Source organism: Rhizophagus irregularis, chromosome 16 (assembly GCF_026210795.1).
Source record: "Rhizophagus irregularis chromosome 16, complete sequence".
Taxonomy (NCBI): domain Eukaryota; kingdom Fungi; phylum Glomeromycota; class Glomeromycetes; order Glomerales; family Glomeraceae; genus Rhizophagus; species Rhizophagus irregularis.
This window is the reverse complement of record NC_089444.1, coordinates 1322259-1449221: the sequence shown is the minus strand read 5'-3', so window position 1 is coordinate 1449221 and position 126963 is coordinate 1322259. Positions and strand designations below refer to the sequence as shown.

The 126963-nt window shown below is 25.8% G+C and overlaps 21 protein-coding genes across 21 annotated transcripts in view; 13 read left to right on the top strand and 8 right to left on the bottom strand.

The window, feature by feature from the left end:
- Positions 1–10198: 10198 nt before the first annotated feature.
- OCT59_008074 (uncharacterized protein) lies at positions 10199–10635 on the bottom strand (the record flags this gene model as incomplete). Its single annotated transcript, XM_025322690.2, has 2 exons — positions 10199–10479; positions 10566–10635. The coding sequence occupies 2 exons, from the start codon at positions 10633–10635 to the stop codon at positions 10199–10201; spliced, it is 351 nt and encodes a 116-aa protein (XP_025165706.1).
- A 6538-nt stretch (positions 10636–17173) lies between these two features.
- OCT59_008073 (uncharacterized protein) lies at positions 17174–17951 on the bottom strand (the record flags this gene model as incomplete). The annotated part of the gene is made up of 2 exons (XM_025329630.2): positions 17174–17578; positions 17916–17951. 2 exons carry the CDS (start codon positions 17949–17951, stop codon positions 17174–17176), a joined length of 441 nt encoding a protein of 146 aa, XP_025165707.2.
- Positions 17952–18283: 332 nt separating this feature from the next.
- Positions 18284–18759, bottom strand: OCT59_008072 (uncharacterized protein; the record flags this gene model as incomplete). Its single annotated transcript, XM_066142219.1, has 3 exons — positions 18284–18287; positions 18354–18434; positions 18509–18759. The coding sequence occupies 3 exons, from the start codon at positions 18757–18759 to the stop codon at positions 18284–18286; spliced, it is 336 nt and encodes a 111-aa protein (XP_065999122.1).
- A 5572-nt stretch (positions 18760–24331) lies between these two features.
- On the top strand, positions 24332–28080 carry OCT59_008071 (uncharacterized protein; the record flags this gene model as incomplete). The annotated part of the gene is made up of 10 exons (XM_066142218.1): positions 24332–24457; positions 24550–24936; positions 25009–25485; positions 25560–26057; positions 26124–26283; positions 26464–26597; positions 26667–26856; positions 26968–27167; positions 27241–27471; positions 27814–28080. 10 exons carry the CDS (start codon positions 24332–24334, stop codon positions 28078–28080), a joined length of 2670 nt encoding a protein of 889 aa, XP_065999121.1.
- Positions 28081–33664: 5584 nt separating this feature from the next.
- On the bottom strand, positions 33665–35599 carry OCT59_008070 (uncharacterized protein). The gene is made up of 4 exons (XM_066142217.1): positions 34995–35599; positions 34015–34900; positions 33891–33929; positions 33665–33814 (listed from the first exon to the last, which is right to left on the bottom strand). The coding sequence occupies exons 1-4, from the start codon at positions 35538–35540 to the stop codon at positions 33801–33803; spliced, it is 1485 nt and encodes a 494-aa protein (XP_065999120.1). The 5' UTR covers positions 35541–35599; the 3' UTR covers positions 33665–33800.
- A 4316-nt stretch (positions 35600–39915) lies between these two features.
- OCT59_008069 (uncharacterized protein) lies at positions 39916–42361 on the top strand (the record flags this gene model as incomplete). The annotated part of the gene is made up of 8 exons (XM_066142216.1): positions 39916–40024; positions 40148–40941; positions 41033–41241; positions 41311–41393; positions 41658–41960; positions 42033–42087; positions 42155–42255; positions 42336–42361. The coding sequence occupies 8 exons, from the start codon at positions 39916–39918 to the stop codon at positions 42359–42361; spliced, it is 1680 nt and encodes a 559-aa protein (XP_065999119.1).
- Positions 42362–45965: 3604 nt separating this feature from the next.
- Positions 45966–46265, top strand: OCT59_008068 (uncharacterized protein; the record flags this gene model as incomplete). Its single annotated transcript, XM_025328634.2, has 2 exons — positions 45966–46056; positions 46126–46265. The coding sequence occupies 2 exons, from the start codon at positions 45966–45968 to the stop codon at positions 46263–46265; spliced, it is 231 nt and encodes a 76-aa protein (XP_025165711.2).
- A 202-nt stretch (positions 46266–46467) lies between these two features.
- On the top strand, positions 46468–46764 carry OCT59_008067 (uncharacterized protein; the record flags this gene model as incomplete). The annotated part of the gene is made up of 2 exons (XM_066142215.1): positions 46468–46473; positions 46552–46764. The coding sequence occupies 2 exons, from the start codon at positions 46468–46470 to the stop codon at positions 46762–46764; spliced, it is 219 nt and encodes a 72-aa protein (XP_065999118.1).
- A 6285-nt stretch (positions 46765–53049) lies between these two features.
- OCT59_008066 (uncharacterized protein) lies at positions 53050–56441 on the top strand (the record flags this gene model as incomplete). Its single annotated transcript, XM_025322691.2, has 7 exons — positions 53050–53255; positions 53336–53578; positions 53664–54246; positions 54324–54450; positions 54536–55701; positions 55774–55942; positions 56032–56441. The coding sequence occupies 7 exons, from the start codon at positions 53050–53052 to the stop codon at positions 56322–56324; spliced, it is 2787 nt and encodes a 928-aa protein (XP_025165712.1). The 3' UTR covers positions 56325–56441.
- Positions 56442–65234: 8793 nt separating this feature from the next.
- On the bottom strand, positions 65235–66779 carry OCT59_008065 (uncharacterized protein; the record flags this gene model as incomplete). The annotated part of the gene is made up of 1 exon (XM_025332891.2): positions 65235–66779. One exon carries the CDS (start codon positions 66777–66779, stop codon positions 65235–65237), a length of 1545 nt encoding a protein of 514 aa, XP_025165715.1.
- A 5712-nt stretch (positions 66780–72491) lies between these two features.
- OCT59_008064 (uncharacterized protein) lies at positions 72492–76039 on the top strand (the record flags this gene model as incomplete). The annotated part of the gene is made up of 5 exons (XM_066142214.1): positions 72492–73766; positions 73831–74250; positions 74327–75524; positions 75586–75652; positions 75721–76039. The coding sequence occupies 5 exons, from the start codon at positions 72492–72494 to the stop codon at positions 76037–76039; spliced, it is 3279 nt and encodes a 1092-aa protein (XP_065999117.1).
- Positions 76040–78382: 2343 nt separating this feature from the next.
- Positions 78383–79018, top strand: OCT59_008063 (uncharacterized protein; the record flags this gene model as incomplete). The annotated part of the gene is made up of 2 exons (XM_025324954.1): positions 78383–78521; positions 78699–79018. 2 exons carry the CDS (start codon positions 78383–78385, stop codon positions 79016–79018), a joined length of 459 nt encoding a protein of 152 aa, XP_025183644.1.
- Positions 79019–81725: 2707 nt separating this feature from the next.
- Positions 81726–82895, top strand: OCT59_008062 (uncharacterized protein; the record flags this gene model as incomplete). The annotated part of the gene is made up of 1 exon (XM_066142213.1): positions 81726–82895. The coding sequence occupies one exon, from the start codon at positions 81726–81728 to the stop codon at positions 82893–82895; it is 1170 nt and encodes a 389-aa protein (XP_065999116.1).
- Positions 82896–85463: 2568 nt separating this feature from the next.
- OCT59_008061 (uncharacterized protein) lies at positions 85464–85863 on the top strand (the record flags this gene model as incomplete). The annotated part of the gene is made up of 2 exons (XM_066142212.1): positions 85464–85586; positions 85666–85863. 2 exons carry the CDS (start codon positions 85464–85466, stop codon positions 85861–85863), a joined length of 321 nt encoding a protein of 106 aa, XP_065999115.1.
- A 1139-nt stretch (positions 85864–87002) lies between these two features.
- OCT59_008060 (uncharacterized protein) lies at positions 87003–88673 on the bottom strand (the record flags this gene model as incomplete). Its single annotated transcript, XM_066142211.1, has 6 exons — positions 87003–87333; positions 87416–87541; positions 87617–87913; positions 88358–88469; positions 88540–88575; positions 88644–88673. The coding sequence occupies 6 exons, from the start codon at positions 88671–88673 to the stop codon at positions 87311–87313; spliced, it is 624 nt and encodes a 207-aa protein (XP_065999114.1). The 3' UTR covers positions 87003–87310.
- Positions 88674–95696: 7023 nt separating this feature from the next.
- Positions 95697–96155, top strand: OCT59_008059 (uncharacterized protein; the record flags this gene model as incomplete). The annotated part of the gene is made up of 1 exon (XM_025315119.2): positions 95697–96155. One exon carries the CDS (start codon positions 95697–95699, stop codon positions 96153–96155), a length of 459 nt encoding a protein of 152 aa, XP_025183641.2.
- A 1880-nt stretch (positions 96156–98035) lies between these two features.
- On the top strand, positions 98036–99558 carry OCT59_008058 (uncharacterized protein; the record flags this gene model as incomplete). The annotated part of the gene is made up of 4 exons (XM_066142210.1): positions 98036–98470; positions 98565–98724; positions 98821–99390; positions 99455–99558. 4 exons carry the CDS (start codon positions 98036–98038, stop codon positions 99556–99558), a joined length of 1269 nt encoding a protein of 422 aa, XP_065999113.1.
- Positions 99559–101973: 2415 nt separating this feature from the next.
- OCT59_008057 (uncharacterized protein) lies at positions 101974–102267 on the top strand (the record flags this gene model as incomplete). The annotated part of the gene is made up of 1 exon (XM_025324952.2): positions 101974–102267. One exon carries the CDS (start codon positions 101974–101976, stop codon positions 102265–102267), a length of 294 nt encoding a protein of 97 aa, XP_025183639.2.
- Positions 102268–106209: 3942 nt separating this feature from the next.
- Positions 106210–106761, top strand: OCT59_008056 (uncharacterized protein; the record flags this gene model as incomplete). The annotated part of the gene is made up of 1 exon (XM_025330166.2): positions 106210–106761. The coding sequence occupies one exon, from the start codon at positions 106210–106212 to the stop codon at positions 106759–106761; it is 552 nt and encodes a 183-aa protein (XP_025183638.1).
- Positions 106762–118003: 11242 nt separating this feature from the next.
- On the bottom strand, positions 118004–121963 carry OCT59_008055 (uncharacterized protein; the record flags this gene model as incomplete). The annotated part of the gene is made up of 10 exons (XM_066142209.1): positions 118004–118170; positions 118411–118668; positions 118741–118855; positions 118946–119431; positions 119518–119678; positions 119817–120006; positions 120098–120574; positions 120652–121113; positions 121196–121681; positions 121772–121963. The coding sequence occupies 10 exons, from the start codon at positions 121961–121963 to the stop codon at positions 118004–118006; spliced, it is 2994 nt and encodes a 997-aa protein (XP_065999112.1).
- Positions 121964–125387: 3424 nt separating this feature from the next.
- Positions 125388–126963, bottom strand: part of OCT59_008054 (uncharacterized protein) — a gene marked incomplete at both ends in the record, with an annotated part of 2670 nt that continues 1094 nt past the window's right edge. The window contains 3 exons of the mRNA XM_025331727.2: positions 125388–126245; positions 126326–126407; positions 126880–126963. The exon at positions 126880–126963 is cut by the window's right edge and continues 2 nt beyond it. Of these exons, the coding sequence (XP_025183634.2) occupies positions 125388–126245; positions 126326–126407; positions 126880–126963 (1024 nt within the window). The remainder of the gene's footprint in view (positions 126246–126325; positions 126408–126879) is intronic.

The window sequence follows — 126963 nt, the reverse complement described above, 5'->3', positions numbered from 1 at the left end:
CTATTAATATTATTTAAAAAGCATTATAAAATACTACCAAAAAAATCACCACTGATAGCAAAGTATTATAACAATAAGTTATAATAGAATTAAATAAATAACTTACGAACTATATTATTTAATAATTTTTTAAATAAAGAAATTAGTAATATTATAACAATAAGTAATAATAGAATTAAATAAATAACTTACGCTCTATATTATTTAATAATTTTTTAAATAAAGAAATTAGTTAGTTTAAATTTTATGTAAATATTATAACAATAAGTAATAATAGAATTAAATAAATAACTTACTCTCTATATTATTTAATAATTTTTTAAATAAAAAAATTAGTTAGTTCAAATTATATGTAAATATTATAGCAATAAGTAATAATAGAATTAAATAAATAACTTACTCTCTATATTATTTAATAATTTTTTAAATAAAGAAATTAGTTAGTTTAAATTATATGTAAATATTATAACAATAAATGATAAGACTTACCCCCTATATTATTTAATAATTTTTTAAATAAATAAATTAGTTAGTTTAAATTATATGTAAATATTATAACAATAAGTAATAATAGATAACTTACAATCTATATTATTTAATAATTTTTTAAATAAGGAAATATGTAAATATTATAATAATGAGTAATAATAGAATTAAATAAATAACTTACGCTCTATATTATTTAATAAGTTTTTAAATAAAGAAATTAGTTAGTTTAAATTATATGTAAATGCTATAACAATAAGTAATAATAGAATTAAATAAATAAATTATGACTTACCAACTAAATAAATTACAAAATAATTTTTTAAATAAAGAAATTAGTTAGTTTAAATTATATGTAAATACTTAGCTATCAGTGCCTATTTTTTTGATTACCATATAATAATCCTATAATGTATATTTTGTAATAATTGACAATATAATTGCTATTATAATTTAATATATATTAAAATATCATATTACAATGAAATGTAAAAAAATAATAATTTTGTAATATATGACAATTATCCTTTTATATTAGTTACAATATTAATATTAAATATTATACTTGTTAATAGACTTATTAATATATATGTTATTAAATATGATATTTACATGACATGTCAAAAATTCCTATTAATATTATTTAAAAAGCATTATAAAATACTACCAAAAAAATCACCACTGATAGCAAAGTATTATAACAATAAGTTATAATAGAATTAAATAAATAACTTACTCTCTATATTATTTAATAATTTTTTAAATAAAGAAATTAGTTAGTTCAAATTATATATAAATATTATAACAATAAGTAATAATAGAATTAAATAAATAACCTACGCTCTATATTATTTAATAATTTTTTAAATAAAGAAATTAGTTAGTTTAAATTATATGTAAATACTATAACAATAAGTAATAAGACTTACCCCCTATATTATTTAATAATTTTTTAAATAAAAAAATATGTTAGTTTAAATTATATGTAAATATTATAACAATAAGTAATAATAGATAACTTACACTCTATATTATTTAATAATTTTTTAAATAAGGAAATATGTAAATATTATAACAATAAGTAATAATAGAATTAAATAAATAACTTACGCTCTATATTATTTAATAATTTTTTAAATAAAGAAATTAGTTAGTTTAAATTATATGTAAATACTATAACAATAAGTAATAATAGAATTAAATAAATAAACTATGACTTACTAACTAAATAAATTACAATAAAAAATTAGTTAGTTTAAATTATATAAAATATTATAACAATAAGTAATAATAGAATTAAATAAATAACTTACTCTCTATATTATTCAATAATTTTTTAAATAAAGAAATTAGTTAGTTTAAATTATATGTAAATATTATAATAATAGGTAATAATAGAATTAAATAAATAAACTATGACTTACCAACTAAATAAATTACAAAATAATTTTTTATATAAAGAAATTAGTTAGTTTAAATTATATGTAAATATTATAACAATAAGTAATGATAGAATTAAATAAATAACTTACACTCTATAATATTTAATAATTTTTTAAATAAGGAAATTAGTTTAAATTATATGTAAATATTATAACAATAAGTAATAATAGAATTAAATAAATAACTTACGCTCTATATTATTCAATAATTTTTTAAATAAAGAAATTAGTTAGTTTAAATTATATGTAAATATTATAACAATGAGTAATAATAGAATTAAATAAATAAACTATGACTTACTAACTAAATAAATTACAAAATAATTTTTTAAATAAAGAAATTAGTTAGTTTAAATAATATATAAATATTATAACAATAAGTAATAATAGAATTAAATAAATAACTTACGCCCTATATTAATTAATAATTTTTTAAATAAAGAAATTAGTTAGTTTAAATTATATGTAAATATTATAACAATAAGTAATAATAGAATTAAATAAATAAACTATGACTTACCAACTAAATAAATTACAAAATAATTTTTTAATAAAGAAATTAGTTAGTTCAAATTATATGTAAATATTATAACAATAAGTAATAATAGAATTAAATAAATAACTTACGCTCTATATTATTTAATAATTTTTTAAATAAAGAAATTAGTTAGTTTAAATTATATGTAAATATTATAACAATAAGTAATAAGACTTACCCCCTATAATATTTAATAATTTTTTAGGGGTCAGGTGATGAAAAAATTTTTTATGAAAATAAAGAAATTAGTTAGTTTAAATTATATGTAAATATTATAACAATAAGTAATAATAGAATTAAATAAATAACTTACTCTCTATATTATTTAGTAATTTTTTAAATAAAGAAATTAGTTAGTTTAAATTATATGTAAATATTATAATAATAGGTAATAATAGAATTAAATAAATAAACTATGACTTACCAACTAAATAAATTACAAAATAATTTTTTATATAAAGAAATTAGTTAGTTTAAATTATATGTAAATATTATAACAATAAGTAATGATAGAATTAAATAAATAACTTACACTCTATAATATTTAATAATTTTTTAAATAAGGAAATTAGTTTAAATTATATGTAAATATTATAACAATAAGTAATAATAAAATTAAATAAATAACTTACGCTCTATATTATTTAATAATTTTTTAAATAAAGAAATTAGTTAGTTTAAATTATATGTAAATACTATAACAATGAGTAATAATAGAATTAAATAAATAAACTATGACTTACTAACTAAATAAATTACAAAATAATTTTTTAAATAAAGAAATTAGTTAGTTTAAATTATATATAAATATTATAACAATAAGTAATAATAGAATTAAATAAATAACTTACGCTCTATATTATTTAATAATTTTTTAAATAAAGAAATTAGTTAGTTTAAATTATATGTAAATATTATAACAATAAGTAATAATAGAATTAAATAAATAAACTATGACTTACTAACTAAATAAATTACAAAATAATTTTTTAAATAAAGAAATTAGTTAGTTTAAATTATATGTAAATACTATAACAATAAGTAATAAGACTTACTCCCTATATTATTTAATAATTTTTTAGGGGTCAGGTGATGAAAAAATTTTTTACGAAAATAAAGAAATTAGTTAGTTTAAATTATATGTAAATATTATAACAATAAGTAATAATAGAATTAAATAAATAACTTACTCTCTATATTATTTAATAATTTTTTAAATAAGAAAATTAGTAATACTATAACAATAAGTAATAATAGAATTAAATAAATAAACTATGATTTACCAACTAAATAAATTACAAAATAATTTTTTAAATAAAGAAATTAGTTAGTTTAAATTATATGTAAATATTATAACAATAAGTAATAATAGAATTAAATAAATAACTTACGCTCTATATTATTTAATATTTTTTAAATAAAGAAATTAGTAATATTATAACAATAAGTAATAATAGAATTAAATAAATAACTTACTTTCTATATTATTTAATATTTTTTAAATAAAGAAATTAGTTAGTTTAAATTATATGTAAATATTATAACAATAAGTAATAATAGAATTAAATAAATAAACTATGACTTACCAACTAAATAAATTACAAAATAATTTTTTAATAAAGAAATTAGATAGTTTAAATTATATGTAAATATTATAACAATAAGTAATAATAGAATTAAATAAATAACTTACTCTCTATATTATTTAATAATTTTTTAAATAAAGAAATTAGTTAGTTTAAATTATATGTAAATATTATAACAATAAGTATTAAATAAACTATGACTTACCAACTAAATAAATTACAAAATAATTTTTTATATAAAGAAATTAGTTAGTTTAAATTATATGTAAATATTATAACAATAAGTAATGATAGAATTAAATAAATAACTTACACTCTATAATATTTAATAATTTTTTAAATAAGGAAATTAGTTTAAATTATATGTAAACATTATAACAATAAGTAATAATAGAATCAAATAAATAAACTATGACTTACCAACTAAATAAATTACAAAATAATTTTTTAATAAAGAAATTAGATAGTTTAAATTATATGTAAATATTGTAGCAATAAGTAATAATAAAATTAAATAAATAACTTACCCGCTATATTATTTAATAATTTTTTAAATAAAGAAATATGTAAATATTATAACAATAAGTAATAATAGAATTAAATAAATAACTTACGCTCTATATTATTTAATAATTTTTTAAATAAAGAAATTAGTTAGTTTAAATTATATGTAAATATTATAACAATAAGTAATAATAGAATTAAATAAATAACTTACTCTCTATATTTTTTAATAATTTTTTAAATAAAGAAATTAGTTAGTTTAAATTATATGTAAATACTATAGCAATAAGTAATAAGACTTACCCCCTATATTATTTAATAATTTTTTAAATAAAGAAATTAGTTAGTTTAAATTATATGTAAATATTATAACAATAAGTAATAATAGATAACTTACGCTCTATATAATTTAATAATTTTTTAAATAAGGAAATATGTAAATATTATAATAATAAGTAATAATAGAATTAAATAAATAACTTACTCTCTATATTGTTTAATAATTTTTTAATAAAGAAATTAGTTAGTTTAAATTATATGTAAATATTATAATAATAGGTAATAATAGAATTAAATAAATAACTTACTCTCTATATTTTTTAATAATTTTTTAAATAAAGAAATTAGTTAGTTTAAATTATATGAATTATATGTAAATATTATAACAATAAGTAATAAGACATACCCCCTATATTATTTAATAATTTTTTTAAATAAATAAATTAGTTAGCTTAAATTATATAAATAATTTAATACAGACATCATATAACTTACACCCTGAATTATTATTAATTATTAATTAGTTAGATATAAAGATAATATAAAAGTATTTACTGTAAAACTATATATATTACTTACAATCTAGTTATTTAAATTAAAAATATAATTAGTTGAATTATATAAATTATTAAACAAATAAATATAATATATATATTGTAACTTACCATCTGTAATATAATTAATCATTAAATAGTTATTTAAACAGAGAATTTAGTTATTTGAATGTTATGTAGAGTAAATAAAGTAAAGGACTAAAGATTTAAATAACTGATAACTTACCAACTACATTATTATTAATCATTAAATAAATTATTTAGTTATATAGAATACATTAAAAATAATGAGTAATTTATTATATTAACTTACAAGCTAAATATTTAATATAATTTTATATAATATAGTTAGTCTAAATTATATTTGTAGTATTTGAATTGCTTATAAATAAAAACATAATCCTTCATCTTGTTTGATGTACCTTTAGATTCCTTGATATCACATTCTTCAAATTTGGTTTAATTATATTTGATTATTTACAATTAAGTTTTTTTAATAAATAAAAATCTTAATATTTCAACTTTGTTTTGTATATTATATTTACCTTCAGGTTCTTTGGTATCACACAAAACTATTTTTATTATGTTGCAAGTTTGTTTAAAAATTTTGAATAATTCTAATTTTAAATATATTATTATTCATGTTATATGCTTTACCTTTACTGTCCATTGCTATATCAAATTCTCCCTAATTGGAAAAGATAAAGTATTACTTTTTTTCTTTTTTTTTTATTATTAAACACCTTTATTCGTATAAATAAATACGGTAACAATATTTATGCAAAATGCATTATGTGCAAAAGCGTTGATCACAAGTACAAACATTGCATCATTGCATATCAGATATATGATAAACAAATTTTGCACAACTGGAATGTATATCAATTATTCCAAAATCGCAGTAACTGGTTAATCATTTCGTCTTAGGTAATTATTAAGCACTAATGAAATGATTATCATTCATTTTTATATAAAACTAGGATTCACCTGTTAACTAAGTTAACAGTTAGTGTTTAAAATATATTGTTAAATTAACGAAAGAAATGGCCGATGAGGGAAAAAAATATAAGGTAAAAAATTTTTTAAATAATGGAGGATTAAAATGAAAAAATTTTTTTATTTTTTTTTAAATAAAAGGAATTTTTCGTTTTTTAATTTCATTCTAATTTCGTTTCATCTTAGGTCTCAGCTCTTTGGCAACTTCGGCGCTTTGGAATTTCAGATGGGTTCTTGTTTTTCGTTCTCTTTTTTCGTCTTCACTTTGTTCTAATTTCGTTTAAGTAAATTACAATGATCAAGAAGAAGGATGCTAATAAAAAAATGAAATAACAATGGAATAATGAAAAGTAATAGAAGATGAAAGAGAGTAAAAAAGAGTAATGAGGAGAAATGAGGACGAAAAGAAGTGATGAGAAGATGAAGAGGAGTGATAGGGGATGAAGAGGAGTGATGAGAGATGAAGAGGGGTGATGGGAGACGAAAAGGAGCGATGGGAAGATAAAGAGGAGTGATGGGAAACGAAAAGGAATGATGAGAGACAAAAAGAAATGATAGGAAGTAAACAGGAGAGAAAAAGAAGTTAATGGAAAATGAAAAGATGTAATAGAAAAAATAATGGGAGACGAAAAGGATGGAATAATGAGAAGTAATAGGAGGTGAAAATGATGAGACAATAAATAAAAAAATGATCATGATAGGAGGTTGGATAGCAAAAGATAATGATAGGAAACCAAGTAAAAAATAAAACCATAAAGTAAAAAAATAAAGTTAGAAGAAACGAAATATAAAATAGAAACAAAATAAAAAAAAATAAATAAAAAATAAAAAACATACCTTTATTAATTGTAGAACCGAAAGAACTAAAAGATCTAAAAAAAAATGAAATAAAATTAGTGAAAACCGAAATATGAAACAGAAACAAAATAAAAAAATAAAAAAAATGAGTAAAAAACGAAACGTAAAGTGGAAAACAACTGAACCTTAATTGAAGAACCGAAAGGACTAAAGGACCTAAAAATAATGAAATAGAGTTAGTAAGAAGCAAAGTGTAAGAATGTAAGTTAGAAATAAAAATAAAAGAATAAAAATAAAAATATCTTGAGACCAAAAGAACCAAGGAAACGAACCTGTACTGAAAACTAAAAAAATAAACATGACGCGTCATGTGGCCAATCTGGCCAATCAAAAATATTAAATCTGCCACGTGATCAAAGGCCCAGGCAATTCCCAAAAATTATATTAATTTTAAAACAAGAGTTCATGATTAAAGGGGAGTTAGGACTATAAAATGTAAAATACGTGAAATGTGATTTATTTTGAACTTGTTCATTTCTAATAAATTATGACATTTGAATTTATAATAATATTTTTCAACCATAATTGAGTTAAATTTACATACAATATTTTATATAATTTTAAGAACCCAACATGGATTTTATGTAAATGTGTAAAATATGTCTATGTAGATTTTCTATTTAAAATTTAAAACATATTTCATATAGTTTTAAATAAGTATTATTTAATATTATAAGTTGTAAATTCAGTTTTAATACTTTAGAAAATTATTTATACAATATTTTATAGTTAAACCGTTTTAACGAAATACAAATCACATTGGTAATCACATGAAATTATCCATTTTGATGTAAAACTATTTTTTTTTGGATTATTATCATTTTGTTGATTTTTTGTTTTTCATTCTTGCATCTTATCTTTAGACTCAATTTTTCAATTGATGCCGACGAGTAATTTTACATGTCAGTAAAATGGCATTTCGGTGAAATAGAGTAGGTAAATTTTCATGTCGGTAAAATGGAAGTCAGCAAAATGGCGTCGGTTAATTTCATCATGTCGGTAAAATGGCTGACTGTAAATTGTACTGGAACCAGGATTAAGTGCTGTATCATTAAAAAATGTAATTGCATAAAAATCCTGTTAATCATAAATGTGGTTAAGATATTAGTGTATTCGAAAAGATTGGTTAGAACTCATCTGCTTTAATATTTTAATCAGGTATAAGAAAATGATCGTCATAAAGGGACAATCAAATTAAAAATTATTTAGTAGTGTTACCAACAATGGATTTGTTAAATAAACGTAATCCGAATTTATAAAAGAAGCAGATGCGTTAGATGTAATTGAGCTATAGAAAATTGGACGCATATTTGGATATGTAAGGAGAACGATTTAAGGATAAATTATTTAAAGAAGGTATTAAGGAATTTATTAAAAATATTAAAGAATTCGTATATAAATTTATATGGGTACTAAAGTAATTAAATGGGAAATTAGTCAAGGTATTACTAAACAATGAAACGTATGGATAAAAGTAATAGTTCTATAATTCCACATTATGGGTTGAGTAAATTGTTAAAGATAGGTTTAGTAAAGATGTTTGTGATTATTTGGAAGTTAGGGGAAATTTGTATGATATATATGGTTTTCTTTAGATATTTCGGATTTATGGACATATCATAGATTTACAACGTTTAGGAGTTCTTCAATATGTAGCAAATTATTCAATATTAGATTAGATTTAATTGATAGATAGATACTTTATTGATATGATGTGTACAGTACATTAGTTCAAATGGGAATCGGCAATTGAAAAAAATCAAAATTTCAAAATTTCTAAATTTAATCTCTATTTTAGAATGAGGTCATCGCTAGCTATGAATGACAAATAATTTGTTATGTCTTACGAACGAACATAGATTTTTTGATTATTATTGGTTAATCAAATATCCAACTAAATTTTTACACATTATAAAATTAATGTTTCTTAATAAAATTTATTAATTACAAATAAAAATTACAATTTTTTTTATATTATCAATAACATTATTTTTTTTCATTGACTAGTGATTAAAATTGCATCAAATGATTTGACTATATTATGAGGAAACATTTACTAAAAGGTTTTTAAAATCGATTTTCATACTATTATCAGAATTTTCGTTCTTTGAATTTTTATTTATTTTTTTTTTGTAAGGGATTATTTAACATATTATTATGGAATATTTACGATAAATCTATTATTTATTTTAATAAATTTACCATTAAGAACGCCTAATGACGATGGTCCTTGATATGATAGACCTTCATTTATATGATTAATGTTTGAAAGAAACGTAATCTTTGGATATCAGTCCACGCAAATAATAAGGTACCAGAGTCAGTAACAGAAAGAAGAATTCTTTCGCCGCAAAGAAGTATATGTTTATAAAAAATTAGGCAAAAGTTTATGATTTCCATAACATTAAAAGAAATTGATTTCATGACAATATCGTTTAAATAATATTCTAAAGAATATTTAGAAATAAACATTTTGATGGCTAAAAAAAAATATGGTGAAAATTTAGTATAATACTTTTACGATTATTTAGCTAACAAATAATATAATTAGAGATAGGTTTCACTATATTTAATTTGAATACTATTCAAATAAAATATACGTGTATGAGCCAACGTATGGTGTTTGACCATTGACTCAACCGGTTTAATATCTTATATTATTCATAGGGTAATTCGGGAAAAAGCTCTATTATAAGGAATCTTGTTTTTTAATTAAAAAAATGACAATTGAGTACATAGAAAGTGAGTAACGTAGATTGACTAAGTGTAGTTTACAATTAAAAATAAACTTGTGATACTATAATTACTATACTTCTGTATACTATTAATTATTGATTAAAATTTCATTAAATAATAATTTAAAAAAAAAAGTACATATAATGTAAATGAATAGCTATATAAATCCTATTGAAAAAATATGATAACTGAGAAATGATCGTTATGTTTGTAGCAATTTTAACATAGTTCCGAGGGATTCAAACTGAAACTAAAGTTAGTACCTTCAATGATAAAGCAGGTATCACCCTCAAATGGCCCACGACGCGCTGTTTCTAATTCACCAACTGTAGTTGCCAAAAGAAAGTATGCATCATTTGATTTTGTATCAATATCTAACGTTGTTCTGTCGTCGCATGAATGGAATTTTTTATCGCCAGCTACATATTTACCATTAACATCAGTAACCCAAATCATACATTCTCCGCCAGACATATATTCTTTAACTTTAGCATGAGTTCCTAGCAATCAATTAAGTTTTTAATATAAAATTATATAATATTTTGCTTAAAGTTATGCGAACATGTTCAAGATTTCGAGATTTTACCTTCAGTGGCTGGTACAAGAGTCGTAGCAAAAAAAATGATAGCGAGCGTTAAAAAGATATGAAATTTCATTATGCGTCAAATATTTTGATTAAGGGATCGGAGTGATTTCTACAAATTTGTAATTTAATATTAGTTATCAGAAACAATAATAATTAAATATATAAATTTTAAATTAAAATGTCATGATTTAGATACCTGTATGTTTATAATTTCTAACAAGTTTTTAAGAAAGTTTAAAAATTGTAGTTTTTTTTTAATCTTCTAAATTGACGAGAATTCGGGATATATTTATACATATTTTTTTATATGTGATATCTGATATATATTATTGTGATGATTACCAATTTAACTGACAGGTATGGGTTATGATAATTAGAAAATGATCGTCATAAAGGGGACAATCAAAATATATAATTTTTTTTTTTTCCATGATGGAAAATCTAAAGCATATGACAAATTGCCAAGAAAATTCAACCCAATTCAATAAATTTTGATAATCAGATGTACATATAATCAATTAATCTCCTAAATATTAAATAATAGTTATTGGAAAATATCATCGAACGTTCGGATGATATTTTAACTACCATACACAATAACTGTATTATTTGTGTTATTTTTCAGACGTTCAAGATCATGTTCTATATAAAAAGCATAGTAAAATGAGTAAACAATATATATAAATTTTTTCACCCCCACGTGACTTGGGTGGCGCGGTGGCACAATCAGTTTATATTTGTTTATTGTTTATTCGTTACAACAAAACTATTTCTCTCTCCCTTTTTTCTTTTTTTTCTCCCCACTTTTTTCACGTTAAAATATTCTTTAAAAAATCTATTAAACAATAAAAAATTTAAATATTTTTGAAAAGCTAGAGTGTAGAATATTGTTATAAAGCTATAGTTAATTTTTATTTACAATAGACGCGTTTTTTTGTAGATTTTGTGAATATTTTAGCTAAATAAAACAAGGTTTTAGCGCTTGAAGAAAGTTATTTAACAAGTATGTATATTATTTTTGTGAAAATATTGGTGTTTTTTAAAAGAAATTACTGAGTTGTATTTGTTTTTTATTTTGTAGTGTAATTTCAGGACTTTAGTTAAATGTTATAGGTTTAGGTAGCTTAGACTAAGTTGTTTAGCAGGTATGGAACCACTCAAATATAATATTTGCAACAATACGAATATTTTTTGTATGGAAACTACTGTGCCGCACGCGGTTGATTTTTTTCACTTTACAGCGTAATTTTGGTACTTCTGTTATATGAAACAAGCCTTTAGAGATTAAGTAAAGTATTAGCAGGTGTAGGATTACTTAAATATTGATTTTTATTAAATTAGCTTTAATATTTATGGAATAATGTACTTGACTCTAAATACCAATAAATATTTATTTGTTTATTAAAATTAAATTTAATAAAGTGAGAAGAATTATTTTCAAATGTATTCATTGTAAAAGTAATAAAATGATTAATACGTTAAAGGGAAAATATCAGTTTTTCTTTTTTTTGAATTTTTCAACTTTTTTTTTCGATTTTTTTTTCCTATGATAAAACGCACATCTGAAATGTGTGTCAGGTTGACGGCGCAGTGTGGCGCAGCGATTTTTCCAAAAAAAATTAAATTGCAATTTTTTTTATTTAAAATAAAACCTTTAAATTACTGCACTAGATGTATTTTCGTCCGCTCTGCAAATTTACTTAGAGTATATACGGGCGGTTTAGAAGGCCATTTTCGAGTTATTTAACAAAAACCGTTTTTTTGACAAATCCAATTTTGGAAATGATCGGCAAAGACGATAAAATCAGTTGTTATATACTAAAGTCAAAATCTACGTCCAAAACCTCCTTCCGTTTATAAGTGAATTTTGTAAAACAGATGAAAATACATCTAATGTGTAAATTTGAAAGCATTACATTAAAAAGAAAATCTTCAACTTAGATTTTTTTGAATTATTGCGCCACACTGCGCCGTCAACCTGACACACATTTCAGACGTGCATGATAAACGTAATAATACATGCGAAATAAACATTGCGCCAATTAAAATTCAGACGCCACAAAATCACGTGGGGGTGGAAAAATTTTATGGCGATACTAGGACCCCGGATAATTATAGTTGAGGTCACATCCGACTATGTTTTAAACTTTATACATTATTTATCTTATAATTTTATTAAGTTAATATTATAAGATAATATAGAAAAAAATGGTTCTTTTAAAGAAAAGAATCTTTTGATACCAAAATTATGCAAATTTACTGATTAAAATTAGAGATAAAGTTGTGTAACAAAGCAAAATTTGGCAAAAAAATATACACTTTTTCACAATCGGTATACATAGAAATATTCAAAAAAATAAAAAACTACATTATTAAATATTACTTTTAAAATTACAAAGTTATAAATAGTAGGAAGGCAACTATTTTATTAAAAATTTACATTTATATCTTTTAAAATAAATTCAAAATGGCAATAATAAATTTTTAAAAATTCTTAACATAGGGGATATGACCTTGATTATAATTGTCCGGGGTCCTGCGATACTGGGGTAGTTCATCACATATACGATTGTCACGTGTTATATATCTTTTCTAATAACCCGACTAGCCGAGTAACCCGAGTACCCGACAATCCCGACAATTAAAATTTTCAAGTGCCCACTATATTTCGAATTTTGCTGTATATCGAACCCGTACTGAATCAACAATCGTTAATAAATCTTACATAGTAAAATGACAAACTTTATATTTCAACATGTATGGTTAGTGAGATCGGTGTTTTTACTTATATGAATTCATTTTATATATGAGATCACTCGTTGATTAATTTCATACAATAAATTGATTATAAATTATCTTCTTTTTTGTTTTATTTATTCACATGCAATTATAATAAAGTGGAGTAAAAAGAAAATAAAAATGAATGAAAGTTAAATATAAAACTTATTTATGGTCCTTTTCATTGATTTGGTGAAAACGGCCACTAGTCAGTTGAAATGCGAACTTCCTTTATGACGATCATTTTCTAATACTTATTAATTATTAAATATTAAAGCAGAACCAATCTTTTCGAATACATTAATCATTTATGATTTCCAGAATTCTTATCCGATCACAAGATTTTTTTAATGTTACAGATAGCCATTTTACCGACATGAAATTAACCGACGTCATTTTGCTGACTTTCATTTTACTGACATGAAAATTTACCTACTCCATTTCACCGAAATGCCATTTTACTGACATGTAAAATTACCCGACTTGCCATTTCACCGAAAAAATTATTAGCTGCGCCTCACTCCTTAATTCAATTGCCCAAATGCAAAAGAAGTTCAACGAACTGATTACAAATTAATTATATATCACCAATCAATTTTAAGGGCTGTAAAATATTTTTTTTTGTTTTTTTATTGATTGATGATTTAAAAAGTGATAAATACAAATATAAATATGTATTTTTTTTTAATTAACTTGTAAAAAAAATAAAATATTTTCACATCGTCAATACTATGTCGATCATGTTGGCAAAATTGCTTTGTCGGTAAGAAGAAAAAATGTGATGTCATGCGGCAAAATGACGTTGGTAAATTTTATGTCGGCGAAATAGGCGTCAGTAAAATGGGTGAATACGGTTAGTGAAATAGACTCTTAATTCATTACTTATAATAATAAAGATAGAAGTGTGCCACCTAATTAATGAAACAAAATGATTATATAAGATAGTTAATATTCAAATCATATTTTGAATTGAAATTATCTTTGTTATCACGTATAATAATTTCTTTATCAGATAAATAAGTTTAAATTTATTAAGTAAAAAATTTAATTAAAAAAAAAAAAATTTTAATATAAAATTCTACTTTGTTTTTATGAATCACAAAAATCTTATTTATAATTCAATCACTGGTATGAGAATACAAATATAGTTTAATTAATCTAACATTATATATACTACTGCCAACCATTAAACTAACTACAACTTTTTTGTATATTGTAATTTTTGGCCTTTAAACAAATCCTTTAATGTAAGAATAAGTAAATTTACTAGTATAAAAATAAATTCACCATCTTAATGAAAGTAATACATTCTGATTGTGAAAAAGACTATATAAAAACTTCACGAGTCAGAATATATTTTAGAATAATCTGGTACTACTCTTCCACTCCTAGTACAATGTTTGCCAAATCCTAAAGAAATACATTTTACTGTAATATTACAATGATGTTGATTTATAACACAAACTCCCAACGGAATTGTATAACTTTTAATAAAATTATATTATCAAAAAGTTGAATATTTGATTGCCTGCATTACAGTATTAATAGAAATAATTTATCAATAAATAATTCTACATTTTTATATATTAAGTATCTTATAAATTATTTATTTTAATATAATTTTACTTTTATTAGTTATTCTTATCTATATAAATAATTTAAGCTATAAAACAATTAAAACAATATTATTCGTTCTCTTTAGCACTTTCTGTTTAGACGCACGGTTAAATTTCCCATTTCCATGCGCACTAGGAATAAGTATAAAGAATTTTGTCTTTCGCAGATAAAGACTTTTAACTGCTAAATTGTTATTAACCCACAAGCAATATGTTACGGATGAGATATTTTTTTGATCATTTCCGTCGTTGCATTCCGTGAGAATGTGAGATGCTATTCTGAGACGTTCCTAACAATGGACATGATCCAGAATGTTTTTCAGGAAACGTAATTACATATGCAGTTCTAGCAGGAGCATTATCATTTTTTCGTAAATATCAGCCTGGGTCAAATAATAAACTTGAAAGAACGATCCTGGCGCTAAATAATGAACTTCAAAAAATGCGTACTGAAAATGAAATGGAGGAACTAATGACGAAGGTGAATCTAACTCACATGATTTATAGCACGTGATAGACAGGTGATTTTTGGCGAACATCGATGAAATTTCTTGGCAAATTTATAGGCCGGATCAAACCAGTGTTGGCCAGTGACCCAAATGACCTCAAATGACTCAAATGACTGGTCACGTGTCATTTGGGTCATTTCAACATTAAATGACAAATGACTTAGTCATTTAAAAATTACATCATAATTCTGGCCAGAACTATTCATACAATTTCACTATTTCATGGATAAAATTTTCACATGATATTAGAAGTTCATAATTCTGGCCGGCATCATTAACTTGGCCTGAATTATAAAGCATTAATTTTAAATGACTCAAATGACAAATGACCTAAATGACTAGGTCATTCGAAGGTCATTCGGGGGTCATCTCAAAATGGGCAAATGACCTAGTCATTTGCCATCACTGGATCAAACCGATTGTTGTGTAACCATAGGTCAATATTCCGAGTACAGTAAATAGACTGAAATGTATTGGGTCGAATTCACTGCTATTTTCGACCAGAGAAGAAAAAAAGAGAAGCGTCAATGTACAACATATTGTCTGCGGAAATCGGACTTAGTACTAGCACATTAGCCAGTTTCTTTCGTCATCAAAGGACTCCAAGGACGATTTCAATGGATAAAATAATATCACGGATTGAGAAAGAGGGGAAGAGGTAGATAGTTACGCGAATAATAGCAGTAGTATTATCAATGATGAAGTTAGCAATGGTTAGTATAGGATAGCGGGAAGGAACTGCCATTATTGCATTGCAAACGTCTAGGGGTGGGCAGGCATATTTATACTTTATTCCTCCCTTGAAGCACCTGTTATTTGTTTTATATTTTCGCTTTGCATAGCAACTGGTTCCTTTCCTATATATTACTTTATGAAAAATAAAAAAAGCTTTACTTTGAAAGTGTGCGTGTTATGGGATCACAAATAATTATAAGTTGTATCATAAACTCATGCAAAACCCTCGATATTGCATATAGCAAGGGAAAAATCAAAAAATACTACTATGTTATAACAGAGACAATCAATTAATTCGTTACAATCGGTTGTGTCTCTTTTTTAGGTTATTGTCATCGTGCAGTAAGAATCAACACATTAACAAAAATATTGAAGAATCATATATGTTTTCTAAGATTATTTTCTGAATATTATTTTTATTGCAAGTTTCAATCATCAAGTACAATATGAACTTAATAACAACTATGATAATAGAAATACATCTCGAAGAAATACCAGGCATCTAAGTCTGGCATCTACATATTTTCGTATATCAAGAAATATACTTTATATAAGATATTCTATCAGTAGTAAGTGTTTTCAGTAGCTTGTGTAATTCTACGCAATCTTTCACTTTCATGGATGGCATGATAAAAATATTCATCATTTTTATCCTTTTTTTTGTTCCATATTGTGAACAATAACTTTATCAAGGTGGAGATGGAAATGAGCGTGGTATTCCAATGCGTTCTTGTCCTTTTCCCAAGCACCAATGTTAATAGCATAATATTCTACTGGATAGATCTGTTCTCTGAACTTCCATAAGAATTTTTTTACTACATCTTCAAGGATCATCCTTCAAAAAACACTGTTTACGACTACTATTTTTCTCTCGTTTATATTGAATTAATTGAATTTTTCTTGACATGAGTAAAACTTAAAATTTAATGATCACATTGCTTTTTTTCTTAACAGCGGCGTTAGCGAGATTTTAATCACATGATCCTGCAATAAGGTTACCCGGAAAAGGGGGGATACTTAAGAAATGAGAATAAAAGCACGCTCCAAATTTGACAGCTTCCTCCAGCTGTAAATCTTCTTTCTTAAATTTTTCTCGACATTGACGGAATAGTTCATTCATACGGTCTTCTATCAAATATGGTGACATATAAACAAAGTTTTCTTGTGCTGGCATAACGTATTTTATTCTATACTGGCCTGCATCATCGATCAATACATTGCATATATGTTGATTTAACTGTTTTGCAAGCAAGGGTGTAAAATTATCAATTGAAAGTTTGGGAAAGAACTTGGATGGGAAAATACTAGTAATAGCATCATTAAGATTTTGGACTTTTTTAACCAAACGTAAAGATCTATCAGGTTTCTTTAACTGCTGTTGTACAAATTCAATTGTAAGATCAACGTCACATTCAGAAGAAATACATTCTATAAGATAACGTTCATGATTAAGATCGACCAAAAGAATTCATTATTTTCATGATCAGAAAGTGATAATAATATGACGTGTTGTAAATGTTTGATCGAGGAGATAAAATATTCAACATTTCGTTCATCATAGGAACTCTTCCACCAAGGTTTGTTTAAAATTTCGAAGTTAGAATGTATCATCTAGTATGAAATTATGGTTTTTTTATTTTCTGATTAAATGATTATTGCGGTTATTGAAACTCATTAAGGACTTAAAAATCAACAAAGTATTATAAATATACCTTAAATTTACGACGGGTGACTTCCTTTTCGTTCATATCTTTATTACCTTCTCTTATTTGTTTTGATCTGATCTCTAGTTTTATGTTCCAGAGGAGTCACGAGTATTTCTCTGACATGATCTTGTCTCGATAGTACAACGTATGTTAGTGTTGGTCTCCGTAAATAGCTGTAAGTCCAAAAGCCATGTAAATATAATGTTTGTAACCCAGAATTACCATCTTTTAGCTAACCACTATGTTCTTTCTTGAATCACAACTCTTTCGTCTTCTGCATACCAGTTACACGCAGTTGGTTTTTTAGACTGCTGAGGCACATTGTTTTTCTACAGAGAACCAGCATAACGAGGTCATGTTTATCGCCAGTTCTTTTAGCTAAACATGTTAAAATATTAGTGATTTTGCCTAATAAATAACGTAGAGAGCTACGTGGATACTTACTTGAAATGCAATTTGTATGTGTCGCTAATTTCTTGAGTCAATGATATTCCAGGAGGTGATGGTCTGTATGAACTTCTCATGCTATTAACATATTCCCTAGCTGTAGCTAACACCATATTTTTCTCTTCAACGTTTTTAACTTTAACGTAACAAACCAGTTCTCCGCTGAAATGTGTAGTTGAAATTCCCATTGAGGATGATTCACAGGAACTATTTCTATTCTATACGATTTCTTAAACGCTGCATGCTCTCTGTCATCAATGAAATCTAAACATTTCCTGCCTAGAAACGCTAACGCCTTAGATACACTATCAGGAGTGCCTTCTATATTCTCGATAGTACCAATTTTGACTATTGGTTTATTGTCCCAAGACAACACGTTTTCGATAATATAATTTATTGTCATTTTCTACAGACAAAAAATAAGAAATTTGAGGGTATATATATACGACTCTTGATAGACTCTTGCATAAACTTGTTGTGACGTAATACAGCAAATCATAGTAAAAAAAGTAATTTATATGAAAAAATTGATTAATACGGTTTATCATTACTTATTAGATTTTGATTTTCCGACGAATTCTCGGGGTATTTATTAAAAAAGGTGAATTGATATTAAGGTCGTACGAATGGTCGTCAAAACGTAGAGTGTTGGGATTGGCTTAATATAACGTAATCACGTGCACTATACATTACGTATTTACGTATATACTAGTTGTACTACGTACTGTACGTTTATCAATATCAGATTACGAAATCATAGAAAGTCAACTCTCTCTCCAAATATATAGCTTAGGATCATGATTCCCCAGTACACCATTAATACATATTGTATCGGATCAAACAGATACAGATCAACAATGATGAGATGGAGTCACTGTCCAAAGAAGAAAAAAGAAAAGCGTTCTCTTCACGATTGTATAATATATTATCTGATGAAATCGGACTCAGTCCTAGCACATTGGCCAGCTTTTATCGTCATCAAAGGACTCCGAGAAAAACTTCGATAGACAAAATCAAAATAGGAAAGTTAGTTTGCGAGTAGTAGCAGTAGTATTAGTCATTGACAATGACAAAAACTTAGATAGTAATGCGGAGTAGTGGGAAGGAACTCTCATCATATGGGTTAAGGCTCGAGATGCTTCCTCCCTTGAAACAACCATTGCTATTATTTTTAAAAGCGTACATGTGTTATTTATTAGGCGATGCCTACGAAATACGAAATAAAATACATTGATATAAAAATAAATATAAAATCGGGACGTAAATCACGTAACACAGATGAGTGAAACCACCCGTAGGGTGCATCTATGCTAATATAAATAATAACGCTTCTATACTGCAGAAACTGCGGAAATAAATCATTATTATCCTGGACACGCTGTTTCTTTTTTGGAGGGGGACTTCTTGACGTCAACCCTATCTTTCAATAAATCAACGACAACATCCAAAACTTGTTTCACATATTTTTGTAAGTCCAATTCCTCCTCAAATCCTTCGTTAAAGCGGTCTCGTGATATATAACGGATTTTTATTCGTACACGAGATCCCGTCCAAGCTTTACAACAAAAAATAACACTCATTCGCTGTGGTGACAATTCCGTATAGATAATCGAAATCCTCCCAAACGCCTCATCCGCAGTACGTTTTCCCGGAAAGCACTTTCACATTGGCACCACATTTTGAACGAAACTTATATTGATCACATACTGCTTACTTTCAGTAATACAAACTAACTCTTCGAGAGCCTTGATTACGTAATCGACACGTCCAGTATTCTCTTCGCTAATGACTTCAAATGAAAAATAAAAAAGTTTTACTTTGAATTTTGAACGTGTGCGTGTTTTCTTGTATATGATTTCATAAAATTAACTGTCTTTATTGCACGTGATGAATTTCAGCCGGGGGCCTCGGCCAAAATATTACCAAGAAAAATTTTATTAATACAGATAAAAAATAAATACAAAGACTTGAGTCAACGCTCGTACATGCGGATCAACGTCCGTGATACCAACGACCTTACACATTTTATTTAGTTATATTCTAAAATTATTATCTATTATATTAAAATTTTAGAATAAAATGTATATTTTTTAAAATTCAAAATAGGTAAAATAAATTACTTTTAAAAATATCTGTAAAATTTATTTTATAAAATTGCTATGAATCGAGGCGATTTCGCCGGGTCACGTGAATTTTTAATAATATATAATTCAGTATGAGAAATCCTATTTGTCACCCTTATTCCCCCTATTTTTACTTTAGCTTCTAATTCCTTTGTTCGTTCACTGCTATAGCAACTATGTCTCCATTAGTCAGTTCGTTCTAACGAAGGGTGAGTCCGCCTGTTGGATTTTGTACGTCTAGTTTAGCTGTGTACTTCTATTGTATCTTATAGTCATATTAAACGAGTCTGTAACTAAACGATGTATTCACCTCTTCTAAGTAAAATAAAATAAAATATTGTCACCCTTATTCGTCACATAATATCTTCATAAAAAGAAAAAAACCCCATATTAATCGAAACGATTTTGTGACATTGTAAGAATTAGACTTATTCCTATAAAGCTTGTATTGTAGATAACATCTAATACTTATAATTTGATATTTGATAAAAAATTATTATTAATTCGTAAATGTTTATATTCTAGATTTTTGTGCGCTGCAGTATAGAATAAATTATGTAAGACCGTATCTAACTAGCGTTATTAAGTCAAGTGCTTGTACATCGTCGCGTGCTCGAACGGATATATTTTGTACATATGAATGATCGTGGTTTGGTAAAAATTTTTCTTTCGTTTTTTTTTTATTTTGAAATTTCGTAAAACAATAAATAATTTTTCATTCAATGAATGAAAAATTTATTATAAGAACAAATATAAAATATTTCTAAATCCGATGAAAATTTCTAAAAGAGTTTTAAGAGATTTTTTATCATTTTAAATGATACTTTAAATAAATTAATAAAAAATAATGATAAGAATATTGAATTTATTTGAGAATTTAATAATAAAAAATCATAAAGAAAGTAAAATTTGGTTTTTCTAGTATAATTGGATATATATTTTTATCAGCAAAAGATAAATCAATTGAAATTATATTTATAATGAAAATATTTTAAACCGAAAATTTATAAATTTAAATTTATTGAAAAAAATGTTAATGAATTTGACATATTACAAAAATATTAATATTATTATTGGAAAATATTTATTATCATTTTGTTTTTCATTATAAAGTTATTATTTTAGATATGAGAAACTTTTAATTAGTACGAGCGAATCTATGATTGAATATTTAAAATCTGCAAGTAGAGGTGATCCAATCGCTCAATATATAGTAAATTAGGATATTGTTATTAAAAAGATTATGGTATAAGAACTAAAATAAATATTGAAAATTGGTATAAGCAAGCTTCAAATGATGGATTAGAACTTGCAAATATTGAATTTTTAAAAAAAAAATTGCACCTAAATTTTTGTTTGATAAAAAATGGATTATAGTTTATTATTAAGATTTAATTATTGTAAAATATTGGCGAAATTTAGAAAAATTTCTGATACATATTTATAACGATAATATTCTATTATGAATTTGTTACTATATCTTAATCCAATGTTTGGCGAGATAATTTCTGCGCTTCGAATAGTATATTTACAAAATCATATAATATATAAAATTACAAAATATTTTCACGAAAATTATACTGTAGTTAATCGAGGATATAGTATAGCTTTAGGATAGAAATAGAATAGTATTAGTATTAACTTTGTTAATACATCCATAATTGATATGGAGTTAGTAGATAGTATTTTATACTATGTATTTTTTTTATATATATTATAAATTGTATAATTGAAATAATATAAATAAAAAATGCGCGTTACTAAAAAAAAAATAATAATTTCTGCGCTTCGCCATATTTGTTTTCGTAACTTTTGTAAATTTCTTAAGAAAGTGCTTGGTCATTTTGAAAAGGTTGCAATTTGAAAATTGTGTTGAAACTATAAATTGTTTATAATCCGTCCAAAATCCCGAAACTCAAAATCCCGCTTTGATATTGCACCCTTTGCCCCTTGCAGCGTTGCAGGGTGCCGTCCAAAATCCGAAACTCAAAATCCCGACAGTCAAAAACTATCTTTTGTTTGTATCTCGGAGTGCTTATTTTAGAAAAAAAACAAAAAAAAAACAAAAAACTTGCATGTTGCTGATCCGGTAATGCCGGTTTATTAAACACGACATCTAACCCATTTGACTTCCTTTGTGGGAAGTTCAGTGACTAGGGAACCTAATGTATAAGATACGACCGAGATTAATCAAAATAATTTTATATTATCATTCAGATGGATTTCACGAGTATTATACAGCGTTAAAGGCTTAACATTAATTTAACTTCAAGCTTAATTTTTTATAATGAGTCTATTAAATGTCAAAATCATTATACACTATATATTTTCTATATAACTTTGGTTACTTATAACGGAATTATTAAAAGTCAATAATAAAATGCAAAAATTTAATGTCTTAACTCTTAATTCAAAAAATTACTAATAATCTATTATTGTGTTTTTTATACAGTATATTTTTACGTTGAAAATCACTTCAAAATTATCAACTATTTATTATTTTAAATAATAAAAACAATACGGTACATAATTAAATAAAAAAAAAAATCGATTCATTTAATATTTAATATTTCAATTTTTTTTTTATTGAATTAAAAGAAACTAATTATACTCGGCAAGCCGATTGGTTCTAGGATTTTCAAATACAATATTTGTGGACCCAAAATCAATGTTTCATATACATAAAATATTTTTTTCTAAAATAATATTTATGCAGTAATTATTATTTTGTCCTGTCGTATCACCTATTAACATGATGATAATTTGTGTAGAAAATTCACCAGTGAAACGTAACATCAGTACATGATTTGTTCGATTAATTAAAACTAACAATGACAATTGGTAAATTCAGTTTGAGAAACAATATTTATTGGTATCTAGTTTCAAGCAAAAATTTATTACCTTTTTGCAAACAATGACTTCATTCAAGAAAATATTTCGAAAAATTATAACGCCATCTCAACACAACACATTAAACACTGGGCGGGAATGTGGAGATTTTTATCCCTTTGTTTGTCGATCATGTACAGTAAATTATTTGAAAAAAAAATTTACAAACTGGACCAGTGGAAATGAAATCATTGATAATTTCATTCAAAAAATCCAGATAGATTATCATTTTACATTGGATTTTAGAGTATTTGAGTGGATACCGTACGATCAGTTTAATGACATTAAAATAACAAAAAACCAGGATTCATATTTCGCATCATGGAAGGACGGTCCATTATATAGTGAAATTGTTAGGTAGGTACAAAATTACAACATCATTTTTCAAACTCATTAATGGAAACTCTTGTATAGGGCTAATTACAAGGTTTTTTTATTTTTTCGAATTGTCGCGTTTTTAGTACTGAGTTTATTTTTAAGAGGTATCCAACCAAGAAAGTTATTTTAAGATGTTTAGATAGATCACAAAATATCACCAGTGAATTTCTAAGCAATGAGGTATAATTACTTATGAATTTAATTTTTTTTTAAATATTTTTAATACAATGAATTTTTTTATATTCCAAATAGATTATAGAAAATAATATTAAATCGGTATATGGTATATCTCAACATCCAGATACAAAAGATTATATTTTAGTTTATAATCAATATAATAATTGTGCAGCATGTTTTAAAGTATATATTGATGCTTATTATAATTGGTGTAAATCATGTCAAATAGATTATTTAAAACAAAATTTTATAAACTGGACCAGCGGAAATAAAGATATTGATAATTTCATTCAAGAAATGCAATTAAAAATTAATGAACCAGATGACTTAATAGTTGAATGGATACCATACAGTCAGTTTGATGAAATTAATGTAATTAAGGAAATAGGTAAACAAAACCTTACTACAATGTATTCAGCAATATGGAAGGATGGTCCATTTTATTGGAACGAAGCTGATATGAAATATAAGAGAGGATCAAGTGTGATAGTTGTTTTAAGATGTTTTCATGATTCTAAAGAATTTCTAAATGAGGTATGAGATTATATGATTTAAATACTTACTTTTAACTAATATAAAATATAACAATTATTCATATTCTTTATTCTTCATATTATATATAACAGGCTAAATGTAATGAAATTCATATGTATGGAATGTCTTACAATCTAGATACAAAGGATTATATTTTGGTTTTTAATGACAATTGTTTTGAATTAAAAGGATATTCTATATTTAGTGGAAATGAAAAAATTGATAATTTCATTCAAGAAATGCAATTAAAAATTAATGGACCAAGTGATTTAATGTTTGAGTGGATACCATACAGCCAGTTTGACGGAGTTAAAAAAATAAGTCAACATGGTTTTTTTACAATATATTCAGCAAAATGGAAGGATGGCCCATTAAATTATAATGATGAAGAAAGGAAATATACAAGAGAGCCAGATAAAAATGTTACTTTAAAATACCTACATAACTCACAAAATATTACTAATGAATTTCTAAACGAGGTATAATATTTTCTTTAAATGATTTTATTTTATTTTTTTTTAATTATAATAATTAATTTAACATTTTAATAGGTTAAAAAATATTCAATAAATAGACCTAGTGACATACTTAATATATATGGAATATCTCAAAATTCAGATACCAAAAATTTTATTCTTGTTCTTCAGTTTGAATATGTTGGAGGATATTGTGTAAAATGCGATAAAAATTATTCAGATACAAGATTTAGTTGGTGTAGACCATGTCAAATAAATAATTTAAGAATAAACTACACCAGTGGAAATGAAAAAATTGATAATTTCATTCAAGAAATGCGGTTGAAAATTAATGAATATAATGATACAATATTTGAATGGATACCATACAATCAGTTTAATGAAATTAAAGAAATGAATAATGATAGTTTTTTTACTATATATTCAGCGAAATGGAAAAATGGTCAACTATTTTATAGTTTTAGTAAAGTGGAATATATAAGACATACGAATAAATTTGTTACTTTGAAACGTTTGTATAATTCACAAAATATTAATGATTTTTTTAATGAGGTACTGTGTAATTTTTCTATGAATTCGGTTAAGACAATTCTTTAATATTAATAATTTTTGTTAAATTTTAATAGGTTAAAAAATATTCAATAGATGGGTCCAGCAATAATATACTCAAGATATATGGAATAACTCAAAATTCAGATACGAAAGATTATATTTTAGTTCTTAATTTTGAAGATTTTGAGAAATATTGTGCAAAATGTAATAAATTATATACAGATACGAGGTTTAATTGGTGTAAGCCATGTCAAATAGAATATTTAGAACAAAATTTTATAAACTGGACTAGTGGAAATAAAGAGATTGATAATTTCATTCAAGGAATGCAACTAAAAGTTAATGGTTACAGCAGTGATACAATATTTGAATGGATATCATACAACCAATTTGACAACATTAAAGGAATGGACAAAAATGATCTTAACATAACAAATTTAGCAATATGGAAGGATGGTTCATTATGTTTCGATTATCAGAATAAAAAATGGTCTAGAGTAATGGGAAAAGAAGTTGCATTGAAATATTTTTATAATAATTCACAAAATATTATTGATGAATTATTAAATGAGGTATGAAATTATTCTCTTGGTTTAATATTTTTTTTTATATAATAATCAACTTTAATTTTTATATAGGTCAAAAAATATTCAATAAAGAATTCTAGAGATACTATTAGCATACATGGTATATCTCAAAATACAGATACCAAAGATTATATTTTAGTTTTACAAAATGGATACTGTACAGGATGTGGTGAAAAATATTCTGATGTAACAAATAATTGGTGCAAGCCATGTCAATTAAACAATTTATTCACAAATTGGACTAGTGGAAATGAAAAAATTGATGAATTCATCCAAAAAATGCAATTAAAAATTGATAAACCAAGCGATATAATATTTGAATGGATACCATACAATAAGTTTAATGATATTAAAGAAATAAGCAAAGATGGTTTTACTACGGAGTATTTAGCAATATGGGAGGATGGTCCACTATATTATGATTGCAATAGAAAGGAGTATGCAAGGGATTTAACAACAGATAAAAAAGTTGCTTTAAAATGTTTAGATATCTCACAAAATATAACTGATAAAATTTTAAATAAGGTATTATTTCTAATTTAAATTAATCTTTTTTTTTTTAATATTATAATAATTTTATTTTTCATTTAATAGGCTATAAAAGAATATTCAATTAGAGATGATGATGATACTCTTATAATGTATGGAATATCTCAAAATCTAAGTACAAATAATTACATTATAGTTCTTCATGATAGATATTTTGAAAAGAACTTTGAAGGATATTATTGCATAAGATGTGCAAATATATATACAGATGCACAATATAAATGGTGTTTGCCATGTAAGATAGATTATTTAAAACAAAATTTTACAAATTGGACTAGTAAAAATGTAAGAATTGATAACTTTATTCAAGGAATGCAATTAAAAATTAGTAAATCAAATGATATAGTATTCGAATGGATACCATACAATCAGTTTGAAGAAATTAAAGAAATAGGTAAAGGTGGTTTTGCTATAGTATATTCAGCAATATGGAAGGATGGACCATTACATTATAATTGGAACAAATATACGAGAGAACCAAATCAAAAGGTTGCTTTAAAATGTTTAAATAACTCACAAGATATATCTGATGAATTTCTAAATGAGGTAAATTTCTCTAATATATCTAATTTTTTTAAACATTTTCTCTATAATAATATTTTTTTTTTTACTTCAATAGGTTCAAAATTATTCAACAGAAAAGTATAGTAATAATATTCTTAAAATATATGGAATAACTCAAAATCCAGATACAAAAGATTATATTATGGTTCTTGAATATGCAGATGGAGGAAAATTTTATGATTATTGGATAGATAATGGAAAACATAAGAATTTTAATTGGCATAATAAAATACGAACATTAAATAATATTATTAAGGGACTTAAAGAAATACATCAAAAACAGATGGTTCATTGTGATTTCCATACAGGAAATATATTATTTACTGTATTGCGCAAAAAAACATATATTTCAGATATGGGATTGTGTAGAGAAGTTGGTAATATGAATAAAGCAAAAATTTATGGAGTTATGCCTTATGTAGCTCCTGAAGTATTAAGAGGAAACCCTTATACTCAAGCATCGGACATATATAGCTTTGGTATGATTATGTATATTACAGCAACTGGAAGACAACCTTTTGCTGATCAAGCACATGATAAGGTTTTAGCATTAAACATCTGTAATAAAGCTAGACCTAAAATACATGAGCCAGAAGCACCAAAATGTTATATTGACTTAATGAAAAAGTGTTGGGATTCAAATCCAGACGAAAGACCATGTGCAACTGAAATATATGATCAAATATCTTCTTGGAATCAATATATAAATAATGATTCATTTAAACAAGCAGAAGAATATCGAAAAGCAAATCTTCCTTTTTTTATAGTTGGCCAAGCAACTAATCATCCTCGGGCTATTTATACATCTCAAATACTCAATTCCTTTACGGATGACCTAAAATGTGATGATAGTAATGATAATATTAATAGCGAATGTTTAGACTGTGCAATATAAATAATTTAGAAGTTACTATATGATCATATTTGCAACTCGAATGAAATATTTTTTTTTTACAAGTTGCCTTAGTCCCTGACAGGGCATTCTAAACTGTTCAATGTGAGACAATAACTTAAAATTAGAAACAGGAGTTGTAACTTGTAACTGAATATTTATTGTTATGAATAATACTAATAAATAACTATACATTGTATTAAGAAATGTCAAATTTTGATTGATCATCTATATCTATATCTATATAATATAACACCTAGCCTATGGCGCGCCGATGTGGACAGATTGGTATTTTTTAATACCAACTCCCGCTATTTAAATAATATCAGCTCATGTATTTTAATATTACTGCAAATGGCAGATTTTTGTCTAAAATGGCAATTTCTTTTTGCATTATTAGACAGATTCATATTTATTTATTACGAACTTTCTCTAATTAAATATTACCAACTCTTGTAATTTTAAAATTGGCAGATCTTTTTTCTTCAATAGACAGATTTATATTTTTTATTATCCCCTTTTTTTATTAGCAGATCTTTTTCTTTACCGGACAGATTTATATTTTTTTATTATTAGCTCTGACGATCATTTATATTCATTAGCAGATCTGCTAAATCTCACCGCAGGTGATTTCACCGGTCAAATTATAATTCCAGCCAAATTCAATTGTGTAACCTAATAAAAAGTTTTTGATTTTTTTAGTTACAATAATGTGGTATAAATATTGCACTGATGGATCCGGAAGATACCCGTTTATAAGTAAATATGCAGTTAAATTTGTGTAGCATCACCGAATAAATCACTTTACTTAAGAAATCTATTTCGTAATGGTCAAAAGTGGTCTATTTGACCTTAAAAGTGGCAAAAGTGACCATCAGCTACCTTAATTGATGGTCAAAAGTGGTCTATTTGACCTTAAAAGTGGCAAAAGTGACCATCAGCTACCTTAATTGATGGTCAAAAGTGGTCTATTTGACCCCAGAAAGTGGTCATATAGCACATAGGAATTTTTCGAAAATTTTCTGTTTGGTTATACTAATAATTGGTAGTTAAAGGCGAGGGCATATTTGACCATCAATTAAGGCAGCTGATGGTCACGTTTGACCACTTTTAACCATCAATTAAAGTAGCTGATGGTTACATTTGACCTCTTTTAAGCCAAATAGACTACTTTTGACCACCAATTAAGGCAACTGATGGTCATTTGACTATCAATAAGGTCAAGTTTGACCACTTTTAAGGTCAAATAGACCACTTTTGACCATTACGAAATAGATTTCTTAAGTAAAGTGATTTATGCAGTGAGGCTACACAAAATTTAACTGCATATTTGATTATAAACGGGTATCTTCTGAACTCATTGGTTCAATTTTTATACCACATTGTTACTAAAAAAGTCAAAACTTTTTATTAGGTTGCACAATTAACTCCAGCTGGAATTATAATTTGGCCGGAATAAAATCACCTGCGGTAAGGATCACCTGCGGTGAGATTTAGCGAATAAAAATGATCATCAGAGCTAATAATAAAAAAATACAAATGTGTCTATTAAAGAAAAAAGATCTTCTAATGAAAAAAGGAGGCAATAAAAAAATATAAATCTGTCTATTGAAGAAAAAAGATCTGCCAATTTTAAAATTACAAGAGTTGGTAATATTTAATTAGAGAAATTTGGTATTAAATAAATACAAATCTGTCTAATAATATAAAAAGGAATTGCCATTTTAGGAAAAATCAGTAATTTTAAAATACAAGAGCTAGTATTATTTAAATAGCAGGAGTTGGTATTAATAAAATACCAATCTGTCCACATCGGCGCGCCATAGAATTTGGACAATTTGATCGGTCAACATGATCGGCACATTCCGGGCTGATTACTAATACTGTAATAAATACAAACACTTCGCTAATACTAATAAGTATAGTAGATAAATAAATGTCGATTTTTTTTAGTAATAATAAATAATTCAACTGGGAAAAAATTATTTTCGCCAACAATAGACTGGATTATAAGGTTTTTTTTTTGCTGACAATAGACTTTTTTTTTGCTGACATTTAGTTAATAAATTTTTTTAATAAAAATTTTTTTACAATTGATCGTATTTTGTGATAAAAAAAATTTTTTTTTTTTGTAATCTTAATAAAAAAATTCATTTAGAAGACCTACTTGATCGGTAAGTCATGTTGTACATCTAATCCAATTCCGGTTAATGAAATTTTAAATCAGAATTTTTTTTTCCTTTCGAACCCAATCTACAGTAAATTTTTTCGGTTCCCCTTTGTTTTTTTTCTTGAACTGATCTTTTACTTTCAGTTCTTTCTTTTTTTTTCAAATTTCCTCTTTTCTCTTTCGAAACACCTTTTTCATTTCTTTTTTCATTTCATTTCATTTCTTTTTCAGTTTTTTTTTCCCAAACTGAAAATTTTTTTTGGATTTTTTTTTTGGTCTTTTTGGACTGAATTATTATCCTTTTTTTTTCAGTACTTATTTTTTTCAAAAAATTCCCCTTTTAAACCGATTTCTTTCTTTATCCTTTTTCTTTTCCCAATTTTTTTTTCTTTTTTTTTCTTTTTCTTTCAAATTTTTTTGTTATTTTTTCTTTCTTTTTCCTTTTCGGTTCTTTTTCAATTTTTTTTTCGTTTTTTTCCAGTTCCAATCCGAATTTTTTTTCCCTTTTCCTTTTTCGGTTTGGCTTTTTTTTCCAAATTTTTTTTCCCAAATACATTCTTTCACCATTTAGGTTTGGGTCGATGCTGCGGCGCAACGGCGATTAATTTTAGTATTAGAAGAGTAACAAAACTTTTTTACAATTCCCGATTCTTATTAATATTTTTTAGGCTGTATCAAGTTCGATCGTTATAATTAATATTTCTGGGAATTTTTTTTTTTTCATGACAATAGAAGTTTTTCAGAATTTTTTTTCATATTTAATAATTAGTGAGATAATGTTTTTTCTATAACAATAGATTGCTATAATGAATTTCTTTGAGATATAATAACAAAATATATGTATTTTTTTCAGTAGCAGATGTAATTTTTTTTAATGCTACAATGAAAATTTTTTTAAGATAAAAAAAAGAGATTTTTTTGTAACAATGTAACAATAAACTACTTATACAAAATTATCTTTGTATTTCATACACTGTGCACACAATTCATTGTTATTTGTATAATCATATAAATTGTGTAATTTATTATATTTATTTCCTACTAATACCATCATAATAATAGTAAAAACTAGACCTATTCACACTGCATGGCAAATAAATATAAGTGTGTTCATTATTACTCTCATAGTCTCATCCCCAGCGCAGCGCGACGGTTACGCCTAGTTTTCTATAATATTAACTAGAGTCATACCCTAGGGCCGGCCAGTGACCGGCCTTTACTAAGAGTATGATATATACCATAAATTTTACCACTTATTTGCAGAAACAAAAGTATTGGTAATATAATATATAATTTAATTTTCAATCAATTCAATATCAATATCAATAATATAAAAAATGTACCCTATACTTAGCGCATGAGAGCTAACCAAATTAGTAAAATTTTCCTTCCTTTCCAGGATAGCACGATTAGCATAACAACCAATTACAAGAAATATCACTATTAAAATGAAGATCACCTGATATCATTAACTATATAGCGTGATCTGTATATGGTGTCAATAAGGGCCATCCTTAACCTGATCCACCGGTCCAGATGCTTATTCTGGACCAGTCAACTTTTGATTGGCTAATCAGCCCTTTTATTACATAACTCCGGCATAATTTATTTTATCTCTTACTCTTCCTATCTTTCACTCTTTCTCTATTCTTTTTTGTGGTATGTTGGTACTTAGTATTTCATATTTCATTTCAGTTTGTATATTTTAATTTTAATTGTATTTATTGTAGTTTTATGATAATACTAAATGTTTTTTATTTTCTTTTTGAAGAGTTTTATGATATATTGATATTATTCTGGAAATCAAGTGTTTTTTTTTTAAGTTTTGGGGTTAAGCAAAGTTGTTCAAAAAAGGTTGTAAATTACACATTTATAACAAAACTTTTAAAGCTAATATAATACTATTACTTTGTACTTTTGTTTTGATATTAACGTTAAAATAATTTTAATAATAAAATTACAGTAAAAAATAATGTAAAGACCTTTTTTATAAAGTTATATATGCAATTTTACTTATTTATTAATAAAGTTTAATAAAATGCATACCAAAATACAAATTTTAAATAACATATTACTTTAAAACGGTAGTATTAAATGCTTTAAAAAAAGGCATTTCGTAACTTTTTTTTTAAAAAAAACGCGAATTGTTTTTTTTTCCAAGACAAATGTTACACAAAACAATCTCATCCAATTAGATTTGCTGGTCCAGGATAAGCATCTGGACCGTGGCCCAGGATAAGGATGCTCGTCAATAAGCATCGGATTACAAATTTTTAAAAAGAGAACTCATACTATCTTTTTCTGGTTTAGTTAAATTGGAATTTTAATAATAAAATACTTTTATTTAATTACTTAATTTAGTTAATAAAGATTATGCAAAGTAATTGTGTATTGAAAAAAAATTCCATGATTATTTTTAGTATAATTGATAGTCATATTAACGTAATTTTATGATGAAAATGAAAAAAAAATTTTAGATAATTTTTTTTTTAAAAAAAAAATATACAATAATAATAAATTACAATTGTTTTTAGTTATTTCATTTAACTAACTTATTAAAGATAGTTTAAATTCACTATCTCACAATTTCACAAAAAAGAAAAATACTGATTTTCTTTTTCTATTGTCTTACATTCGGACTTTTCCTTTTTATATATAAATCGATCATATCATTATCAGTAACAATGTGCTATAATTAGAATCATGTTAAAATTGTTAGATTAAAAAATTTTATTATTATCCAATTAGTTTAGTTGCTTTAAATCTATCTATATAAAACTGAAAGAAATATTTCACCATTATTATATTAAGGAAATTCATATTAATGAATGAATTCAGTTGTAATATAATTAGTTGTAATATAATTCATCATTAAAATAGGTAATATTAATAAAAAGTTCAACCTGCTTGTAAATAAAAAAAATAATTATTATGATAAAACAATAGATTATTAAAATTTCCATCTATTTTAATATCATTTTTCCTAATAAAAAGAAATTTTATTATAAAACAAATTGTTATTAATGACATATTAAATATTTTCTTAAAAATTTAAGAATATAATAATTTAATAACGTCAAAAGTAGTTATGCTCAAAGATACTGTAATTATCTTATAATTACCACTGCTTCAATTGTTACAAGCTCCAGCTCAAACACGTTAAACGAATTTTCTATATTCACTTCAAATTTATTTATATTATTTTTCCCAATGATCGTTTACTTTTTCCTTACTAATGGGTCGCATTCATTTTACTGACAATTATTTCACTGACCCTATAATCATTTTTCTTAATAGGTTTTTGGCCTCCCTTTGAGTTTGATAACTTTATAATAAGATTAACATAAAATATAATGTAATTTTTTACTTTGTTAGAATTTTAAAACATCATACATGCAATTCATTATATTTATTTTTCATATAATTATAAATACTTTATTTAATCATAAAAAATATATTCCAATAAAATATCATACTGTAGTAATGTTAAAGAAAATAAATAGTAGTAAATAATAAAGAAATTTATACCCAAGATCCCTTTCCTTTCTTCAATTCAGTTACTTTTATCTATAAGTGAAAAATAAATTATTAAATAATATTATTAATAAAATAAATCATATAAAAGGTTACTGTATATAAGTACCTAGGTCTAGTTTGGTAAAATCTATTGCTTCTATTGATTCTATAATATATATAAAAATAAGTATATACATCAAATAAAATATTTAAAGAATGCTTTTGTAAAGTTAAATTTGGAAATTAATTACCTGAATATTCTCCAAATGAATTATCATCATCCTTGTTATCAATAGCATTTTTTGGTTTTGGAAGATTTTTAAAATCTAAAAGTCTACTCGTGTAAACTGCTTGAGGATTTGTAGTATATGAAAGAGTAGGTCCATTATATAATAATGAAGAAGAAGTTAACTTCTCATTAATTTTATCTACTTCTTCAATTTGCTTTTTGATTTCAGTTTCATCATCATAATATGATCCTTCCCATAAATTGTGTAATAAACTTGATAATTTTTTTGCTTTAGGTCGTTTTAAAGGATCAGCATCCCAACATTGTTTAATTATGTTTAGAATTAATTGAGGAATTTTATAATTTGATTTTGGCCTAAGTCCTTGACAAATGCTAATAGCTAAAAATTTATCATGAACAATATCATGGTAAGGAGGGAGCCCTGTACAAACTTCATACACAATAATTCCAAATCCATAAATATCGCTTTCTTGAGTATATTCTTTTCCTCTTAGAACTTCTGGTGCTACATAGGGTAATACTCCATATAATTCTTTACATTCATTTTGGGATGATTTTACATTCACTGGTCGAGATAATCCCAAATCAGTAATGAAAGTATAATCTTCATCTTTTAATATATTACCACAATGAAAATCACGATGAATTAACCCTTTTTGATGAATAACCTCAAGGCCTTTTGCAATTTTTTTTAAAATATCAAACTTTTCAAACCATTTTGTTGTTTTAAAACTATTATTTAAATGTTGTCTTAAACTACCATCTTTTGCATATCCCATTACCATCATAAAATTTTTAGATTCTGGATCTTTAGTAATGCCAAAACACCGTGATGTTAAACTAATTTTACCATAATCCTCTTTTGAAAAAAAAACATGTGTTCCAATCTAAAAAAGAATCCATAATAACAATAATTAATAGATAGTTTAACATTTATAATAGGACAATATCTTGAAATTATATACAAAATAAGTAACTTACTTCTCTTATAAAATCGGATGTAATATCTTGAGAATTATCTAAACATTTTAAAATAACTGGAAAATTCTCATATTGCCTACAATAATATTTAAATCTTATCCATTTATTATTTTCAAAATCCCAACTTTCTATAAATCCATCTTTCCAAATTGCTTTATAAATAGTTCCAAATCCTCCTTTTGTCAAGTATTCAACATTTTCAAATCTATCATATTCAATCCATTCTAAAACTCCCCTATCATTTTTAGCTATAAGTTGTACTTTTTGAATAAACTTATCAATTTTATGATTTCCACTAGTCCAATTTTTAAAATTTTGCTGAAAAGTCTTAGCATTACATGACATACACCAACTACTAAATTTACTCGTATAAGCAGTATTAGGCTGCTTACATCCTATGCATAAACCATTTTTTATATAACGTATTTTTAATTTTTTATTTAATATTAACTTATCAATTAACAAAATTTGTTTTTTAGTTAGGTTCTCATGATCAAAATCTTTTATTTGCTCAAATATATCATCAGTAAGTATAAATTCTTCCATATTGGATTAATAAATGTGACTTCAATTTTTACGTTTAGACAGAAAAAAAAGATTTTTTTTTTTTTAGAAAAAAAAAACGCCTTTTAAAACGTATTACAGTTACACAGCAGCGATTGACAAAATCATTTTTATTTAGGTCAAAACAATAAAATGTTCAATAAGTCAGCTGATGATCACAAAAATCACAGATTATTAAGAATTTCCTTTTTTATAAATCCCAAACAAAATACTTGTTTCACAAAAAAAAAAAGCTTTGTCGATCATCCAACACAAAAATATTATTTAGTACAATTATACTTATAATTAGAATCATGTTAAAATTTTAGGTTAAAAAATTTTAAAAAAATGTATTATAGTTGCATAAAACTAAAAGGAAATATTTTACCATTATTATATGAAGGAAATTCATATTAATGAATAAATTCAGTTATAATATAATTCGTCATTAAAGTAGGTAATGCTTATAAAAATTTCAATTGTTTTAATTTCAAAATAGTTATATAAAATTATTTTGATTCACATGTACAGTATCTCTTATATAGCTATTTTATATTAAAGATTTTAAAAGTATGTACTGTACCTTTTTCAAAAATAAAAAAAAAGAAATTTAAATCAATTGGTATAGGATAATTTAATGTGCTCAGTTTTATTTTTTTTTTATGGATGGCGAAAATTTTACGTTATCTCTCTCTATAAAAATTATTTGTATCATAATAAAAGTTTAAAAACTTAAAAAATTTTTTATATAATAATTATATTAAATCTTTCTATTGATTATTATTATAATAATATAGAATAAATAAATGTAAATTCTCATAAAAACTTGAAAATTTTTGAAAATTTTTTTTTCGTTTCCATTTATTTGATGATTTTTTTTTATAGCGATAGACGGTAGATCCAGCGTAAAGTTATAGAATTCGAAAATACATAAAACAATAATATTAAAAAAAAAATTCTTTTTTTTATAAACTAGATCTAAAAAAAAACATCATCTCTACTAGTCATTTCAAATAAAAATTATTAAAATAAATTATAAGAATTAAAAAAATGATTAAAAAATGATTGAAAGATGATTGATTAAAAAATATTTATGCAAACAATTAAATGATTAAAAATTTTTTTTATTTTTTTTAAGTTTAAAAAAATATATACAATTGATATTTATCTATTAATAACAAGAGGTCATTTTCATGGGGGAGTTTGACATACTTTTAAAAGATCTTTTAAGTGAAAGTTATTGTAAAAAAAAATGACTTCAATTTATAAATATACAAATTGTTGATCTCTCCTTTAACAAGAAGGAGAAATATGGCATGATGGTAGATGAAGAGGAGTGATGGGAGACGAAAAGGAGTGATGAGAAGATGAAGAGGGGTGATGGGAGACGAAAAGGAGTGATGAAAAGATGAAGAGGAGTGATGGGGACGAAAAAGAATGATGGGAGACGAAAAGAAGTGATGGGAGACGAAAAGGAGCGATAGGAGACAGATGGGAGACGAAGAGGAGTGATGGGATATGAAAAGGAGTGATGAGAAGATAAAGAGGTGTGATGGGAGATAAAGAGGCGTGATGGGAGATGAAAAGGAGTGATGAGAAGATGAAGAGGAGTATTGGGGATGAAAAGGAGTGATGGGGGATGAAAGGAATGATGGGAGACGAAAAGGAGTGATAGGAGACGAAAAGGAGTGATGGGAGACAAAAAAGAGTGATGAGAAGATAAAGAGGCATGATGGGAGACGAAAAGAAGTGATGGGAAGATGAAGAGGAGTGATGGGAGACGAAAAGGAGCGATGAGAGACAAAAAGAAATGATGGGAATTAAACAGGAGAGAAAGAGATAATGGAAAATGAAAAGATGTAATAGAAATTAATGGGAGATGAATAGTATAGAATAATGAAAAGTAATAGGAGGTGAAAAATGATGAGAGACAAAAAATAAAAAAATGATTATGATAGGAGGTTGGATAGTAATGATAGGAAACCAAGTAAAAATAAAACCATGAAGTAAAAAAAAAACAAAGTTAGTATATAAGATAGAAATGAAATAAAAAAAATAAATAAACAATAAAAAATATACCTTTATTAATTATAGAATCAAAAAAACTGAAAGATATAAAAAAAATAAAAAAATAAGTAAAAAACAAAACGTAAAGTGAAAACAACTGAACCGTAATTGCAGAACTTGAAGGACTAAAGGATCTAAAAAATAAAAAATAATGAAATAGTGATAGTAAGAAACAAAGTGCATGAAACCCATTTTTTTTATAAAATTATTTATTAGAATTATGAATTTTATGTCATGTATAATGGTCTTAATCATGGTGGGTATTATTTTTGAAAGTATTGTATGCAGTTGCAAATGGTATTTTTATTTAATGACAGTCTGACAAAATGAACATACATAATACATGCAGGTTTGTATTATTAGAAATTTTATATTTAGAAGCAAAAAACATAAATAAGTAGTACCTTTTAAATAAATTGAAATGAATTTAAAAACCTTTATAAAACAACTTTTTTGGTTAGAAATGTAATTCTTGAAATTTTCATAGCGGATTTTATACCAGTGACATAATCATTAATTACTTAGGATACAGAGATATTGCGCAAGTTTCCCATTTTCCTTCAGTGTGTTTTTTTGTAACTTTCTGTAATTCAAAAAATGTAGTGATTTCAACAGTTAAAAAGGAAATAATATTTTAAATTTATTTTCTTAAACTATATATTTTGTTAATCCATTGACAAATCCTTCAACTTACTCATTTGACTATATATGACACAACAAATGATATTGTAGAAGGTATTTTATTATTATCATTATTATTTATTATTTATTATTATGTGATTAATAATTATCTAAATCCATTTTTTATTATGATAATCATGATAAAAATATCAATATTTATTATGGCAATTAAATCATGATAAAACAATCAAATTTTTGTTCAATTTTTCTTTTATTACAATATAATAATTAAATATTTATCTAGATCTATTTTTATTGTGATAATTAAGAATCTTTTAATGATTTTAAACAATTAATTTTTTATTATGATCATTACGATAGAAACATAAATTTTCATTATGATAATCATGATAAAACAATTAAAATTTTTGTTCAATAATGTAAAAAAAAAATAATATTGTTAAATTAATAAATTATCAATAATTTTAAATTTAGTTAAATTATCTATCAATATTTAATATTTTATTTATATTATCTAGTTTTTATGATTTTCTTGTCATAAAAAAATGATACAATATAAATTTAACTTTATGATGGTTGGTGTAACGTGTACCAGCGAAACTATTGGTCCATTGATTGATCGGCTAATCACTTCTTAAGTAGACTAACGTTAAACAACAAACGTCGGGATTCCTTTTTTGGATGTTGATCATCATTTAGTCATGCTTACTTAATACATTTAAAAATTCAAACGGTTTCCCCCATAAAAACGAAATGTTTTATATTTGTGTTCGTGTGTAAGAAACGTCTAAAAAAGCACATTTATGTCTTATTATAAAAAAAACAAAATTAAGATTTTTTAGACATTTATTACATTTATTACACATGAGCATTACCGCTTGCCTTAATGGTAATTAACCAAATAAGGTATTATATATTATCTGATTAACAACTGGAAATTTAATTAATAAAATAATAAATATATTTAATAAAAATTGATAACCACAAAATAATGTACTTTGTTTTGCGATTATATAAGTATATTATTAATTATTAGTCAGAAGTTCCCGTTTTTTTAAATGTTTACTTGTTTATATTTAGACAGATTTTTTTTTCTTTATTCATTATTATTCAAAATCATCATTTTTCAAATATTAATTTTTTTCACTTTTTATTTGTTCCCTTTCTTAATTTGTGTTAATTTCGTTTCATCATTATCCTTTATGATGAAATGTTTAATAATTACTCCAATAATAAAAAAATATTTCTGCTAGTTTATCACATGCGTCTCAACTAAAATAATAAAGCCAATGCATCAATTACATTATTACATCTAAATTTAAAACGGACTTTCCATAATAATTCTAAAATCCCATGAGACGATCAAGGAATACTTCCGTATCACTAACAGAAGGTTGGTCGTACAAAATTATTTTTCGCCAATAATTAAAAGATAATTCTGCTAGTTGATCATATGCTTCTCAACTAATCAAGTAAAATAATAAAGCCGATACATCAATTACATATCATTATGCATATTTGCTCTTCGATAGAGTAGTACTTTTAAATTTAAAACGGGCTTTCTAAAATTCCAAATGGAAAGTTATTTAATAATGTATCATTCTGATATGTATATAAAAACTTCCAAATTCTTATCGTTATTGTTACATTTATTAATTAATATAACAAAATGGAGCCTGTAAATACAATCGACGAAAATTCTTTTGACCCAACACCAAGATTAAAATCTAGTCCTATACCGATTAAATTTATTTCTTTTAATGAGGGTGATGAAAATTGTATCTGTTGTGGAGAAAAATACATTCAACCACTTCTAAGTTATAACCAAAAATAATGTAAAAAATGTTTATCAAGTTATATTAACGATACAACTGATTATAATATGTATTTGGACGTATTAGTAGACTTAGAATGTAGTGATCATGAAATAAATAAGACAAAAGTACCACAAAGTATTCAAGAATGCTGTGGAGACTTGAAAATTTTATCATTTAAACAAATATTAGACGATCATTCAACTTTTGGCAGTAAATATGATAAAGTGTATAAAAGTGAAAAATATTGTAAATTATGTGGGAAATCATTATTACATCGAGAAACATATATTACAAAAGAATTAATATTTTGTTCAGATTGTTATTTAATTTTTACTGAACGTATAGAATCATCTTTGGTTAAAAAAGAAATTTCAATTTTTTACATACCACGGTGGCATACTGCTTATAAGTGTGATGCCTGTTATTCAACATTAATATTTACATCAGACTGTCAAAAGTATTGTTCAAATTGTTATATATTTTATGTTGGATGCAGATATTGTTTAACAACAAATATTATTTTTGGTCCTACAAGTCAAACTCAATGTAAAAAATGTAAAAGAATATCATTTATCAGTTGTCTAGATGATTCTCTTTTAAATAATATTATTTTATGTGATAACTTAGCTAAGTTTGAAAATATTGTAAATAAACTTGATAAATATTATATGCATGTGGACATATTAGATGCTTTGTTTGGAAAAAATATTATAATACCAATTAGGTGGATACCATATTCTCAATTTAAAGATGTAAAAGAAATGACAAAAGGAGGATATGGTATTATATATAAAGCAACTTGGTTAAGTAATAATGAAACAGTCATTTTAAAAAGATTTGAAAATTCTAAAAATAATAATAAATATTTCTTAAATGAGGTGAATTACTACTTTTACATATTTTCTTGAATAATTTTTATTAACTTAATTTAATATTTGATTTTTTAATTAAACTTTTTAAATTTAATAGTTAAAATCAAGTCAGCATTGTTATAGTAGAAATTTTCATAATCATATAATTAAAATTTATGGCTTTACAAAAGATCCTGAATTAGGGGATTATGTATTAGTTATGAAATATGCAACAGAAGGAGATTTACATAAATATTTACAAAAGGAATTTACAAATATTACATGGAATTATCAAAAACTACGTATATTGTGGCAAATTTCAGAGGGGTATGTATATTTTAAAATGTATTCATTATATTCTTAATTTAAGTTACTATATTAACTTTTTTTATATAGACTTGAACATATTCATAAAAATAAATTCATACATCGAGATTTTCATAGCGGAAATATGTTATTTGATTTAAATATCAGTGCAGGTAAAAATTATCAATGGAAAATTGGGGATCTAGGATTATCACAAGAAATAAATAATGAATCATCAAATAATGAGATATATGGAATTATACCTTATATTGCACCGGAAATATTTAAGGGGTCTTCATTTTCTAAAAAATCTGATATCTATAGTTTGGGTATGGTTATGTGGGAACTTACAACAGGTTGTAAACCTTTTGATAATGTTAAACATGATCATAATCTTATTTATAACATTCTTGATGGTGAACGACCCAAAATTACAGAAGATACACCAGAATGTTATGCTAATTTAATGAAAAGTTGTTGGAATCCTGATCCAACAAAAAGACCTTCTATAAAAGATATTCGTTTAACTTTTGGTAGATGGACTTTTAAAAGTAAAAATAAAGCAGAATTTATTCAAGCTGAAACAAAAAGAATGGAACTTATACAATCAAAGAAGCTTGGACCAGAATTTGCTGAAAAACGACATTCAGAAGCCATTTATATAAGTAGGCCACTAAGCGCTTTAATTTCTAAATGTTTATCCACAAATTCATCATCAATTTCAATTGGTAATAAAAAAGGTAAAAAAATATTTATTGTAAATAAAAATACTACTTAATCTTAAAAGTTAAAACACACGTTATCTTCTTTAGATTCTAATTATATTTATGTTTCGGAAGAACAAGAGCTTGATATAGACATTGAAAGGTATTTTCATTGTAAATGGTAGTACGATGTTTACTAATTAATTAATTGACACTAATTTATTATTTAGTTCATCATCACAAAATTTAAGTTTAAAAATTCAAAGTACTTCAAGCTCTTTTAAAAAGCGAAACATTGAAGAATTAAATCTTGAAACCGATGACAATAGTGGTAAATATCAATCTTTGTCGGTGTATATTTTGATTTTTTGTATGTATATTTTATTTTAACCAAATCTAAAATTTTTAAAGTAGGAAAACGTATTAAAACTAGTTAAATTAATTATTGAATTTCGGTTATTACCCCAGAAGCTGAATAATCGTCGTAGAAAACAATTGTTTGTATTTGTAAATGAGTATATCCTTACTCGCGGTACAGTCATGTGCATTTTACTGCGGAATCTGCGGATTTTGTAGATATCTCTCAGTCCGGCAAAATTGTAGATTAGATTTAATAACAGGTAATACAGGTCAAATATCAGACACGGTGTAACATTTTGTCAATCCATGCTTGATTTTTCACCCGCCCAATGCCTGATAGTTTAGTCCAACTCGGCTTGCCATAGTTTTTTCATTTAATTGTTAAACATTAGAATGTTGCCATGTTGTCAAAAAAAAATACTACAAAATATTTTTATTAATTAAATTATAAAATATTTTATAATTATTTCTTATTATTTTATATTACGTCAATCTTAAACTTATAACCAACTTGGGAAAAGTATTTGAACGATTAAATGTATTAGAATTTGTTCATTTCATTTATTATTATTCTTTTGATACTCATTTTACTTGAATAAATTATTAATTTAACTAAATCATTTGAATTAAAATCTTTATTCAAAAATCTGGTGATTATTTAGAGAATTCTGGATATGGATTCAGTTATAATAGTCTATTATTAAATCAACAATTTCTTTAATTAATTAATTATAAAATATTGTAAAAATATTAATTTTTTTTGATTTTTATGAATTTGAAAATCAAACTATTTATCCAGCGTTCAATTTAATTGAAAAAAAATCTTAATTATCTTATCAACTAGGGTAATTAAGTACAAGTTAGTGAGCTTTTAAACATTATAATTTATTTAACTATCCCTTAAATTGTAAGGGTTAAAATTAATTTTAATAATCTTTGAAGTTTTAAGAGTTCACATTATTACATTATTAAATTCATTGCAGAAACATCATATTTTTAAACAACGTTGTACTACGCCAAAATCACGTGTTAAGCCGTTGTTTTATTGAACGTCATACGACGCATTGTAAAAGTGAGAAAATGTATCGCCACTATGCTTTTTTAATTTACTGCAACAACGAATTCACTATACCCATTTCACTATTGCGAATATACAGTCAATATACAATTATTTATTTACAACGTTGTAAACATACTTTAATTATATATATTTAATAAAATAAATAATGCTATATTACATTGCAACACTAACTATACATTATTAAGTATTAATATAATTCTATTTATACATCAGAATGTAACATCTTACATACATTCCGTCCAAACTAGTCTGCATTCAAAGCCTAAATTTAACGTTAGCGAGTGAATTCTACAAAAATTAAAATAGTTAACATTTTTTTTAAAATAGATTTTGAAAATTTTTGAAAACTTAGCCGAATTTGGTGAAACTTTATTAATAATTTGCTAATCAGAGAAGCGGATCCTAGACCTTGCTCTCGCATTTTCTTTTAATATGAACGGCAGCCAACAAGCCTTTTAGTGTTTTAATCAAACAATTAGGACTCTATTAATAAGATTTCTGAACCGTTTTAGGTATAGTCGGAAGTAAACATTCAATTTGTTTAAAAAAGATTATTAAACCCCTTTTTTTCTAATATAATAAAAATTATTTTTAGATAGCTGTATTGTATAATTTAAATTATTAAAGTTTGTACAGGTTTTCTTTTTTGAAATTGTTTTTCTCAAGAAAATTTTTAATGTCGTAGTAATCTTAAAACGTCATTTAAATTAGAATATACGGTAAAAATGGACGATTTTGTGGTCATGTATTTATGATGTTTTGGTATTAACATACTGTATATCCCCTTAATCCTTAAAAATGTTTCGAATTAGATTTTTCTTTTTTTTTTTAATCCTGCGCAATGCGTAAAAATGATTTTTTTTGAACATATTTTAGTAAATTTTCTCACATAAATTACCATTTAAAAAATTTTCAGTAATAAATATTAAATATTTATAAGAATTTTTATTAAAACGCAATAACTTTATATTAGTTCTTATTAATCTTATCTGCAACCGGAACAATAAAAGGACACTTCAATAATAGAAGTTTTTTAATTGCTTCAAAAATAATAATAATGAAATTTCGTTATTTAATGTTAAAATTTGAAAAGTGAAATGGGAATCAACGAAAAATTTACTAATTCACATTATCAAAATGATTGACTTACGCAGTTTAGTCCCATCTAATTTCAAATTTATAAGACCAAATTTTATGATCAATGACTTGATGTATTTACGCCATTACGCCGATTTTTTTTTTTTAATTAATTTAAATTTGTATTGGTTTTCCTTTTTTTTTCAATAAAGGTATTTAAAAAAAAGCATCCTTTGATTTTGCCTCGTTACATTCCAGCATGATCCCCTATATCAAATAAAAATACTCATTATTGTGCTCAAAAGAAATTTTTAATGTGGTAAGATTTGATTACGAACAATCCGTGTTACGAGCAATCATGAAAGAATACGATTTACCGTGATGTATTCTAATAGCTTGTTTTACTTAAAAGGTAATACAGCTTTGTTCTGATCCGATTTTCACAATCAAATTAATGATAATAGGCGATCTATTAATAGTAAATGAGAAAGAATAATAGTAAAAATCGTAACCGCGTGATCTATTAACTGTTAATAGTTTTATTGGTAAAATTATGCGAAAAAATTAATCGCAATCGCGTGATCTTTGTTATTAAAAATTATTTATCGATAAAAAAATTAAATTACTAACTGTATTACAATAACAAAATAAATAAAAAGCGATTATTAATATTTCCATTTTTATTTAACAATTATAACAATTAAAAACAATTATTTAAGAGATTTAAAATTTCCCCCTTTTCGAATATTTGTCAATAATTGTCATACAAATAATTGTGATGATGTTGATAAGCGTTTCCTTATTACCTTGATAAAATCTTTTCGCATATTTTACTGATAAATCAACTTTTTTTTACTTTTTTTTTCACTGTAATCACATCATCTCTGATACATGACGAAGATTAGTTATGCCCGCCTAATTTTACTCGCGCAACGCCTCTTAGTTGCGATTCTTTATTAATAAATACCTATCCTTTCAACAATCCCACCTACATCCTCAAAGACCTGTTCAGCGACCGTTATTTTTACCCAATCCAATAAATACCAGGTCCGATTTAGTCCACTAATGGTGCATAAATTATCATTCAGTATTTTCTCTTAAATTGACGTACTAATTATTCTATATTCTCTTTTTTTTCTTAAAATTGATCAATCAATTATTCTCTATATTTCCCCTTTTCCTTTAAAGATGTTTCGTACTTCAGACGATATTTGGTGGGCAAGGATTTTTGATAGACTTGATGAGTTTTTACATAACTATCCAAAATTACCAAAAAACTCGGTACCAGAAAGCAGGTGGGTGGGTGTATGAGTGTATTACTTTATTAATTAAGTACCACTTAATGTTGACTTTGTATGGAATGCAATTTGTTTTTCAAAATAGGCTCAAAAGTAACTATCAAAGATTATAACACCTTCCATCATCATTACGGATCAAGTGGATACAAGTTTCGGTTTGATTAAACGGTGACAATAATGCTGGCAAAGCGTACATAATTGGTATGGCCTCAGCTGTATATGAATATGTATGTTGTTAGCCGACTTCAAGATTTTTTCAAAGTTCCTAATAATGACGTTGTTGATGGTGCCCCAATAAGTGTCTCTGGACAAATTCGTAAGAGAATCCATTCTAGTTTGCTTCTTTTTATTGAATTTTCAATATCCTTAAAGTCTTTTCATATAGTTTACTATAAGCCCGGTGGAAATGGGATTGAAGCAGCTCCTGATGATGTTGTTAGACCAGATATAGCATTTGTTCCAAGACCTGCCATTTCCGCTGTAATATCTCGTCCTCCCAGTGATACATGTGTATATTCAATTTGATGTTTATTAAATAGTATTTTGTTTTATATGCCTCATGCACGGATAATGTGTGAAGTAGCTTTGGGCCAAAGTGTTGGTGAATTGAAACAAAAGTGCTTATCTTGGATGTAAGAACAATATGTCCGTGCTGCCATTAGTATCAAGATTTTAGATCCAAGACTAAACATACGAGAAACCCACAACTGGTTATTTTTATAGAACAATGACGGTATATCTTACTTACTGTTCAATAATACAAGTTAAATATGTAGTTTCATATCTGATTGGTCTGTTTTTTAAATATTAGGCCAAACTTTACCGTCAAGGAATGCCAGCACAACGGTGGGATTTCGGGAACATTACAAAAAATTCACGTGTTCCTGTCAATGATTCTCCCGGTTACAATGCGCCAAACTTGCCAGCTTTTCAAATCATTATTCCTATAAGTGATTTATTTGGGACCCATTGTCTTCTACCCCACTTGCATATACTCCAGCAATTCCTTCTACTGCAAACATAATTGGTACCAATTTTATTATTGACTTGTACCGGATCCAGCGAATCGCTTTAGAAGCTCAATTTGAAAAAGCTAAAAGCTTGAGGCTCTGAAATGTGGTTATTACAACTTCGTATAAATCATGGTTTACTCTTTTTATTTTACAAACTAATTAATAAATAAAGTTTACATCTGCATCTAATCTTATTGTTAAAGTAGTACATCGTAAAAGTGAATAGGAATGCCCATTTTTTATCTTCAGAATTTTTTTTTTTGTGCTATATAGTGAATGTATTATGCAGTAAATGACTAGAATAAAAGAGTTATTTTATTAATATGATCGAAGTGATACAGTACATGATGACGTTTCTACGCTAATGTACATGATTAATCTTTCGAAATACCCTTGAACCCGTTGCCTCAGCTCCTACCCTATTTTTCAATAACCCAACAATGATCTCCATCACCCGTTTCACGTTTTTATACAACTTCTTTACTTCCAAACACTTCCTTTAAAACGGAATCAGAAAACCGGATGTTGAGAGGATCTTTGCTCGTCAAGCATGAAATTCCATCTGAAGTATATAAGTTAAAATACTAATCCGTGACCGTTGTAACGATTTCATAAATATAATCGAAGTCATCTTCACACCCGACTTACACTTTCTAATGCACTTTCGCATTGGACGTTTGGACCAAATCCTAAACAAAGCACATGGCTACTTGACGTAGCTTTCCTTCCGTGATGTAAATAAAATTCCTCGAGGACCTTGGTTGCATAGTCAACCGACCAGTACTTTCTTCGCCAACAACTTCAAGCTAGAGCTCTTTATTGGTTATTCTTTTGACGATATGGAGCGAAGAATGGAGAATGACCTATATCCACCTTGTTACTATCAGCAAGTCCCCATATTTCCCAACCTGCACTTTATTTCCCTTACATATTGTTGCAACTCCTCGTTATCGTCTTTGAACGGATAGGTTCCTTAGAGCGCGGAATGGAAAAAAGGGTTAGCTTAGTCCAAGACAAGAATAACTGCACTTAAAACTTACTAGGAGAAATTGGCGAATTGCGTCTATACCGTTACCGCCAATGCTATATTTCGCTACTTCACTCAAGCTTTTGGACGAGAAGAAGGCCTTCAACAACTTCTCCTACACTCCTTGGCAAATTCCGAAAGCCTCTTCGCAGGGTCACCAGGTATTCCACAACTAAGAAACTCCTCCATGCTCGTCTTGAGGAGTTTCTAAAATTTCGAGAACCTTCTCATTAAGTTCCAAGTCCTGTCCCTGCAAAGAACGAGATAAGTTCAACCGGTTTATATTATTTTTTATTTCCTCCACTAGCGTGACCGACTCATTTCTAATTGCTGTAACGGAGGTGGAAGTGTGTTTGGTTACATACATGATGCTTTTTGGCTCGGAATTATGTGTTACGTTCGGAGTAAGACTGTAGATTAAAATTTTTTCTGTGAAAAAACAATCGGGGGATAATATAGGTTTTTTATGTCGCACAGATGTGTCTGGTGATTTTCACCATTGCGTAACTACACGTGACATTTCTCAAAGGACAAAAAAAAAATAAATAAAATAAATCGATATGCGTGTATACAAAATGCGTATTATCACTGAGTTGACTGAACTGCAGTTTGAATCGCCGGTTCTCATCCCTACATCAGATGGTAAAGTTTAACAAAATCTCAACCTTAGTAGTTTTGGGTTCGTTAAACGAGTCTGGTCTCGCAAAATTTTAAGATGGTTATTAATGAAGAATGGGAAAGATGGGAAAATAAAATGGCCCTGGATGGAGATTATTGTATTCATGAACCCAAAAATATTTTGGTAATTATTTGTAGCCACGAACTTGAATAATAAATAACCCTAAACAAATATTTTTTTATTTTTGTTATTTTTGGATACAAGTAACTGCATCAAGCGAAACTATCTATTTGGATTACTGCTGTTATACATGATTAAATAAAAGTCATGGCGGAAAAAAATAAGAAATCGAATCAATGACCAATATTATCAAGCCATTCCGTCGTCACATAATTCCATAAGAAAAAAATATATCTTTTGAGTTAGATGTCTGTATAATACAATAAATCCTGCAATAAAATGAAACTTTTAAAAATCTCATGATTTATTTGATCTCACAGACTCGCATACAGTAACTTTGTTAGTTTTTCAGATAAAAAAATGTGGAGGAGCGAGTGAAATTTATGATTTATCAAATAGGGAGGGACGGAGTACTATATGAATCCTAGGCCATTTAACGCGAGTCCTGGCATCATTGCTTTCACAAATTTTTACGGCTAATTTGTTTCCATCACTAACTACAAGAAATCTCGCATCTCCTAATCTTTTTCTATAAACATGAGATTTCTGAACCAACTAACTCATCTCCAAAATCTATATCATTCCTATTCACATAAACTGGTTTTAGATGAATTCCAAAGCTTTACGGGAGAGCAGTGTAGTAGTGGCATTTTTATCTAAGTTAGGAAAATATACTGAATATCTCATAAAGGTATTGTTGGTAGAAGCTCTAACCACTCATTCTTATTTTTCTCGGACTCCATTTAATACTTAATAACGCAATGTATGTTAGGAATGCACATTTGGCAACATACTATTAATAGTAAAGAATAAACTTACTGGTGGATTCTTTCTTTATGTTCCTCGATCATCTTTTAAGTACATCCGCAAACATTGACATCATGCATATAAGTCCAGTTCTTAGACTCGAAGCTTTTTTATATCGCCGCAAAAAAGATCACATGTCCCTAATCAAAAAATGTTTTATTGTTGTCCAGAAATATAGTTGTCGTCCCAAATGCTAAAGCTGAATAAGCAGATGGGAGGTATTCCACCACATACATATTCTTATTGCCAGAAAGTTGTGCGCCATTTTCCAAAAACGCTTCCATTTCTTGTTCTCCTAAATAACGATGAATCATCAGTCGTAGAAAACCGGAATGCTTCTCTTATTCAGTAAAGAAAATGTCGTCCTTCAAGGTAATTTAGGTAAATTATACCTCTATCGCTACCAATGATACCCAATTCAGACCTCATGCAGAAAATTTCTTTCTTATGTAATCAACCCTAACGATATGAATGATGTGCGGATTATTGTCAAAACATATTCATTTCACATGGATTCTAAATTGCTTAACTACTACTTTAGAACCAAAGCCTCATTACTTTCCAGCTTTAATAAAACATTCACTATTCAAAATGAATTATTATATATTCCGTGCTGTTGAAAGTTAAAACACAAACTCCATATTCGATAATACCTCTCTCAATTTGTATACGAGGATTCGGTTTATCCTTGAGGACCTTGAACTCTTTCACAAGTCTTATAATAGAGTACCACTTCTTATAATTCATATACTTCTTCGATTAGCTCAAGAAAATCTTTACCGATAATTTTTTCTTGCAGAGTATTTATATCGTCGAAGGTTTTATGCACTTTCAAAAAACGAAAGGTCTCGGTGGCGACAGTTTTTTACTACTGTATATTAAAAATAATATTCACTTGTAGACCTGTAGAAGTGGATATAGGCCTTAAACCCGGACAAAAATAGGCTATGTTCCGAAGTTCCGAAAGGATTATTTTGTGGTAAAAAAAAAAAGCTGATGAATATATATGAGAATTGTCCTGTCGTACAACGTCAGTGAATTGCATCATCGTACATATTGAAAAAAAATTCAGATTTGTTAGTTGAAAAGAGGTTAATTAACATTGTTTTTAAAATAGTTAACAAAAAATTATAAAAATCGGACTGAGATTTATTGTTAAATTTACTATAGAATGCGATTTCTTAATTATAAATATAGTAATTTTATATTATAAAGCAAGTTAAAATTATTAAGTATTTTTATTCATCAATTGGAAATAATAATTTTTTAATGCTTCAAATTGGTATGATTGATCAATCCACTCGTACGAAGGAAGTTCTTAAATTTCTTAAGTTGATTTATTATTATTATATTTATTAAAAAAGAATGATTAAATAACAAATTTAATGTTAGAATAATAATAATAATAATAATAATAAAGTCATATGTTGGGATAAAATAGTAAACACTATAATTAATGCACATGCAATTTAATTTATTGTCTTTGAGTAAACGGCTCCTTTTACTTGCAACAAGTAAATTAAGATGATTAGTAACTCTGGTGATAACGTAACTGTAGAAGAGCGTGAAAATTGAAGCATCCCGACATACCGTAAAATCTAGGTTTTTTTATACTGTAATAAATTTATACAGCGTAACGCACAAACGAACGAGATTGAATTTACCGATTTAAAGTTCAGAAATTATGTTAGCAGACAATATATTAATATATTATGTATATTACTCAGCAAAATGTGTAGCTTTAACTTCAATTTTAGCCTCTCGAGAATATTGCGAAACAACACTCTACATGCCAAGCGTATCACAAAAAAAAAAATTGCATGATAATTTTTTCTCAGCTATAAGGGGGAAGATGGAGAGTTTTCCAACATAAATAGAACATCGAAATTTTTTTATAACTGAGATTAAATGTAAAAAAAAAATTATCTTGATGACAGATGATATCAAATAATTATTTATAAATCATGTATAAATAAAAATATAATAAAAACGTTTTAAAGGATTTACAAAAGTGCGGAATACATACTAATACATACTAAGATATTCAGTTAATATACAGATTTTTTTTTTCGTCCAATTAAATCATTGATAAAATTTCTTTAAAAAAATTTAAACAAAGAATCTTTTTCTAAATTTAGTATAAACAAATATTATTTTATTTATTTATGGCGTTTAAAAAAAAATGTCTTTTTTTTTTTTCTTTTTTGAAATAATATGCATAGAAACTTCTTAAAATCATTTTTCGTAGTACGAGAATTTTCCATTCGAATGGGAAAATCCGGTTGTTTATTGCTATTTTAAGAAAATTGAAAGTAACATAATTTAAAAATGTCAATCATTTTAAGGAACAAATGACAAAATGATGTAATTCACATTATGAACTTTATTCAGATAAAAATTTATTATCATTTTTATGAATAATTGTTTAATTAACGGCCGCGAACTTGGTCCACTAACTTTCATATAACGTTGAAGAGAGTCGAAAATAAGCAAATTTCTTAAAAGTTGTAAAAAAACTCGATTTTATTAACAACCGATAAATCGACGAATTTTTTTAATAATATTTTATATGTTATTAAATAATACGGTTCAGCATCATGTTCTTCGGTGATAATTTTAACGTGTGTCAACCGCGTAACGGAATTACCGTAAAAGAATCATTGTCAATATTTTCTTATACAGTATTAATAAATTATCTAATCTGATCTATTTGAATAAATAAATGTTCGTATATTAAAATCATATTTTAACGTACAATATATATTTGATATAATTTGATATTTGAGTTTTTCTAATAATAAATTGATAGTTTATATAATTAACGGTTTATCATGAAATCGGGAGATAAATTGTTTTTTATATTATTAAAAAAAATAGAAATGCTCGTATAAATTTTTTTTGTACAATTTCATATAATGATATTGTTTGACATAATAATTCTTCACGTTGTATTGATATATTTTCTTTTATTTGATAATCGATAAATATTCCATGAGAAAGTTCCTACTAAATTATATCGATTTTTGTTCGACTTTGTACTAAATTATGCGACATCATTTTTTCTTTCTTTCTTTCTGAAAAGAAGTGTAATTTTTAAATGATCTAAACGATTATGTTCATATCATTTTACCATACGTTAAAAAAAAAAAAAGTTATATATTTGGCGTACTTTTAATCAAATCCAATAATATTATCTCTTCAACAATATAAAATTTCTCTTATCTATGTCAATCTTCTACTTTAGAATTCTATCCTCGAAGTACTTTTCAAAATAATCAAATGCCAAGAAAAAATGGAAATTTCAACCCTTGATAATCCACAGTAAAAAAAAATTAAAAATTAAACAAAAAAGTATTAGTCCTGAAAATTTATTTTGGTTACAATGCACCTAATGCAGTAATGTATGCGTCAATGGGATGGTTGGATGATCGTACGGGTGACACGTACGATTTTTCAATCGATTTTGATTTTCATCTAATGTATATATAAGCTGCCAAAATTCAAGAAAAAAAAAAATTTCATCATTTCACAACTTCATATAGAAATGAATTCGTGTTGACTATATGATCCCTTATCACTTTTTTCTTTATTACCATTAAATGGTCTTTTACTACGCAAATTCTATAGTTTATTAAATTTAGAAATCCAGATATTTGAGCCACCATGACATCATCTACTAGTAAAAACTTGAATGATGATGATCTTACCATCACGGTGTCTGATAACTACACTCAAAAAGGTGGCCTATCGCAATCTTTGCAACCTCCAATCATATTAGATAACATTCGTCCTCTCTCTCGTGAAAATGTTACAAGGAGATTAGAATCTTATGGCAAGAATATTATCTCAACATATAAACCTCTGACATGGTATCGTATCATTAAAATTGTTGAGATTTGAACAAAATGCGTTGAACAATTTAACGTTTTCATTTATTCTACTTTTATAGGTATATTGTCCTTTACCACTCAACGGTTCATCCATTCAATGTCATTTTGATTTTCCTCGCCATTTTTAGTGGTGCTACGGAGGAGGATTACTCCTCGTTGGTAATCTTATTAATAATGGTTTTTCTGTCCGTTGGAATTCGTTTCGTTCAAGAATATAAGAGTGAAGTTGCAACTCAAGAACTAAAAAAAATGGTTAATAACAATGCAACTGTAATCCGTTTATATTCACCACCTGACAATCGGTAATTATTTTAAGGAAAAAATTAAATAAAATTATTTGAAAGAAAAAACTTTTTTATGATAATATTTTAATTTCTTTTACTATAGTGATCCAAGTTATGAAGATATAGAGATGATGGATCGAGGTGAAACGGTTGAAATGGATATCCCATTAGAAGATATAGTACCAGGTGATTGGGTTAGACTTAGTGCTGGTGATCTAATTCCGGGTGATGTCCAATTGATTTCTTCCAAGGATCTTTTTGTCTCTCAAGCTTCATTAACTGGTGAATCCATTCCAGTTGAAAAATTTACAATTTTACAACAGCAACCTCCTATTATACCTGATTATTTACCAATTAATACAAATAATGCAAAACTAAATTATTCTGAGCTTGATCAACCTAATCTATGTTTCATGGGTACTTCCGTTGTTAGTGGTACTGCAACTGCTGTTGTTCTAAAAACGGGTCCTAATACTTTCTTTGGAGGAATGGCCAAACAACTTTCTGTTAAAAGAACTCCTAATGCTTTTCAAAAAGGTATTCGCCGTGTCAGTTACATGTTTGTTTGCATCATGTTAGCGATGATGCCTCCGGTATTATTGATTCAAGGTTTTTTAAAGGGAGGTTGGAAGGATGCAGTATTGTTTGCTGCTGCTGTTGCAGTTGGTCTCACTCCTGAAATGCTGGTAAATTATTTTATCAAATATTTTATTTTTTATTAAAAGATTTTTATAAGTAATAATAAATGTCTTATTTAATATAGCCAATGATCGTGAATGCAAATCTGGCACGTGGTGCTATTAACTTGTCAAAGAAAAAATGTATCGTAAAGAAACTTGATTCTATTATCAATCTCGGTGGTATAGATATTTTATGTACGGATAAAACGGGTATGTATTAATTGATCATTATTTACATTTATTTTTTTTAAAAAAAAAATTAAATTTTTAATTTATTTTTTTATTTTTTTTTTAGGAACCTTAACTTGTAACAAAGTCGTTCTCATAAATCATTTTGACCATTTGGGAAACGTTTCCAAACTTCCTTTGTATCTGGGATATCTTAATAGTTACTTTCAAACTGGACTTAAAAACCTCTTGGACGTGGCTGTTATTGAATATTTTAATAGTGAAAATGTTGATGGAGCTTATATTTCTCAAAATTTTTTCAAAGTTGATGAAATTCCATTCGATTTTGTCAGAAGAAGAATGTCTGTCATCTTAGAATCCAGCAAAGATGATGATTGCCGTTTCTTGATCTCAAAGGGAGCAGTCGATGAAATGTTAACTTGTTGCACTAATATTTATGTTGGTAAGGATAATGTTTCATCGAATGAAATTTTTCCAACAAGTGACATCATTCCTATTACAACTGAAATTCTAAAAAACATGAAGAATTTGAATGAAAGTCTTAATAATGATGGTCTACGAGTTATAGCAGTTGCATTTAAAGATATGAAAAAATGTTCCGAATTTACTGTAGCTCACGAGAGCGAATTGACTTTAGTTGGTGTTTGCGCATTCTTGGATCCACCAAAACCAAGCACTAAACCTGCTCTTCAAGAACTATTTAAATATAATGTGGAGGTTAAAGTACTTACTGGAGACTCACCTGCTGTTTGCCGCAAAGTATGTGAAGAAATTAATCTTCCAGTTAAATCTATTATCACTACTACTGAACTTGAAGGTATTGATGATGCTAAACTAGAAGAAATTGCCGAAAGTGGTACAATATTTGCAAAGTTAACTCCTCTTCAAAAGGCAAATATTGTAAAAGCATTGAAAAGACGTAACCACATTGTTGGCTTTTTGGGTGATGGAATTAATGACGCTCCAGCAATCCGTGAAAGTGATTGTGGTATTAGTGTAGATGAGGGAACAGATATTGCCAAGGAATCTGCGGACATCATTTTACTCGAAAAAAGTCTTATGGTACTTGCTGATGGTATAATCCGTGGAAGAATCACTTATGGCAATACAATCAAGTATATTAAAATGGCAATTTCTTCGAATTTTGGTAATGTCTTTAGCGTTTTAATTGCTTCTGCCTGGCTTCCTTTCCTACCAATGGAAGCACTTCAACTTATATTGCAAAATCTGTTGTATGATCTTTCTCAAATTGCAATTCCATGGGATAGAATGGTAGGTCCATACTTATTTTCGGAGTAAATATGTAAAATTCAGAACTTATTATTAAACTTTCGATTATTGCAGGATCCTGAATTTTTGACTCATCCCAAACGATGGTCTGCAAGAAGTATTGTTAAATTCATGATTTTTACTGGACCTTGGAATAGTATCTTTGACATGACCACATTTGCTTTCATGTTCTACTACTATAAATGCCAAGATCCTCATGATGTTTATAAAGTTCGCCTATTTCGTAAGTAAATCACAGTATTTTGTTTTGGAAGCATCAAATATATTAATTATAATTTTTTTTTTAACCCCAATTACTATTTTATTATATAGAGACGGGTTGGTTTGTTGAAGGGTTGATTACGCAAACATTAATTGTCCATATGATTCGAACTCCCAAATTCCCTTTTTTACAATCAACTGCTTCTTTACCTGTTTGTTTGTCCACCCTTGCTGTCATGAGCGCTGCAATTATAATTCCTTTTACACCATTAAATAAATATCTAGGCATGGTTCCATTACCCGGACTTTATTATTCGTACCTTTTAGGAGTGCTCGTTACCTATTGGTTTCTCACCAGTTTTATTAAGTGGGTATACATTAAACTCTTTAAAGAATGGTTGTAATTTGATGTAATTTTGGAGAGGATTTTTTTTTTAGAATAACAAAGTAATTAGAATTAACAAACTGTATTTCATTTATCTAACTTATATTTATCAAATAAAGAAATTTTTTGTCTGGTTAAATACGTAATATTTTTCACATTTTCACGCTTACTATAAAAATGTAGTGACGCTATAACAATAGTTCTGATTACATATGACTAGGGATGGCAACAGTCACGGTTATTAACCGGTTATGACCGATCGATGACCGACCGTTGGCATCCCTATTTAAAAATAATGTTTTTTTAAAAAAAACTGATACCTTTTTTAGCTTTTTTGTATTTTTTATTTTATTTTTATTATGAAGACATGGAAATAACTTTTTTCAAAGATTACTGGTCAAAATTAAAATTGATACAAATCAAATCACGTGAAGTAATTTTATTGGTCGAATTATTTGTTAGCCGAGTTATTAAGCAAAAAAAAATGGGATCCTTAACGTGTACCCGGGTATATGATATTATCCTATACTCCCCTTTTTCTTAAATATGATTGTCTCAAAATGTGGTTACTATGGTACAATTAATCACTATTAGCCATAAAATTAATGGGATTTTTCTTTTTTAGGATCAGTTCATTGCTGCGATTACTGCTGCGGTATTACGTTAAATAGCTTCAGTTTCCTTTGGCGTCGGAGGATTAGTAATATTAAGTTATTAATAAATTTTTTCTTTCTTTTTCAGTTCCGTCACTCTGGCTGAGAATCGGCTTATTCATTGATAGGTAATTAAATTATACTTAAATTAGTATTATTTCCATATGTATAAATTATTACCTAAACCAAAAGATTTGAAGTTATATTTATTAAAGTCCTACTTTGTTTAAGTATGCATGCTAGAAATTTTTATTATGCAATTGTCAATTCGGATTATACTGTACATAAATCATCATCCAATTTTTCCAAATCTTTATGTAAACAACCGTTATTCGTAAAAAATTGATTTGCAATGGACATGATTTTGTTATAATGAACTGCAATGCAGTGAAATGCGGTGAATGTACAACAGTGCAGTGAAACATAGCATACAATATTTAAAAAAAAAAGTGCCCTTCCTTTTTGGAATGCATCATTTAGGAATTTAAATTTTTTAAATTATAAATAAAATTATTTGTTAATAATGTCAACTTCCACTAATATCAAAGATTCAAGTAATAACATTAATTGGTTAGAAAAATCAGCAGAGAAGGGTGATGAAGGGTCAATGCACAATCTTGCCTTACGATACTATAATGGTGAAGGGACAGAAAAGGACTTGGGAATGGCCTTTCACTGGTTTCAGAAAGCAGTAGAAAAGGGCTATGAAAGGTCAATGCACAGTCTTGCCTTATGTTATGAAAATGGTGATGGGACAGAGAAGGACTTGGAAATGGCCTTTCACTGGTATCAGAAAGCAGCAGAAAAGGGTTATGAAAAGTCAATGCACAATCTTGCTTTACAATACTACAATGGTGAAGGGACAGAGAAGGACTTGGAAATGGCCTTTCACTGGTATCAGAAAGTGGCAGAGAAGGGCTATGAAGGGTCAATGCATGGTCTTGCCTTATGTTATAACAATGGTGAAGGGACAGAAAAAAACTTGGAAATGGCCTTTCACTGGTTTCAGAAAGCAGCAGAGAAGGGCTATGAAGAATCAATGCATGGTCTTGCCTTATATTATGAAAATGGTGATTGGACAGAGAAGGACTTGGAAATGGCCTTTCACTGGTATCAGAAAGCAGCAGAGAAGGGCTATGAAGGGTCAATGCATGGTCTTGCTTTACAATACTACAATGGTGAAGGAACAGAAAAGGACTTGGAAATAGCCTTTCACTGGTTTCAGAAAGCAGCAGAGAAGGGCTATGAAGAGTCAATGCACAGTCTTGCCTTATGTTATGACAATAGTGAAGGGACAGAAAAAGACCTGGGAATGGCCTTTCACTGGTATCAGAAAGCAGCAGAGAAGGGCCATGAAGAGTCAATGCACAATCTTGCCTTACAATACTACAATGGTGAAGGGACAGAGAAGGACTTGAGAATGGCCTTTCACTGGTTTCAGAAAGCAGTAGAAAAGGGCTATGAAGGGTCAATGCATAGTCTTGCCTTACGATACTACAATGGTGAAGGGATAGAGAAGGACTTGGGAATGGCCTTTTACTGGTATCAGAAAGCAGCAGAGAAGGGCTATGAAGGGTCAATGCATGGTCTTGCCTTACAATACTACAGTGGTGAAGGGACAGAGAAGGACTTGGGAATGGCCTTTCACTGGTTTCATAAAGCAGCAGAGAAGGGTTATGAAGGGTCAATGCACAGTCTTGCCTTATGTTATGAAAATGGTGATGGGACAGAGAAGGACTTGGAAATGGCCTTTCACTGGTATCAGAAAACAGCAGAGAAGGGCTATGAAGAATCAATGCATGGCCTTGCCTTGTATTATGAAAATGGTAAAGGGACAGAGAAGGACTTGGGAATGGCCTTTCACTGGTATCAGAAAGCAGCAGAGAAAAGCTATGAAGGGTCAATGCATGGTCTTGCCTTACAATATTACAATGGTGAAGGGACAGAAAAGGACTTGGGAATGGCCTTTTACTGGTTTCAGAAAGCAGTAGAAAAGGGCTATGAAAGGTCAATGCACAGTCTTGCCTTATGTTATGAAAATGGTGATGGAACAGAGAAGGACTTGGAAATGGCCTTTCACTGGTATCAGAAAGCAGCAGAGAAGGGTAATGAAAAGTCAATGCACAATCTTGCTTTACAATACTACTATGGTGAAGGGACAGAGAAGGACTTGGGAATGGCCTTTCACTGGTATCAGAAAGCAGCAGAGAAGGGCTATGAAGGGTCAATGCACAGTCTTGCCTTACGATACTACAATGGTGAAGGGATAGAGAAGGACTTGGGAATGGCCTTTCACTGGTATCAGAAAGCAGAAGAGAAGGGCTATGAAGGATCAATGCATGGTCTTGCCCTACAATACTACAGTGGTGAAGGGACAGAGAAGGACTTGGGAATGGCCTTTCACTGGTATCATAAAGCAGCAGAGAAGGGCTATAAAAGGTCAATGCACAGTCTTGCCTTATGTTATGAAAATGGTGAAGGGACAGAGAAGGACTTGGGAATGGCCTTTCAATGGTATCAGAAAGCGGCAGAGAAGAGCTATGAAAGGTCAATGCATGGTCTTGTCTTATGTTATGAAAATGGTGAAGGGATAGAGAAGAATTTGGAAAAAGCATTTTATTGGCACAAAATGGCTCCAGATAATTTTAAAATTAACAACTTATGTAAGGAATGCAATCAATTATATATTGATTACAAATGGTGCCAACAATGTAATATTAAACAATTTCAGCAAGATTTTTCAAAATGGACTAGTAAAAATAAATTTATTGATAAATTTATTCAAGAAGCACAACTAAATGCTAAAAGTAATTATGAAGTTTTAGAATGGATACCTTATAATAAATTAAATAATATTAATTATTATGATAAAGGAGGATTTAGCGAAATTTATAGAGCTATCTGGTTAGATGGACCTATTGATAGTTGGAACTTTGATGAACAACAATGGAATAGATGGACTGAATATGAAGTTATTCTTAAAAATCTTAATAATTCATCAAGTTTAAGTGATAAATTTTTAGATGAGGTATAGTATTTTTACTTATTAGATACTAATTGTATATTTTATTTTATCTTATAAATTAATAATTTTAAATATTTACTATATATAGTGGAAACATCATTATAATTGTCAGAAAAAGTCTTTTTCAAAATTTATTCAATTCTTTGGAATTTCCCAAGATCCAAATAATTTAAATTATATGATAATAATGAGTTATGCAAAAAAAGGAAGTTTGAAAAAATGTTTATCTAATATAGTTAAATTTAAATGGCAAACTAAATTGCAATTATTAAAAAAAATTATTTTAGGACTTAAAGTAATACATGAATCAGAACTTATTCATTGTGATTTTCATGATGGTAATATCTTAATATCAGATGATTATAATGAAATATATATTATTGATTTAGGATTATGCAAACCTATACAAAATTCTGATGATAAAATTGATGAAGTTTATGGAGTTTTACCCTACATGGCGCCTGAAATATTAAGAAAAGAACCCTATATTCCAGCAAGTGATATTTATAGCTTTTCAATGATAATGTGGGAATTTACATCAGGTATTCCTCCATTTAATAATAAAGCACATGATGTTGAACTTATTTTAAGTATTTGTGAAGGAGATCGCCCTGAAATTATAAAAAATACTCCAAAATGTTATATAGATTTGATGAAAAAGTGCTGGGGTTCAGATCCTTCCAAAAGACCAAATATAGTAATTATTGAAAATACTATATCTGAATGGCTTAGAAGTATTAATGAATATTATATATATAATGGTGAAGATGAACAAGATGAACAAAGATATGTCGTTCCTAATATTGATAATCAATTAAAAAATGATATGTATGAATTTATTAATGCAAATAGAGTTTTGACACAAAAACAAGCTAATATTTCTGTTTTACAAACTCATCCACAAGCATATTATGCAAGCCGCTTGCTTACTGAAATTTTATATCAAAATAATTCTGAGTGTTTGGATTGTATAATTTAAATTTAAATATAAATTTTTATAATGACTTTATTTATTGATTCATAAAAACTTTAAACAAATTTTATTTGTAATGATAAAAAAAAAAAATGGATGCAAATTTGTTTAATTAAGTCAATCAAAATATTAACTTAAAAAAATAATCTGTAATGATGTAATGATATCAGGATTCCTTATCAATTTGTATAAAAGAATGAAAACAAAATAAACAATTAGAAAATGTATTTATTAAATATTCCAGATATACAGTAAGTATACATTATTAAAAAATCATGAATAATGAGGTGGTTTTAACACAATGAGATATTTATTAAAAAAAAAATTTTTTGTTAAAAATATAGTCACCAAATAATCCCTAGTTATTCTTAAAATCTTCAATATGACTTTCAACTAATTCATTATATAATTCATTATTATTATTGATATTTTCTGAATCTTGTTTAATATATCCAATTCTTCATAATAATACTTTTATAATAATTAATTTGAAAATAATATGAAAAAGAAAATTCAAGATCATTACTTATTGGACATGTCATCATAGAAAAATTTGGTTCAAATAAATTATCAATATCATCAATATTAACTATTTATCCATAAATGATTGTTTCCCCTGTTTCCATAAATTGAAGATTTTGTTCTTCATTTCAATCCATTATTTTTATCATTAAAAAATTTTTCAACCTCTGGTAAATTTTCAAACTGAATATAAAATTTTAGCAATTGTTTGACTAATGATGTTTTTTTGTGTAATTTGTAAAGCTAACGAATTTTAATATATAATTTTGAATCGGTGACTGATTGATGCCTGATTTTTCACTTTTCGACCTGTGGAACCTTTACTTTCTTTTTCAATTTCAAATTATGGATAACAATTTTATTAATGAAGAAGACACTATTTATGAAGAAAACCTTATTTTAGAGATAACTTAATATGATTTTAGAAATATTACAACTATAATATAATAAAAAAATTCATAAAACATACAATATACCCAATAGAGGGTGAGACCAAGGACCCATAATTCGCAATGTTCAGTCTAACAAACATAAAGGTAATTAAAATTACGACTTTATTTAATTATGATTTATTTTATTAATTTTTTTTATACATTAGCTAATGCACAGGTTAAAAAATCAAACATTACAAAATCAACTGTGAAATGTAGACGCGCAAATTCTAACAAGAAAACCAAAACAATTGTCACAATTTCTGATTCCGATGATAATTGTGATGATAATAATAATAAAGAAAATTTAACTTAAATTTCAATGAGCTTGAATATCAAGAGAGGGAACTAGCTCTAAAAGAACGTGAAATTTTATTAAGAGAATGTGAAGCAAAAGTTCATGTAATGGAACTGTCCAACCTTGAGAAGGAGCAGGAGTTAAAGTTACATTAGAAGTTAGAATAGTTTTATTGAAGTTAGAATAGCTTTATCAATAGTAAATTATAAAAGTAAAAATTTTCATTAATTAAATAAAAATGAAATCCGCATTTTATACTGCAAATTAATTAACACAATCAATACATGTTTTAAATGTTACATACATACAACGGAGTATAGTAAATTTCATACACTATACTCAACATCAGTTATTACGTCATACAATACTCAATAGACAACCAATACTATACTACTATTCGTCTTACCTATATCCAATTGGGTGTCCAATTAGAAGTCTATTCAATCAATAGTCCAACAGAGACATTGATGCAAATCGATAGTACTTAAGGTATAACGTATACTAATTTTCGTATTTAAAATAATGAATTTATTGTATACAATTTCCAAAAAAAATAATTTTACAATTTTCAAATTTTAAAAAAATTGAAAAATTGAAATTTGTTAGAATAATTCAAGCAAATTTAGCAAATTCATAATGTCGACCATCGACCGAAATTAAGATTTGTCCTAATGATGGTTTATACAATACTAAGAAACGAAAAAATTCCAAATTAAAAACAATTCAAAAGGGTAGTAAATATATAATTATTCTTTTTTTAATATTTAATATTGATATATCTTTAATACAATAGTAAAAAAACTAATCGATTATAATCGTTTAACGTGATTTAATCATAGCGATCAATAATTATTAGTTAACAATAACGTAATGTAAAGTCACTAGGTATCACATTTTTAGAGAATATAAGATGAGTATAACGTTTTTTAACGTGAATCAACTGCAAAAAAATTCATAAATGATTTCGGTGCAAATTTATTGTCGGTCATTAGTAATTTTTTTCTGATACCCGATTTAAATAATGCTCTTACGTGAACTCAACATATTTTAATACATAATATATAATATTTATCCCAAAATTTCAAATAGTTTGTTTTTTACAATAAATTTTTCACATAATTTTTTACTTTTATTTGACGCCACGCCAGATTCCCATTTTCTGCAGATCGTTTAGATCGTTTGCAGTTTTGACTCGTGGATCACGAATAAAACAAAAAATATGTGAACCTCAAATGTCAGTGTTAAAAGTTATAAAATAAAAAATAAACAACTAAATCTCATGTTAAAAAAAAAAAATTTGTTTTATTAGAAAAGATAGAATTAAATTTACTCATTTGAAATTTCCTCGAATTAGAAGTTGGGAACTACTTTAATATCATATTTTATTTTGAGTTTAAAAAAATTTTTTTTTTTAAAAAACTTACAATCTTTTAAGTAATTAATAGAAGAATTTTTAACTAGGAAAACGGTAATCATTAAAGTAGTATTAAAGTCCGTCACATTTTATATTTACTTGGGATCATTTTTTTATTATAAAATTAAACATAAAAAAAAATTGATTATGAAAAATAGCAAATTATCAGTGTTACAAAAAAAAGGAATATGATTGAATCATTGAAAGGATATTTTTTAAAACATTCATATAGAAAATCATTGTTTAAATTATACCTCGTTTTCTTATTGTTCTCCGCTTTTTAACTTATTGAGGCTTACGTTTCACGTGTTTTTTTTTGAATTTATGAGAACGCCTTAAAATTTGAGATATTTTCCGTTAAAAAAATTCTAAAATGTTTTTTAAAAATATGATAATTTTTATTTAAGTTAAAATTAATAAAATTTAAATGAATATACGATGTGATAACCCAGAAATAGTAAATAAAAAAAAAATGTCTTTCTTATATAGATGTATTTGAAAAATATTCATAAATGATCATTTTCAAGAAAACACGTGCATGGTGATGGCCCAAAATATAATTATGTTGGTCTTTTATCTACTGAGAGATTATCTTTTAAATTGTGAAAGTATAGTTGGCGCACAAATCAGTTGAAGGATGAGGAACAAACCAAATAGTTTAAATAAGGTTTAGGATATAAAAGGAGAATATTATTTTGAATATAAAAAAAGAGCCGATTTTCATGTTCAAAATTTGGCTATAATAAATCGTGAAACGACTGTACAAATCAGGCGTATTCAAATCACGTGATACCGGATAAATCACTTATTCGGCATTTCGTGCGAATAACTATTAATTATCACACAGTAATATTATTTTATATGATCGGCGTGAAATCGCGCAACTGGCTAAAATTGATTCTCTACTTGCTGCTTGCTGGAACAATTATATCTGCTCATTATGAAAGTTATGATAATCCTCCTGCCTTTAACCGAAAATATTTTTATTCCAAACAACTTTTTTACTGAGAAAAAATGATTAATTAATATTAATATTATTATTGGTAGAATCGCCCCGAAATTGACCATATCGTAAATTTATGCATTTAAGATTCTCTGCTTGATCAATTACTAACACCACGTGTCAAAGCAAGCAACAAATTGAAATATTCTGATTTTGAATAATCATTTTTTTCCTAATAAAAGAAAATCTCAAAATGGTAAGTAATTTTATTTCCACAAAAAGCATGACCAGTAAGTATGATAAGCTAGTTTAATAGTTTATTGATTTTTATTGGTTTGCTATTATTATAATACATCTTAATACACTCACGTTCAGTTTTTACTAATATTTATAACTACATTACAATTAGTGATACGAACTTTCATTCCTTCAGGAGTCACGAAGAAAAAAAAAGGTTCGTCAAGCTGACAAATACGCAAATACACAAAAGTCTAAAATAGTTTATTTTATATGGTGAACTATATTTCCGTGTCCAGGATGATAAAAAAGTTATACGTAGTAAACAAATGTCTGAAAAACCAGTGGATTAGGTTCATTTCTAAAAATGATTGAATATTTATAAATCGCGCCATATCATACCATTATAACCAATCAAATATTCTTTAACTAATCAATATTCTTTTATAAAGTCATAAATTTTAATATTTAAATCACTATGTCTTCGAACTTTAATATCATGTAACTCCAATTCCCTCACTTCGTCTTTCAAATCAAACAATTCTTTCTTATCATCCTTAATAGCTAAACACTTGACTCTTTTTTTCTTCATAATATAATAGTCCTTTATGTTATGTAAAATATCATCATTACCAAATTGTAGTATTAACAACATATTAATTAAACTATATTGAGAATTTTCTAAGAATACTCCAAAATCCCTTTCTTCAATAGTTAATTCCAAACTTATGTAATCTAATTTAGAAGGGAGAATTTGTCCTAGATTTTTTAATATGATTGAACTATTAATTGGTGAATATATATTGATTGAAAGATAATTGAGACTTTGATTAATATTTTCAATTATCCTGATTTTTTGATAAGTAGAACTACTACTTTCATGCCCAACAAAATAAAGAAAATTGATATTATTATATTTTAATAATCGTGATATATCATGATTATAATAATTCATTTTACACCCACCGAAATTTTCTAAATAATCACCAGATTTTAATAATAATTGTTGTAATGATTCAAATTGTGGTACCTCATTTAAAATTAAAGATTTTAATTTAAATGGTTTAGTTAAATTATTAATTTGTTGAATAAAATTACTATTCAAAAATGAACAATAAATAATATGAATAGATTCTAAAACATTTAATTGTTCAAATATTTTATCAAGATTATTCACTAATTCAAATTTGATTTGATATAAAACTATTGTATTTAAAGTATTTGAACAATTATAATCTTTTGATAATAATAATGTTTGATATAAAGATATTAAATAATCGCTACTTAAATTAATTAAGAAAATTTTCTTAAGATTTTGATGTGAATGAATTATTTGTGATATATGATTATTAATTATCGTATTTTCTTCATAATTGTTAATATAAAGTTTCATATTTATAACGTTTTGAATAAAATTTTGATTTTGTAAAATTAATTCAAGATTATTATCAAGATATGTATCACAATAACTACCTGAAATTTCAATTTCAAGAGTATTTAAATTTACTTCATTTTCAATAAAAATTTTAAATAATGACATATGAACTAATCTCTTAAAATTTTCAGTATCATATAATATATTTTCGGGTTTCAAATTATTAATAGCAATACTTATCCATGTTTCAACAAAGAAGATAAATTTATGTGTATTCAAATATTTTAAAAATTTAAGATAATCAAATAACAACATATTCTTTGAAGGTAATGAATTATTAATAATTTTATATTCATATAATTTCATTTTAAATTCATCATTTAAATTATTCAAGTAAATTTCAATAATATTAATAATTTTATGACTTTTGTTAGGAATAGGAATCAAAAATGGATTTTCCCATAATAATGGAATTGCTAAACGACACCATAATCTGTTTACTAAAATACATGAATATAAAGTTGAAATATCTTTCTGAAAATATTTTATAACATCATATGTTAATTCAGGTAAATCTCCTGAAAATATTTTTGAACATGACATATTTGTAATTTTGAAAAGTGAAAAGGTGAAAAGTATCAAAAATTTTTATTAGATTTTCGGAGCAATGATTCCGATATTCATACAATTAATGTTGGCTAATTATGTGTAACATGTTTCAATAATTAGGCGCAACTTTAACTAATTATAGCGGCATAAAGGATTTAATCAAGTTTTTGTGTGACAGTACATGTAACTTCAATCGAATTATTTTATAACGCTAGCCGGATTATATGATCGGCATATAAATCCGCTTTTTTTGTTTAATGTCACGACATCACGACGTCTCGTCATCACGTAATAAATGACCAATGGAAGTAAGGTTACACAATTAGAATTTATTTATATAGATGATCTAAACGTAACACAAATATTTTTTAAAATTTCAAAGAATTATAGTTCCAGACAGGAATTGAAAATGGCATAATAATGGAATCGCTAAATGATATCATAATCTATTGACTAAAATGCATGTATGTAAAGTTGAAAATCATTCTGAAAAATTTTATGATTCCACAAGTTAATTCGGGCAAATCATCTGAAAATATTTTTAAGTATAATATTGTAATAATAAGCGATAAGAGAAGTATTTGTATCACATTTATTATTTTCTAAATGATGATCTCTTACAGTCGTAAGTCTGTAGGTGATTAATAATTATTTACATACTAGTAATGAATCGTTATTACTGATAATAGTTACTTTAAAGCTCTGAACGAGTCAAGTTGAACTGAGTTAAGTACTTGATTATATCAATCAGTGATATAAAATTTGATAAAAAAAGATATTATCATGATTGATTTTAAAGTTATTTATTATTCAAAATCTGTGAGGGTGATAAAACCGTAGGTGAACTTCCTAACTCCTTATGTTATCAGAATTAATAATATATTCATATACTGTATTACTCGCTTATATACTCACTATATATTTTCACATTCTTTATCTTTAATTTACAATGTTATTATTTTATTGAAAGAAGTTTAAAATAGTTTCTTTGTTGGTCAACATTCCAACATAAGTTGTTTTTATTCCCAAAAAAATTCATGGCATAATTTTTAGGCATTACATGATTTATTGTAAGTATGCAAAATCTGAAGAACTTCACATATTTTTATATAGTTCTGGATTCTTCATGGAATTTATAATCTTATAATTATTCCACTTACTTAAATTTTACCTATAATATAGCGGGTTCATGTATGAAGATACGTAATACCGTCTAGCACTGTATATAGTACCTGGGTCTTATACAAAAAATCTGGTTCAAAAATTGAAGAATACCCCCATAAAAAAATTGGATACGTTTTTTATAAAGTTTATAATATATTATATATGATTTTTTTCCTTAGACATAATATATCATAATAGGATACAGAAAAATGCACAATTCCATATAACTAAAAATATGGTTTGGATATGGAATTTGCATGGGATTCATATGGAATTTACATGATTTGATCACTGATTTTATCACGAAATTTATACGACTTGGTCACTGAATTTACTATTTGTATTACAGTTTACTATAATTGTATTTCCATAAATCTAATTTTACTTTATTAAATTATTGCTGTTTTCTAATTAGTGCTCTACATGAGCCAAGCCAGCTCGTGAGCTTTTAAGCTGAGCCAAGCCAAGTCAAACCAAGCTGCAGTTATAGCTTGGCTTGGTGTTGGCTTGGCTCGATTTATTGAAAATTAAAACTAAAGTTTCAAAACGTGATAACTTCGCCAATATTGCTCCAAATTTAATGAATTTACTACCATTCGATTTCTCTTGATAAGACGAATCTAATGGTAGTAAAATCATTAAATTTGGAGCAATATTGGCGAAGTTATCACGTTTTGAAACTTTAGTTTTAATAAATTTTATATGATTTTGAAAATGAGCCAGCTTGTGAGCTTTTGGAACAAGCCAAGCTGAGCCAAGAGCTGGCTCATGTAGAGCTTTATTTCTAATTACTGTGATCTAGCATTTTTTAATAAAAAAAAAATTTTTTGAAAAACATGTGAAAATAAAAATTTTATTGCATTTTCAAATAAAGGAGGTATGATTATAAGCTAAAAATTATAATTTTAAGAAAAAATTTTCAATCTTTAAATAAGTTTGCTTATAAATAACTAGAATATGTGATTTGCTGGGGGACTTCGTCCCCCAAACATAACATTTATAATTAAAAAAATTCTTTGATATAAATAAATTGAATTGTATGTAAAATCACTAAAATATTACTGAATAATAAAATTTTATTATAATTAGACCTTATAAAAAATCATGTTTTTAATAAGGTTTTATCCAATTTTTTCTTAAAAATAATGTTTCTAATCTATATAGGAATACGGAAAATGCACAATTCCATATTACAAAATGCATCATTTGCATGATTTGACCATAATTTATGCTGAATTTATATTGATTTGATCACAAAAATTACATAATTTAAGCATAGAATTTACATGATTTGGTTAATGAATTTACTGCTTAAATTACAATTATTAATATTAGTTGCATTTATATGAATTTTATTTTAATAATATTTTATTAAATTATTAAATCAAATATAAAAATAAAAAAAATCCTTAGTATCAATGTGATTATAATTAGCCAATAATATAAATTAATTCTTATGATTTAAAATAATGATGTAAGTTGTAATAAGTGTTTTAAAGTTAATACAGCTACGAAAAAATGAAATCTTATGAAAATTAATATTCAAGTAGAATCAACCTGCCTGAACAACTTTTAATTAATAAATGAAGTTGATTTCATTTGTCCAAAGTAGATATATTACGCTCTAAATTAAAAAAAAAACAGAAAAGAGAGTTAATATCATTAAGAAAAATGCAATTTTCTTTAAGCACTACACCTACATTTATGAAAATTAATATTCAAGTGATTTCAACCCACCTGAACAACTTTCAATTAATAAATAAAGTTGATTTCATTTGTCCAAAGTAGAGATATTACGCTCTAAATTAAAAAAAACAGAAAAGAGAGTTAATATCATTAAGAAAAATGCAATCTTCTCTAAGCACTACACCTATGTTCGTGAAAATTAATATTCAAGTGATTTCAACCCACCTGAACAACTTTCAATTAATAAATGAAGTTGATTTCATTTGTCCAAAGTGGAGATATTATGCTCTAAATTAAAAAAACAGGAAAGAGAGTTAATATCATCAAGAAAAATGCAATCTTCTCTAAGCACTACACCTATATTCATGAAAATTAATATTCAAGTAGAATCAACCCGCCTGAACAATTTTTAATTAATAAATGAAGTTGATTTCATTTGTCCAAAGTGGAGATATTACGCTCTAAATTAAAAAAAAAAGAAAAGAGAGTTAATATCATTAAGAAAAATGCAATCTTCTCTAAGCACTACACCTATGTTCGTGAAAATTAATATTCAAGTAGAATCAACCCACCTGAACAACTTTCAATTAATAAATGAAGTTGATTTCATTTGTCTAAAGTGGAGATATTACGCTCTAAATTAAAAAAAAAACAGAAAAGAGAGTTAATATCATCAAGAAAAATGCAATCTTCTCTAAGCACTACACCTATATTCATGAAAATTAATATTCAAGTAGAATCAACCCACCTGAACAACTTTCAATTAATAAATAAAGTTGATTTCATTTGTCCAAAGTGGAGATTATAGTGTGTTTGGAAAAAGAAGTTTAATTTAAAAAAATTTTATATAAAAAAAAATGTAATATAAAAATTAAGAACTGAGTTGACAAAAATTTGAAATAACATGAATTTTAAATTAATTCTTTCATTAATTATAAATTCAAGTAGTTTAAAAATAAAAATAGTAAAAAAAATATTTTTTATGAAATATCACAGTATTTTTTAAAAAAAATATACTTATAATTTAATTTGTAATTATGTAATATCCAAATATTTAATCTTACAAATAAAAAAAAATGTAAAAAAAATTTTATAAAAAAAGAAAAAATTTAAATTTTTGAAAAAAAATTTCGTCTAACACTTTTTTAATTGATTATCACAAGATCTGCATGATCATCTTAATTTTTTTAACTCTTTGAAAATCAATAACGATCAAAAAATTAAATACAACTAGAATTTGGAGGACTTCGTCCCCCAAGCATATCATTTGTTCATATATGCCAATTTTTGGAATTAGTGCTTTTTGATTTTAAAAACAAACTTTACCAAATTACCAGTTGCACAAAATAATAATCTACATCAGCTGATATGAATAAAATTGTTCATACTTTTTTTAAAACACCATTATTAAAATTTAAATAATCAGAATAAAATTCTTGGAACAAAATTGCAAATAACTTGATTATGTAAGATAAATGGATGAATTTATATTCATCCAAAAGAGAAAATTAAGACATATCTAATGAATCCAAAAACAAATGAATTGATTCACTGGTTGTTGAGCAAATGCATTCAATATATTTTTTTTTTTAATTTTTATCTTTGATTGTTGATATCACCATGCCTAGTAATGCTAAAATAAAGTACATTCTTACCTTTCAAATGAGTTTAAAATTATTTGATTAGCATATGTGAATGCCAAGATATTAATGAACTTGTTAATTGCATAAACTGACATAAAGTTATCATTTCTTATCAAAAAAAAAAATTTTAGAATCTTATTAACTTAAAAAAAATCAAAAATCTTATATTATAGCTTATATTTTTAATATTTTATATAAAAAAAAGTAGGGAACTGAAGTTAAAACAAATAAAAAATAATTTTTTCTTATGAAAAATAATTTTTTTTTTACTTACTGTTTAAAATAACCACTTTATATATTTATTAATTTTTTAACAAAAAAGTGATTGAAAAGTGATTGAAAAAGAATTGGTTATTATCTTTGTTTTTGAATATAATAAAAAAAACTTTTTTTATTTTCTGATAAATTTGGATTATCCAAACATATAACACATATTTAATTTAGGTTTGTAAAAGTTAAATGGATAAAATTTTATGAAAAATTTAATTTTGTGTTAACTTTACTAACTGAAAGTTTCTTGAAGTTAAATCAGATGACCTTTGATATGTATTAAAATTTTTTGTGAAGCTTAAAAATTGATAAGTATTGAATAAAAAGTAAAATAATTCTACAAAAAATAATATAGCATTGAAAAATACAATGAGCAATTCTTGAGTGAATAATGTTCAGTAAATGTCAATAATCAGTACATAATATTATTTTGCATATTGTTTAAAGCTCCCGACCAAATGGTTCCAATTTTTATTTTTTTTGATAATGTGTCAAATTAACTCGCCATCTATCGATGCTAAAATGATGATTTTGGCATCATTTGAAAGCTCTCGATAAGAGGATTCTAATGAGCTCTTAATCGTCTTTCTACGATCACTGGATGGTGAGTTATTATGTCAAAACGATTCTGACCAATTAAAAAAGAATTGAAAATTGGAACTGTTCGGAGCTTTAGTATTTTGATCATTGAAATGATCAACGCACTAGTATTATTGGTTTAATTTTTTAATACAAAAATTATATTGTAATGGATAAAATAATTAAAACAATATATTATTTTTATTTAATAAATTTTAGTAAAAACTTCATTATTTAATTAAGTGACAGATCGGAACTCGATAGGATAAAATGATCGACAATCTATAATTAATTTTACGGGTTTCGTTATTAATAAAAAAACTTTTTTTGGAATTTCGGTTTCTTTGTTATAAAAACTTTTACAATGAGCAAAAAAAAACAGTATATAGTAACTCTTTTAGCTAAAGGAATTATTTCAGAAGACTTGCATTATGGAATATATGCACGAAATTGGTGGGAACCGTGCAAATTTAACGAAAACTGCATAAATCCAATACCTTATCGACTATTTATGTCTGTTAATTGTTGTCTTAACGGTAAGAACTTTGCAATAACAGTTCTTAATGATGAGCAAACACATAACCCATGTTTTCGTTGTATTTGTGATGGTAAAGATTCCGGAACTCAACTAACAGCTACTGCAGCTATTAATAACACGTATAGCCAAATTTTTAGTAATAAAACAAAGTATTCAGGATTAGCTGTAATGGGATTTGATAATGAAGCAATTGTTCATGAGTTAGTAGCTGATATTTCATTTATTCCAATATTTATTCGCTTAGATCAGATATTAATTGTAGTTAGTAAAATTGGTGTTTCATCTCGTGAAGGATGTTATGGTGCTGGTCCTGGATATCTTTCTACACTTATAACAAAATATGCAGACAAACGTTCACTTTTTGTACAATCTATAGAAGATGAATGCAGTTTAGATATTTATAACGAAGGTATAAAATTATATCATAATAAGGATACTACACCTAATAAAATTTGGGAAACTATCGGTATTCTTAAAAAATATGATGGTGCGACTTTATTTGGAATTACTGATTATAACATTCAACAAATATTGACAGAATTGAATAAATTAGAAAAGAGTAAAAATTTAATTACTTGTACGAGTGATAATTGGAAAAACATTGATATATTGAATCTTATATTCGAACAAAATATAAAAAAACGTAAAATTGCCAACACATTTTCAAGTTGGTCAAAATTATTCACAAACTGGTACGATCAAACTAATACAATAATTCAATTTCCTACAATTTTATATCAGATTTATCCAAAAAATTATCAATTTCAAGAAAAAGAATTAGGTGCATGGCGAGCAATGTTTTGCGCTTCTGGTTGTACAAATATTACACCATTTATGAAAAAATGGCATTTGATTGAATTTTGGACAAAAGCACCAGATCCTTCATCTGATAGGGAAAATCTAGCAAAACTCTTTGAATCAGGAATGTTATTAGTAATAGAAAATAAATCTTTTTCTCAACCTGATAATGAAAGTGAAACATTTTGGAAAAGTTTACAAAAAGCTTTAGAAACAAATAAAAGAGGAATTGATGGAAATGTTAGGATTCTTTCAATAATTGCCGAAAATTTTACATACAAAAAACTCAAAGAAAAGTTTAAGGTAAAGATAAAATTCATATTGAATTCATTATAAAATAAATCTTAAAAAATCTAAATTATTACAGATAGGAAGTGATATAATTAATTCTGCACGAAAACATGCAAGACTTAATGGACCAGGTGCATCAAGCCTAATAAAGCCAAAAAGAATTGTTAAACGGATGTCTGAAATTAAAGAAAGACAATTTCTAATTTTTTTTCAGGATCGAAGTGTAGTTGCACAAAGTTCCTACCAGGTGGATAAAAATGGATCCCCAATATTATATATGCGTGATCAAAAAATCAAATTGTGGAAAAAATTTGAAGAAACCTTTCCTAACGGTATGAAAAAGACATCATTTATGGGCCGATTAGCAAACTGTAGTAACATTAAATATCGGGATGATATGGGTGGACTTTGTCTTACTTGTAATGAATATGGCTATACTCCATTTGAATCTTTAACAGCTATTGCACGCAATACATTTTTGCAAAAGGAGCAATTAGTAAGTGGAATCTATTTTGATAAATAAATTATTTAGTTTGATTATATTATAATTTACCTTTTCTAAATATCTTTAGGATAATGTATTGCGAAAAATTGATGATTTAAAGCGTCATCTGCGTCGTGGTTATGAAAGAGAATTAGTGGTTAATGCTGATGGTACAACAATACATAATCCCTGTATTTCCCATTGTTTGCCATATGCTTTTGGAAAGTGTTCTGAAAAACATACTTCACGGTGCTCAGAATGTGATAAATTTTTTGAATTTTTTGAATTTATGCACCTACATATAATGGAGGATCAAGTTGCTTCTTTAGACGAAATAAAGGAACACTTGCAATATTTTTTAGCCCATACAACACGAAAGATATACTTGAATGTTCAATTTAAAGCTACGTTGGCCAGTCTTGATGAGAATGGTGCATTATTTATTGTTGATTATAAGATGAGAATTTTGCCAAGATCTGCTCGGGAAACTAAAGCAGAATTTTTTGGAAAACGTGGATGGACTCTTCATACAATTCTGGTTTTTACAAAAAAAAAAGATTGCAAAGAGTTAGATGTAAGGGCCTACGATCACTGGTCAACTGATACCAAACAGGATGCTTGGTTCACAGCCTCTTCATTTGAAGCTGTTTTTGAAACAATAAAACATAAACCAAAGTGGATTAGAGTAATTTCAGATAATGGGGCACATTACCATTCATCAGAACTTATGGCTATAGTTACACATTGGAATGAGTGGTATCAAATTGAGGTTCGTGATTGGCAATTTCTTGAACCAGGTGAAGCTAAAACAACTATTGATTCGCATCATGCTGCAGTAAGTATTATTGTTATAGTCATTGCAATAAATTTCATATTAAAATTACCTTTTCTTTTTAGATTTCCCATTCAATCAAACGATATATTCGGATTGGATATAGTGGAAGCAGCTAAACATTTAGCTGGTACATCACTGGCAAATTTAGAACCAAATCGAAGTCAATTTGAACCTGAAGATGAAAAAATATATAATATTAGCAAAAAAGAACAAAATTCAAAGCCCAATGTCAAAACTATAAAAGGTATTTCAAATTTGTTTTACTGGAAATGGCCAATTTCTGGCGAAATGACAGGTTATGTATGTGCCCGATCACTTCCACATTTTGGTCCATGGAATAATTTTTCTCCTGCTGCAATTGCCAAACTATGCACCAAACCAATTATTCGTCCCCATCCAAAGATTTCTGAACAAACTGAACCTGAATTAACTTGGACAATTCCTCTGTTAGGTGATTGATTGAAATAAAATTTTTTCATCATAACATTTGACTAATAATTTTCTATATATAGATACACCTAGCATACCAGAATTCATGGATAATAATAATAATGGTGATGGTGAATTAGAAGATGTAAGGTAAATAGATGTGAAACTTAAACAAACATAATTCAAATTATAAACCTACATGATTTGTATTGAATTAGTTCTGTTGACATGAATTTTCAATTTCCTATGGGATGGGCGCTAAAAAGCAATCAAAAAGTAGGGGGAAAAGGAAAGGGAAAAAGAATGACAAAGCAGGTAAAGGAGTTGTTGAAAAGTTTTTTTTTGAATGGAAATCTTAATCAAAAGGATAAGATGTCAGCAAAAGATATGTATAATGAACTGCTGACATTTGTTGAATCTGGTGAATTGAAAGCTGAAGACTTCCCTAAGATAACAACAATACAAAATTGGATCTCAGCTTATGCACGAACGTTCAAGGAACAAGCTACAGAAAATATGGTAAATAACGCACTATAATATAATAAATAAACTGGTAGAAAGTAAATGTTTATGATTAAACACCGCTCAGTATGTTTTAAAAAAAAATAAAATAAAGGAACGATGCCTAAATAAACTATATATAGGGTTAAACCCAAAAAAAAAATCTAAAACTAACCGATTTTGGTTAAAATTGCTCAAAAATAATTTATTTAAAGCTTGAAATAGCCAAAAATATATGGTCGGAATCTTACGTTCTTCCATAGTAAAATCGAAGACGTGGAACTCTGGCGACTTCAAACTCTTCAAGTGGCTTAGTTAGGATCGACATTATTAATTACTGTATTTAAAATTTGCATATTATATCACATGATGAGACGACGATCTGGTAAAATAGGAGTTTTAGCCATTTTCGGTAAAGATTTGCATAAATCGTAATTAATAAATTTCACCTATTGAGTCGCGATTGGTCCCTTAAATGTTAATTAAATTTAATTGTTTTTTCATTTTTTAATTTTTTTTAAATTTTTTTTTATTTAGATGATCAAAGAAAAAAGGTGATCAACAAAATTTTTTTTTTTACAAAAGTTTATTATTTGATAATTAAACTTAACAAGCAATAAGAGTATCACAGAAGTGCCCAATTTATGATTTTATTCTAATGATGTCAAAAGAAGCAATATTTGCATATAGCAATATTTTTTGAAATATTAGTATTAAATAATGTATTACTATTGAAATTGCGAATATGCATATGCATATTTATATATATATAAATTTGAACTCTAAAGTTCGCGTTGCACACTTCCAAATTTCTGAAAAAATACTTGAAGATCGCACAACAAATACCAAATTAAGCGAAAAAGTACATTTATTTGGAAAGTGATCATCAATAACTATCACATTAAAAGTATACTATCGCGAACTTTTTTAAAAACGATTTGTTACACAAAATTTAAAAAGTTACTTATAGTAAGTAAACTTATTTAAAGATTGAAAATTTTTTCTTAAAATTATAATTTTTAGCTTATAATCAATACCTCCTTTATTTGAAAATGCAATAAAATTTTTATTTTCACATGTTTTCTCAAAAATTTTTTTTTATTAAATAATGCTAGATCACAGTAATTAGAAAACAGCAATAAATAAAAAAAAAATAATAAACAAAATACAAATACATTATGAAAAATCCCTCCTTATTAAAACCACCTATTGCAACCAAAATTATCTATAAGTTCAGGTTCATTTGGAGTTAAACAACCTAAAAAAACAAAAAAAAAAACATGAGAACATCTAACTTAATTGGAAACAAAATCCCCCCTCATATAGTATCTGCAATCATCCAAGTCACCAAAGGTTAGCATTTCTACAAAAAAAGAAAGAAACCTCCAGAATGTCTGACCTACATAAAAAAAAAGAATTATGAAGCATCTGATAAAAAAGAAACCAAAACAACAAAAAACTCTGAAGCAACAAAACTGAAACAACCTACAAAAAAAAAAGAATCTGAACCCAACTTACAAAAAAAAAAAAGAAAATTTGAACTGACCTAAAAAAAGAAAAAATCCTGAACCATCCTACAAAAAGGAAAGGACTCCCAAACTGATCTACAAAAAAGAAAAAAGAAAACTGAATCTTCTTACAAAAAAAAATCTGTTGGCCTATAAAATAAAAAAAGAGATAAATATAAATAAAAAAGAAAGGGGAATAAAGAATAAATCAAAAAAAATATTTTTTTAAAAAGAGAGGTAACAAAGTTAGAAAAGTTAAAAAAATTTTTTTTAAAGGAAGGACGTCAAAGTTAGAAAAATAAAAAATTTTTTAGAAAGAGAAAATAGAAAGAAGAAAATTTTTTTTTTAAAAAAAAAGAGTGGAAATAAAAGAATAAAATCAAAAAAAATTTTTTTTTAAGGGAGTGATGAAAAAAAATTTTCTTTTAAAGGAAAGTGATAAAAAAAAACTTTTTTAAAGTGAGGTATGAAAAAAAAAACTTTTTTTTTAAAAGGGGTGACGAAGAAAGAAGAAAATTTAGAAAAAATAACAAAAATAAGACAAGAGAAAAGAGAAAGGAAAGGAAAGATAGAAAAGAAGATCGGAAGATCAAACCCATCAAAGTAAGGGTTTTTATAAAAACAAATAACGTATCATAACAAATCAATAAACAATCACATTATCTTGTGTTATGATATGGAATTTTTGTAAAATTATCTTCTAAAAATATTAAGTTTAAAAATTCTGTACACATTCCACATGATTAAATTTTTTCCGTATATATTAGTTTTTTTAAAAAATATTCAAAAATGAATTGCTTGAAAAAAAAAACTCTCCCTGATGATCAAATTTTATATAGGAATCTGCAGTAAAAATAATTTTAGAAGCAAAATGGGTATAACACCATTGAAAGAAGACTTCGCCGCCCTGGAAGGATATGCAAACAAAACAGATGAGGAACGCAAAGCAATTATAAGCAGCGCAGGAATGGAAATAACCACAATTGATAAAAACATAGCACAATTTTTAGGTTCAGAAGATGAAACACTAGGCGCCTTTATTAGAGGAATTATCACAATATGTATAGACCTCAACAACACCAACAGAAACAAGGATTTTGAAAAATACATAGAAGAATACAGAAACTCAAACAATGAAATGCTGAAACAAATGCATACAGAAATGAACAAAACAATTTGACAAAAAGAAGAACAATGGAAACTCAAAGAAGAATATTACTTCAAAAATACAACAATAAAAGCACACCAAATACAAACAGAACTAAGCACAGTAGACTCAGAAGATAGAATAAGAATAGAGAAGCTGAAGAAGTGCAAAGAAATGGTTGAAAAAGACTATGAGAAAAGCGATGACTCCAACGAAAGCAACCTGTGGGAAATTACTAGCAATACATCTAGTGACGACTTGAATATTGAAGAGCAATTGAAGATGAGATATCAGAATTTTAACAATACCTCACATCCACACAAAAGCAACACACCCAACAACACCAATGAAAAGTCATGAATGCAAGAGAAAAATAAAAATGGAAATTTTTGATATTCAAGAGTGATCCATTACAATACACAGAAATTCTCTCTTGTAATAAATCCATTTTATTTTATTTTATGAATCTTTCATTAAAAATATAAAATTCGTTTACCATTTTTAAATTTTTAGTAAACTTTACTCAACCCATATATTTTTTATTTGTCTATGAGTCTTTCATTAAAATGCAAAATTCATTTATCATCATTATTAACTGTTTTAATTTAATTCCAAATATTCTAAAGTTTTATTAATATGAATACCTCGAGTTCAGATTCTCAGGAATACCTTTACAGGTACTTGATCATATGGGAATGATCAAAATGACCTTTTGCATAGTTGTTAATCATAACCTTTCGCATAATTGCTAGTTATAACCTTTCACATGATTGCTGATCATTTTCTTCTCAGAGCATGCACCATAATGTCACCGGCATCTGCTACATACCGATAGATGAAATCCTAATATTTATAAATATATATATCCTTGCTTGGTTTAGATTTTATTCTTTTAATTTATTCAAAATCTCAAACTGCGATAATTTCCCTTAATACTTTCATAACATCATTATTTTTGTTTTATTAATTTTATTTTAAATATTAATTTTATCAATTAGTTATTAAACATTTTCTAATATGAAGCCATATTAGTAAATCTATATTAACAACTAATACAATTATTAATTATCATTATATTTTCCTAGATCCCCAATATTATTCCCAATTCCAAGTCAAAACTTGGTATTAACTATTAATCATTAATTATTCCAGTTCCAATCTGAAGATTGGTTTTTAACCATTAATAATTCCAACTCCAATCCAAAGATTGGTAAAGTTCAATCAACTCCAAAACCTCGATCTTAAATATCTTTTCAAGTTACACTAATAAATTGATTATCTCTCGATTATCCATCTAAAACTCAACATTTCCCATCATAATTTATCATTTTCCATTACAATTTATCATTGTCCATGACTTTGTCCAAACTGTCCATCATAATTTGGTATTATCCATAATTTGTCCAGACTGTCCATAATTGTTATTGTCTGTAAATTGTCCATTCCATAAATTAAATTGTCAAGGTCTTCCTAATATTATATCATTTCATTAAAGTAATAATAATCTATTTATACTAAACTAATAATAACTAATCTAATAATATAAATAATTATAAATAACTGAACTATAAATAAATATTACTATAAATAACTAACTATTGTACAACTATAATAATGTATTTTCTGATTATTTCGGTTAAATATTCTTCCATTGGCTGAATGTTTATCCATATTCCATTCGGTATATTATTCATCCTTCGGGTAGTTATTCTTCTGATCAAGTGATTATCTTAATATCTAGGGTTACAGCGTGAAATATAGTTTATATATTAACTTTATAATAAACTTTATTTACATATAGCTTATCAAAAATATCCAAGATTTCATATCATCTTAAACTTTTCCCCCTCAAGTTTTAATTTACTAACCAAATTTTTATTTACTCTAAAATTATAACAACTATATCCATAATTTCTATCATGGGTAAAAAAAGAGATATTTAAGATATGCACAAATTTTTAGCAAGTAGTTTTAATCATTATTCATATTCTGTTTATAACTATATACAGTCAACTCTGGATATAACGAACCTTCCGTTCCAGGAGGTTTGGTTCGGTATATAGTGAATTCGTTATATAATATACCGAACTAGTTTTCTTTATAGGTAATTTAGGCCAAATTTGTAATGCTGGCCAAAATTATAATTTCTTTTAACATAAATTTTTGAAAAAATTACTAGTAATTCTGGCCAGCACTATCTGGACTACTATATAGTCACATGACCGTTCGTTATAGAAAGTATAAAGTTATTATATAGCTGATATATAGGAGCTGGTTAAAAAAAAAAAAAAAAAAACTCTTCCCCTTTCCGTCAGATTTCATAGAAATCCGCAGTATACACATTTTTTTTAAAATAAAAAATAATTTTTAACCCTTTACGTTGGTAAAAAAGGAGTGAGGACCACTTGGTGGCCTCGACGGAAAGTACTCCTTATATATCCCGTTGCTTTTGGAAGTAGTTTTTTCATTATAGTACACCAAAATTTTTATAGTTATGTCATCTTCAAAGTCTTTAAACATTTTACCTTCCCTTGAGAAAAAATATCCCCTTGACATTTCTTTTTCCAAATTTCACGTGACTCGTCCTAATCGAGCTGGTTACAACAAAATTTATGACATCAGTAGATCAAAAAGTTTCTTTTTTGAGTTAGTCGATCATTCTACAGACACCAATGAAATTCATCTTAAAATACACACAAATGATTATCACATGAAAACAACCCCAATTAGTTATCCTAACACAAGTAAACTCCCTAATGACAAATACCAGATTAGTGTTATGCTCACACATTTTTTTTCTTTACAAAGAGTTTTACCCAGGCGTATTCAACAAAAATTTTTTAATTTTATCCGAGATAAATTATTACAAAGAAAGGCGATCATCATGTCACGTGCTAGTAAAATTGATTCACGTAACACAACCACCAAAAACTTTTTTAATTTCTCTTACAAACGATATCGTTTTCACTTTGGAATATATATTCCTTGTTCTCATGATTACATTACCCCTGGATTTCCTGGATTCACTCCTCCAAAAACCATTTGTAAAGTACCGACACCATTCATAATGTCAGATTTTAGAAGAGCTTGCGTCCTTCACCAACCCTTATTCTTTAAAAATGATGTGTTTATACATATTAAAAATGTTAAAAAAGAACTTAATGTTGATTCAACAAATCCTTCTTTAAAACCAAAGATTTTTCATGCTAATCTTTTATACACTCACTGGAATACACATAGAACTAAAAGAATTTATTCTCGAAGATTGGGAATTTCTTATGAAGAAACGATCCATGCTCGTGATCGCCACTCCATTACACACCTTAATAATAAACATATATATAGGAAAAAACTTTGCAATTTAAGTATCCGACGTAGTCACAACCCTCGCGTGAGCAAGGCTCAAGAGACTCGTTTTGATAGGGCTAAACGACGCATTTTCAACACAAAAGAACATAATCATATGGACCTTATACAGCATAAATATGCTACGGCACAAAGATATCGATTTCTGTTTTCAGAAACACAATTTGTTCTTAAACCCATCAAACATCTTCTTTACAACCAAGGCCTCCATCACGGAAATTATAAATTTTGGACGCCCTTTTTTGGACGCCCTGGTAAAAGATTTATGACTACCACGATTAACGATACTCCACCATCATTACCCCTTATTACGTATACAGTAGCGCCCTACAATCCAACCCCTAATATGTTTATTCCTCACAAATACAGAAATATAATTCCTAAGGAACCGCTTTACACAGAGGAGGGTGTATATATAGTTCCAGGTTCTAGAGAGTGGTTTACTTATATGTATAATTTACACAACAATTTGCCCCCACCACTTACAAAAGCACAACGTCGTGCGTTACAACGTGAGAATGAGCGTATTGCTCATTTTAGATTGAATCAAGAAAATGCAATTATGCAAGGGACTTCAGTCCATCGGGTTAAACCACGACAATTTTTGAAGGATAGGTTGAGTACATTTTGTGAGCGTGTTCACGATAAAATGACGAAGTTGACAACCCAATACTTGGAAACTGACAACGAAATTACTAAATCAAAAGTTTATAAGACTATGAGTAATTATTGTACCAACATATTTGAAGATGATAATATTAGATCTAACAAGCACATACGCTATGGCAACCAATCACACCTTAACATGTTCGGAGTGCCAGTGGACACTTCCGACGATGCTAAAGAGCTCGAACTCAGACCTAAAAAATGAAGATTTTCTTCGCATACTACTAACCTTTACCCATCAATTGATAACACAGATAGATTCAAACGTAGACGTCTCTCTCCTGCCGTTATGGACGACTCAACTGGAGTGAAGATTCATTGATATTAAACATTTATAATTTTTTTTTTTTTTTTTTTGAGTCAAAATTTTTTCTACTTAGCAGTAGTTTATTTCTACATCTTATTTTGTTTTATTATTTACACCCAATTTGCGTAACCAAAAAACAATTTAGAATAGTGTGAACCATTCCAACTCTGACAGTATTTACAGTTGGCGCCTTTTTAGGCGAAAGAAAAATATGGGACTTCTCACCCTTTATAGAAGTTTGATTTTTTACATAGTGGTTCTCTTTTTACACATTTAGAAGCTAATGATACTATTAATTATAATTCTCCTTCATCTTCAAACATTTGTTTATTTTATAATGTATAGTTTTGCCACACTTAATTTTTATACATAAGATATTTTATTTAGATGATAATTCACCATAATAATGTAGCCATTAGATAGATGTTCTCACTTCTTTGGTTCTCTAGTTCCCTGTTTCCTTTTACCTGCTCCTTCATCGGTCGTGTTGTCAGAGCAGTCTATTATATATAATAATTAGGTAGGGTCTGCCCCTCGGGATAGATGATGGACTAAATGTTGGGCACATTCCTAAGGATAAATGCTCTCTTAGAATAGTTCTTCCGACTTTACATAAAATAAAATAAATAAATAAATAAATATATAGGGGCTGGTTAAGTTTGGTTCGGATGCGTTATATAGTGTTTTATTATAAAAGTTCGTCATATCCAGTGAAATTATTTATAAAAAATCGGTTCTGGAAATTATGATTCGGTATAACGAGGTTTCGGTACAAAGAGGTTCGTTATAACCAGAGTCGACTGTATATAGTTTTTACTTAAAATACCACAAGAAACAAAAGTTTTCAGTCCACTTCTTCTAAGACAATAACAAGTGAAGTAAATAGAATTGCTGCATGTTTAGCAGCTGTCAGAGGTGGGTTTATATAATATAATGATCTTATAATTTTCATCCAGCTAATTCTACTATAGTAGCACCATCAGTTCAACAAAAACAAAGAGAAGCAAGTATTGAAATAGTAATTCCATCAGTTCCACTACCAATTATGACAAATAACAGTAGAATTTATGAAACTTCAATTGTACAAGACCATGAAACTTAATTATACAAGATCAAGAATTTGCTTTGAATTATTCAATGGTTCATGATACTTTTAATACCAATATATTACCACTTGATGTAAATATATCAAGATCAATGGAAAAAGTTCCAACAGGTATTAATAAGTATTGAATTTACGTATTGTTAATAATTACATATTAACGATAATTATTTACATTTTGGTTTTTTTTAGCTGATAATACAGTATTTTACCTACAAATAGTCAATGGTCTGAAGAAGTGTTTAGGATAAAATAAAAGTATATATTAAGCGATACATAAAATCAAAGCTTTGCAAGACGTGTTTCAAAAAGAGATCAATGAAAAATTAAACATTATGTTAGAAAAAGTTGATCAATTAATCACTCCTGAAGATTCTTATTGGAAGGTATTATAAAATATTATTTATTTATTATAATTTGAATTAATTTATTGATCTATTTATTGTTTAATAGAATCTAGCATCAAAAACGTGCAAGGTTCAACTACCTCTTCTAGGCCTTTATTCTGATGATTTGGAATTTAAAAAAGGATTTGAGATAGAGGTCTGCATTGACCACTATTTTACAACCCAGCCCAGCCCGCACTTGGAAATTAACATAAAGTGTCCAGCCCGGCCCGACCCGGACTTAAAATATCAAAAACCTGGCCCGGACCGGACTCAGACTTTTATTATATTATTTGGTTGTAAAAACAAAAAAATTGGCCAACTTAATTTTGGCCAGTTTAATTTCGGCCGGAATTAAGACGATTTTGGCCAGAATTACGAAAATCCGGTTTTACGAAAATTCATGTGCCAGCTCGGACCCAGCCCGGGTGAATTTTGAAGAAAATTTGCTGGCCCAAACTCGGATCTGGGTCCGGGCCGGGTTAGGGTTTCTGGGTTCCGGGTCCCGTTTGCAGACCTCTAATTTGAGACTATCCTAGAATGAGAAAAACCAAGATACAGTATATTGAACAACTAGGAGAACAATGGACTCATATTTATTCAGGATGCATCTATCCCTTAGTAAGTTTCAATAAAAAATCATGTGTTAAAATATAATGTGATAATTATTATACATTTATTGTGTTTTTATTTTAACATTAATTATGATTATAGCATTACTAATATTAACTGCTAATTTATTTCATATTTAGTGCTTAGATGTAATTAAAAGTCATTGATGTGATAGAGTCAAAGACATTCGTGCTTCAATGTTAGACGTATTTGGTGAAAATCATTTAATGCGTATTAATACTACAGCAAATTCTGACACAATTCAAAAATTTAAAAGATCTCATAAAACAAAAGAAGCTTTCTATTGTTTATTTGAAGTTGATGATGACAAAACTTTACATATGTCATAGTGATACAAAAAAAGGCATGGGAAAGAAAACAACTACAGTGATGGGTACCACCTTTACTTTGGCTGTTTGTGAAATTGTTCTAAATCCAAGACATCCAAAAATTTCAGTTAGTGATAATGCCCTTCATAGACGTTTTAATGTATATTTGTTAAGTTAAATTAATATAACTACAAATCTATGAGCATGAATCAACAGTTGTTAATAATTATTTATTATAGGAATATTTACAGAATTCAAAAGAGATAATAGCAGATATTACCAAAGATATTAGTCGTGAAGAACTTGGTGATTCATATGTTAGTTCGGGTAATAATGATACTGGTAGTGAGGGTGATGTTCATAGTGATAAAAATATAATTAATCAAGATGAATCTGATAAAGAACAATACGAAAATGATGGCAATATTGATCAATAAGAAATAAATAATATATTCATGTAATAGGAATATAAAATTGTAATTTTTATTATTTCGTGTAAAACAATAGAAGTAAAGTATTATGTAATTAGTAATTACTAATATGAATTTAATAATGTATATACGATATTAAATATAATATTTAATTAATAAATAAAATCTTTAAAGAATCCCTGAACTAATATTTCAGATCCTTCAGGATTCTACAGATTTTTTGATGTTAAAGATCCGCTGAGGTGGGAAGGATCTATGCGTATCCTTACTAATTACAGAAAATAAGGATTCCACGTGGATCCTAAATCCTAAAACATTACTGATGTAATTTTATTTCATTCTTTTTTGTTATTCTACTTTGGCCTTTTTTTTTAAATCATCAACTTTTTAAAATCATTTTATTTCAGCCTTTTTTTAAATACTTTTTTTACAACGCTCCTTTAAGTTAGCCCAAAAAAATGTTTTTCTTATTGTGGGAATACCTGACAACTTTAATGAATGAACTTCATAATTAACATTAAGTAAATTAGAAAAGGGAAGAGTATAGAGCTATAGACTAAGAAATGTAAATAAGAAATGTTCTAAGCTTTAACATTTCTTCTTTTTTAGGTATACCAGCAGCACCAACTTCTTGGAACTTAAATGGACTGAAAGGTAAATCAGACACTTGTTTTGATTAACAATTTTATGTGTTTGTTCATTGATATTATAGGTTCAAGCATATCACATATACACTTTCACATACCACATTACTTTGAAATTACTCAAAACCTAAAGTCAATCTATGTAATTATTCGGATACAACAAGTGAATTGTTTACTGTGATTTGTAATATAATAATTTACTTGAATTTTTTTAATTTGATTACATTAAGCAATAAATTAATATATATATTCATTTAGCATGTATATTTGTACTTGTACTATATCAAAATAGAATAAAGTTAGAAGACTTTAGTTTATCAAGAAAAATAAATAACTGATGCATTATATAATCCAGCAGATATCTTTGGTGTAGTTTATTATCAAAATATTTAAATAATATGAAAAATAAAAGTCAATAAATATAGATTAAATACAATCAGCTATTGAAATAAGTATAAAAACTTTACATTATCATTGGTTGATAATTTATACCTCATAATTGGAAAAGTTATAAAAAGAAGATTTATTTAAATTACAAACTAAGAAACTTGTAAAATATTTACTACTCTAATCTTAGTGTTTAAATAATTTAAGTATAATAAAAAAAAGTGAATATAAATATATAAGCTAAAAATAAAAGAATTATTTAAATTACAAACTAAGAAACTTGTAAAATATTTTACTACTCTAGCCTTAGTGTTTAAATAAATTTAAAAAGAATAAAATAAAAAATAATTTCTTTTGAATGTGTAATATCAAATATCACTTAAAAGAAACTATAAATTTTTTTAAAAACAAACAATGATTAGTTAATTATCATCTGTTTTAATATCTAAATAATTAAATATTAAATAAAATTAATTTCACATAAAATAATTTGCAAGATTAATTCTTTTATATATTACAGTACATACCTAATGACCCTAAATTCTTAATTATATAATCATTCAAATCTTCACTTACTAGAATTTCATTTGCTTCTACACTGGCTTGTGAATTTTCATTTTCAAGAATTTCATTCAACTTACTAGTATTCTCATCTGTTTTAATAATTAAATTAATTAATTCATATAAATAATTTGCAAGATTAAATTTTTATATATTATGGTATATACCCAATGTCCTCAAATCTTTAATCACACAATCATTCAAAATTTTACTTTCAAGAATTTCATTCAATTTTTTACTAGTAAAATCAAGTAAGCGACTTGTATAACATGCTTTAGAGTGAGATTTAGTAGCAATATTGTTACGCCCAATTGGTGCATTTATAAATTCCATAATGTTGCTTTCTAATTCTTCACTGACTTCATTACCATCAGGACGGAAAATCCATTTTTTAATAATATTTAATACTTCTTTAGAAAATGGCCTTTTTGATGAATCTTCATTCCAACATTTTTTCATTAAATCTACATAACATTGTGGGGTATTTTCAATAATTTCAGGACGTTCACCTTTACAAATACCTAAACTAAGTTGAATATCATGTGCTCTATTATTAAATGGTGGTATCCCAGATGTAAGCTCCCACATAATCATAGAAAAACTATATATATCACTAGCTGGAGTATAAGATTTGCCTCTTAAAACTTCAGGAGCCATAAATGGTATAACACCATAAATATCATACTCTTTCAAAAACGATCTTACATGTTGACATAATCCTAAATCACTAATATAAATTTTATCCTTATCCTTATTATTATGATTTAAAATATTACCATCATGAAAATCACAATGAATAAGATTTTCTTCATGTATCTTATTAAGTCCAGAAATAATTTCGTACAACATATATAATTTTTGATTCCAATTATTTTCAACTATACTTGTTAAATTTTCTCTTAAATTACCTTTATTTGCATAATCCATTACTACCATATATTTTGAAGTATTTGGATCTTCTGTAAATCCATAAAAAAATATAATATGATTTGAATTTAATACACTTGCATGATATTTCCACTATAAAAAATAATAACTTATTAATATAAATAATTCTTAAATTAAAATAAAAAATAATATACTATCATACTTCTTTTAAAAATTCATTTAAGTTTTCATTTAAATCCTTATGACATTTAAGAATTACTTTTTTATCTCTATTATTCTTTAACCAAGTAGCTTTATATATAGTACCAAATCCTCCTTCATTAAAATATTCAACATTTCTAAATTTGTTATAAGGAATCCATTTTAATCCATTTTCAAAAATAAAATTATCTATAATTGCATTTTCACTTTTTCCAAATCTATAAATTTAAATAGTTAAAATTATATTATAGCTTGTATTATAATTACACCAAAATAAATTATTACTTACTCTAAAATTTAAATAAAGAATTTGATGTAATAAATCTTAGTTTTTAGATAAATATATAATAACCTATAATTTACAACTTACCAACTAAAGCAACAGATATTTTTTAAATGAAAGAATTCAGTTAACAAATAAGTATAATATACATATTCCTTATATAAAATATATAACAATAGAAATATAAATATCTTACAAGCTATATCATAGATAGTTTTTTACATAAAGAAATTAGTTAGTTTAAATTATGCATAAATATTATAACAATAAGTAATAATAGAATTAAATAAATAACTTACCCTCTATATTATTTAATAATTTTTTAAATAAAGAAATTAGTTAGTTTAAATTACAGGTAAATATTATAACAATAATAAGTAATAATAGAATTAAATAAATAACTTATAACTTACGCTCTATTAAATAAATAAATAAATTAGTTAATTAGTTTAAATTATATGTAAATATTATAACAATAAGTAATAATAGAATTAAATAAATAATTTACTCCCTACATTATTTAATAATTTTTTAAATAAAGAAATTAGTTAGTTTAAATTATAGGTAAATATTATAACAATAATAAGTAATAATAGAATTAAATAAATAACTTGTAACTTACGATCTATTAAATAAATAAAGAAATTAGTTAGTTTAAATTATAGGTAAATATTATAACAATAAGTAATAATAGAATTAAATAAATAACTTATAACTTACTATCTATTAAATAAATAAAGAAATTGGTTAGTTTAAATTATATGTAAATATTATAACAGATAACAATAAGTAATAATAGAATTAAATAAATAACTTACAAACTATATAAATTAATATTTTTTAATAAAGAGTTTAAATAGTATGTAAATATTATATAACAATAAGTAATAATAGAATTAAATAAATAACTTACACCCTACATTATTTAATAATTTTTTAAATAAAGAAATTAGTTAGTTTAAATTATATGTAAATATTATAACAACAAGTAATAATAGAATTAAATAAATAACTTACCCCCTATATTATTTAATAATTTTTTAAATAAAGAAATTAGTTATATGTAAATATTATAACAATAAGTAATAATAGAATTAAATAAATAACTTACACTCTATATTATTTAATAATTTTTTAAAAAAGAAAATTAGTTAGTTTAAATTATATGTAAATATTATAATAAGTAATAATAGAATTAAATAAATAACTTACTCTCTATATTATTTAATAATTTTTTAATAAAGAAATTAGTTAATTTAAATTATATGTAAATATTATAACAATAAGTAATAATAGAATTAAATAAATAACTTACGCCCTGTATTATTTAATAATTTTTTAAATAAAGAAATTAGTTAGTTTAAATTATATATAAATATCATAACAATGATAAGTAATAATAGAATTAAATAAATAACTTACTCTCTATATTATTTAATAATTTTTAAATAAAGAAATTAGTTAGTTTAAATTATAGTAAATATTATAACAATAAGTAATAATAGAATTAAATAAATAACTTACGCCCTATATAATTTAATAATTTTTTAAATAAAGAAATTAGTTAATTTAAATTATATGTAAATATTATAACAATAAGTAATAATAGAATTAAATAAATAACTTACTCTCTATATTATTTAATGATTTTTTAAATAAGGAAATTAGTTATATGTAAATATTATAACAATAAGTAATAATAGAATTAAATAAATAACTAACCCTCTATATTATTTAATAATTTTTTTAATAAAGAAATTAGTTAGTTTAAATTACATGTAAATATTATAACAATAAGTAATAATAGAATTAAAAAATAAATAACTTACTCTCTATATTATTTAATAATTTTTAAATAAAGAAATTGGTTAGTTAAATTATATGTAAATATTATAACAATAAGTAATAATAGAATTAAATAAATAAACTATGACTTACCAACTAAATCAATTATAAAATAATTTTTTAAATAAAGAAATTAGTTAGTTTAAATTATATGTAAATATTATAACAATAGGTAATAATAGAATTAAATAAATAAACTATGACTTACCAACTAAATAAATTACAAAATAATTTTTTAAATAAAGAAATTAGTTAGTTTAAATTATATGTAAATATTATAACAATAAGTAATAATAGAATTAAATAAATAACTTACACCCTAAATTATTTAATAATTTTTTAATAAAGAAATTAGTTAGTTTAAATTACATGTAAATATTATAACAATAAGTAATAATAGAATTAAATAAATAACTTACTCTCTACATTATTTAATAATTTTTTAAATAAAGAAATTAGTTAGTTTAAATTATATGTAAATATTATAACAATAATAAGTAACAATAGAATTAAATAAATAACTTATAACTTACGATCTATTAAATAAATAAAGAAATTAGTTAGTTTAAATTATATGTAAATATTATAACAATAAGTAATAATAGAATTAAATAAATAACTTACCCTCTATATTATTTAATAATTTTTTAAATAAAGAAATTAGTTAATTTAAATTATATGTAAATATTATAACAATAAGTAATAATAGAATTAAATAAATAAATTATGACTTACCAACTAAATAAATTACAAAATAATTTTTTAAATAAAGAGTTTAAATTGTATGTAAATATTATAACAATAAGTAATAATAGAATTAAATAAATAACTTGTAACTAACGATCTATTAAATAAATAAAGAAATTAGTTAGTTTAAATTATATGTAAATATTATAACAATAAGTAATAATAGAATTAAATAAATAACTTATAACTTACTATCTATTAAATAAATAAAGAAATTAGTTAGTTTAAATTAAATGTAAATATTATAACAGATAACAATAAGTAATAATAGAATCAAATAAATAACTTACAAACTATATTAATTAATATTTTTTAAATAAAGAAATTAGTTATATGTAAATATTATAACAATAAGTAATAATAGAATTAAATAAATAACTTACGCCCTATATTATTTAATAATTTTTTAAATAATGAAATAAGTTAGCTTAAATTATATAAATAATAAAATACAGACATCATATAACTTACACCCTGAATTATTATTAATTATTAATTAGTTAGATATAAAGATAGTACAAAAGTATTTACTGTAAAACTATATATATTACTTACAATCTAGTTATTTAAATTAAAAATATAATTAGTTGAATCATATAAATTATTAAACAAATAAATATAATATATATATTGTAACTTACCATCTGTAATATAGTTGATTATTAAATAGTTATTTAAACAGAGAATTTAGTTATTTGAATGTTATGTAGAGTAAATAAAGTAAAGGACTAAAGGTTTAAATAACTGATAACTTACCAACTATAGTATTATTAATCATTAAATAAATTATTTAGTTATATAGAATATAATAAAAATAATGAGTAATTCATTATATTAACTTACAATCTAAATATTTAATATAATTTTATATAATATAGTTAGTCTAAATCATATTTGTAGTATTTGAATTGCTTATAAATAAAACATAATACTTCATCTTGTTTGATATACCTTTAGATTCCTTGGTATCACCTTCTTCAAATTTGGTTTAATTATATTTGATTATTTACAATTAAGTTTTTTTATTAACAAATAAAAATCTTAATATTTCAACTTCGTTTTGTATATTATATTTACCTTCAGGTTCTTTGGTATCACACAAAACTAGTTTTATTATGTTGCAAGTTTGTTTAAAAATTTTGAATAATTCTAATTTATATTATTATTCATGTTATATGCTTTACCTTTACTGTCCATTGCTATATCAAATTCCCCCTAATTGGAAAAGATAAAGTATTACTTTATTATTAAACGCCTTTATTAGTATAAATAAATACGGTAACAATATTTATGCAAAATGCATTATGTACAAAAGTGTTGATCACAAGTACAAAACATTGCATCATTGCATATATGATAAACAAATTTTGCACAACTGGAATGTATATCAATTATTACAAAATCGCACTAACTGGTTAATCATTTCGTCTTAGGTAATTATTAAGCACTAATGAAATGATTATCATTCATTTTTATATAAAACTAGGATTCACCTGTTAACTACGGTATCTACGTTAACAGTTAGTGTTTAAAATATATTATTAAATTAACGAAAGAAATGGCCGATGAGGGAAAAAAATAAAAGGTAAAAAATTTTTTAAATAATGGAGGATTAAAATGAAAAATTTTTTTTATTTCTTTTTAAATGAAAGGAATTTTTCGTTTTTTAACTTCATTCTAATTTTGTTTCATCTTAGATCTCAGCTCTTTGGCAACTTCAGTGCTTTGAAATTTCAGATGGGTTCTTGTTTCTTGTTCTCTTTTTTCGTCTTCACTTTGTTCTAATTTCGTTTAAGTAAATTACAATGATTAAGAAGAAAGATGCTAATAAAAAAATGAAATAACAATGGAATAATGGAAAGTAATTGAAGATGAAAGGGAGTAGAGGAGAAATGGGAATGAAAAGAAGTGATTATAAGATGAAGAGGAGTGATGGGAGATGAAAAGGAGTGATGGGAAGATAAAGAGGAGTGATGAGAAACGAAAAGGAATGATGAGAGACAAAAAGAAATGATGGGAAGTAAACAGGAGAGAAAAAGAAATAATGGATGTAATAGAAATAGAAAATAATGGGAGACGAAAAGAATGGAATAATGAGAAGTAATAGGAAGTGAAAAATTATGAGAGACAAAAAAATAAAAAAATGATCATCATGTAGCAAAAGATAATGATAGGAAACCCTGTAAAAAAAGGTAATCCATTTTTTTTTATTCCATCTTTTTTCCGTAAAAGGCTCATATTTCTGGAATTAATAACTTTATATCATGGAATTTATCGAATTATTTACATTTTCCATGAATGGATCCGTGAAAGGCTCATTTTTACGGAGTTTTTACAGAAATAACGGATAAAATTTTTTATAGGGAAACCAAGTAAAAATAAATAATAAAGTAAAAAAAATGAAGTTAGTAAGAAACGAAATATAAGATAGAAGCAAAATAAAAAGATAAATAAAAAATAAAAACATGCCTTTATTAATTGTAGAACCGATAGAACTAAAAAATCTAAATAAAATTAGTGAAAAACGAAATATGAAACGGAAACAAAATAAAAAAAATAAAAAATAAGAAACGAAATATAAAGTGAAAAACAACTGAACCTTAATTGCAGAATCGGATAAAAGACCTAAAAATAATGAAATAGAGTTAGTAAGAAGCAATGTAAGTTAGAAATAAAAATAAAAGAAAAGAAAGAAAAATACCTCGAGACCGAAAGAACTGAGGAAACGAACCTCGATAAAACATGACGCCAATCTGGCCAATCGAAAATATTAAATCTGCCGCGTGATCGAAGACCCAGGCGAAGTTTACCAATTCTCAATATAATTTATATCATTCTAATATTATAATTATAATTTAATACATACTTAATTATAAACAAAAAACTGCTGTAACCGTCTTTAATTCTAATATTTTCTATTTAAACAAACTCATTGGTCCACGGTGCGAAGCAACGAGTAACTGCTAGTAATGCTAGTAATATAATAAAATAAAATTAAATAATTACACAAGAATAGTTTTACATCATTACGGATGTTTAATCCCCTAATAAACCCAATTTATGATAGTTTAAGGTCATCCCAGACCGCAGTAAATACAAATACTTTAAAAATTTATACACCTAAACTAAATATAATATTGCGCTGCACAATTACAAAATTTGTGTAGTTTTAAGAAATTTTAGCTATTTCCACTGATTAAAATTTCTTCTTTCTAGGAGTATTTTATTTTGTGCATTAGTGGGTTGTCATTTATTACGTAAAGTTCCAAATATAGAATAAAAAAATGAAATAAATTTTTTTTTTAAGTTCGTGTCCGATTACTGTCCTATTAGGCGACATATGTCCTCGGTTTTAATCGTTCATTTATCTAAACATAATCAGTAATTAGGCCAAGTAAACGTGCTTTTTTTTTTGATACCGCTCCAATTAATAACTAATGTTTGTTTATTCACAATAACGAGATTTGTTAAATACTAGTTCATTGGAAGGTTTTATTTTAGTGTAATTATTGAAACAATAGACATATTTACATATCTTTAAAACTCTTTCGTAAGAATATCATGATTAAGCGTGTCATGTCATTTAACCATTTCTCTTTCGGGTATATATGTTAAATCTAAATTCTCTTGGTTTTTTTACGGATAAGACCGATTAGCCAATTAATCAAGTTGTACTACAATCATTGTTACCCTATTAAGTGGAACGCCGTTCTGGTTGGTCGTTTGTTTGATAGGGAGAATTTTCTTTTTATTTTTTGATGACTGAGAACAAAAGCATTTGTTAATTGTCATTGATGACGCAATTTGTGGCACAAGACAGCAGACAGCTAAAAATAACCCAGCTATCACTTTTTTGTGATAGTCTTGACTATCAGTTATATTATTAACACGCGAAAATCCTTATGATGTCTTTTCATGCTTAAAAGAAATAATTACCTTTTATAATAAAAACATGATAAACATGGTTTAAAAAATAGTTATTGAAAAAATCGTTTTTCATAATTCATCATCAAAACCATTGTCTTTGTTAATTAAAAAAATGGTTTTGTTAATAATAATAATTACATAAAACTTTTGTTGAATGGAATATGTTTTTGTTGCAATTTGCGATGTATTTTTTTTTGTTTGTAATTTGTAATAATTGCTAAATTATAAATACACTCCTTTTTTTGAGTTCTCATTTTTTTTTAAAAAAAAATCTTCAAAAAAAAAATAATATATTTCTCTTCCTCCTTTTTTTAAAATATATATAATAATATATCATCTTTAAATTCTTCATAAAAATGGAAATGCAAATGCTAAATTCCATCAGATACTCAACTATTTTGACCATTATTGAAATTTCTGACCATGTTGAAATTGGTAAATTAATTGGTCGTAAAGGGCGTAATCTAAAACCCATCGAGAAAGGGACTGGTACACACATTTACATTAATACAAAAATAAGTCCTCGACGAATTGAAATTAAAATAAATAATAAAGATAATAAAGATAGAAATGAAAATATTTCGACTGAGGAGAGGATCAATAAAGCAATATGTCAGATAGACAAGTTACTAGAAGATATTGAAATAAGAAATCGAAGAAAAGATGTGGAAAAAGAAGGAAATTTTGTTAGAATTGCAGATAATGGCACTAATCATAAACACGCAACACCAAAAAATCATAAAGATAACAATCAGAAGGAAAAAAGAAAAAGGTCCAAAAGAAAAATTCCGATACGACCAAAACACGACAAGTAAGATATTTAAAAAAAATATATGAATTTATTAATATTTTATTTGATAATTTTTTTTTCTAATATAAAATATTTTTAAAAGAAATTCTCCTGTAAACCGCATTAATTACAATCAATCCAATTAATCATATTTTTCCTTTGTTTTTATCAATTATGTATTTCTTTCATTCATATTATTATCACTTAATTATGCATTTAGTTTTTATTATAGATTATACATTTTTTGATTATAAGAAATAAAATTTATTATTATATAAGTATTAAAGTTTTTTTTTCTAAAAAAAAAAAAGATTTCCAATTCTTCGCAAATCAATAAAGTTTACATTCTTTCTTAATCAAAATAAAATAATAAGTATTTAAAAAAATTAAAATTAAATACACACCATTCCTTCGTTTCGTAAGTTTCGAATAATATTTTTTGCATTAAAAAGTTATCTAATCTAATACGCATATGTGAATATATACATAATTATTAAGAAAAAGCTGGAACCATGTGGTTATTTAATACTAAATAAGTAAATGGGAGCAAATAAAAACCTTTTTTTCAAAAAAAAAAGATTTAGGGTTAATATACAACCGAACTATATAAGGGATTTGTGTTGTCTATTGTCTATTGTTCTCACTATAGACTTTTTTAATGTTTGATTTATAAAATTGAGATGCATTTTTCACGACTGGATCACGTTAAACTGTTGTATTCCCGTTTTCAGTCATCTTAGTTTGTTATAATATATATAAATTATTTATTTTCCATGAACAAGAATAATTATTTATTTATAATAATAATATTGGCGTTTTGAGTTTGAGTTTGTAATTAAATCTTACATAATGTTAATAAAGTCTAAAATATAAACTGTAGCGATGGTAGTAGTAATCAATTAAAGACATTAGAAGATATACGTGAAAAGGCAAAAGATAATCCATATTTAAAAGCAGAATTAGATAATGTATTGTAACAGTCCAAGAATTGCTTTGTGAATGTACAAAACATTTATTTTGGAAGAATGAAGCATTCGAAACATTCGAAACTGAAAATCCATGTATCTAATTCGGAAATTAATGAAATGTTTGAGGTAATATTTTTATTATAAATTAAATCTTTAGTTATCATTTCATATTGTTTTTTTTTAATAACTTTGTTTATTATATTACCGTTATTCTTAATATTAAATGTTTGACTACAAGTTCCAGCTTGATAATCAGTGCTGCGTTAACTCTCCTCTGAACAAGACCTCTTGTTTATTTAATTATTTATTAATTAGGAAGGGTATCCATATTCAACATCTGGTTTCACTAATTCAAGAAGAGTGTGAGTATTTTTAGGGATTTGAATACTATTGATTTTGGCGCCACTTGAGCTTCTACTCTGTTATCCATTTATATTCAAATTGGTTTATTCAATCGCTTAATGGCGTTTTAATTATTTGGATTTCGTCAATCTTGCACTGGATTTTTAATATATTATGAGTAAAAAGAGATATTTTATCAATATTACGCAATTTCTTTTGAAAAATAGAATAAATATAACCCTGACTTCTGAACTTATTTAATAACTATGTAATTGTGTGACTGTGGTAACTACTAAAAAACTCATCATAACACATACGCTATCATCGCGGATTTATGAAATACCCCAAAATTTGTCTTCAATTGCAGTATAACTAAGAATTTTGATCGGTAATGCAGATCAATGAATCGGAAAAAATACACCGAAAAAAAAAATTAAATGATCACCTGGTTTGTGCAATGATCGGAGTAATTTCCGCTTTTGATTTAAAATATCCTTTTTAGTAATTCATTATAAATATAATTTTTTTTTTTCGTTTTAAAAAAAAAAATTTATTTTTCTTTTTTTTTGAATACTAATATTACGAAAATAACCTAATGGGAACCGAATTTAGTAAATTAAATATCTCAGGTGGAAATTTTAATCACAAAAATTGTTCATGTTGTAATAAACCCTTTACTAAAGGATTATGGTGTAAAGAATGTGACCCATTTAGAATAATGGAAGGATGGACCAGTGGAAATTCTGATATTGATAAATTTATAAAAGATACAATGTGTAAGCCGAAAAATTGGAGTCGTAAATATAGTTATCTATTTCTTGAATGGGTACCATTTGATAGATTTACAGATATAAAAGAAATTGGTGAAGGTGGATTTGCCAAAGTATATTCTGCAACTTGGATTGATGGTAAATTAGAGTACTATGAAAATGATGATGGAAGTTGGGGAAAGGTTCGTCCTAATCCTATAAAAATCGCTTTGAAAAGGTTAAATGGATCACAGAATATGTCAAATAAATATTTAAATGAAGTACGTTTTTATACTATTTTGTATCTTATTTAATTTATTTCATTTGGGTATTTAATAGTATTAATTATTTTATTTTAAATTTATTAAAATATAGCTTAAAATACATTGGAAAATTTCTAATGGAGCTGGATTAACATTTTATGGATTAACTAAAGACCTAGAAACTAAAGAATTTATGATGATTATACAATTTGCTGATGAAGGAAATTTGAGAAGTATTCTTTCAAATAACTTCAACACCATTATGTGGGAAAGTAAAATTAATTATTTAATACATATTTTAGTTGACTTAAAACATAAAGATTTTCATAGTGGGAATATTTTACAAACTAATACTACTTGTATTTCAGACTTTGGATTATCTGGACCAGCAAATGAACAAAAATCAGATGATAAAATAGTATACGGAGTAATGCCATATATTGCACCAGAAGCTTTAAACGGAGAACCATATACATCATCATCCGATATTTATAGTGTAGGCGTAATTATGGCTGAATTATCATCAGGAAAACCACCTTTTTACAATAAAAAACATGATTTAAGTTTAGCATTAACCATATGTAATGGACTCAGACCAGAATTTGGAAAAGGAACTCCTGAATTTTATAAGAAATTAGCTTATAAATGCATGAATGTCAATCCAAATGAAAGACCAGCAGCTGAAGAATTAAGAAATATATTTGGTTTTTGGTATAATTCTATTCAAGGTAATGAAGATAATAAAGAAAAATACGGTTATAAAGGAAACGAAATCAAAGCAGCATTTGAAGAAGCTGATAAAGAAATACCAAACATCTCAACTTCGTATGAAAAGAATTCTGATGCTGTATATACCAGTAGAGCGTTTACATTTAACAATTTATTACCAAAACCCGTTAATTCATCCATTATTAGTACTTTATATGTTAATAATGAAGGTATTTTCTATTTTTAAAAATTTTATCCTTACTTAAATAATTATTAACTTTATTGTTTCAATAGTTTGTGATTCTCAATTAATCGACTTGGAAGTGTCTAACTCAATACAATTAAGAGGTGCTATTGATATTGACGATGAAAATAAGGTTGATGATTTAGTGAATTAATATTATTTATTTATAAGCTATAGTATAACAGTACAATTGGTAGCTTAGTTCCTTGTAAGCTTATGATAAAACTTAATGTGGATTATAATATCATTTATTTTTATTTATTTTTAATATTAATATTTTGTAAATATTATTATGCTAGATCTTTTTATTTCACATAATTGAAACCCAAATAAGTATATATAATTAATAAATATTAATTATCCCGATATTTATTATTGCATATGATTAATTAGTTTATTTAAGCTCAACTTCCCAAATTAAGTGACTTAAAAACTTAGCTACCATAAATAAGTTAATCACTATCTTTTATACATATATACTAATAAACTTATGCATGTTTAAAGTCAATATACTGTATAATTATTATTTGTAAAATTCCGTTTCCAGGAACAAAAGTTTTCTTGACATTACAAAAATTTATCAATTTGTTTGAATGTGAATGTTTTCATAATTCAATTCGATTTTAATTTAAAATAATTTATACAGTATAAATGTAAATTACATGAATTGAACATTTAAAAAAATCATTCGAAAAATATTTTATTTATTCTTTTATTTTGAAATCTAAGGTTGTACTAGCATACTTAAATGAGAATTTTGTAAAATGTTGGATTAATCGTTAAAAAAAAGTTACAATAGTTGTTTTATAAAACAAATATTAACCGAAATTACTACCAATACCATAATTATTTTTGGACATACAGTATCAACAATAAATTCTAATTCATTAATTAATTTTCATATTTCTGTTAACAAACCTAAAACATTATAACTTATAAGGCATAAAACTAAGGAATTTAATATCTGGAGTAAATTAGGAATAAGATATAGTATTTGGATTTCAAATTGTCGAGATATGTAAAAAATGTGTGAATTTTGTATTTTTCATTAATAAAAAGTTTGAATATTTTTTAATTATTTATCAATAGTATTAATTATTCTATCAATTTTATTTAGATTATTTAACACGAACTGTATACTAATTAAGTTAAAAAATCAGGTTTCTTTAATTTATTCAATGGTGTAGGCCATGTAATTTTATGGGTTGGAAAAGTGGAATCGATTAGAAACTAATGAACAAAGTAACGCAATTTTTATACCATATAATAAATTTAAAAAAAATTAGGAAAATAGGTGAAGGCAATTATTTTACAGTATATTCAGCAATGGGAATATGATGTTGCTTTAATATGTTGTTTTAATGACTCTCAAAGACTTCTAAATAAGGTACGAAAAATTTTTAATTTAAATTTAAATATTCTTTTAATTAGTAAAATATATCTATAATTTAACAGGTTAAAGAAATAAATATAAATGGACTCAAAGTATATGGGAGATAAAAAGTATTACATATTAGTTATTCAAAATGAATATTGCATGGAATATGGTAAAATATATATATTGTAAAAATTATGGTGAAAAATATACTCATATGTGGTGTAAACAATGTCAATTAAAATATTTAAAAGAATATTTCATAAATTGCACCAGTGAGAATGAAAAACTTGATTATTTAATTCAAGAAATGCAATCAAAAATTAATTCTTGTTTCAATATAGTATTTGAATCCATACCATACAATCAATTTAATTATGTAAAGGAAATAGGTAAAGGTGGATTTGCCACAGTATATTTAGCAATATGGAAAGATGGTCCATTAAAATATAATATTGATAAAAAAATGTATACAAGAGTTTCAAACAAAAAAATTGCTTTAAAAAGTATAAATGATTCACAAATTATGACTGATAAATTCTTAAATGAGGTATGGGATAGATTCTTTCATAAGTTGATAATCAAATGTTATTTTAAATTAAGAATATATATATTTTTTTTTTTGAACAGGTTAAAGAATATTCAATTAATAAAATGAATGATATTCTTAACGTATATGAAGATCCAAATACAAAAAATTATATTATAGTTCTTGAATTTGCAGAAGGTGGAAGTTATAATTATTGGATGAATAAAAATTATAAAGATTTCGATTGGAAAAATAAAATACAAACACTACTTAGTATCATTGAAGGTCTCAAAGGAATTCATCAAAAGCAGAAGGTTCATCATGATTTACATCCAGGAAATATATTATTTTTGACAAAAAATTTAAATTCTTTTAATAAGAAATCATTATTTATATCAGATATGGGATTATGTGAAGATGTGAATAATACAAGCGAGGTAAAAATTTATGGAGTTATTCCTTATATGGCTCCTGAAGTGTTAAGAAATAAAACTTACACTCAAGCAGCCGATATATATAGTTTTGGTATGATTATGTATTTTACAGCAACTGGAAAACAACCTTTTGTCAATCGTGCACATGATCACAATTTAGTATTAGATATATGCAATGGAATTAGACCTGAAATCAACGAGCCAGGAGCACCAAAATGTTATATTGACTTAATGAGGAGATGCTGGGATTCTGATCCAAGTAATAGACCAAGTGCTATTGAAATTCACAAATTAATCAAGTCATTTTGTAAATTTTATATTTCATATAAAATGGGTGGATCAAATGAGGTTGAAATTAAAAATCAAATTAAAGAAGCAGAAAATTACAGAAAATTATACCATTCTCTTAAGAAAAACAAACAACATCCACAAGCTATTTATACATCTCGATTACTTAATCCTTATACAGCAGAACTTCAAGAATATGATAATTCTGAATGTTTAGACTGTGAAATTATTTATTGATTTTACAAATTAAACTTCAAGTTATAATCGATTTTTTTTTTATTGTATTTACTTTTTAGTTTATCTCTTTATAATTAGAAATACTGGAGCATATATTTATGTTTTCTTTTCATTGAAATTATATTATTAGTTTTGTTTGCATAATAAAAGTTAAGCAATCACTTGATATTTTTTATGAATTAATATATAGTAAATTATTTTGTTTTAATATTTGAAAATAGGGATGATAACGGTCACGGGAATTAACCAGTCATAGACCGTGACAGATATCCCGATATCGGTCTGTCCGTTGTCACTAAGCACGAGCAAAACGGCATAAATACTATCTTCGATGCAAGATGCAAGTAAAAAATTTTAAAATAATTTTAAAGGCTGTTTTTAAAAATTATTATGTTCCAAGTTTTTCCGGATTTCAGTTAAACAGTAAAATTTTTGTCCAGTCAGAATCGATAAATTAATTCCGTAAATATGCCGCATGATCGTCAAAACTTATATCCATAGTGAAAATATGATTCGCCACTACATATATTTAAAGGGTTTAAAATATATTATAAACTGAACCATAATACGATTTGTTGTTATCATATATTGAATTTTAATTAATTTAATAGAAAATGACATGATTAAATTGTATAAAAATTATTTTAATTAAAAAACGAAATTAAAACAATATAAAGAGGCAGAATATACAAAATAATCTTTAAATATCGTATTTGGATATTTACGTAATTCTAAAATAAAGACTTAATGAATTACAATTTATTATTTATAATTAAAGAAAGAGTGTTACTAATCTTAACCGGAAGGAAAATTAACCGGCGGATAAGGAATTACGTTAATTCTGGTACAATCCAGTTTTGAAGCTTGACTATAATTCTTCCTACCGGTTAATTTTCTCCCCGGTTAAATGCAGATATTCTCTTAAAGAAATAGTATCCTATACGTTATTTAAATAATGAACCTACAAATATGATATGCGGTAGAACATTAAAAAAAATTGTCCATAGTCAAATAGACAAAAGAAAGCTAATTGAATCATAGTATGTAGAAAACATGTCATGTATACGCCTCGCATGTATACGCCCCTGTATGTCACGTATGGCAACCTATTTTTTTTGTATGGTTGCTTGTTTTTGCTATACGTACATATTTATTATACTATAACTTTTTACAATAAAAAATGTACGTACTACGGTACGATAACGATGTAAATCACGTGACCGGAAATCCAATATGTAGCGTTTTTCTTGGAGAGGAGGAAAAAAGAAAAAAAAACAGATATTTTTTCTTAAAATACTATATAAGATAAAATCAGTTATTACTTTTTATAATAGACACATGTTAAAAATAACTCTTTTACACTTTATTATTAAATTAATAAACATACTATTGACTATTGTTCTTGAATTAATTTATTTTTTCAAATACTTAAAATACACTATTATAAAATACAATAAAATTACTTAATATTAAAATATTCAAAGCTAGCTTGATAAAAAATTAATTTTTGAATAATTCAACGCCTGCTGAACATCATTACTTGAGCTTCCTAAGCCTATTTTATTTGGCCAAAGTACTGAAATTACGCTATAAAATTGGAAAACAAACACGGTACAATAAGTTAATTAAAATATTTTTCACAAATATTTAGTATTAATTAATATATAAGTGCTTCCATACTTATTAAATATCTCTACTTAGTCTTGCTTTGTTAACTAGTGTTAAAATTAATATTATAAAATTTATAAAAAAACGCGGTTTTTGTAAAGATTACAACTTATGACAATATTCTACGCTAAAGCTTTTCAAAAATATTGATTTTTTTATTGTTTAATAGATTTAACGTGAAAAAGGGAAAGAAAAGAGGAGGAAGAAATAGTTTTCAGTGTTGTAAACGAACAATAAATTAAAAATATCGTGCCACACTGCCCACACAAGTCACGCAGGGTGAAATTTTTGTGTTATACATACATACAAAGAACAGCATACATGACATGTTATACAATTATTTGATTGAACATAAGCATGCAAAATGCACATCACCATACGCTACATACATAGATGTCTCTTTTCTATGTACAGATTGTACAGTGGTCGAAAAAAAGACTTCGGGATAATTTTTTTCCATCAATTTGGCCAATAAATAACCTATGACATATTACAATGTGAAAGTTTTATATGTAAACAATATTTTCGTCTCAATACACAATATGTAACTAATAACACATTAGATTTCAATCAATTGGAATCTTATTTTTTAAAATTATAACTTTAAATTAATTTCATAATCAATGTACTACGTAAATTTCTTTCAATATTCTTTATGATGTTGCAAGTAAAATAATTGGATATTTATCATGAAACTGCTTTTCAAAGTTGTTAATTAGTAAACATTAGCGATGATTGTTTTGGTTATTTAAAGAGACAGTATGGGTCTGCTAATATAATGACCATAACAGAAATAACAGATTTGTATTTGTATTGAAAATATAATATGTCAAAATAAAGTTTATGCGAAGTTAAAATCCAAATGGTTATCTCATTCATGTGAAATATTCTATGATGTGATAAATCAGTTTAAAATTCGTTGCAAATATTGTTTAAACTACTCCGATTCTTTGTACATAACTTTTACAATATAATTTAGTAAATTTGGCCCGCGCTAAGATTATTCCGGCCAACATTAGATAAACCCATCTAAATTGTCATGATCGCTATAAATGCTTAACCTCGAATCACTGTAAACCAATCAATAACCGATCATGATTGGTTATCAAATAGATCAATAAGCCAGCTTATCTGTTGTCCAATCCTGAATATGCGAGCGAATTGAGCTTGTTGGTTGCCAATCAAAAAAGAAAAATTCATTTTCAACTTTGTTCTTTGCCCATTTTAGAGAGACGGGGAAACCCTTATCATTGACCAGGTTACACAGTTTCATATCTACTCGAAAGCTAATCAAAGACCTTATAAATGATATAATTTATAATATTTTGTGCACCTAAAACCTAAATATGTCAATTATTATGCAAAAAATTACATCAAATACGTGCGAGAGTAGACAAAACGATTAATTTATTTATCAGCTCATTTTCTTTTATCCTGTGATTGACAAATTGAAAATCATGTGATTTACACCAATATTTTTTTTAAAGCTATTTTTGTGATTCCAATCTGCTGCGAAAGTTTACATCATTTATGAATTATTTTAAGCCTCTGTTTCAATTTGTATATTTCTTCGTCCGGAAATTTGATACCAACTTTGATTTCTATTCATTTTTTCATTTCTATATTTTTCGAGATAATACCTTGATCAACATAAACAAACTTCGTAATCGTACATAGCCGCGGTCAAATAAATTCATTTTCTTTTACCTTCATACAAAACTAAAAAAAGTAAAAAATTCGTTATTTATATTATTTATAAAATAATTTTTTTTTTCCGCAATAAAATAAAAGGATTTAAGGGTAGTACAACGAAACTTATTATATGATGTATTAATACAATATATAATGAAATAATTTAGCATTCATTGATTGTTGAATAATAATTATTGTAGATCTCTCCTTTTCTTATTTCCAAAAGTCGGAGTTCTAGGTCCTGAAATGATACATAAAGCTAGTAGAAAATGCATGTTGATCTCACCTGACCTATTTACGTATAGCTCGGAGTTTACAAAGTCCTGTTTGAAACGGGAGAAATTTTTATATTAAACAAAAGAAAAAACGGGACGATCTGACGATCATCCAACAAATCTATTGTACCACTTTGATACAATTAGCCAATGTAATATGATGGAATTTTATTCTAATAAGGAAATCTCATTCCTTAATAAAAAGGATAAAAAAAGTTAAAATAATTTTTCTATAAATCTCACTTCTAATCTTCTTTTTTTCTTACTCTAAAAAAAAAATTAATTTTTTTTTCTTAATATTAAAACAATGATGATGTCTAACGCTATAAATCATAATATTGAATATTATAAATCTGAACTTGTTAAAAAAGATGAAATAATTGAAAAATTATTTGAAGAAGTTGAAAATTTAAAGGATAATCGAAGAGAACAAAATAAACTTATTAAAAATTTACAAAAACAGATTGAAAGTAATTGGATATTAAAAGAAAAAGAATATGAAAAACAATTAAAAGAATTAAAAATTGAAAATGAAAAATTAAAGATAGAAAATGAGAAACTTTTGAAAAGAGAACGAAGAAGAAATGTTGATTTCTTTTGTCTAAAATCACTAGAAGAAAACGTAGAAGATAATAATATTATGACTTCGGAAGAAACTGAAGAAATTGAAAATGAAAAAAGTTTTCACATATATCCTCAAAATTCTAGTAAATTCCTAAATTTTATAAATAGATTTCCTGTAAAAGAAGAAACAATGATTCCAGATTATTTTAAAGCCGCTGAAGAAAAATGCTATTACGAAGGTGGTGTTAATCATCATGATCGTTACTATAAAAGGAGAGCGGTGTATTTAAAATAAAATTACCGTGTATGGAAATTTATATGATATAAAAAAAGATCAACATATAAGCTATTTCAGCTTTAAGTGTACATACAAAATTTAAAAATCATGGTTATGTTGGATTCTCCATTATTTTATGAAAAAAAAAAAAAATACCATTGTAATGTAGTAAAATTTCAATTATATTTTCTCTCTCGTGCGACTATTAAGTAAATATTTTTTTATGTACGATAAACAATTGCGCCATTATAGTAGCACGTATGTATGAATGTCTATCATATCTGGTGTACGATTCAAACATTTTCTAAGCAGATATTCTTATGTAATAACGATAATCATTCTTAAAAACGAATAATTAAATATATAGTTAGTTAGTTGCAAAAATTTCCTACTATTCTAAATTTTGCCGATTAATTTATCAAAAACAATTCTATGCAAAAATATATAAACTTCATTAAATATAAAATAAATAAACCAAATGCTTTAAACTACATGATCCAGTGTTCTTTGATTACATTTTAAAAATATCCATAAAAAAATTCTTTCTCGTCTACAAAACATACCGTATTTTGCGGTATATAAGCCCCCCCTTTTGCACTTAATGCCGGCCAAGATCCTCATAATTCTGGCCAAAATAGCCATAATTCTGACCAGGGTGCTTATCTTTGGGGAGATGCTTACTAACAGCAAAATACGGTATATTGATTTTTTCTTTATATTATTACATATAATTCAAAAATAATAAAGCTTGTATATGGAAATTTCAATTTTTTATATATAAATAAATGTGTAATAGTCAAGACGCGGTGTAATCGAAACCTAGATATTTCTGATGCATTAATAAATTATTACGAAATTATTTATTAATAATATAACAATTTGCGCTATAAAAAGGGATTATCCAAACGGAAGCAGAAAACTCATACTACTATACACAGGGTTGCATCTATACAATGACAAAACTTAACAATAAATTTTTCAGGTACATTTTCCGTAACTAATCAAATGAAAGTATAACATTTATACTTTGTATTTGAAAAATGAAACGTTTTTATAATAATAAGCCTTTAAAGTAGCATATCAGATATTACTATTACGATAACTCTTAAAAATCATTGTTTGCACTGCAGTAAAGCGCATGGAGTGCAAGAACCGAACTGCAGTGAAACATAGTTTAATAATTCCGCGCCCTGTACATGTGTTTGCTTATGATCTACGTTTGCTCCGACATTCAGGTTTACGCTCTTAAACATTTCAATATATTAAAAATTGTTGTAAGAGATTGCAAGGAAGGAGAGAGAAGAAAGAAATTAACGTTCATTATATAACTTAATCATATAATACTATGTCACCTACAAATTAATTTTCTTATATTTTAAATATAAAAATTAGGCATATTTTAGTCAATAAATATTACAAATATATGTACTGCTGTGCTTGACAATTAATGAAAAATCAGTTCTGAGATTCGTCAGGTCAATTCTGAAACTTGGGGAAGCTAGTTTTTCCATATCTTCAAAATTTCCGAGGAAACCTATGAGAATTCTTATCGAATAATTTAAATTTTAATAGATTATAATTGTATTGCACATTGATTACTATATTATTAAAGTTGAAGACATTTCAAAATTAAATAAAAGAGAAAAAATTCTTAAGGATATCGGTAAGGCTAAATATAAAATAGTTAGTTTCTGGGTCATTTTTTTTTGATCACGTGATATCGATTTTTCCAATCATAATAGTTAAATTTTTTTTCCTGCCGTACGATCATCTTTTATAAATCGACTAAATTTTTTTTGTAATAATTTTTTCCCTGTATGGTATTTCAAGAAATTATTTATTGCCATTCTACTCAACTGGAATAGATTTGCACACGTCGCTTCAGGGCTGAGATTGCGTAACGTCAAAATCAAAGGAACGATTTATGACTTATTTATAAATTTGTACCTCTGGTGATGATTTGTGTCAGATGTAGATCGTATTAAAGTTATTTACTTATTTCATATATTTATAAATGTGGTATAGTTATACTGTTATAGTGCATAAGTTTACTTATAAAATTAGCATCTGAGGATGTGAAAAGTATAGCATTGTTAAAAATCCTAAATAACTAGCCAATAGAAATTATGCTCTTTTTTTATAAACAAATATCATAATTACTATTCCTTATAAAAATTTTTTTTGAAAATTGATCGCATATCGGAGTTTTTTTTGGAATGAAAACTAGAAAAATGATCTTATGATCATTTATCGGAATTTTTACCCAGAAATTTTTTTATAGGGATTGGCTAATTTATTATGTTTATTTATAGATTTTAGGATTTTTAACCATGCTGAAAAGTATAATATATTAAATATTCAATATTCATCCGCTAACCAAAAATATATTTTCCATTTTTCATAAAATTGAATTTTGAATTTCTATTTGATATAATAAAATTTTTCATGTAATGTTATTTTTAGAAAACCAAATTATCTTTATATTAATAACCTGATTACTAAAATTTTAAAATTTTCGTTCTGTGTCGCAGTTAAATGTTACACTTTGCTTTGTTGCTGGCGCCAAAAAAGGTCAAATCGCATGAAATTTATGTTTTTATGTGGCACAAGACAGATATAAAGTATGCATAAAGACTATTTATTTGTTTATTTTTACCTTTTTTAATTATTAAAAAATTGATCGCTTGCGTCATATGACCTAATGATTATACATATTTACTATTTATTCGTGGGAAAAAAAAAAAATAATAAATGAAAATTTTACTAAAATTACTAAAATTGTATTAGATAGACAATTTAATTTATACCAAAATTATTGATTTATTGACAAAAATAGAAATTAATTTACTTATCGGAATCTGATAATCATAATCATTGATCCCAGGGATCCCAGGGTATTTATTTACCGAACTTTTTTTTTTCTTGAAAAATACTTTTTACTATAAACTGTTTCACTCTTTTTGAAAAACTAAATAATTTTTTTCTTTGATTTTGAATTTGCATTTTAATTCTTTGCATTGTATTCAACATTTTTTAAACGTTGACTTATAATGAGTAACTATGAGCGATGTGAAAAATGTGATAATTATTTATTTTCTTATATGAGATCATGGTGTATAAGATGTCAAATAAAATCTTTTAAAGAAAACTTTATAAACTGGACCAGTGGAAATGAAAAAATTGATAAATTTATTCAAGGAAGACAATTAAGAATTCCCCGTGATATAATTTTTGAATGGATACCTTACAATCACTTTTATAATATTGAAGAAGTAGGTAGACATGATGCTTCTACAGTATATTTAGTATCATGGAAGAATGGTCCATTATACTGGAATAAAGATAATAAGAAATACATAAGAAAATCACCAGATAAAAAAGTTATTTTAAAATGTTTACATAACTTACATGATAATATTATTGATGATGAAATAAATGAAATATATTATAAGGTAACAAATTCTCCATGAATTACTTTGCTTTGATTACTTATTCTTTAATAAAATAATTAAGTCTTTTTATAATTTAACAGTTAAGTGAATATACAGTATGTGGAATATCTCAAAATCCAGATACAAAAGATTACATCATGGTTTTAGATATTGAATATTTTGAACGCCACTGTATGAAATGTGATAAAGTATATACAGAAAGAAATAGAAAATGGTGTAAACAATGTCAAATAAATAACTTTAAAGAAAATTTTGCAAACTCGACCAGTAAAAATGATAAAATTGATAATTTTATTCAAGGAAGACAATTAAAAATTGATTATTACGATGATATAATATTTGAATGGATACCTTACAATCATTTTTGTAATATTAAAGAAGTAGGTAAATATGATTTTTCTACAGCATATTTCGCATTATGGGCAAATGGTCCATTATACTGGGATGAAGATAATAAGAAATACATAAGAACTTCACCAGATAAAAAGGTTATTTTAAAATTTTTACATAACTTATATGATAATATTATTGATGGATTTTTAAATGAAATAAATGAAATATATTATAAGGTAACAAATTCTCCATGAATTACTTTGTTTTGATTACTTATTCTTTAATAAAATAATCGATTAAGTCTTTTTGTAATTTAATAGTTAAGTGAATATTCAGTATATGGAATATCTCAAAATCCAGATACAAAAGATTACATCATGGTTTTAGATATTGAATATTTTGAATGTTACTGCATGAAATGTGATAAAGTATATACAAAAAGAAATAGAAAGTGGTGTAAACAATGTCAAATAAATAACTTTAAAGAAAATTTTGCAAACTGGACCAGTAAAAGTGATAAAATTGATAATTTTACTCAAAGAAGACAATTAAAGATTGATTGTTACGATAACGTAATATTTGAATGGATACCTTACAATCATTTTTATAATATTGAAGAAGTAAGTAAATATGATATTACTACAGTATATCTAGCATCATGGGAGAATGGTCCATTATACTGGAATGAAGATAATAAGAAATACATAAGAGATTCACCAGATAAAAAGGTTATTTTACAATGTTTACATAACTTACATGATAATATTATTGATGGATTTTTAAATGAAATGAATGAAATATATGAGGTAAGAAATTCTCTATGAAATTATTTTGTTTTGATTACTTATTCTTTTAATAAAATAATTAAGTCTTTTTATAATTTAATAGTCAAGTAAATATTTGGTAAATGTATATGGAATATCCCAAAATCAAAACACAAAAGAGTATATCATGGTCTTAAATGATTGGTATGGTTGTAAAAAATGTTACAGATCATATTCACACCATTATGAAAAATGGTGTAAACCATGTCAAATAAATTACTTTAAAGAAAATTTTGCATGCTGGACCAGTGGAAATGATATAATTGATAAATATATTCAAGAAATGCAACTAAATATTATTGATTACAAAAGCATAATATTTGAATGGGTACCATACAATCACTTTAATAATATTAATGAAGTGGGAAGAAATGAGATTACTATAGTATATTCAGCATTATGGGAGTATGGTCCATTAAATTGGTATGGAAATTGGCATGGTAAAACATATACAAGGAATTCAAATTATAAAAAAGTTTGGTTAAAATGTCTACGAAATTCACATAATAATATTGACGGGTTTTTGAAGGAGATAAGTAAGGTATGAAATTTCTTCATGAGTTGATTTAATACTTAGTATATCTAAAAACCAAAATTTAAGTGGATTTCTTTTTCATATTTTATTAGGGGGATAACCATTTGGAGAGACATATATATAAATATGGAGATAAAACATATGGAATTTCTCAAAATCCAGACACTAAAGATTACATCGTAGTTTTAATAGATATTGATTATTTAGAACATTACTGTATGAAATGTGATGAATTATATACAAACAGAGATAGAAAGTGGTGTAAACAATGTCAAATAAATAACTTTAAAGAAAATTTTGCAAACTGGACCAGTAAAAATGATAAAATTGATAATTTCATTCAAGAAATGCAATTAATTATTAATAATTATGAGGATGTAATACTTGAATGGATACCATATAATCAATTTTATGATATTAAAGAAATAGACAAATGTGATTTCGCTACAATATATTCAGCAAGTTGGAAGAATGGACCATTATATTGGGCTAGTTGGAAAAATGAATACGCAAGGCATCAGCATGAAAATATTGTTTTGAAATGTTTGCCTACCTCTTATAATAATATTACTATTGAATTTTTAAATGAGGTATATAAGGTATGAATTCTTTAATAAATTGATTTAAATACTCATTTCTAAAAACAAATTTGAGTGATTTTTTCCATAATTTAATAGGCAATTAAATATCCAATAACATACGATAGATTAATGTACGGAATATCTCAAAATCCATATACAAAAGACTTTACATTGATTCTTAATAATAAATATTTGCAATATTTGGAAAAATGTTGTTTAAAATGTGATAAAATAGATACATTTATACAGCATAAATGGTGTAGAAGATGTCAAATAAATTATCTAAGAGAAAATTTTGCAATTTGGATTAGTGGGAATGAAAGAATTGATAATTATATTCAAGAAATGCAGTTAAAAGTTTATAGCCATAAAGACACATTATTTGAATGGATACCATATAATCAATTTAAAGATGTCAAAGAAACAGGCAAGGGTGATTTTGCAACTGTGTATTCAGCAATATGGATGGATGGTCCAATACTTTATAATCAGAATGAAAGAAAAAATTTAAATAAATTAGTTGCTTTGATAGGTTTAAGTAATTCAAAAAATATTACTGATGAATATCTAATAAAAGAGGTATGAGATTTCTTTGACTTATTTGATTTACTTTTTTTTAATAAATGATATTTGTATTTTATGTGCTTTAATAGATTAAAAATTGTTCAAAAGAAAATTACAATACAAATACACTTCAAATATATGGAATATCTCAAAATTCAGTTACAGAAGATTATATGATGGTTTTGGATTCTACGTATTTTGAATATTATTGCGTGAAATGTAATAAAAAATATACTAATACTGAGTATAGATGGTGTAAATCATGCCAAATAAATGATTTGAAAAAAAGTTTTACAAATTGGACTAGTGGAGATGAAAATATCGATGATTTTATTCAAGAAATGCAGTTAAAAGATTGTGATTACAAAAGTATACTATTTGAATGGATATCATATAATCACTTTAAAAACATTAAAGAAGTAAGCAAAAGTGATCTTGCTATTGTATATTCAGCAGTATGGGAGAACGGCCCAATATTTTATAATAATAATGAAAGAAATCTGAATAAATTAGTTGCTTTAATTAGTTTAAGTAATTCGAAATATATTACTGATGAATTCCTGAAAAAGGTATTGAATTACTTTATTATTTGTTAGTTTACCTTTTTTTTATAAAATAATACTTTAAATGTTATATTTTTTAATAGATTCGAAATTATTTAAAAGAAAATTGCCATACAAACAAATCAAATAATACACTTAAAATATATGGAATATCACAAAATTCGGTTACAAAAGATTATATTATGGTTTTAGATCATACATATTTTGAATTTTATTGTGTAAAATGTAATAAAAAATATCCAAATATCGAAGAGTATAAATGGTGTAAGTCATGTGAAATAAATGATTTGAAAAAAAAATTTACAAATTGGAGTGGAAATATGAATGTTGATAGTTTAATCCAAGAAATGCAATTAAATATTAATAATCACAAAAGCATATTATTTGAATGGATACCATATAATCAGTTTAAAAGAGTAAATGAAATAGATAAAGGCGGTTTTTCTACTGTATATTCAGCAATATGGGTGAATGGTCCAAAATACTATAATCAGAATAAAAAAGAAAATTCAGATAAATTAGTTGCTTTAAAAAGTTTAAATAACTCCCAAAATATCACTAATGAATGTCTAAAAGAGGTATGGAATTTCTTTGATTTATTTAATTGAACTTTTTTTAATAAATCATTAAAATGTTATACTTTAATAGGTTCAGTATTATTCAAGAGATACAAGTAAATCAAGTAATATACTTAGAGTATATGGAATGACTCAAGATCCAAGTACAAACAATTATATTATGGTCTTTGAATATGCAACCGGTGGAAATATTAATAATTATTGGATAAAAAAAAATTATAAAATTTTTAAATGGAAATATAAAATACAAACATTATCTGATATCATTAAAGGTCTTAAAGAAATACATCAGAAACATATGGTTCATTGTGATTTCCATACAGGAAATATATTATATAATACATTACGTAATAAAACATATATTTCAGATATGGGATTATGTGGAGAAATTGGTAACATAGACGAAACAAAAATTTATGGAGTTATGCCTTATGTAGCTCCTGAAGTTTTAAGAGGAAAGCCTTATACTCAAGCAGCAGATATATATAGCTTTGGTATGATCATGTATTTCACAGCAACTGGAAGACAACCTTTTGATAATTGTGCGCATGATCATCAACTAGCATTAGATATATGTAATGGAATTAGACCTGAAATAAATGAGCCAGAAGCACCAAAATGTTATATTGGCTTAATGAAAAGATGTTGGGATTCAAATCCAGATAATAGACCAAATGCTATTGAGTTGGAAAAATTGATTAATTCATATAAGTATGTAATTGAAACAAAATTTAAAGAGGCAGAAGAATATAGAAAAAAAAATCTTTTATCTTTTGAAAATAGCCTATCAGCTACTCATTCCCAAGCTATTTACACTTCTCGGTTACTTAACCCTTTTACGAAAGACCTTCCAAAATATATTGATGATAGTGAATTGAGTTCAAAAATCACAACTTATAACAATGAAGATAATGATGATAATTATAATAATATGAGCGAAAGTTTAGGTAATTATTTCTTTATGCTTTTTTTATATATAAAATATTAAATTTGGTTTAATATTTAGAAAAATGCAAGATTGATGAGAATTGACGAAATAAAGGTCCTTTATAATATAAAAATTTGTTCGATTTTTGAACTAAAGGTAAAAATAATTCAATAACTATTATATCTGTTGGAAACAATAATAATGAACATTTAGTATATAGAAATTATATGTATATCTATTTCTTTTTTTTTCCTCAGTTTATTTAGTTTTTGTTCAACACTGATTAAAAGTGATGTAAGCTTTTTAAATAAAATCAGTTTGTAATTGAACAAACCATTAACATATAAAATTAACTTATTATATTAGTAAATAAATTAGTGTAGAACGAGTCTTATCAATAAATATGAATTTAGGAAAGACAATCTTTTAATCCTAATGATAAGTAATCAAATTTTTATATAAATTAAAAAATTTTTCAACACTTGTGTAAGCATAATACAGTATGAGCTAATTAAATGCCAGCTTTGACTTTCATTCCAAGTAAATAATTGCGTAGGATTTCACACTATCAGCGTATTAACATGTAGTGTATGGAATCTTGCGTCTAACCAATTTTCCCACTATCTAACCTATTTTTCCAGTGTTAAAGGCGCATCATTATTTGACATTTCTTAGGGAAACTGCTTAATTGATATCACATGTTTCTTTCTATAAGTCAATTTTAATTCCCAGGGTTTTTGCCGCAATGCTTAAACAATGATGACCAAAATAAATGTTTGATTAAGTAATTTAAAATACCGTCCAGCACTGCATAAAGTACCCCGGATCTTTTACAATTTATCTGGTTTAAAAATTGAATAATACCCGTGGGTACTTTGTGAGATACCGGGTATTATATGAGGGGATTCCGCATTGTAATTTTGACCAGAACTAAGCTTAAATTACCAGAATTAAGGGGAGGGTGTATTAACAAATGATAAAATTTTTGTATCTAATAAAATACCCGGGTCTTTTAAAGTGGAGTACGCTTAAAGGGTATACTTTATGAAGTGCTAGACGGTATTATTCTTCCTATTTTGTGGAATGTCTTCGGGTTTCGATTTGCATCAGGTGACAGCTGACGTGAACGCGTCTTATCACACTTATCACATAAAATTAAGTTATAATGGGGCATCTGAATACGCCATAGTTTTATTATTGAGCCTTCCGCAGACAAATGTCACTTCCGTACAAATCAATCTGTATGTTAAACTTCAGATCTGATGTTTACGTACACTGAACATTTTGTTTTTTAATAAATAATTACATTTCTGTAAACAAACTTTTTGAAATTCAATCTCTGTACAAGCTTTAAAAATTTCTGATTTCGTCATGCTAACTTCCATCTTTGGATGAATTTAAATTACTTTCGCCGGCATTTAAACTTATGATTAAATAATAAAAAGTACATTGATGAGTTTTGTACGTCAAACCCTTAATTCTGGAGTAAATCTGTACGCGGATGTAAAAAATTTATGTAAATTTGTATGTGGATTGTGGAAACAATTTTAGTTAAGGTTCGTACTCCAAACTTCGGATAATTTTTCATATCCATACAATAAGAACCGCATAATTTCAACACTAAATTATCACGAGGTTTATATCAGTGTATTCAAGGGCTCTGTTATAATAAGCATTAATTCGCAATTCACGAGAAATAGAAAGGATTTTCGTCAAATTTTACTTAATAACCGGCGGGGCATTTTACATATTAATTTTTATTACATATTTTATTTGTAACTAAGTAAAGCAGCCCCTAGCCCATATTATAATAATTTTAATTGCCATAATATTTAATTTGGCCAGCACTACCCATAATCTTCAGCCGACGATTTTAATAGTAAATTTTAACGAAAATGTCTAATTTTGCAAGTTTCAGCTCTCATTTAAAATTTGCAATTTTGAAGATATCCTCAGTCAGGAGGAAGTCAAGAATTTGTTTGGTACTTTTATGAAATTACAATAAAACTGTACCAATATACCAATAATTGCATTTCGGCTCCAGATTATGGGCAATAATTGAATTTATATATAAAATTGCCCGCCGATCATTAATGAAATCTTTCCATCTCTCACGAATTGCGAATTAAATTTTACAAATTCAATTGGTAAATAATTTATTTATCACATTAAAAAAAATCTAATATCCAATATAATATTTCACATAAATCGATTAAGTTTTATATTTTCATAATATGATGCATTTTATTGTGATATACAAGTATTCTTATAATAATTTCACTAAATAAAAAAAAAGTTTTGTAATTCAAGTGGACGCTCATCAGATGTAAATCTACTTCTGATGCAACAACCCTAGTGTCGCCCGCAAAAATGGTAGCCAGGCGACGCATGTCAGTTGTCAACCGTCATCTGCTGACACAAATCGACACCTGAGTGTGCAAAAAAGTATCGATTATTATCCAGATAATGTTCTTTTAACAATTATTTCCATATGAACCATATTTTTTGCAAAAGCTCCGTGCATTTGCTACACGACTAACGAAACCTAACAATCTTCGTGAATATGCAATATTTATCATCCTATCGTATCAAAATTATAAGATAAAATTATTGAAAGACGAAAAAATTTAATAAAATATCAAAAGACAATGACGAACGTTACTCGCACATTCATAATTTATTTAAAAAAATAATAATAATAACAAATTCACAATTTTTTTTTGTATTTCGTTCAATTACAAACTGATTTTTTTTTATTTATGAGAAAAAAAAAATTTACATGTTTTACTCTATAATCAGTGTTGAACAAAAAAAAAGAAATATACACATATATATATATTCTATATAAAGTTCACGAATTAATATTTTTCTACTCTATTCTATATAAACCTTTCAAGTTTAATTATTCATCATTTAAATGTTTATTGAGATCTTTTACGTGAGAATTTAATAATCTAGACATATAAATAGCTTGATGATGAATATTTGATTGAATAAATTTATTCGATTTTCGATAAGTTTCAGCTTCAGTGAATTGATCTTCAATTTCATTATCAATTTCATCATCATCTGATTTTGTTTTATAAGAATTATAAAATAATCTAATCAATTCTTCTATTTCGGTAACATTTGGTCTTTTCATTGGATTTGAAATCCAACATTTTTTCATTAAATCAATATAACATTTTGGTATTTCTGGTTCATTTGATTCAGGTCTAACTCCTTTACATATATCTAACGCCAAGTTATGATCATGAGCACGATTGGCAAAAGGTTGTCTTCCAGTTGCTATAAAATACATAATCATACCAAAACTATAAATATCTGATTGTTGAATATGAGATTTTCCTCTTAATACTTCAGGAGCTACATAAGGCATGACACCATAAATTTTTGTTTCATCCGTATTACCAGCATCACCATATAATCCAACATCTGATATAGTTATATTATCATTTGAGAAAACCCAATAAACCCCCTTAACCAAAACATTTCCTGTATGAAAATTACAATGAATCATTTGTTTTTGATGAATTTCTTTAAGATCACTAATAATATTTTCTAATACTTTTAATTTTATTAACCAATTAAAATTTTTAAGGTTACTATTATGATTTATCCAATAATTGAGATTTCTACCTTCAGCATATTGAAGAACTAAAACATATTCTTTTGTATTTGGATTTTGGGTCAATCCATAAACTTTAAGAATTTTACCGGAATTATCAACACTATTAATTGCGTATCTTTTAACCTAATAAAAAATGAATCATTATTAAAATACAAATAATAAGATATACCGTTTATTATTTTTTTTTAAATAAATAAATAAATAAATCCATACCTTGTTTAAAAATTCATCAGTGAGAAATTGTGAATTACATAAACATTTTAATGCAACTTTTTTATCTGGTGCTCTTGATAATTTATCTTTCTTCCTTTTATGAAATAATGGACCATCCTTCCATATCGCTGAATATACTGACGCAAATCCACCTTTTCCTATTTCTCTTATATCATCAAAATTATTATATGGTATCCATTCAAATACTTCAGATATTTTCACTTCATCAAAATATTCAACAGCTTCTGATCTTATGTCTCGAATTAAATTATCAACTTTTTCATTTCCATTCCAATTTGTATAATTTATTACTTTACATTCTTTACACCATCCATAATCTATATCTATATATACGTTACCACATATTTTACAATATCTATCACAATATTTATTTTCAAGTACAATAATATATTCTTTTGTAGTTACATGCTGAGATATTCCATGTATTATACAATCACCATCGATCTTTATTGAATATTTTTTAACCTATTAACCAAAAAAAAAAATTATTATAAAAATTAAAAAAATTAAATAAAAAATTATTATAAAAATCAATTAAAAGAATATCATACCTTATCAAAAAGGTTATTAACCAATTGTTCAGAATCATTTAAATATTTTAGAGCAACTGATTTATTTGAATCTCTCGCATATTCTCTTTTGTCATGTAAATTATAACATAGTGGTCCACTTTTCCATACTGCTGAATATACTGTTGTATACCCATCTTTTCCTATTTTTTTAATATTACTAAATTGATTAAATGATATCCATTCAAATACATTATCGGTTGGACAATCAATCTTTGATTGCATTTCTTGAATAAAATAATCGATTCTTTCATTTCCACTGGTCCAATTTTTAAATTCACCTTTTAAATATTTCATTTGACATGGTTCACACCATTTATACCCATTTTTATACGGTTTCTCACAATTTATACAATACATTTCACCATAATGATCTCCAAGAACCATCATATAATCATTTGTATCCGGATTTTGAGATATTCCATATATTTTAATCTTATTATCTAAATAATCAATTGAATAATCTTTAACCTATCAAATAATAATAATAAAAAAAATTTTATTAATTTTTTAAGAAAAAAAAAAAAAAAAGCGTTAAAATTTTAACAAATAAAATACTGACCTTATTTAAAAACACGTCAATCATATCTTGTGAATTATCCATACATTTTAAAGCAAAACTCATATCAGGTATCCGTTCATATTTTTTTGTTTCCGCATTATAAGATAAAGGACCATCTTCCCATTTCGCTGAATATACTGTAGCAAAACCCCCTTTTCCTATCTCTTTAAGATCATAAAATTGATCAGGTGATACCCATTCAAATAACAAATCTTTTGGATTATTGACTTTTAATTGCATTTCTTGAATGAAATTATCGATTTTTTCGTCCACGCCACTAACACAATTCTTTAAATAATTAATTTGACATGGTTTACACCATTTATACATATTTGAATACATTTTACTACACAGTACACAATATTTTTCATAATATTTATCTTGAAAAACCAGTAAATAATCTCCTGTATCTGGATGTATAGATATTCCATATATTTTAAGAATATTGCTGCTAATATTTATCGAATATTCTTTAACCTATTAAAAAAACCATAAAAAATTAAATATAATCGAAAAAAAAAAGATGAATAATAAATATATAATAGATGTCATACCTTAATAATGAATTCACTAATCATATCTTTTGAACCATCTAATAATTTTAAAGCGAATTTTCCATTTGGAAGTCTACTATATCTTCTTGTATCTGAATTATAGACCAATGGACCATCCTTCCATATTGCCGAGTATCCTATGGGATCTCTTTCTACATCATCAAATTGATCGTATGGTATTAATTCAAATATTATATCTTTTGGATTACTGATTCTTGATTGCATATCTTGAATTAATTCATCAATTTTACCATCACCACATGTAAAATATCTTTTTAAATAACCTAATTGACATGTTCTACACCATTTATGCATTCTTGAATATGTTTTCCCACAACTTTCACAATATTTTTCAAAATATTTATTTTGAAGAACTATAATATATTCTTTAGTATTAGGATTTTGAGATATTCCATAAATATTAAGAGCATTGCTGTAAATGTTTATAGAATAATCCTTGACCTGTAAAAAAAAAAAAGAAAAAAAAATTATTAGAAGATCTCGAATAAAATTTTTCGAAGTTCAAAAAAAAAGAATTTCATACCTCATTTAATAATTCGTCCAACGTATTTTGAGAGGATTTTAAAGTAACTCTACCATTTCCATTCCTTTGATATTTCTTTGCATTTGTATCATACTTTAATTGACCATCCTTCCATACTGCTGAACATACAGAAGTAAATCCTATTTCTATTTCTTCAATATTATCGAACCTATCATATGGTATCCATTCAATTATTATATCTCTATAATCATTGATTTTTAATTGAAATTCTTGAATCAATTTATCAATATCTTCATTTCCACTAGTCCAATTTTTAAAATTTTCATTCAAATATTTTATTAAACAAGTTTTACACCATTTATGTTGAGTATTCTTATACATTTCACCACATTTTACACAATATCCTTTGAAATATTCTTCAAAATATTTATTACTAAGAACCATAAGATAATCTTTCGTATCAGGTTTTTGAGATATTCCAAATATCTTAAGATCAATATACCATTTTACTGAATATTCCACATCCTATAAATAAAAGAAGAAATTATTATCATAATAAATAAAAGAAACAATATCAAATATACAATATAACTTATAATTAAAAAAAATAAATACCTCATCACTTAAATTCACATTATGTGAGACGTTCAAACATTTCAAGACAACGGTTTTATCCGAATCTCTTATATACTTCTTTTTATCCCAACGTAATGGACCATCCTTCCATTTTGCTAAATATACAGTGGCGGGACCATCTTTACCCACTTCCTTAATTTTAAATTGATCATATGGTACCCATTCAAACATTATATCATTCGGATCATTAATTCTTAATTGAACTTTTTGAATTAAATTATCAATCTTTTCATTTTTACTGGTCCAATTTTTAAAATTTTCTTTTAATAGACCTATTTCACATGTTTTACACCATTTATATTGTTCATATGTATACATTCCACCGCACTTTATACATCTGTTTTTTAACTTTCTTATCGATCTTCGCATCTTTTCTAATTTTGTGATTAATCGGAAAATCGGAAAAATTAACTTTTTTTTCTTTTTTTTTTTAAAAAAAAAAAAATTTTTAATTCGAATTATAGTTATTATATATGAATTTTTTTTTATTAAAATATTAAATATAATGGATTTTCTAATAATGGTTCTTTTTTATTACTAAATAAGGGTTTTTTTTATTTGTTAAAAAAAAAAATAACAATATAAACGCCAAATGTATTATAGAAAAAAACGCCGAATTCGATGCAGGATTATTTCAGGCGTATTTATATTTGGGTCACGGAGATAATAAATATAAATGATCGACAAAATTTCATCTGTCATTTACAGTACATAACATTACATAGCATAGAAATGAATTAATAATTCATTCAATATAACCAAAAATATTGGGCGTGATTAAAAATTCTTTTGTCTTTTTTTTTATTAACTTTTTTATTTATTTATTTATTTATTTTTTGAATGAATTTCCCAAAAAAAAAACGATTGTTTAAAATAAGAAAATCAAATTTCAAATTATTATTGTTTATTCACGTGACTTTTTTAAAAATTTTCCGAGAAACAATGATCATTCTTATTTTACAAAGAAACTATTTATTACACAATTTACACAATGTGTGTAATCATACTTTACTTTCACAGTCTTTCCCTAAAAGATGAAAGAATCATTTTAAGGGGCATTAAGCACTGTACGTACATAAAATATTATGTATGTTTTTTGGGGTGATACATTTTATCTTTTTTTTTTCTTTTTTTTCTTTTTTTTTCGAGTGCATAATATAAAACCAATTAAGGTACAATATGAAACTGCTTCAATTTTATTCGTTTTTTTTTTATTTTAAGTTTTTTTTATTTTTATTATTTTGACATTTTATAATTTAACTACAAATTTTTTTTAATTATCGGTTATATAATTCGGTTTAATTTGTTTTATAATTTCATGTCTAAAATATCTCGAAATATCTCGAAATATCTCGAAATATTTCGAAATAAAAAATAAAAATATAATAATTATACAGTAATTTTCCGTCTGCTGAAATATGTTTTAATACCGGAAAAAATTTTCTATAGTTCCGAGTACTTTCATGTGCAGTATGTACTTGAAATGTATAGCGACGTATATTAGACATATAAGATTATAGTATATTACTAATCTTAGTATACACATATATTACCCCTGAAATCTTGTAACGGAAGTCACGCCTTACTATATATATATATATATATACATTTTTTTTTTAAAAAAAAGCTTAAAAAGTTTTCTTTTTAATCCAATTAAATTTTCATTATAGCGGCCCGTTACGTACAATACGCGATAACTGAAAAAGTCTATGAACCCAATTCAATATACATGTATACTTTTGACGTATGCAAAGTGAAAATTATTTGATGTAAGCTTTTATATTTGTCAACGATTAACAAATTAATATTTTTTATTTTTAATTTATTTTTTTTTTTGAGGTGTATCATACACATCACGTGGCTTCATAACAAAAATTTTGTGAAAAAAAAAAAATTTTAATTTTTAATAAATATAACAAGAAATATACATTATGTATATTTTTGTCCGTTCTACAAGCTAACAAGTTAACTTAAAGCGTCAAAGTTTGGGTTTTGAATATCAATTTTGTCTTATTTAAGAAATTTCTTTTTTTTTCTGTAACCTGGGTTTGAAACACCTCGTACTAGTGTGTACAAATAGAAATCGTCATTTTTTTTTAATAAAATCAAAATATTGCCAACTTGTGCTACACTAATTACTATTATTATCCAACGTTTATCCAACGTTAACGTCTTTTGTCATTTTGAGGCACGCGAGATAACTATCATCATTGTAATTAATAATACTTGAAAATTATTGCAAATTAATTTAAAATTCATATCAGATAACTTGTGGATTCATCAATTCAAGTTTCATTATATATTTTTTTTTTTAAAAAAAATCATTTCGCTATTGTTTCATATGAACTTCTTTTTTGTCATTTCGTATAAAAATTTTTCATTAACACTTCTTTCTGTAGTTCACTTCTTTTATTTAATTTTCATTATATTTTATTTAATTATACTTCTTTTTATTATTTTATATTTCTTCTTCTTGAATTCTTGTAAGAAAATTTCATTCTTTTACGATAGAATTTTATTCTTTTACGATAGAATTGTGTTCTTTTACGATAGAATTTTGTTCTTTACGAGAGATTTTTATTCTTTACGAGAGATTTTTATTATTTTTTATTTACGTTTCATCTAGTAAGTTATTACATTCTCCTTGTACGGAATTGTTTTACATTGCACTTTGCAAGGTAATTTTACACCCTTGAAAAAGAATTTTACAAATTTCTGCTTTATAGGTTTAATTGATACATTTTATCGAAAAATTTAAAAAAATTGTAAACGTAAAATCACGTGATGCAAATAAATTTGGTGATTTTCGCCCAACCAAATGAAAATTCACATCCACCGATGAGCCAAGTATAAAATTAAAATAATAATATACAATTGCACCTGCTAATAAAAAATAAAAACATTTTAGTAATTGCTCAATCATAAATTTCTGCTCATTAGATATTTTGTCAAAATAAATTTTAAAAATTTAAAAACCTGTAAACGTAAATCACGCGATGTAAGACAAATCTTATGAAGTAGTGATTTTCGTCCACCCAATGAAAATTCACATCCGCTGTTGAGCCAAGTATAAATTTATAAATTTCAAATAATAATAAACAATTGCACCTGCTAATATGCTAATAAAACATTTTAGTAATGTCATAAAATATACACACAATAAAACATAACAATAAATCGTGAAAACTCTATTTAATGGATAGTGTTCAATTACAAACTGATTTTATTTATGTAAAAAAAAAAAAAAATTTTACATGCTACTCTATAATCAGTGTTGAACATAAAGTAATTGCATAAGGTAAACCTTCGATATAAAGAACTCGCTTTATAACGAAATTTTTCCAACACGTGACATTTAACCAATCATTTTCGCCAAATATCCCTAATATTCTTTAAATTCTTCGCTATAATCTTATAGCGAATTTGAGATGAAAACCGGAGGATTCGTTATATCGATAGTTGACTATATAAATATTAAATAATTAAAATAATTAGAATAATTTCTTTAAAATTGATAATAATATTTTTGGATGAAAAAAAAAAATCATTTAAATTATTTAACGAAAAAAACCGGCATATTCACTTCGTAAATTAATTATATTTCACAATCTAAACATTCCGTATTATCATTGGTATATTCTGCAAGATCTTTTGTAAAAGAATTAAGTAATCGAGATGTATAAACAGCTTGAGTATGAATAATTAATTGACTATTTTTAATTGTTGTTCGAAACATTTCTGCTTCTTTGAATTGTTTTTCAATTTCAATCCCTTCTCGTCTTGTATTAGTTGAACAATATGAATTATAAAATAACCTAATCAATTCCTCTATTTCAATAGCACTTGGTCTTTTGTCTGGATTTGAATCCCAACATCTTTTCATTAAATCAATATAACATTTAGGTGCTTCCGCCTCATTTATTTCGGGTCTAATTCCTTTACATATATCTAATGCTAAAACCTCATCATGCGCATAATCTGCAAAAGGTTGTCTTTTAGTTGCTACAAAATACATAACCATACCAAAACTATATATGTCTGCTGCTTGAGTATAAGGTTTTCTTCTTAATACTTCAGGTGATACATAAGGCATAACTCCATAAAGATTTGTTTTATCTACATTACCAACTTTTCCGCATAATCCCATATCTGAAATATAATTTGAAGAAATCCAATGAATATCTTTAAATAATATATTTCCTATATGAAAATCACAATGAACCATCTTTTTTTGATGAATTTCTTTAAGACCACTAATAATGTTACATAATACTTTTAATTTATTTGTCCAATTAAAATATTTTTGATTATTATTTATCCAATCATTAAAATTTCCACCTTCTGCATATTGAAGTACCATAATATAATCTTTTGTATCTGGATTTTGCGATATTCCATATATTTCAAGTACTTTACCAGAATTATCAAAATTATTAATTGAATATGCTTTAACCTAAAGAGAAAATTAAAAGTTAAAAAAGAGTTTTTTTTAAAAGTAGAGTATAACTAAATATCATCAGCGGCGGCGGTTACCAGTGGTATAATGCCGGCCAGTATTAGATTTTTAATTCTGGCCGAAATGCTGGTATGGTGACTATCACCAGCCATTGGTAAACTTTAGTAATACCCTTAAAAGTATTAGTCGCATAACGTTACCTCATTTATTAAATTCATCAGTGATGCTTTGTGAATTATCTAAACATTTTAAAGCAATTGTCTTGCCCGATATTCTTGTATATTCCTTTCTATTTGTATCATATTTTAATGGACCATCTTTCCATATTGCTGAATATACTATAGCAAAACCACCTTTACCTATTTCTTTAATACCATAAAACTGATTATAAGGTATCCATTCAAATATTATGTTACTTGGACTATTTATTTTTAATTGCATTTCTTGAATTAAACCATCAATTTTTTCATTCCCACTGCTCCAGTTTACAAAATTTTTTCTTAAATCATTTGTTTGACATTGTTCACACAAACCATTATTTTTATCACATTTAGCACAATATTTTTCAAAATATTGATTTTCAAGTACCACGATATAATTTTTTGTTTTCGGATCTTTGGATATTCCATACATTTTAATATTATTCTCTTTAGTGACATTTCTTTTATATTTATTATACACTTCAGCGACATCCCTTTTGATTGTATAATTTTCA

Bases quoted from the DNA above. Each gene is read 5' to 3' on its own strand.
- OCT59_008070 (XM_066142217.1), bottom strand. From the start codon at position 35,540: ATGGAAGAATTTATACTTACTGATGATATATTTGAGCAAATAAAAGAT. The intron at 34,901-34,994 runs GTAAGTTACTTA...ATTCTTTTTTAG, and splicing joins CATCCGATTTTATAAGAGAA to ATTGGAACACATGTTTTTTT. The intron at 33,930-34,014 runs GTAATTAATTTC...TATATATTATAG, and splicing joins TTCATTTGGAGAATATTCAG to AATCAATAGAAGCAATAGAT.